At 38.7% G+C, this 123,231-nt stretch overlaps 4 protein-coding genes across 8 annotated transcripts; 2 read left to right on the plus strand and 2 right to left on the minus strand.

Annotated features, from left to right (window-relative positions):
* Nucleotides 1-14,790: 14,790 nt before the first annotated feature.
* Nucleotides 14,791-37,148, minus strand: LOC114463223 (RNA-binding protein 38-like). 2 transcript variants are annotated; one of them, XR_003674073.1, is made up of 5 exons: nucleotides 36,764-37,148; nucleotides 33,176-33,299; nucleotides 30,958-31,012; nucleotides 21,111-21,192; nucleotides 16,171-16,304 (listed from the first exon to the last, which is right to left on the minus strand). XR_003674073.1 is itself a non-coding variant. In XM_028446615.1 (4 exons), the coding sequence occupies exons 1-4, from the start codon at nucleotides 36,974-36,976 to the stop codon at nucleotides 15,959-15,961; spliced, it is 738 nt and encodes a 245-aa protein (XP_028302416.1). In that variant the 5' UTR covers nucleotides 36,977-37,148; the 3' UTR covers nucleotides 14,791-15,958. The 2 variants fall into 2 exon arrangements, 1 of the variants encoding a protein (XP_028302416.1); XM_028446615.1 differs by lacking the exon at nucleotides 21,111-21,192 and having other exon boundaries at nucleotides 14,791-16,304.
* Nucleotides 37,149-38,540: 1,392 nt separating this feature from the next.
* rae1 (ribonucleic acid export 1) lies at nucleotides 38,541-49,958 on the minus strand. 3 transcript variants are annotated; one of them, XM_028447422.1, is made up of 13 exons: nucleotides 49,856-49,958; nucleotides 47,550-47,679; nucleotides 47,358-47,462; nucleotides 46,122-46,214; nucleotides 45,940-46,026; nucleotides 45,766-45,852; nucleotides 42,715-42,786; nucleotides 42,526-42,633; nucleotides 42,310-42,416; nucleotides 42,114-42,189; nucleotides 40,468-40,662; nucleotides 40,280-40,365; nucleotides 38,541-38,955 (listed from the first exon to the last, which is right to left on the minus strand). In XM_028447422.1, coding segments are annotated over exons 2-13 (1,107 nt in total). In that variant the 5' UTR covers nucleotides 47,640-47,679; nucleotides 49,856-49,958; the 3' UTR covers nucleotides 38,541-38,954. The 3 variants fall into 3 exon arrangements, with proteins under 3 accessions (XP_028303223.1, XP_028303221.1, XP_028303222.1); XM_028447420.1 differs by lacking the exon at nucleotides 38,541-38,955 and having other exon boundaries at nucleotides 40,276-40,365; XM_028447421.1 differs by lacking the exon at nucleotides 38,541-38,955 and having other exon boundaries at nucleotides 40,276-40,365; nucleotides 47,550-47,668; nucleotides 49,856-49,950.
* Nucleotides 49,959-52,797: 2,839 nt separating this feature from the next.
* On the plus strand, nucleotides 52,798-74,520 carry LOC114463703 (bone morphogenetic protein 7-like). The gene is made up of 7 exons (XM_028447419.1): nucleotides 52,798-53,179; nucleotides 63,436-63,625; nucleotides 68,058-68,206; nucleotides 70,565-70,771; nucleotides 70,842-70,915; nucleotides 71,003-71,113; nucleotides 73,459-74,520. Exons 1-7 carry the CDS (start codon nucleotides 52,798-52,800, stop codon nucleotides 73,606-73,608), a joined length of 1,263 nt encoding a protein of 420 aa, XP_028303220.1. The 3' UTR covers nucleotides 73,609-74,520.
* A 16,260-nt stretch (nucleotides 74,521-90,780) lies between these two features.
* LOC114463596 (dysbindin) lies at nucleotides 90,781-121,167 on the plus strand. 2 transcript variants are annotated; one of them, XM_028447254.1, is made up of 4 exons: nucleotides 90,781-90,986; nucleotides 116,426-116,578; nucleotides 116,660-116,803; nucleotides 120,692-121,167. In XM_028447254.1, exons 1-4 carry the CDS (start codon nucleotides 90,944-90,946, stop codon nucleotides 120,925-120,927), a joined length of 576 nt encoding a protein of 191 aa, XP_028303055.1. In that variant the 5' UTR covers nucleotides 90,781-90,943; the 3' UTR covers nucleotides 120,928-121,167. The 2 variants fall into 2 exon arrangements, with proteins under 2 accessions (XP_028303055.1, XP_028303056.1); XM_028447255.1 differs by lacking the exon at nucleotides 90,781-90,986 and adding an exon at nucleotides 97,671-97,808.
* Nucleotides 121,168-123,231: the final 2,064 nt, after the last annotated feature.

A 123,231-nucleotide genomic window follows, 5' to 3' on the forward strand; every position in this document is an offset into this window, starting at 1 on the left:
AAAGCACACAAGACAATTACAAAAATACTAAAAAACCTGAAAAATGCACAACAAAAATACACAAAATGACAAGAAAAATACATTAAAAATGATTAATGACAGACTGAACACCAACCAAAGTAGACAAAATGACAGGAAAAAATACAAAACAACAACAAAAACAAAAATTGAGAGAAAGACTTACAAAATGACAACAAACGTAATCTAAATAACACCAAAAATACACAGAATAATTTCAAAAACAAACAAAATGTGTGAAATGACTTCAAGACAACTGAAACAGTTGGACACATCAAAGCCACAGTTAAAACATGTCAGGAGATCAAAGTAAATTTCCTGAAAAACAGTTGTCTGAATAAATGAAACCTTGACATATTATTCAAAAAGAAGACAATATGAACTTGCTGGAATTACTAAACGTAAGTCAAGGAAACATCAACGCGATCAGTAGATGCCTTTGTAGAAGACTGGCAGTTGACAGTCAAAACATGTCAGGAGATCAAAGTAAATTTCCTGACAAACAGTTGTCTGAATAAATGAAACCTTAACATATGATAAAGACATAGAGTTACGTGGGACATTAATATAGAGTCTTACAACATGACTACAGATGAGAATACACAAAAAAGGACTGTTCAGAACAACTCAAGAATGTTTGACCAGAGAGACATGTAAACCCATGTAAATTTGCGATGGTAAAACAGGGGACGGGACCCAGATGAGCAAACTGCTTCTCTCGTCTCCTTTTTCGGCATGTACAAAAAAAAAAAAAAAATGTAAAAAAAAAAAAAGTGAATGTAACCATGTCGGAAATAAACTGAATAAATAAATAAATAAAAAAAACATTCTTGAGCTTGAACAAGCAAAAACACATTTTCTTTCATCTGTTGTGTTGTAATGGTGCTAAAATACATTTGTAAGTCTTTCTGGAGGCCAATAAGATAAAAAAAAAAAAAAAAGAAAGAGAAAGGCGCCTTGTTAGAGGATGTTGTTTATCATTGGCCGTAAATTCAGACAGAAGGGGTCAAAACTCTTCAGAGTTAATGCTTTTCTTTTAGCCTGCCCTGATAGCTGAGGTATGTAAAGAGGACCCATTTAAAGGGCCATTGTGAACACTGACAGGTAAGGTAAATGATATCCATGATGTCTTTATTAGGGCATTTGTGAGTGGGATGGATGTGACACGCTGTCCACTGAAGATGTTACAGTGTCCTCACTGCGCATGTGACTGGAAGAAGAACAGAGATGAAAAGTGCTGTGTATACATGGGAAAGCACCACCTTCCTGATTGTGAGTGTTTGGATGAGAAACTTTGCCTTTTCTACAGCTTGAGTCCAGTGCAGGAGAGCCATTTGATGGGAAACACTCCTCTCATCACCCACTTCTTAACCCTCAGACCCCCCCCCCCCCTTTCCTTTCCTCTTCTCTGCTATAGCCTGGTAGATTTATGTCAATAAGATGTTGACTTCTGGAGGGAAAGCTTTAACATTTGTACAACGGCTTTTTTGAGTATGCCAAAAGCATTTTTATAAGGATCTATGCTGAAAAATTTCAAGATGGATATTTTGGATATTTTGTCATAACTTTGGTTCTCTTTGACATAGAAACATGGTCTCAGTGGTAAACGGTTCTCTGGGTTGAAGGCATAGGTGAGGTTTGAGATTCTTGCCAGGGGGAGCAAAAGAAAAAATAGAATTAAATACTGTATATAGACTGTCTCAAGATTTGTGCCAATCACAATGTCACATATACAATAATGCAAAAATGATTAGTAACGTAAGTGATAATGTTGACTGCAAAAATGTGCATCGACGCATCATTTAATGCTGTAAATTCATAATAAAATCATGCCAGTGGCCGCTTTCTGCTTCATTTTTGTTGCAGTACCATACATGAACTGCTGGGTGCAGTGTTGCTTGACCATTTACATTGTGAAGAAGAATTGCGCAACAGAAGAACACCAAAAAATAACTTGCATTTTCAAAAGAACAACAAATGAAATCATATATTTTGTACAATCACTGTGTTTTGATGCACTTAAAATATTTGTGTATTATGTACATTATATTATGAATTGTATTTTTTAGAATGAATTTGGGAAAACTTTTGACCATTGGGAGGAGGAAGGGACCCCCCCCCGCCAACTCCGCCTATGATCAGAGAATGCAATAATATATGTTAAAATAACGTAAATTGTGCTCGGAGCAAGATCCAAGAAATCCACAGATATTGGAATCTCTCGCAAAGAACTTCACAAAATTCCTTTAAATTACACAAAAATCTACAACTTTTTAAAGTGAATTGAACTGATATTGAAAACTAGGGCACAATGTTAAAGTTGTTCTTTTTTACCACTTAAAATCTACAGCCCACTTGAGGTCAAACTGGTCCATATTTGGCCCCTGAACTAAAATGAATTTGAAGCAAAGTTATTATAAAATATCTATATTGGCCATACAGATGGTAGCCATCTTGAGTGGGAACCAGTTTGCCAGCTTGGATGCCATTAAGAATTGATTCAGCATGCTCAAAACCCCCCGTGTTCCATAACTCCGGTTCTGTTGTACGTAGAAACATGATCTTTGTAGCAAAATGCTACATTGTTGTATGATAAGATTGAAATTCGCAATACAGATGGCGGCCATCTTGGATCTTGGTCCGAGCACAATTTAGGATATTTCATGATATATTATTGCATTCTTTGACCCTGGAAACCATTTACCACTGAGATCTTGCTTCTATGTCAAATAGAACCAAAGTTATGACAAAATTTCCAAATTGGCAATACGGATGGTGGCCATCTTGGATTTCTTGATTTTGAGTGGGAACCATTGGTTTGCCATCTTGGATCCCATTAAATTAGGATTCAGCAAACTCAAAAACAAAAGCCATGTACAAATGTCATACTTTTATCCGGAAGTGAATATCTTAGTCTAATGTTTCTACATAACTGCTGGGCTAATATCATCATCACCAAGATTGTTATCAAACTCATTCTGCTCTCATTGGCACAGAGAGGAGGGTCAGCCTCCCACATGGCTCTGGTGAGAGATTTCTAACAAGCAGCAGCACAAGAGAGGATAAAAGAGAAGACAAGAGGCCCAATAAAGTCCATCTAAATATAGAGGCAGCCAGGGCCTTTCCCCTTGTCCTTATAAAGAGCGGCTCGCTGGATTCAAGTGGATCCTCCTCACTGTACTCATCTCATCACTCCCTCCAGGATCGCTGGTGCATGGAAACACTCAGTCACACACACACACACACACACACTGAGTTAAGCAGAGAAAAAGAAAAGGACCAGGGTTCAGGCTTTTTTACTCGCACAGGACACTAAATCCTGAACAAGGGAAATACTAAAATAGGAAGCGGCCTAAAAGGAAACCTCCAAAAAGAGATGATGGGAGATAGAAGAGGAGAGAGAGACGGAGCGTTCCTGGCCTGAGAGTTTAGGAGATTAGAAAGGATGATACAGATGAACCTCTGTACCAAAATAGCTCACTGGATGACTTGGGCGTTTTCATTTTTAGAGCCACACAATGTCCTTAATATGTCCAAAAATGCACTCACTCAAAGTCTCTGAGGAACACCTTTTATAGGAGACAGTTTTCATGCTTATTTTCTTCATTTGAACAGTTCATAATTCATACTTTATTTGTGTTTATTGATGGATTCAACACTTAGTTGGTGGATGTTTGTGATGCTGGGTCATTCTGTGTCATTTCACGAGTGGTCCACGCACTTTAGTGTTAGTGAAAAAATAAATTATTATAAGACAAAGAGGCAAGCTATAATGGCCTCATCTAAAGGAATATCCCAGAGTGGTGAAATAACCCAAAGTTGGGATCCAAAATAATAATGAAGAAGTTGCATGATTAAAAATGTTTTTTTTATCTTAAGAGAGTAATCTTTATACTATAAAAAAAAAAAAACAGAGGTCAGATTTTACCTTACATTACCACATGCCATTATGGGCCAATGAAAATAGTAAAAAAAAGTATTTTTTTCCATATAGAAGAGCTTGTCACCCAATAACCACTGCATATATGTGACTAATCATTAGTGGTATGAACAGTATATGTTTATATCTCAAAGCTGATCAAATTACAGGGAGCTGAAGTATATGCTAAGTTGTTTACTGAAGGCCCAAACATGTTCCAGACCCAAACGTCGACTCATTTTTTTCCAATTTTGAGGGGCTGGCATGTCCACCAGATGTAAAGCAGATACTGTATGTGTGTATGAATGTGGTGAAGGATATGCACTGATGATGCAAAAGATAGAACTAGATGAGGCAGATGACTTACAGTATGTTGGTGAATAGGGGTGTGCATTGCCATGAATCTGACAATATGATATAATTCACAATTGGCCTGTCACGATACAATATATTTCCATACGAAGCAATACAATATACATCACAATATCAATAATTACAAATTTCATCTTTTTAAGTACAAAATCACATGAAATACAATTTATTTCATTTTTTTAAACTTGCGAGAACAAGTAAATGGTAACTAACTGTAATTCATGTACTAATATCAAAAACCAGTGGAATGTTTATCAAACTGTCAAATTACATTTTTCAAAAAAGTTTAACTTTTGCTTCTTCAACAGATTCTGATTCTGTTAAGTTCTTAAATCCTTTGAACCACATACTGTACATCTATAAAAGTGTCCAGTATGTTTTATGAAAATAAAGTGCAATCAACGTCCAAGCTAAATGAAAATTCAAACGCTCTTCTATCATGGCCAACACTTAAACACTTCCAGGGGTTAAAGAACAGTAGATAGGAGGGACTATTCGGACACAGCCCTAGTGACCGGGCGATTATGTGCTATGCATATGTTAGCGCAATAAAATGTTTCTTTAAAAAAAAATAATAATAATAATAATTAAAAAATCTATTTGGACATTTGGACATCAATATATAAGGTAATCATGCAGTGAAATATTGTGATATATCGTTGAATCATTTTTTTCTTACAACCTAATAGTGGATGCTTCTGCCATGATGTGTCACCAGGTAAAATCACAACCAGTTAAACTAATTTTATCAGATTTTATTGCAGTCATAATAATCTGAATATTCAGCAATATCACTGAAAATCTGAGGCTCTACATTGCATTCAAACATTATTCACTAAATCTGCCATAAAACCTTACTGCGTTTCAATCTGTCTGCTCTATGGACATTTATCGTATGACATTTCTTTACCAGCTACTGTTACCATGTGTCTGAAATGATCCTAGCAGAACACAAGCAGTGAACATAGCACACGGACAGGCGTGGATCTGTATTAGCTACGGGTCGGGAGCAGTTGACAGTACTGACACAGATAAGAAGTTCGCTGCATTTTCACAGCTGTTCTCATTTACTTTAAGTGACAGCCGAGGTTCAAATGTCAGCATCCACTCGTCTACTTGTACACCTGTTGGTCTCTGCCTCCTGTGGTGTGTGCGGCCACACACTAAGATGACCCAAGACGCACAACAAGAAATAAAAAAGCTACAGAATAACAGGACAATGTTACACTCAGTAAAAATGAGGTTGTTTGTTACATAAGAGATCTAACTCAAGACCTCCAGACATGGAGGCAGAGGAGCAGCATCTCTGTGCATGGGTGTGTGTGTGTTTGTGCGTGTGTGTGTGTGTGTGTGTGTGGGTGGGGGGGGTAAGAGCCGAGGAAAATAGTGTGAGCACAGCTTCGTGTGTAAGTGTGTGTGTCGGTTTGTGGTCATGAGGGCCTCCCTCACTGAAAGAGGAAACTCAGCTGTCAGTTTTTGTCAGTCGCTGGGCCTCTCTCTCTCTCTCTCTCTCTCTCTCTATTACTGCAGCTCCTGTTGGGGTTAACCCCCCCCTTACTACACCCCTTCCTCCCTCCCACTGCCCTCCAGCAGCCATGCTGGGTTTGAGGTTGAGGTGGAGGCTATTTTTTTTTTTTTGCATGCTCGTTTGTACAAGCATGTGTGCTCGAGATAAGAAAATATGGCTCCAAATCAGCAAACACCTCCCCATCCCCACTACCCCCTCTGGGCCGAACGTATCAAGATCACACACTTATAAATAAACTTGTCAGACACACGTTGGGCTGAGGCTAAACCCGTTAGTGCACCTTAGGGTAAAGTTGGAGATCACTCTTTGCACCCTTTCCTTTGTCTCCTTGTGTTGCCTCACTCCATGCAGGAGGTCAGCCATGCTACGTTAGCTACGTTAGCTACTCACATGGAGAAGGAAACAGTACAAACACACACTCTGTAAAGCTTATTTAACGTTGGGGTATAATATCTGTGTGTGAGTGGACTACCAAAGGTGTAAATAGAATTGATATGTTCTACTCAAGCAGAAGCACTGTTATTTGATTGAAATTGTACTTAGGTACAAGTACAAGTAAGTTGAACATAAACTACTCAGTACAAGTAAAAAGTAGTTAAAGTAAAGTAAAGTAGTAAAATAGTACTAGTTACTTTCACCCCCGCTGTTTACTTTTTTCAATAAATCTTGCCACAGTTCCCTTGTATACAGTAAACATCTCATGTATAAACTTAAAAAGGAAGAGACCAAATCTTGCACAATTGGAACGTAATTTATTTTCCACAAAGGCATCTGTATAAAATAAAAGGTTTGTCAAAATGTTGTACAATTATTTTTTTTTAAATAAAATAACACCAATGAACTCAAATAAATATGAAAAATAAAATTGTCAGGCTCTAAGTATAGCTACATTTATGAATTCTGAAACAGTGAAAATAACCGGCGCGTGTTTTGGAACCACATTACGTTTAATCTGGTTGGTCGGCTATGATGTGATGCATTTGATTGTTGTCTGAACATTTCATTTTTTTTGTAGTTTCACAATGTCCGTTGATCATTTTAAAACAAAAATAATAATAATTTACTCAGTATCTGTTGGGTGTAGAAATGTAACAAATTACTTTACCTCTTTTAAAACGTACTTAAGTACAATGACTTATTTAGAAATATACTTTAAAAAGTACAAGTACCCATATAAGCAACTCAATTACAGTAATGTTAGTACTTGTAATCCATTACTTTCACCTCTGATTGTAGGCTAAGGGTTCATCTTGATTTGTTTTGGATTCAGATTCTCTTTCCAACGTTCTAAACTCACTGGAAAACCCCATCAGTTACAAGAGCTGCTCATTTAAGACGCAGTTTTTTTTAAACTGTATCTGTATTTCTTCCAAGAGTGGTTCTCATCCACTCCTGATGCCAGCGTACCTCCCAAAAAATTTGCCAAAGTGGCATGTCTGGTGTTTTCACCAATTGATTTATTGTTTTTTCATAGAAACACAAGAATACAGCTGAAATGTAAATGACAAAGTGACATCATACCACAGGAAACACCATAAACAAACCAGAACAAAAAGAAGTAAGAACAAGAGCACTCAGAGAGCACAAAACCAGTTTAGATCAACTCACCAAACTTAATTTAAATCCGTTCAGAACTTTTTCAAATATCCTTGCTCAAAAACTTCTTCTGGATACTGTATCTACAGTACCTTCCAGATCATCTCCAAAATTGATTATTGGCAAAATTCCAACAATTCATATCTCGGTTTGAATCTGACCAATCTTTATGAAATATTACTCAGTTATGTTGGGTTGGTTTTTCAATGACCCCACCAAGTTTTATCCAGATTGGACCTAGATTGAGCATTTCATCACAATTTTTCCAAAAAAATGGGGCGCCCATACATTTGGACCTATTGTATGATTATTAATGGGGATAGACATTCCTTCCAAGCCTTTAAAGTGTGAATGATTATGGTACCATGATCAGGATCACTGATCTAGATAACTACCAATATCTGACAAAGAGGAGATTTGAATTCAGATCGGGCCAAATGAAGCTCACTATCCAAGGCAGTGAACCGTGGGGAACTGGTCTAAATGTACCCCATAGCATTGTTTTAAGGAACTTATCTTCAGTTCCGCTTCACACACGGAGATGATGTTATAGAGCTGGAGACCATTCAACAGCCATGGCTCAAGAGAACTTAGGCACATATTCCTAGCCCTGTATTTGACAGAGATAAAGCTAATCAGTCTGCCTGTGGCTGATAAGTAAATGCAAGCCTCCATCCTTCCTCTCACACCGTGAGAATCTAACGAGCGTCGGTCCTGCATAAGGTCATCTCTGGCTTTTCTTATCAACAGCAGTCAGTGTGGACGTGCCAGAATGAGCAGGAGGTGTGAGATCAGCAGCTGATAGGTTCCAAACCTTTTAGCCCACTACTCCCAAAATAAAGGTGCTCGAGACCCCCACTGTACCTGAAGAGTGGCCAAAAACTGACAGAAACAGTTGTAAAATGGGTTCAAAGTGTCAATATTGGAACAATTAGTAGAAACAATTAGTTTAAACTTGCTAATCATGGGCATGACAAATTGTGAGGGTAATTAAATTGGCAAACTAAAATATATAGTATAAATTTTCATTGCTATGCGGATGACACACAGCTCTATTTGTCAATGAAATCAAATGAAACTCACCAGTTATTAAAACTCCAGGAGAGAGCATATTTCTCCAGTGTTGGCTTCCCTTCATTGGCTTCCTGTAAAATCTAGAATAGAGTTTAAAATCCTCCTGTTAGCATACAAAGCTCTGCATGATCAAGGTCCTGTGTATCCTAGAGACCTGTTAGTGCCCTATCGTTCGGGCAGATCACTCCACTCTAAGTTTGCTGGTCTTCTGAAAGTTCCTAAAGTGTCTAGAAGTAGAACAGGAGGATGAGCTTTCAGCTATCAGGCTCCTCACCTTTGGAACCAGCTTCTAGTCTCAGTATGGGAGGCTGCTACCCTCTGCACCTTTGAGGCTAAACTCAAAACCTACTTATATGCTGAACTGTATACCGTGTAATAGCATTAACTGAACCACTAGAGTGGACATGGAATCGTCCGTAAACGGTCGTATTCCTTGGAGTCGTTGTTAGATTTCATATAAATGGAAAGAGATTCAAATTCTGATGTCGCTGGTTATGATTTACAGTCTGCATAAACAGGACTGATTCATAACATTACCTAACCACTAGAGCGGACATGGGCTCGTCTGTGAACGGTCGCATCTACAGACTTTGGAGTTGCTGTTAGCTGACCAATTAACGGAAGGAGATTTGTCACTTTTATAATAAGTATAGACTAGGCCACTGGGAGTGAGGTCCAAGGCCAAGACAGGCTGACTTGATAATAATGTATCATGTTTTTCTGCAGTCAGTGCCTTCTCCTCGTCCTTCTCTGCTCTGTTGCAGGTGTCGTGAAGCTGATGATGGCAGTTCCTGATCTGTGGTTCACAGCTCAACTAGTCTGGTTCACTCTGATGTTCTATCTCTCTATCCTGTTCTGTTGGTCCCTCAGTCCACTAACCCAACCAGTCCACGCAGATGGCTGCCACCCCTGAACCTGGTTCTAACGGAGATTTCGTCCTGTTAAAAGGAAGTTTTTTCTTCCCACAGTCGCTAAATGCTTGCTCATGCGGATTTTGTTGGGTTTTTTCCTTATTATTATGAATTTTATATTTTCCTAGCGCTATGAGATGATCTTTTGTTGTAATCTGCGCTATATAAATAAAGATTGATTGATTGAAAGTAGAAATGTGCAGAAAAAGCATTGAAATTTGATGGAGAAGTGGCAGAAATGGGAGTAATGTAGCAAAAATGCATTAAAGGAGAAAAACTATGGCAAGAAAAAGTGATGAAAATAGGTTAAAATATGGCAAGTTTGGTCTAGTTGCAGGTAAAAGGGTAAAAATTAGCAAAAATTGGCTCAAATTGTTAAAAGAAATATTCTTAGTTTCTTGAAAGCATCTGGCGCAACCCCAAATAGGTTCCCGACAACAAGGTTGAGAATCAGAATCAGAATTCCTGCTCTTCACGACAAACTGAATGAGTTATGAATATATATTGTCTACTATATAGTATAAGTATGATTAGGATGATGAGCATTCCCAAGATGCATTTGGAACCTACAACGACAAAAACCTGAAGCACACCGAGGCTAAACATCTCGGTTGATTCTCCACCTTTGAAAGTTCTGAAAGCATTTTAAGTGAGAAAGTGACCAAGTAGAATAGATTTAATGCTGACATTTCGAATATTTTTCGGAGACCCGCCATTGTGCTACTGACAAAACTTCCTGGTAACCAAACTTATCTTTCATAAACTTCCTCAACTTCTGAAGCTTTACCTTGTTTCTGCTCTTCATTCATTTTAACAGCAAATTGTGATTGTGTGCAAATTAGTTTTAGTCATAGTCTTGTGACTAAAAAGCAACTTATTTTCAGTCAAAATGTCGTCATCAGGACTATTTTAGTTATAGTCTAGCTTTAGCCAACTAAATGACTTTAACATCTTAGTCAACTAACTGTTACAGATATAGTCGACTAAAATATAAAGCATTTTCCTTTTTTCAAAGATTCAATTCCCATTGATCAACCTGATATTGGATGGTCGTATTGGTTGTATATACACACAGACAGATTTGATGTGATCAATGCGTAAAATCACATGTTCACATGAGTTCTGTTTTGATTTAATCCCAAGTGACGAAATTATAGCTAAATAGATTTTGACATTTCCCAATGAAAAGTTCAGAAGAAACTAAAGTGAAAAGGTTTCTGTCACATTTGGATCCAATCCCTCATTTCTTGGTGGAAAATTAATTTCTTTTAGAACAACAAATTTGTTAAGGGAAAATATTTCCTCATGAAATGTTCAACTGTGACAAATGTCACTTACAAACCAACCAGAATGAAAAACAGATTCTTGGAATGTAATCCAACTGTAGGTTGGAGACGATCATAATAAAAATGCACTTAGTTTATGTAATCCTACAGTCTTGGGACATGCCTGTGCTGCACTCACTCGTGTTTTCATTCCGCCTGGAACAAATGAAGGTGTTTATGAAGACATCAGCAGAATAGTGGTTCAAATTTCAGCTTTTCCTCGTTTCACTGGCTGAACCGGCTGAATTCTTTAGTGCTGAAGTGAATAAGCAGCTCTTTAGAGGCTGTTGGCAATTGTTCAATGTTGACTTATGAGCTCTATTTCCGTGTTGCTTGGGAATTTTTTGGTTTTACTCTTATATGTGTATTGTATGTCTTGTTTAGAGTCACTCAGTAAACCAGGGATGTCAAACTAATTTTAGTTTAAGGGGCACATACAAAATAGTTTGACCTCAAGTGGGCAGGACCAGAAAAATTCATGTTTTTGAGAAGGAAAAATGCACAAATTCAAACAAAATCCTGAATGTTAAGAAAATGTTGATAATTACTTGACTTTGTAACAAATTTTCTCAAAATTTGCAATGTCATTTGTCAGAATTCTGTGGGACATTTTGCGAGAATTGAAATTGAATATTAATGCAAATAATGTAATACTGCAACCCTTATTGATTTTATCTCTAATGTATATGATAATTTACAAAAAGTGCTGTAATTTTTGATTTGAACCAAATTTTTCTGCAGGCCGGACTAGGCCAAACTTGGCCTTCAGGCCATCCCACCAAACACCCAACATCATTTAGACTAATACTGGTCGGTCCGTCTTAGCCTCGATTTAGCCCCAATGTAGTCATTGAAATTAGGTTATTATTGGACCATCCAACATAGTCCAATGTTTGCCCTGATTTAGTTATTTAAATTGTGGGTTTTTTGACCGTCAAAATTGGACCAAATTTAGCCCCAATATAGTTGTTGAATTTAGTTGTCATTGGATCGTCCAGCTTGGTCCAGATTTAACACATTTGATCCAAGTGTGTCATTGGAAATAGGACTTCTCATTTAAGGTAAGTAACTCAACAATTTGAACCCTTCTATTTGGGCTAATAGACAGGAGAGGACGAATAACGTGAGTGGACATAAATTAAAGTTTTATAGGATTCCAGCGGACACTCGCGCTCAGAAAAAACAAAGACAATTGTGGTTTTGCCTCCAGGCTAAGCCTGGAGAAATAGAAAGAAGAAAAGGTATTGTAACAACTTCAAACATAACAGCTCACAAACATAAACCAAAAATACAAATCTGATCCTGGTACAAGTTGACTACAAAAGTTCCCACCATTAGGTATTACATTTTGGGAAAGTAAGATATAATTAATTGAGAAAATTCCAACATCTTGAGTATACAAACAGAGAAAAACATCTTTTTACCTTTCTACCAAGTTTTGACGTTGTTTAGACGTGTGACAAAGATGTCTTTGCAGCTTTTCCATTACAGATTTTCAACTCCCGTGAAATCTCATTCCACGAGATTTGCTGCAGAAAGACGGAGACTCAGAACCTCCTTATAACACTGTGTTCCTTTGTTGTTTCTAATGTGGCAGTAATATTTTTTAAGTATAATGCTAAGAAACGTCCTGGTCTCCTTTTCTGTTTACACGTACCAGGCAATGTTTTCTCAGAGAGCAGTGGTCATGTGACCAGGTACGTCATGTTCTGTGATGTGTATTTGCGGAAAGGGAATGTGTTCCCATAGCGCTTTTGCGACAAATTTCAATATCGAAACGCCTTAAATACCTCCTCATGAAAATGTGAAAACTTTTGAATGATATTTGGGTGCTTTTTCAAAATTCAGACGTTTCCATTACCAGTTTTTTATTGCGCTATTTAGAGTTTGCGCATTTTTAACGGTAATGGAAACGCAACTAGTGTCTTTTCAACCATATTTTAGTAGGTGGGTTGAGTTGTAAGCCTTTTACCGGTAATCACAGCAGAAGATTTTACTTTACTAGAGTTTTTCATCTGTTTGTCAAAAAAAAACAAAATCGATCCAATTGCGGGGTTACCACTGACGCACATCTGGTATATTGTTGCGTTGTACCTTCCCAATGTAAAAGCCAATAAAAAATATTTGAAAAAAAAAAAAAAAAAAAAAAAAAAAACAAAATCATAAAAAAAAACACCACTGTTTTATAAGATATTGTTTTGTGTGAAATCCGTTTTTTTGGTTCTAGTGTGGACAAGCCGACAAATGCTGTGAATCATGTTTGCACATCGACAGGATGATGATTCAACCTGACTCTTTGTTGTACTCACATTCTGTCAACTCAGCCTGACATGTTCTGACCACAATAAGAAGAACAATTCCAAGGAATCACTTGTTGTCAGAGGCGCCTGACCAAGTGAGAGGTGAACAGGGAGTGAGAGGTGAGCAGGGAGTGAGATATGACTGAAACTACGATGGAGGCCATAGGGTGACTCAGCATTAAAAGATTTGCTGTGCCTGTTCATCACGCTGACGCCACAATCTCTTTCTGACGTGTGAGCCACGGAGGAGGAAATGATATTGGTAGGGTTGAGGGGGGGAGGGGGGGGGGGATGGGTAGGAGAGGGAGGAGTGCAAAAAAGAAAGTTGGACCAACTTAATAAAATTGTTTCATATGGTAACACCTAATAATAATATGTTAAGGTTTCCCTTTTTCAGGAAATTGAGTTTGATCTCCGGACTTGTTTTGACTGCCAACTATCAGTCTTCCCCAGGGGCATCTACTGATTGCTTTGATGTGCCCTTACAAGAACATATTTACTCTCCCACACATTGGACTCTCTTCTCCAGAGACCATTGGGGCGTGCCTAACCTGGGAGTTCTCTCAGAAATAACTCATAAAGACACATCAAAGCAATCAGTTTGATGCTTTCCTAATGAAATAACTCGTAAGCATTTTTATGTGGTTTTGTGTATTTTTTGAGTAATTTTGGGTGTTTTTAAAGTCATTTTGTATGTTTTTGTTGTTATTTTTGTCATCATCTTTATTCTATCTTCTGTTTTTCTTTGATATGACAAATTCACTTCTTGAATTACAATTTTTGGAGGGAATCAATATGGGGGCTCCACAAAATTCAACTGAGGCCCACCAGTTGCCCATGTTTGAGCTATGCAACCAGATCGTATCTTGCTTTTTCATGTGATGTTGCCCCAAAACGTGTCATAAAATATTTTAATCCCTTCACACTGTTGAACTCTAGACATTTTACTGGAAGTATTTCAATTCAGCATATTTTGTTGTAAATATGTAAGATTTTGCTATTGGCTGAGAATGGCTTGTGACCACTTTTAGCCCCACCCCTTCTATAAAAACTAGCACCTGTGAACTCTGCAATCTGTGGCGAGTCAGTTGGATTGAGGGAATTGTGAATAGAGGTATAGTGAGTATTGAGTAGCTAGTTAGCATAGCATAGATTGTTCTTAAAGTATAAACTGGACACATTTTTAAATTTCCAGGCTAGACACACACGTCAATCAAAACCTCTGGGTTTAGTTCATCTCAAGTCTAGGTTGAAATAAATGCTGAGTCATAAATCAACACATTGCATGTTTTTTCCTCCAATTCTAGAACAGTTTTCAGAAGTTAATTTGTCTTCATAGGGAGATTTAAACATTTATAATCATTACAGAACAAAAGTGAATAAAGGAGAACTAACTAACTGAGGGGAAACCCAGCACTGGAAACAGGTGGTAACGTTGGAACTTGATAAGTTCCCCCCCATCGAGAGACAGACACACACACACACACACACACACACACACACACACACACACACACACACACACACACACACACACACACACACACACACACACACACACACACACACACACACACACACACACACACACACACACACACACACACACACACACACACACACACACACACACACACACACACACACACACACACACACACACACACACACACACACACACACACACACACACACACACACACACAGCACAAAACACACTACGAATTGAAGACATCACGAGACGCGCTGAAGTAGAAATTCTTTATTTTTTTTTTTCATATGGCTTTTTTTCAGGGACGGTAAAAGACATTTTAATTGGAAAGAAAACAAAAAAGATCTAAAGAATATCTGAATTAAACCACAGCTACTGACATTGTAGTGGATCTAATGGTTTTGGTGACTAGGATTAAATTAAAAATGATAACACTTGTGGATCTGCAGTCAGTTTTTCTGCACGTTCAACAACACTAGTGTCACAGCCCGTCAAGGATAATAATTAGGAAAAAAAAAAAAAACATATTTTAACTTAGTACCTTTCATAAATACCTACATATATAAATATTTATTGTTAACAATGACTGAAAAAAGTTTAAAATGTTGTACATGAATGTCCTTTTACTAAAGTCTGACATGAAGAAGAAGAAGAAGACAAACACTGGTGTTTGAGCTCAGTGTCGGCTACCTTTACATTGATACACAGTACTCCTGATCCCCCGTAAGCCCACATACTGCTTATGATTATCTAAACATCCACCTGGAATTATCAAAATATCAACAGGTGAAATACGTTAGAAAGGTCTCAGGCTTTGGCTCGGGGGATAGAAGCATTTCAGAAAAATAATAAGAGGATTCAAAAAAGGAGTTTCTTGTTTAAGGCCTCTTGAATTAAAGATAATAAAGTGTGTAGACCCCCTCCACCCCTTATCTATGGCTGTCCTCCAGTGTCTTAAGCAGCAGTGCCCGTCATGTGCACCCAGGATATTTTGCAGGAGGAAAAAAACCTAAACAAAGAAAAAGGTGATGTACGTTTCAATGAGCTCTCCAAACATCAACCTGTACCGTGGACGTACACAACCTCCGCTTATTGAGCAACAAACATGGTAACATTGAAAATATTTGGTGTACAAATATGACAAAAACAAATATACGAGGAATAATAAAAAGACAATAATAATAATAATAGTTATAAAATGAAAGTTGGGGTCCTGGAAGCCCTTTGGAGCGTCCATGTACTTCCTGCTACTTCTCCAACAGTCCCTCTCAACCAATGAGCACGCAGCACATCATGATCGTATAGTGCAAAAGTCCCACCCTTTTTTTCCTGAAAGCTGCTGCTGATAACAGCGGGGGGGGGAGGTCACCTCCTCTGGCGTTTGTTATCCTGGATCCGAAGGTGGGTGTGCCCTTCCCCCGTCTCACTGCATACGGTCTGGTTGGATATGCTGTTGCTGGGCATAGTGGAGGAAAGCCGGGGCGGAGCCACCGGCGGACTGAAGGCTGGGGAGCACGGTGGGCGGGGCTGTGGAGGCGGCCTGTGGGGCAGCGGCGGTGGCCGTGGGGCTAGCGGCGTAGCTATAGCTCTGGTAGACGGCGGGGGAGGCGGCGTAAGGGTACTGCTGCTCAAAAGCGGCCTGCGCGTACTGGCTGTAGGCGGCGCTATAGTCCAGGTAGGGGCTGGAGGTGACGGAGGTGGACATCTGGGTGGGCAGCACCAGGCTGGGCTGCACAAAGGCTTGAGGGTAAACGTAGGGTTGGGCCAACCTGTGGACAGAGAAAGACCAGGAGGGTGAGTGAGTGAAGAAAGAGGTGAGCAGGAAGGGCATCTGAAAGTCACACAGCCCCCCCCCCCCCCCCCAGGGGAAACATGGGCTGTGTTTGAAATGTCATACTAACGTACTACTCCTACTAAGTCTGACACCAAAATTAGTATCTAGTGGGTTCACATTAGATAGTATGAAAAGAGTGAGTACGCGAACAAACAAATACTTTTAATAGAGCAGCAGATGTCAATATGCCGTTTGAAAACTGATGTATAAACATGATTTATGGGGCGACCATAGATCAGCGGTAGAATTGTTCATCCAATAACTGAAGGATTGGGGGTTCAAATCGAGCTCTATCCAAGTCAATGTCATTGTGTCCTTGGGCAAGGCACTTTGCCCACATTGCCTAGTATGAATGTGGTGTGTGAGTGAGTGTTGGTGGTGTTGGTTGGAGAGATGGCGCACTATGGCAGCCTCGCTTCTGTCAGTCTGCCCCAGGGCAGCTATGGCTACAATTGTAGTTTACCACCACCATGTGTGGAATGAAAGAATAATGCACATCAATGTAAAGCGCTATATAAAATCCAATGCGTTATTATTATTATGACTGAAATTAGTTTTTTGGTCGACCCCCAAATATTTGTACTATTTTCTGTATTATGTTGAAATGAGGATTGAAGTTTTATAGCCACAGTGAATATTTGGGAGCGTTTAGACAAAAGGACGGAGGCTGAAAGATGACTTACACACTTAAATTAAAGGTGGGTCAAAATATCGCAATACTAGTGTGTGTGTGTGTGTGTGTGTGTGTGTGTGTATCATCTCTTTCCATCACTCCTACATCTGTCCCAAGCGAGCATGTCTTTCCAACTACAGGAGACATGTGCCATGTTTGAAATGTCACACTAATGTATTGCTGATACTAAATTACTATGTAGTGTGTCCACATTAGATAGTATGAAAAAATTGAGTATGCGAGAAACACCCAGATGTGGACAATATCTGGATGTAAAAGTATGCACAGTGGGCACACTAGTCATATTCAACCGTCTCATGATATATAGCGAGTGGAAAGTAAAATCGTCCTGGGACCGGCTTCAAGCTAAACATCCAACATCCTCTTTTCAAAATAAAACCATTAGTTTTTTTTTTTTTTGTAAATAGGGTTCTTAACATACGTTTTGTCAGTGGCACAATGGAGGGCCTCCGAAAACCTCTGAAATGTGTTTACGTGAGTTTTGTGACTCAAATGGGCACATGTTGATATTCTACTTGGTCACTTTCTCACTTAAAATGTTTTCAGAACTTTCAAAGGTTGAGAATTAACACAGATATTTAGCCTCAATGTGCTTCAGGTTTTTGTCCTTATAGGCGCCAAATGTAGCATTGGGATCATTTGAATGATTCCAGTTCTGATTTCTTGGTTCAAATCAGATTCCCAACGATTCACTATTCTGATTCTTTTAAGAGGCATGGTCAAAGAAGTTGACATATTTTAAATGAGCTAACCAGAGGTTTTTCTGAATTAAATAAGGCTCAAACATACTCGAGCGTACATCCGCGGAGCAGAGTTCACCAGGCCAATTAAGTGCAAAACTCAGATTTTACGACCGCGTGAGACTTGTCCGCATACTTGGTGTCACACAAAACACTGCTCGGTATTGTACCGACCTGCATTTTACCAGCTGGTTAAACAGAGGACAAATGGAGAGGAGTTTAGAGGAGAAACTGGCAAATGAGCTACAAAAGTACCGACATCTTTAAAACACGTCCCAGAAGATCAAGGACTACAGAGACGGACTGAGGATTGTGGGAAGTTTAGGATTTTAATGAAAACTACTATGCAGCGTTGCACCCGAGTATGTAAGCTCTGAGGAGAGTAGACAGTCCGCCCGAGTATGTTTTTTTTTTTTCCTTTCTCTTTTGTCTGCACATGCTGTCAAAGGTCAACACTACAAGAAGTGCAATCTTTTTTAGACAGCAATGCATTTTTTTGAGTATGTTTGAGCTTCAAGTCTGAACCTCCAACAATTTCACACAGGGTTGTTTTCAACTAGTATATGCATAGAATAATAATAATAATACATTTTATTTAATAGCGCTTTTCCAGACACTCAAAGACACTTTACAGCATTAAAACAAGATAAATTGATAGCAGCGAAAATGACAGAGAAAAGAATGGGTGGGTGGGTGGTTTAAACATTAAAAGCTGAGTGAAACAGGTGAGTTTTGAGTAGTGATTTGAAGGATGGGAGGTCGGTGCAGTTGCGGATGTGGATTGGTAGGGAATTCCATAGGGTGGGGGCAGCTATAGAGAAAGCTCTGTCCCCCCAGGTTCTGTTCTGGGTCCTGGGGACAGTGAGGAGGTTTAAGATTAAATCAGGGCTTTCGCCTATAATTGGCCATTTAATGTGATTAAATATGGAATTTGTCCTCTGCATTTAACCCATCCCTGAGGAGCAGTGGGCAGCCATTTTGCAGGCACCTGGGGAGCAGTTCGGGGTTAAGGGACTTGCTCAACATCCCACAGTGAAGGCCCAGGTAAGGCTTGAACCGGCAACCCTCCGATTACAAGCCCAGCGTCCTTAACCACTAGGCCACCACTCCCCTAAAAAATTAATTTGATTTATATAGCGCTTTATCCCTACACTGAAGTAGTCACAAAGCGCTTTACACATCAGCTCACATTCACCCATCAATGGGACAGAGCTGCCATGCAAGGCACTAGTCGACCACTGGGAGCAACTTAGGGTTCAAGTGTCTTGCCCAAGGACACTTCGACACATACACAGGTATAGACTGGGATGGAACCCCCAACCTCTCGATCAGAAGACTCCCTCTCCCACCTGAGCCACGGTCGCCACGGTTTGCATCAGAGGAGCGGAGGCTACGGGAGGGAGTGTTTGAACCAATGAGAAGTATGTCTGATTTGTTACTGTTTAAGATCAGGAAGTTTTCTTGGAGCCATGTATTGATATCAGAAAGACAGTTTGAAAGTGTGGAGTGGGTTTCATGGGTGATAGACTTGGTGGAGATGTGTAATTGGACGTCGTCGGCGTAACCGTGAAAACGGAGACCATGACGACGAATGATTTGACCGAGGGGGAGGAGGTAGATGGTGAAGAGGAGAGGACCAAGCACAGAACCCTGGGGGACTCCTTGGGACCAAGGGCAGTGGAGGAGGAGCAGTTGTTGATGAAGATAAATTGTTTCCTGTTAGTGAAGTAAGACTGTAACCAGGTGAGGGCATCGCCAGTGATATTGTGGAGGAATTTTAAGCGGGAAAGTAGGATGGAGTGGTTGATGGTGTCAAAACCAGCAGTGAGATGCAGAAGAACGAGAATTGAGAGTAGGCCGGAGCCGAAATTCAAAAATGTTTATGACCAGGAGAATCGGAGAGTTAGTCCAGGGACCAATCGATGCCCTATCGAAATGCATTTTGGTAAACTTGAAAGTATACTTCAGTGGGAACACTCATCATCCGAACCATACTTAATGAGTATATACTGTCTACTATATACTATGAGTTTGTAGTGTAAAGTACGTTACTGTGACATTTCAAACACAGCCATGATCTCTGTAAAGCTCTACAAGGAAAACCAGTCTTTACAAATCTATGAGCTCTAAATAAACATGGGGCAGACGGTGTTAGAGAGAAATGTGACTCAATGCTGCGTCGGTTGGTGAAACCTACAGAACCTGTTGGTTGGGTTGGTCTTCTAAGGGGGGGGGGGGGGGGGGGGGGGGGGGGGGGGGGGGCGTCAGCCGTTACTGGCAGGTTTTCAAACTCAGGCATCAGTAGAGTGTTTTAACAGCTGCTGCTCTTCACACACACACACACACACACACACACACACACACACACACACACAACACACACACACACACACACACACACACACACACACACACACACCACACACACACACACACACACACACACACACACACACACACACACACACACACACACACACACACACACACACACACACACACACACACACACACACACACACACACACACACACACACACACACACACGAAGCAGTCCATTGCTACCCACTCGGTTTGTAAATATCACACAAACTGTCACAGGTGATGAGGCTCAGGGGCTGCGGGGGTTAAAGGTGGCAGGGGAGCTCATCAGTGCATGGTGAGAGCTCCCTCTATCCGTCTCTGGGGGGGGGACGCAGACAGAGCTGATTAGCGCTGGTGTGTTCAGGGACCTGTACGGGCCTTTGTTTCTTTCTCCCCAAGGGGAAAAAAAAAAAAAAGGTAAGCGAGTGTATTTGGAGCGACTCTATTTTTATTTTAAGTTTATCAGCGGTGGTGAAAGGGTGATAAAATAAAAGTGTCATATCTATAACAGCTTCAACCTGTGACACTAAACTAAGGGAGACACACGCCAAAAGGAAAGGATTTGATCCAAATCCCTTTTCCTCGTCGACAGATTCATTGGAACATGATGAGTATCAGGAATATAAAACAAAGGCAGCGATGAAGTCACCACAGCAAAAAAGATGAAGCATGCACAGACAGGAATGTCATTACACTCGCGTACCCGGTTTAATAACCCCCCACCCTCCCTCTCCCTGTTTTAGACACTCACACCCAGACACAAACACCAGTTACCACTGCACACCCCAAACCATGCCATAATAGGGAAAGTCACACCACAATCAGCATGAGCTCTTCACTTCATATCAGGAAGAAGATAAAAAATAAAATCAAAATAAAAACAGCACTCCACTCCAGTCCACCACAGCACACTGCACTGCACGCTCAAGCCATCAGTGGCACCTTTGGAGGGAGTGAGGGGGAAGGGGGGGTCAGACTCTTCACGACTGTTCAGGGCATCATCTCGTCTTCCTCTGGTCAGCAGCTAGCAAGAGCGTAACGCAGCATTAGGAGCAAGGTTATTGGTCAGCACAAACACAGAAGATCCTACTGTACATTAGAGTATGAAGGAGTTGGAGGCACAAAACAGAGAATAATAAGGAAAACAAAATATAGGGCCTCCCATTTTCTGTGATCGCAGAAAACGAATTAAAATTATTTAAAAATCAGGCACCAACATGATATACAAATGCCTAACTAGCAGGTTTTGGGACAATGTTACACATTTACACCTATTTTTCACTGAAACACAGGTGCATGAATGTCTAGAAAGTGAGGCAAACGAACAAATATGTCTAATCCAGCCAATAGTCACATTTCTTGTGCTACGTGTTGAGGTCAGACTAGTGACCATGTTATCTTGTGATTTAAAATGAGCTTCATCTGAGGTGGTTCAGATTATTATGACTGCATTGAAATCTGAAAAGGCTCTGGTACAAAGACAGGTTTAGCTGACGGTGTATTGGTACAACTGGTGATTATTTTACTTGGTGACATCTTCCATTTGTAAAAAAAACTTGGTCCAGTCACCGGTTTGTGGCAATTAAAAGAATCAAAAATAATGTTTTGGGACCATATCGCACATATCTAGTGATGCTCCGAAATCCCGTCCACCGAAACACTTTCTTACTGAAAAAAACCGACCAAAACAGGATGTTGTAAAGATGTGAGCAAACACCGCGGTCAGAGTGTGTGCTTTTCTGAAAACGGGACCAACTTGTCTGCGGACTCGTGGAGCAGCTGTTTTTTTTTTTTTTTTTTTTTTTTTTTTTTTTTTCTCTTTTTAATAGTAAACATAAGAAATAACGTTACAGAACATTCCTTGACAGCAAGACAGAGTATGCACAGCAATGTAAGAAAAAATAAAGAATTTGAATAATACAATATAGTAAAATAAAATAAGGAAAAAACATATTGGATCCCAGAAAACCGAACAAAGCTGACATGATACAAATACACAAATCGATTGATGGCAAATCAAAACATTACAGAAAAGTGTAGGCCCCTCAGTTACCCAGGTATCTCTCTATGGGTGACCATCTCCTCATGAAGACCTCATACTTCAGCTGCAACTTTGCTGTTAAAGCCTCCATTCTATACACCTCTCTCACTCTTTGCTTCCATTGTACAACGGTTGGTGGCTGTGGATTCCTCCACTTTATTGTTACCATTTTCCTAGCAGTCATCAGGAGCACATGTAGCAGGTACCTTTGATCTTTTGTATACGTGTCTTTGGGAGTCAAATCAAGAAGAAACTGGCTCGGCATGTATAATAAATCAACTCCCAGAACCTTATCTATCTCCATTTTTACACCTCTCCAGAAAGGAACCAAGATTGGGCAGTCCCAGAATATATGAGAATGGTCACCAACCATTCCACATCCTCTCCAACATTTTCTTGCATCTGGGTGGTCAACAAATTTAGAAACCACCAAAGGTGTGTTAAAGAACCTTATCTTTGTCTTCCAATCAAACTCCTTCCACATGTTACTATTAATTCCTTTATGGCAGCCATTACAAATTGTTTCCCACTCTCCATCCTCTATTATAATATTCAACTCCAGCTCCCATTTATTTTTAATATAGTTAGTATTATCTGATGTGTCCAATAGCAGGTTTCTGTATAAATGGGAGACATGTTTTTTGTTGGGTAGATGATATTTTATTATATTAATCAGGTAAGTTTCAACATTTGATGGGGTAGTTTTAATTGTATTCCAATTTTTATGGTTTGTGATATAGTGTCTAATCTGAAAGTAACGAAACATGTCACTTTGAGGTAGAGAGAACTTGTCTTGAAGATATGAGAATGGCTGTAGAACGTCATCACAGAACAGCTGATCAATAACCTTTAGGCCTCTGCCCTCCCATCTCTTAAAGGTTGTGTCCACTGTGGAGGGGGGGAAATCTGGATTTCCGATAATCCGTATTGCCCGTGAAAGACCGGCTGTCCCTTTAATTCCTTTCTGAACCGTTGACCACATTTTTAAAGTGTGTTTTATCCAGATATTTTTTATTTCCAGTTTCTTCTGTGACTGCTTATCCAGAAACACTAGGGTGGACAGTGGTATAGCTGGCAGTGAGTTTTGCTCAATGTTCACCCATCCTGACTCCAGGAGCAGCTGTTTTTAAAAACATCTGAGCAAGTGTGAGACGGAGCCCACAAGTGTTTTTTGTTTCTGTGTGAGATGGACACAGCGTTAACAACTGTACTTGATCCACGTTATAAACACCATTACTGAGATATGATTAAAGCAGCAGGCACAAGAAATGATGCACGCCGCAATCAAAGCACCGTGACATGTGTGTGCGTCTCCAAGAACATGCTTCAATAATAAATACAGAGATGCTGATTTTCAGCAAGAATTTCGATGCACCGTGTTCAAATGAGAGAATATACTGTATTTAACTTTCTTTCAGCAACTTCGTCAGCTATAGGCCTGTACAAGTTTATTTAATGTACGAGTGAGGACAAATGAAACATTTTATCTTGTGCATTGTTAGAATGTCAGTGCTGTATAAATATTGATTTATTCTTTTAAACATTAATATTTAATTTTAGTGAGATTAGTACACATTCAGAGGCATAAATGCAAAGGAACAAATAATTAGCGGTGTTTCGGCCTTGGTTTACTCAATTTCGGTTTTGGCCAAACTCTCAAATATAAATCTAGCTCAAATGAAATGCTGTATAAAATTATATGAGGTGGCGCAATTGTCAAGTTGTCACTTTGTGCACTAATCCTGGCAACTCTGTATTTGTAACACACTTTAATAAACATGATCAAAAACTAATTCTAGAAGAAAAAAAAAAGTATCTCTGGGGTCACAGGACATTTGTGAATGAATCAAACTGGGGTCACGTGGTGAAAAACGTTGGAACCTCTGCAGTAAAGTCATCTAAAATGGAAAAGTATAAAGTGAAATGACAGAATTTGGTCAATTCTAACACAGAAAATCGGAGGCCATAAAAATGCACATTTAACTTCAAAAACAATTCTGAAAAAATGTGATATTTTCACCTCGTCTACAACTGTACCAAGCATCCAAATTGTGAGACATCTAGTCGTAACTCATCTGAACGAGACATTGAGTTGTAGCTCGTAAACTGACAGTAAAAGCAAATGAGGGCAACCCCCACCCCCATGACTGTAGTGCAATCTACACTTTGCCCTCACAGTGCTATTGAGCCGCTCACAAAGAGGCATTCACGCTCACACACTGCATTCAAAGATGACCATACATTAATGCTGCGGGGCACATGGCTTTCACCAACGCTGTGTATTAGCAATCCGCCCTCCGTAGCCTCGCTGCTGCACATGAGCAGATGACCTTGTGTTTGGAACGTGGAAAGAAGAACCTCAAGGTTGTGTATCAAACTTTAGCTTTAATCGACAAACTGAATAAGATGAGGGCAGCCTTGGAGCAGCAGTGCATCCTGGGGTCACAGAGCAGCTCAGTGGGTGTTGTGTTGGGGGGGGGCAACGAGGACGGGAGGGGGAATGAAAGCGAAGGCCAGAAGATCAGAGGTCCGCTGGCTTTGTGCTCACTGACAACGTTTGTTTGATACACGCGCTCAAGAACTCGCCCAGTGCTGCTTTTATAATGAGTGGACGTGAAAAGCCTGAGCGCTGCCACACTAAGACGCTACATTTTTATACACAACATCACAACTGACGCCCAGCGCACGCTGTCGCCTCACTGCAACACACGGTGTGAAAAACAACAGCCTGGACGAGGACTGTGAAAAACTCATTTTTCCTCTAGTTGCTCCTTTAGCTTTTGTAGTATCACCAGTCATTTTAAACAAAGGGAGAAAAGGTGTTTTGTTTGACACCTGTAGATGTGAGTTACCAAGGGAGCTCCCTGCCTCATTAAACATTAGGTCGAGAACACCACTCATCCGCCCCATAACCCCAGCTCCCTCCCAGTTACACAGAGGTGTCAGCTTTCAGTGTCAATCCAACATGCAGGCAGCAGTTTAACTGTAATGGAGGAAATTTAAGATAAACCACACTGAGCATCACACATGACACTGATAGTCTGAACGTGGATGTTGGACGGAAAAAAAAAAAAAAAAAAAAAAAAAAAAACAGAATTCACATTCTGAAACAGATGAAGCTATATTATATTATTTTCATTTCATTTTTTAAAAGAAAAGATTAAAATCAGGCCCCAACATGACATGGAAATGAGTCACTCTGACCAGCATGCTTGTTTGGGACAATATCAGTCATTTACACACCATTTTTTTAGTAGAAAAGAGGTACTGAATGTCTTAACCACTGGTGTCCAACGCATTGATCGTGATCTACCGGTCAATCACAGAGGTATTTTGTGTCGATCGCGCTCGTGGGCCACAAGACTTTCCAAATGAATGAGAACAGCATGGTCACGTATATCAGAAATCAAATCCAACAATTCAGCTTCTGACTTGAATTTGAGGGGGTGCTAGCGCGCTAATCTGTTCATTTACAAACTAATAATAAGTAGAAGACTCTCCTCCAGTCCAAAGCCGCTCACAGACAATGGCTACGTCCGAATATTTCCTCCTATCTCCTTTCCTATCCACTGTTCCTTCACCCCAGAAGTGTTTAAGTGGTGGCCATGATAAAGAATGTTCAAGTTCACTTTAAGGTGCGGGAAGGAGGCTCAATGCTTCCTTTTTAACCTCCTTTAGCCTAGGAAACACTGATGTATCCTTTACCAATGAAGACTAGCACTCAAGTGCAAACAGAAACTCATGATGACTGACAAGGGACGGAGATCATGTAAGTTACCAATGCAATAATATGCCTTGAATAATCTAAAACCCATATCTTGTTAAATGTAAGCTATATTATCAGATTAGACACTGTGGTTCAAGAAAAAGGATCATAGAAATTTTTAGCCACATTATGTTTATGTCAACATAATTCATATTTGTGAGTGGAAGGTGAGTGTGATCAACTATTCTCAATGTGACGTTCTTTTAGTTTCACTTTTGTTCCTGGTAGCCTCTTTTCCTTTGATTTAAATTCAAACCTTGTGATTATATCAGCGGAAAGTGTTAAAAATGCGCATTTAATAGTCCATTTTCAGAAATGTGTAGTTTTTTCACCACGGCAGACGTCACTAACCTTTGGAGCTGTGAGATTATTATGTCAACTAGTGGAAGTGTGTTTGATTGTCAAAACAAACGTGACCGTGTTTTCCTAATTCCCCTCCTAACACCTTTACTTAACCCTGTGACAACATCCATGCGGTTAAATAAAAGTGGATAGAAAAGGAGATAGGAGGGACTATTTGGACGCAGCCTATCAATCACATTGGCATGAACGGGCACAGCAGCATTGTCAGACAACCTACATGTGTGTGTGGAAGCCGTGGAAGTTCAAGTCTGACTGGCACCGCTAAATGTTTTAATTGTGGGTTCATCCACCTGCACAATCCTGAGTTTAGTTCTCTCTCTGTTGTATGAACAGCAGCCTCTCAGAGAACTCAAGATCTGGGTTAATGCAGTGTGTTCTGATTCAGTGCAAAGATCTGATTCTGTAACCTGGGTCTTTATGAAGTGAACAGCTGTGTTTGGAGCTTCTGTAGATCTTTTGAGATGATCTGACGTCACACTTTCACACAGTTTTGATTCTGTCGTGATGAAATGAAAATACTACTTTTTTACTCTTTCAATCTAACTCTTTTTAAGGGTTACTGCTTTAGTATTACTGTATTTTATCATTTTACAAATATTTAATGATTGTAATTGTTTAAATATTAAAATCAGACTAACGGAGTAGATCGCGAACAGCTGTCTGTGGTAGAAGTAGCCCTGGTCCAGACAATGTGACAAACATTACATTTAATTCCACCATAAATCCTGTAATCTTGCGCTACTTGTTACAGTTTGACTGGTGATCATGTTATCCTGTGACTGAAAACACACAGAGCTTCATCTGAAGTGTGTTTTTAATGTGCTGTGACGAACAAGCGGTTGAAGATTATTATGACTGCATTCAAATCTAAAAAGGCTCTGGTACAAACAAAGATTTAGCCGAACTGGTGATCAGTTTACCTGGTGATGAGTCATGAGAAAAGCAAATCATACGGCCAAGTGGGTTTTGTGGAAATTATGAGCATGGTTCGGCATTTGGTGGAAATTAAGGTTTTCCAAAAAAAAAATTGTTGTGTTCCATATCACATTTTCAATATGATTCATAATTTTAAAGAGGTTGCTGAGGGTCAACAGTGTGGCTAACGACAGCATCACAGCGTAAAAATTCTAAAACATATAATAGTAATTAACTATTAACCCTATTTGGCTTGTTTGGTACATTTGATAGCCTGTAAAGTTGACATCATTGACAAAAATCGATAAAAGAATTAGTGACCGACAATTGTGGGTTACGTCATCATCCGTCTTTTTCAAGTTGTGGACGGAGCTGAACATTGCTTTTCTTGAGGAGCGGCTCATCTCATTTTCTATACATCTTTGCTCAGAGCTGTATGAAGATTACGTGACCAAACTTTAGCCAAGAATGACCCTAAAAACCTTGTTCCACCAGCCAAAAGTCTTTTTTCCAACAACTTTTTCTGCCTATTGTAGCTTTGGTAATGTGTAAATGCTATTACTGAATCAGTGATGATTTATTCAATTTAGTTTGTGTTTGTAAGGAACCCGTTTACACTTTAAGTTGGGAATAGTTTTATTTCTTCATTTATTGTTTATAATTATCATTACCGTTAGGGGTGTCCCGATCTGCTATCAGCCTGAAAACGTATATTGGATTCAAATTTCTGAATTTCAAATTAAAAAAAAAAAAAAAAAAAAAAAAAATCAAAACTCAGTTATTGATTTTATTCAATTGTAAAATATTGTCGATATTATGTTGAAGGTTAAAATTCATATAACCAATTGGTTATTAATAAATGGGTCAGTTTTTATCATACCTACAGTTGCTGACTATTGTTCTGAGTTTGAGTGACATCAAAGTATGTCTGATTCATGCTAATATCGGATCAATAATCAGCCGACACGCGAGGCTGCAGTAACGGTATCATATCGGAAATGAAAAGGTTGTATTGAGACATCCCTAGTTACCGTGATAAATACCAGAAATTATTGGGATACATTTTTAGTCTTCATCACCCATCCCAAGGCAAATTTAAAAGATTCTAGCAACAGAGAGCAAATAATTGTACTATTTATAATCCGATTAGTTTAGATGAATCATTTAAATAATCGATGACTAGTCGACTATTAAAATAGTCTAGGACAAAGAAAAAAAGGATGGATGAGAAAAGACGAAAATCTACTGTCAAATCCTCCGCTCCGCATCAAAATGCTTCCTGACCTCTGTGACCCCTCCAGTTCTCACAGGGCAGAGCATCTGCTGACCACAACCATACACACATCTACACACACAAATCCAGTGTGTAAGTCCAAAGCACGACACTACAACAACATGCAACGCCTCCAAATCCTTCCACGGACCTCGTCCTCTTCTCACCATATGTTACCAAGGGTTCAGAGATGGAAGCCTGTGTCTGTCACCTGCAGGTGGTTGGGGGTCAACAGATACAAAGTGTGGGTGTGTGGGTGGGGGGGGGTAAGGCTGTAATATGAACCTGCACCTGTCCGGGCGCATGGCTTAAAGCTCTGTGTTACATTTCACACTCTTTGGCGGTTTTGGCAACATCCACACTCACAGTTACCATGACTACACACAGTAAAGTGGCTTTGCTGAGTCGCCATTGTCTCAGAACACGACGGGACACGTCCCAATAGAGCAACTTGTCCATTTGAGTGAGTCTGTTGTGAGTTTGCCTAACTAAAAATGAAAAATACATTTCCTTTTTTAGTTTGTCCCAGTGGACCGTCCTGGGATTTCCAAAAACTTCCACCACCGAGTCATTTCCTTTATGGAAGTCAAACAAAAACAAAAACAATTTTGATGCGTTGTGCATACACAGCACAAATAATCGTCTAAAATAAGAATCAGATTAATTAAAGAATAAACATGTTTTTATAGTGAAAGAAGCCAGTTCACCTGATTGGTTGAATTCTGATATTTGCTTCATGCAGGTGCAGAAAAGCCCCCGATGTGTAAACTTTAGGGGTGTAAACATACACTCAACTACGATTTGATTCCCGCACCATGCAAAGTTAAACAAAAATACATATTTTTTGAAAAACATAAAATAAAAATGGATGAAAAGCTTGCTCATGTTCCTGGCTTGGAATTTACATATTACATAAAATAGTCGTGTGTCGCTTTGTGCCGTTGGTTGGGGCTTAATTTCGGTCGTTATACCATGGGCTCGGGCCGGCTTTAGACGTTGTGCTGTAAATCAGTCGATTTGCTTCAATTAACGCAAGAAAGACGCACAAATTGATGCTGACACGCCTCTACATGTGCGCACGGATGTGAATAGTGTCTGGTTGAAACGGGTTTGGGCTTAAAGAGACATCGGCTTCATTTGGATCAGACAGATTCAGGGAGTGTTCTGACGGGCTGAGGCCGGTGGTTCTTTTTTATGGCCAGATTCAGCAGAGTGTGGCTGAACCAAGAGCGTGAAGTCAAAACAAGCAGCACTGAAAGTCACAGCAACCCCTATTGTTTAAGCAAAGTATCGCAGCAATTACTAAAGTTCAATTACAATTCATTACTAATACCAAGCCTGAAATAAATAACTCCATAAAAAGTAACCTTCCTCTTGTGTCTGTTAGCATTTCTTATGATAACGGGTCAGTTTTGACCATGTCTTAAATCAGCTTTAAAATACACTAAAAACAATGATCTATTAGCCAATCTTTTTTATTAATCTCTTGGTTACCTTGTTAGGCTTACAGTACTTATTCATGAAAATATTGGTATTCATATTTTTTGTCAGAGCCTTTTTTATGAGTATACCCCTCGAGACGGCAAAATGATTCTCAAGTGAACGGAAGTAGTGGGAAAATTTGATATGAAACATATTTTAACATTGGTGATCTACGCATGTGTAAGCTATAGAACTGTAACACAGTTTTGCTTTTAATTAAATCCTAATTGACAGTTTTGACAATTTTCAAGACAATTACAAAGTAAATTATCTAAACTCAATTACAATTACAATAGCAACAGATTTATTTCAATAACAACAATAGCAATTAGAATTGATCTCAACCCTGCATATTGTGCTTTATCTATTTTAATCCCTGCTTGTTAGTATCAATTTTTTGTCGTTTTAGAATATATCCTTACATTCCTAGTAAACACATGAGTGATATCTGACTCAGACAGGAATCATCTTCTTGAAGTGTTCAACAAACATTAAAAACTTCATCACCAATCAGGTTTTACAGCTTAAGCGATCTGTAATGCGTCTTCACATGTGTTGATTATTGCTGCAGTGAACTGGTCACTATGGGCTCAGCAGACGCTGCCTGAGCCGTTTCTACATCTGAAACCTTCTCAGTGATGTGTCCATTCAGGCAGGTACGCGAGAGGAGAGGCTCCGGACCCAAGTTAACAAGTGAGTCACACATTCACCTCTGCAACGTGCATTCCATTATCACAGATCTGTGAAGCATCTCCAGGCGCTGCAATGCACTGATATGCTAACCAATGACTGGAGGGGCTGCACGGAGAGTCGTAAACACAGAAACTGACGCGTACTTTCCAGGAGGCACAGGAGGAGAGGCCCAGCAGTGGTGCACAGGGCGTGAACGCAAGAAAGAATAAATAAACAACAACAACAAACAAGCATGCATGCCTGCCTGCTCACTTACCCATACTGCCTCTGGATGAGTGCTGGGTGAATGGGCTGCACTCCGATGGATAAGCCTGAAAGGAAGGAGGTAGGCGGTCAGGCGCACACACACACACAAACATCTGCATTTACATAGAAGGAGAGAACAATACGCAGAGGGCACAGATGCTAACATTAGCTCAAAGCTACCGCTGGACATGCAGCAATCTACAAACTAAAATATTAATTACACAAAAACCACAATATATAAAATTTTCTAGATGACTGGAAAACAAAACAAGCTTAAACTTCACTTCACTCATTTTACAACTAATAAAACTAAAGGTTTTTATGCTCCATGATGATGGAACAGCCTAGATTTTTAAACTCAAACAAAACCTATTCATTCAGTCTGGTTTTTATGTAGTGCTATATACATATATATAACTTTCAATATTTTTATGCTAATTATTTTTTGTGTTTTTATCTCTGACTCTCTTATTTGTCATATTTGTAATTATTTTATTTAATTACTTCTGTTTGGATTAGTCAAACTCATGACCCGGGGGCCAAATCCAGCCCTTTTGAGCATCATTTTGGCCCGCAGGAAACAGTAGAAATGACAGAGAAAAACATGAATCATTGTGTGAATGAAACTCAGCAATATTTGCCAGGCTCACAGTCATTTTTAATGTTTTAACTGTCAACAACCTTCAATTTTCCTCAAATTATTACATAACACTTAATTACATAGAAATTGGTCACAAAAAGCAAGGACATATAAAGTGAAACTGGGGTCTGAGGACACCCAGGGGTCCTGAAGCCATAGCTTGGTGGTCCATGAGTTTAGACCCATGAGTTCATATAGGGACAAATTCCCCAATTAAACAAACCAACTTTACATGTTCAGTATATAATACTGGACATGACGCAATGATGTATCACTGTGAAGTGAGATGACGTCTCAACGTTATAAAATCATTCAAAATCATAAATAATTTCTTAATAAAAACATACCACTATTTTTTTATATTTGTACTTGAATTACAGTTAGTTACTATTTACTTGATCTTGTAAGTAAAAAAATTAAAATAAATAAAATTGTATTTCACACCATTTTGTACTTGTAAAGGTGAAATTTGTATTAATTGACACCCTGATGTATATCATATTGTTCAATATCAGGACATATCGTATCATGGCAATGCACAACCCTAAATGAAATAATTGTATGTTAAATAAAAGGACTATTTAAGTTCCTTTGTACTAAAAAAAAACTAAATTTAATTAAAGTGAGGATTATAAAGTGGTCAATAAAAAAAAATTGTCTTCTGCAATAAGTCCCTGGATCCAAAAAGTTTGAGAACCTCCGTAATAGACAGTCATGTAATTTCCATTTTGATTTGACCGAATTCTAACCAGGAACTTTTCACAGTGTAGGGGATCGTGAGGTGCACGAGCAAGCGCTGCTACAGCGAGTGCTATAGGGTGGTCCGGGGGATTCTTCACATCCGTGCGCAAGAGCTGGGTGATATGGACCAAAACTCAGATCTTTTTTCTCAAAATGGCAATATACAATATTAATCTTGATATTTTTAACTCAAAGTCTTGCCAGAAAGACAATTCTGGGTTAAATTTGCTGATGAAAAATGCCACAGAAGCACATTTATTAACAACAGCTGCACAAAATGTGCCACTCTATCTCCTCTAAGGGACAGCACGTGTGAGTGACTTCTGGCGTGTTTAGAAGTAGGTCTCGGTTTAATACGCATACAGTAATCCATCCAACTGTGCTTTTTTATGCTGTTCTGGGAAGTAACTAATGCAGTGACTCCTAAAACGAGTATTGTAATCCATAATAAGCTATAAAAATATATAGCTGAGAAATAGGTTAAAATTGTAAAGGACACTGATTGACTGTACTCTATGAATACTTTTAAATACTGATATGATGTGATTTGTACTGTGATTGTATAAAATAAAACAAGTTAAAAATATACAGATATACCTTGATACAGGTGATAGTCATTTTTGTGATCGCAAAAATAGAAAACTCGATACATCTTGAATCACGATATACTGCCCAGCTCTACCGTGCACACGCATGTAGAATGATCCGTTACGAGTTATAAACATACATAGAAGCCCCTATTGCAACGATTATTATGAGGGTACCGATTTAAACAGGAAAAAAACAGAAAAGCACCCCTATGCTGGATGGAACACAGAGGGCAGCTACGCTGTATAACTCCGCCCACCTGTCTGGATGCTGCGTGGCTTGGCCCCCAGGTACGCCAGGTTGACGTTGGCCTTCCTGCCGTCGATGATGGGGTTTGGATCTTTACAGGCTCTCTCTGCCGATCCTCGGTCCGTCATCGTCACCTGTTGACACAGTCAAAAATTTTTAATGTCAATTTTTCAACATGTGCTGGACATACAGAAAAATCTAAAAAATGATTCTCTCTGAGCCACGGTGTAAACCAACAGCACAAAGATTTCAACATATATACATAATAAAATAGATAAAAATAGACATATTTCCAAAAATGTTCAGATGCTGTGCAGGATGTGCATTTCGAAAAAACAACAGCAGCAGCATCATCATCAACGACGATGTTAGCAAACAAAGACACACACATGGCTGTGAATCGTTGCTCTTATCATAACAGTTGCACAGGGCAGGCGTTCATGTGTTATAAAACTTATGATCCAATTCCTCTACAGAAAGAAAAAAAACAAAGAATTTGCTGGAAAAGGAACTACAAACAATGCACAATGATACGCATTGAAATCTGCCCACAGCAGCCACAGAGCGGCTGAAATATGGATGTGGGGAAAAACCAACGAGGAGCTTATCCAATTAGAAGAGAATAAGGAGATTGGCATTAGTCCTCCCCCCCCTCTACTCCTCCCCCTCCTCCTGGCATTACGAGATCCCTTCTGTTATAATTGTCATTTTCTGCCAACTCAGAATCACCTCTGTACACTGAGAGTAGACCATGACTTGTATTGTTTAGAACTTTATTAAAAAAAGCTTTTTCATTGTGGAAGGATCCGGCACAAAGCCCAGTGCAGGCCCGTGTTGTGAACACACAGGAAGAAGCAGGGCTGTGTTTATACTGAAGAGCCGTGCTGTTGGTTGGAGGGTGTGTGGGTGTGTGTGTGTGTGTGTTAGGGGGGTTCTGCTAAGGCTAATCCACCTCACAAGTGTGTTTAGAAACAAGGTGTGCTCTGCTTTCAGAGGCTTTTCCCTCCCGCCGTCGGCAGCAGCGAACAGAAAAACAGAGCAAACATGACAAGTGGATAAGGAGGACCAAATAAAAAGTGCTGACTCTCAGTATCGGTGTGTGTGTGTTTCCCCATCATCATCATCCCGATCCTGTTTAACCAGAAACACCAGCCGTTTGGAAGCTCACAGGACAGCTTTCCTCTGTGTCGGAGAACTGATGTGTAAACACACAGAGAGAGCAACTGTCTCACTTCTCCGTCTTTAGGGTGACACACAAACACACACACACACAAACACCAGTTTTCCATTCCTTCTTTGGTTGCCTGCATCGTGCCGCTGATTAGCCTTTCCAAAGATCTGGTAAATATTTGCATTTCTTGTGCTGCTTCTGTTCTTTGTGTTTAAGACAAGTCGCTCTTTATCTCCCCGGAACGAGATCAGTCACCCATTATGTCTTTAAAACGGGAATCAGATCGCGCACGTAGTTTCCAATTTGACAAAAAAAAGAGACAATATACCTTTGAACCATTGCCTGACTCACTGTGCCACACAAAGAAATAAAATCAAACATCAATGTAGCATAATAGGATAGGGATGATTTATTGATGCTGGAATTCCTCGCAGCAGCCAAGATGTGATGTAAATCATGTGCTCTGGACCTCGACAATGGAGGGCAGGGTGTGCAAGGTCAACCCACCCCCCCACACTGCTCCAAAAGAACCATATAAAGCAAGCCAGATCTGCAAACTCTCACCGTCTTCCTCTGTCTCACACACACACACACACACACACACACACACACACACACACTTGTAGAGTTATAAGCTCTGACACTAAGGACTGGAGTGTGTGTGTGTGTGTGTGTGTGTGTGTGTGTGTGTGTGTGTGTGTGTGTCTACAATGAGGTGGGTTTTTCAGGGGGGATGGGCTACTGGACATCAAACATATGTTGAAATATAATCTTCTTAGTTACCATCAACTTGTGTGATCCTCATTAAGCTAAAAAGAACAGCCAGGCAGGCAAAAAAACAGGAGGTGGAAGACAAATATCCCCGAGCCTGAGGAGGAGGAACTGCCTCGGTATGTATCTAATAAAGGTGGGGGCGCAGGGCGATGGTGGGGGGGGGGGGGGTGTCAGATACAAAATATAAATATAGTACACACTAGATTGTTGTGGTTTGTTTTAAGGGTGTAAGAAAAAAATCCATTCGCCGTTATATCGCAAAATTTCATGGCTCGATTATCATCTCGATCCAAATCGCCTTTTTAAGATTGCGCTTTTTAACAGGAAAAAAAAAAAAAAAAAAACATTTAATTGCGCTAAAATATGCATAGCACGTATACACCTGGTCACTAGGTGTCAATGAACCACATCAGACCTTGTTAAACTACCTCAATCCTCAATGCGTTTTAGCTGGAAGTTTATTGCGCTAAAAATTTGAGGACTTAACAGAATAAGAATCTGTTGTAGAGGCAAAATAACTTATTTTGAAAGAAGTAATTTGATAAACACAACACTTGTTTTTTTATATGTTCTCACAAGTAATAAAAAAAAAAAAAAAAATCAAATAAATTGTATTTAATGCCATTTTGTAATTCGTAATTATTGACATTGCGATACGTAGCGTATAGTTTAATATTGGAGTATATTGTATTGTGACATGCAAATCATCTCATCCGATGCATGACAAAGCACCCCACTAGTTTGTTTATATATTTTCATATTCCGGTTGAGCACAAAATTCATCATCGTATTTTTCTAAAAGCATTTTTTAATGTCGTTTTTCCAATCCCAAAAAATTGTATCATTATCGCTAGCCCGTTAACGTTTGTCGTATCGTGAACTCTGTATTGTCTCACCCCTAGTATCTAACACTGCACGTATATGTAGGCATTTGAAGTCCATATGATATAGTACACACTAGATTGTTGTTATCTTGAGCCCATTATCGTCTATCGTGAATTCAGTGCATCAACCCACCCCTAATCTCTAACACAGCATGTATATGTAAGAGTTTAAATGTGTATCTGTAAGAGTTTAAATAAAATCAACACAGTGTAGTACACACTAGATTGTTATGGTTTATTTGTAATTTTTACATTCTCCGATTAAGTTGACAAGTCATAACCAGAGTATGTAAATATGTCCAGTTAAAATCAAATAAAAGCATGTGTATTTGTCCAAAAGCATTTTTTTTTTCCTATCCAAAAATATCACATCGTTATTGTGAGCTTATTATCATCTATAGAATCATGAATACAGTATCGTCCTACCCTAGTATCTAACGCAGCATGTATGTGTAAGCATTTAAATAAAATGCACATGATGCAGTAGACACAAGATTGTTATTGTATGTTTTATTTGTTCATAGAGTAAGTATGTGAGTGTGTCCCAAAAAACCGTATCGTTATCGCAAGCCCATTATCGTCTATCGTAGTGTCCCACCATTTGTATCTAGCAGCATGTATGTGTAAGCATTTAAATGATTAACCAGGAGAGGGGAGGGAGGGAGGGGGCTAGGATAATCAACGGTAACTAGTTACTCAGGCGGAATGACACAGTTTAAAAAAACAGGTTGTGGTGGTGATATTTACTCAAAGTTGTGTTTATACTTACAAAGCCGTACCCTCTGGATTTACCCGTCTGTCGGTCTGTTATCACCACAGCTTCGTCAATGTCCCCGAAGACCTCGAAGTACTTTCTGAGCGAAACATCGGTGGTGTGGTAGGGCAGGCCGCCCACAAAGATCTTGGTAAAAGTGGTGTCCTTCTGTATCGCGGTGGGATGCATGGCTTCTAGAGCTCCGTTCATGAACTGATGCAGAAGCATTGGGTCAGCCGGTCAGAGGGAGCGAGGCTCGGTGAAAAACACGTCAGTGTGTCAGTGTCCCAGCATCGGTTAAAAACACGTCAACACACAAACAAACAAACAGCGTCCCTGTTAGTTTCCGCTTTAAGTCACAAACAGGTGACACGCGGGGAGCAACTCCTCCGCCTGCATTCAAACTGCGAGGCAGCGACAGCGTGCCCGACTATTTATACAATGCTGGCTAAGCCCCGCCTTTATAAACTATTGGCCAATGATCTTCTCCAGTTTGTCTGTCATCCCCGCCTATTGGCCCACCTACACAGGGCGCTGCGCTGCACCTGCTTTTGTCTTTCAGGACACAAAGAGAAGCCGCAGGAAGCGTGGCTGCCTTTGTATGTTAGTGCCACTGTAATCAGGAAGTAGATTTAATCCTTTCTGAATAAAATGATCAGCAGATCTTTGATAGCGACATGACATATATCACGATATGAGGAAGTGAGAAGTGTTAGAGCAGATACACTAAACTTTTTTGCCATTCTGGAAATTTTTGTCACTTTTTGTGTTTGTCAAGTATTTATGAGGGTTTTTGTTACTATTTTAAATGATCTTGTCATTTTGTTTGTTCTTTTATTTTCTCAATTTTTTGTTGTGAATTTGCGCATTATTTGATTGATTTTCCGTGTTTTTGCCAATTTGTGTATTTTTATTTTTTTTTGTTGTCATTTTGTTTGTCGAGTAGTTCTGTCACGTTATTTTGTGTATTGTTCATTTTCTGTGATTTTGTGCGTTTTTGGACTCGTTTTCTGTATTTTTTGTCACTTTTTTTTTTTTTTGTTTAATTTTTGTGTTTCTCGAGTAGTTGTGTTTTTTGTCATTTTGTGTATTATTCTATTTTGTTCCTAATTTGTTGTTAATTTTTTGTCATTTTGTGTTTTTATGCATTTCTCTGTCACTTAGTGCGTTTTTGGAGTAAATTTATGGGGTATGTTGGGCTTTATGCATCTTCAAATTTCGGGGGCCACATCTGGCCCGCGAGCCAGTGGTTGCCCATTCCGCCATATACAGTAAGAGCTGAATCTGATTTTTTTGTTCTGTTTTTTTGTCGAATCGAAATGTTTTGAGTACATTTATTTGTCTGTTTTTTTTGTTTTTATTTTGTATGTATTTATAAAGCGATTTTGTGTTTTAGGAGTCATTTTGTTTGTACTTTTAACGAATGAATTTTTTTCTTCTCTAAATAAAAAAGCATGGGTCTCCATAAAAAAAATAAAAAAGATGAAGAGCCATCTGCTGTGGGAATGTCAGGTATTGAGGTTGAGAATGACATTGTGGTGAGACTCTAATGACCACAATAAAAAGGCATTTCATTCACACCGTCTACCTATGAACTGCTCCACTCTTCACACTTGGCCTTTGTAGCTGCCCATTCATATCCTACTGATAAGTCCCCCCTAATTTCCAGCTGAGGTCTCCTGGGCCCCTCTTTGTGCTGCTTTGATCTCTTGTTGCTTTATTCAACAGGTGGAACAGAAGAAAATGCACCATCTGCTGGTAGATGTGGATTAAAACAAACAGACAACAGGAGTCACTGTAATACATGAGCTTTATGTTTCTGAGGTCATAGTTCACACATTTAGAAACATCTAAAAATTAACCCATTTTAAGAACAGCAAATACATGAGTTATGTTTGTCAGACTAGACATGTTTTAATCAGATTATACATTTATTTATGTTTATAGATTAAGCTGTTCAGAAAAACAACATAATAACAAAAGATTGGACACTGAAACCCATTTTGACCAAATAACACCCCCCCCCACACTCTTTAGGATGACACCTCAGATGAGTGTCATGCAGTTGCTATTAATTTCAGGTTGGTTAGGTACGGCCCCTCTGATTGGTCCTTGCACTGCACCACAGCATTGGTCCAAGTGTCTGTGTGAACTTATACAAACACTAAAGCAGCAGCTCTTCAACATCCACACTTGGTACAATGAATCTGGAAAAGAAGGAGCGGTCAGTCACTAAGAACACGTTTTCTATTCATATTGAATAACTACAAAAGTGTATTCCATTCAATTGCAAAAATAAATAAATCGGGTTTTCCAGAATAATTCATTTTTGTTTGTTTGTTTTTCGGGCTATTTTTTTGTTTTTTGGACATTGTTTTTCTTCTGTTCTTTGGAGTAATTTTTTTTTCAGTTTTTCAGACAAATTTTTTTCAGTTTTTCATGCACATATTTTCCCCTGTTTTTCTGAGCTTAGAGGGCTTTTAAAACAACAGATGCATTCATTTCTTCATTGAGAGCAAACATGGCTGGCTTCTTTAATTCAATAAAAAAATACTTTCAACTTGGTGTAAGACGCTGGGAGATCATTCTATCTTTAAGTCATATTGATGGCATTACAATTAGTTCATCAAATTTACGCAGGCGACGTTCCCTCAGGATCAGTTAGAGAGATATATCATGTTCCATGGATATAAAATGATGCATTTGAAGTGCATTCAGGCTGAGTATGTGGACACTCAAGATATGATCTGGAGAATGTTGAAAATGCTGGATCCGCACGGTGTGCAGCTGAGGCACCAGAATAATTTTCGGCGGCGTATGTACCGGAATCCAGGCTCAAACTTTATGTGGCAAAAAACAGAAAAAAAACTACAAAAAACTGAAAAAAATTTGACTGAAAAACAGAAGAAAAAATGTGTCCGAAAAACAGAAAAAAATTAATTATTCATAAAAAAACATTTTATTTTTAATTTAAGTGAATGCAATATAGGCTTCCATAAATAACCAACATCCTTATCTGCAGATATTTACAAATAATATGCCAGACACGAGTAACTAACAGTACTAACGGTGGCGTCCAAGGTAAACGCATACAAACATCAAAAATACACAAAATCGCAAATGTAACACATAAAATTCTTCAAACACACATTATGACACAAAAATAGATAAAATGACAAACAACTATATAAATAAACACAAATTTTTTATGTTTTAGAGTAAATATTGTGAATATTGTTTGCGATGAAAATTTGGCTTTCTAAAATAAAACAGAATAATATTGTGAAATTTTAATTTGAAATATAAATGTATAAAAAATTAAAAGCAATTTGAAAAAAGCAAAAGTATTCTGCTCTGGCTTATGTATGTGTCTCTATATACCTACCCTGTATGTTTTGATGAAATTCTATTTCAGTTTATTATGTATTTGTGTGTGCATGGTGGGAGTGTCAGTTTACAGAATCCAGATCCAATAATTGGTTTGAATAAAAGTGGTATGTGTGCATCCTTAATCTTGACTGCTTTTCTCACCATTTCTTGTTTCGAGGCTTCAGCTCCTCAGCAGCGTTCCTGAGGAAGATGTAGTTCTTCTTCTGGGGATTGTAGTACTCGTGGCCCTGAGGGTCACAGAAACTTATTAAGTTACATCTTTAGAGCGAATCTCTGAGCTGAATTTAATGAAATGCAGTTAAAGAGTGAAAGGACCCGGAGCTTCATACCTTTGACCAGTCGTAACTCGAAGCATAAGCAAAAATGTTGCCGTTGTGGTTGAAGCAGCAGGCTGTGATTGGCTGGTCCAGCTGCTCAGATGTCTTCAGTTTGGTGCGAGCGTCTTTGTCCCAGAAGCTGAAACGTCCATCTGAGCCCACCGTGGCCAGAGTGCCGTGCACAGGGTGGAAGGAGATGGCGTTCACCTAAAAAAAATGAAAGGAGGACACAAAGAAGTGAAGAAATATCCTGCAGACTTTCCTTTGTGTCATGTTTATTTCATAAACACATTTTGATTCATTTTGTTTAATCAGAATTACATTAAACTTCACTTTTGATGGTTTTATGGGAAAAGACTGATTAAAAAAAGCAATGTGCATGTAAGTGTCCACAAACAATTAGCGTGACCATGTACCAGAAATTGCCACATTATCAACAATCATGTCAGCAATTAAAATAACGATCGAGCTGAGCATTAAAATAGAAAACAGAGTTTAGTCCGTTTTTGTTGTCATTTTCTATATTTTTCCATCATTATGTGCATTTTTCTTATTGCTTCGTGTATTTTTGTTGTCGTTTTGTCTGTTTTTCCATTATTGTTATGTACATTTGTAGTCATCAAATGTTTTTCAGCCCTTTTTGCTTATTTTTACACGTTTTTTCCAACCCCACCAAACTTGTAATATTTTAACCAATTTTCATAACTTTTTCTTGCCATATTTTTGCTCCTTGTAATGCATTTTTGCTAAATTACTCTAATTTCAATGCCTTTTCTGCACATTTTTTCCCACTTTCAAGACATCTTCGGCACTGAAACACTTTCCACCACTTTTTTTTCACCTAATATCGCATATCTTGACCCATTATTTTCACTTAAGCTCTTTTCACCATATTTCGTGCTTATTTTTTTGCCAATTTCACCACATTCATTAGCTGTCACACCCATTATTTGCCAGTTTGAACTATTTGTTCCGACTTTTGATTGAAAGGGAGATTTTTGGTCATGTTGTTGATGTAATGTGTTTGTTGATGATTTTAATTGATTCTACTGATGATTTAAAATGTTCTTTTTGATTTTAAGCTGTTGAATGTTTTATCATGTAAAGCACATTGAGTTGCCTTCTGTATGAAATGCGCTATATAAATAAATTTGCCTTGCCTTATTTCCTGCCACTTTGAACATTTTTACCACCTTTTCTGTCTCATTTTTGCCCACTCTTTACAACATTTAACACATTTCTGTGGTTTTTAAAATCCCATTTCATCATATTTTCCACCATTTTTGGTCACTTTTAACCCATTTTATTTCTGATTAAAACAAGGATTTACATCTTTAAGGTGACTATATACTATGGCCCAAAAAATCAAAAACTTCCTGGAAAACAGTGGATATTATTCAGATAAATAAATAAATGTGGTTATCACAGATTACTAGAACAATGAACTATAAATTTTCTGACTTTATGGATGTGACCCATAAAGCTCTCCCCTTTATTCCCCCTTATAGATGGCCCTGTCTCCACATGACTGTTCTTCAATGTCTGTGTTCGACCACCTTCAGCTACAGTGGGGTTCCCGGTATCTGGAACCTTTATTTTGGGTGTCGCGGGCTGAAAAGGTTGAGAACCACTGGTCTAAAGAAGCCAGGATGACTTACTGCATAGATGTCCTGTGGGGTGGTGGTATTGGTTCCATTGGATCTGTGGCACTTGAAGGTGAAGTTATCTTTGGCTCTAAAAAAGATCACAAGGACAAACTTTAGATCTTTTGACCAAAAAAAACCACGGCTTTCAAATGGTGTGAATGAAATATAGAACGATAATTGTTGTCACTGTCTGGCTTTGTCTACGCACGGGTTTGGGGGGTTTATGTAATGAATCGCAACACGGCCCTCGATGCTTCCCAGAGCAAATCCTGTCGGCTTGTTCTGCTTGTCCTTGAATATTGCGACACAACGATGCTGCAAAGCAAATGTAGCTCAGTGCATGAGTTCACACAGATCAATAAAAACAAGTTTGAAACAAAGAAGAAGACAGTGACTCAGAGTGAGCTTAAAACAGAAAGATCACCTGATGTTTGAGAGGAGAGTCTATGCGGCGAAACTCTGACGGCTGATTCTCCAACTGGTAAACGATGAGGCCTCTCTCTGCTGTGGCCACCACTGCCATCGGATACACCTGCAGGAACAGATACACATTATCGTTAAGGTAAGTATGGAGAAGCATCTAAACAGCAATATTTCATCATAAACCACTTACAACATCAGCACAGTAGCATCTCTCAGGCATCTGCAGTGACATCATAGGATTGGGTGAACGCGTGTCCCAAAACTGCAGAGAAAAAAAAAATGTTGCAATTGGTTTGTTGGTAAGATAAATAACATATTAAAGATCATTCTACTTTAATATTCATTAAGTCAAAAGAACTAAAATTCATGGACCTGGTGGATCAGAACGAACAAATCCATCCTTTAAACATACAAACCATTTTTAGGGAAAGAGAGTCAAACTAAACTGGAAACAAAACCATCAATAGCACAATTATTAAAAGTAGGTGCATATCTATTTATTACATGAAAAATTAAAAATATAGTAAGGATGTGTTGAGATTAAAAAAAGGTAAAGACACAATGATAGATAAGTACAGACTTGCTCATGGGTACCTGAACAACGAAAAAAGGGAGTGTTTGTTTTTCTTTATGTATGTACAGTATATACGTATATGCAAGTACAGGTACTTATGCATGTATATATAATATACATATGCGTGTGGAGGTGTGTATTTACTGATTCCCAAACTAGGGGGTATGACTTCTTGACAGGGGGTGCGCTAGAATGGCCCTGAGCATGAAAAATAGAAAGTTTTTTTCTTTGCACTTTATTAAAGCTGATATCCAAAGTTTCTGAGAAATCAATGTTTATGTATAATTCTTTTGAAGTGCGAAAAAAAAAAAAACCTAACTAGTAGGGATGTAACGATTAATCGTAAGGCAGTTAAAAATCGATTCATAGGTATCACGGTTGATATCGATTTTCTGAAAATTGAATCGCAGTACTTTTTTTAACCAGCAGAGGGCGCTATCCACAAGTGTAGGCGGCGGGCGGAGTCTGCTAATACTTTCTTTCTGGCTGCCTTCTATTCTTAAATATGTTAATAAATGATTCATTACCCCTTTAGCACCGAAAGAATATATGTAATATTACTTGTATATCTGTAAAAGTCACGATTTTCTATTAGCTCTGTCTGCTAGCATAGCATCTCTTCTTCACTGCAAGATATCTGCATGCCAACCGACCACTGTGTTACCAGCGCCCTCTGCTGGTCCAAACAAATATGACGTAAATCAGTGCAATTGTTTTTTTTTTTTTTTTTTAAGTCCAATTGTTAAGGCACAAAATACATTTTCAGTTGCACTTTTAAAAGAAAAAGAACTATTATGCAGTTTTGCATTGTTTATTATAAAACCAGAATTTAAATTAATAGGCTTCATTTTCATTTGTATTATTCCTTTATTTATTTCATTCAAGATTTATTTTTAGTTAAATTGCATTGTTTTGAATAGTTTATCAAGGAATTATTTTGACAATGAAAAATAAAAATAAAATAGTACAGCATTTTCTAGTTTTTTTTCCCAAAAAAAAAAAATTGTCTACAGTCCCATTTTGTAAAATAAATCGTGAGAGAATCGTATCGTGAATCGAATCGTATCGGGAGTTGAGTGAATCGTTACATCCCTACTAACTAGTCTTTTACTATGGTCTACTCTCGGTGGTCATACATATACGTCAATGTATATTAGTCCCGCCTTCGTCCTATAGACCCCTATACAAATAGAAAATCATGCCGCGATTGCCCAGCCAATAGCCTTCAACTTCCTGTAGCGGAGACTGTCAATCAAAGTGAATGCAAGTGCGTAAACTGTGCACGGAAACAAGGCCACGTTTCACAACAGCAAACAGGTATCACTCATCATGGAGGAGCGCTCCAAAACTCCAAAGCTTCTACAAAAAAACGTCCGGGTACAAACCTTGTGGATAAACGTCTTCGTGACCGCGACAGAATTTATCTCAGAACTGCTTTTCAAAGGGGGAGGGACTTGTGACTTTAAAAAGAATTCCAAACAAACCCTGATTTGGTGACATTTCTCATGGACAGGTAATAAACATGTTTTAATCAAACTATCAAAAGTGTTTGATTAGTGAGAAACAATACTACACGTGTGTTGCTGTGTTAAACACTGTTCTTATGTTCTGCTATGTGCGGGCACAAAAGTAGAGGCGTGGCTTCTGGTAGATTGGCAGGGGGAGAAAGTAGAGCTGTTTGGGGAGGAACATCGAGACGTTCACTTTTGAATTTTCTCTCTCTCTTTTCATCCTCCAGATAATCGCTTTAATAAAGAGCTTCATTACAGTTATAAAATACGTGACTGCAAATGTTATTTTCATGAAATTTGAAGAAGAAAAGAATCACTTTTTTTAAAACTTAACATTTTGTTGCATTGGGGGGTGGGGGAGGCTGGTCTTTATGATAGGCATATATGTAGGTACGTATGTATGCTCCTCCCACCATGGTGCGCCATAGAACGCCACAGGAAATCATTCCTGAGTGTGGCCATCAAACTTTACAATTCATCACTGTATTCTGACAGCTTTGGTCGTTGTATACGTCTGTATTATATTTGTACATTTGTTATTATTATGTACAGTATCTTATTTAATTTTTTTGTACTGCAATGTGTGCACTTGTATTTATTTCTTATTTAATTAACAGTCTTACTTATGTATGTTTTTCTTTCTTTGCTCACTGTTTATTCTATTTATTTGTAATAAATCATGATCCTCTGTAACGCAAGTAATTTTCCCCTGGGATAAATTAAGTACTTCTGATTCTTGTTTTAACTGTTAATTATTTACTATGGATATTTTTCTTCTTTCCTTATTGTTCCTTGCATGTATAAGAAAGGGGACATGGAGGGGGGCCATAGAGAAGCCGAGGTTTCCCTCCATTCCCTTTGGTTGTGACCAGAGTTTATGCTCTTTGCAACCAATTCCTTTTTTCCCCATTCATTCATATTGCTACTGTCCCCTGAAACAGAACATGTAACACCACTGTAAGTCCACTAGGCTCAATTTAATCTGATAGAAATTACATTTACCAGTTCTATCTGATAATATGGTGTTTATGTAGTCACAGCTCAAACTGCTGCCACGATGACATAAAATTGTGGTTTAAACACAATATAAAAAAATGCATTTCATTTTTTCTAACTTTATTTTTGCAGCAGAAATGATATTTTGTGTCTCCGTTACCTTCAGTGTTTTGTCCCAGCTTCCAGTCATAATACAGCTGTAATTTGGTGCTTTTATCCAGTGGATTGCTTTAATTGGCCCATCATGCTTTCAGAAAAGCAAAACAGCAGATTAGACCGGTAAGGTGGGTCAGCACATTATCACCACCTCAATGACTTGAACCCAACATCCAACCTGTGCTATCTGCATCGCCTGATTGCTGTTAAGGTCCCACATCTTTGCCGTCTTGTCACAAGAAGCAGTGAAGACTTTACTTCCATCCTGTTAAAAGAGAACAACACATTAATTATTGCATTCAGGAATAAACACAAATCTTTTTGTACTGAACTGAAACCACTGCTGCGTGATGAACCTACGTCGCTCCAGCACGCATCCAGAACTGGACCCGTGTGCATTTGTTGGGCTTTAGGGACAGTTTGTCCATTGTCCTGCACCTCCCAGCACCGAACCTGAGGTCAGACACAATAATGTCATGCAGTGTAAACATAAAAAGGAACTCTGATTTTCTGTGATCACAGAAAAAAAACAGACTTCAAGTTGTGAAACGGAAAAAGCAAAGTGAAACTTTTTTATTCTTTTTTGTCTCTTTAAAATCAGGCCCCAATATGACACGGTTAATACCACACATGTAGGTTTTGGGACAATATCACATATTTACACAGTTTTACCTTGTGTAGCAAACAGACAAATATGTCAAAGTTTGCCATTCATCTTTTCAAAAATAACTGTTGAAAACACACATATATAATCTTTTTTTTTTAAACAAAAATCTATATATTTTCCTGTACAACCTGCATTTCACAGCATGCCTGCTAAAAGAAAAGTTTCTTTCAAAATAAAAGACAAGTCCAACATGAGAGATATTAAGTATTTATTTTTAACCAGCTGTCCGCGACCTACTTTTGGGTCCCGACCCACCAGTTAAGAATCACTGGTCTAGTAGGAAGCAAACGGATTTGTTGCAACATAATCATAGGAAGCATATAAATATAAAAGTAATGAGTAGTTGACTATTAACCCTATTTATCATGTTTGGTACGATTTCAGGACGTTTAATAAATTAAGAGACAGTCCAGTCATCTTAAGAGTGAACGACGATAACGTAAACCAAAAGAAAAAAGGGTAAAATTCCACAAAATGGGTCAAATTTGAAACAGGGTTGAAAAAAATTCTGAAACGGGAAATGTGTTTGGTCAGATGAAACAGCTGAATCTAATGCACTCGTCAGGTGAAGTCCAATGCTGCTGCTGTTGGCGTTCCATTGTTTTGCATACTACTGTATATTTGTATCATTTTGTATATATTCAATTTATATTACTGGTGTTTTTCTATTTTTATTATTCTATACTATTGTTCTTTACTCTATTTATTCTTTAAGGGCTTAATAGGGAACTTGGGGACGTACATATTCATGCACTTAATGACAAAAAACTCCTTGAATTCAAGAGAGTTTTACACGTACACACAATCAAAAAGACTCAAAAAGAAGGCAATTAACCAATCAAGTGACAATGCTAAGCATGGCATGGTCACGTAAACTTATTCATCCACTTTTGTTATGTAAATGAAAGTTATTATTAACAATAACTCACATCATTGGCCCATGAGCCTCCAATCAGGAAGTTTCCAGGCATCGTTGGGGGGCTGAAAGCAAGACAGCTAATGCTGTCGTCTGGAGGTGAAGTCACTTCAACATCCTAAAGGGTCAGAGACGTACAATTTACTAAGAGCGTTTGAATTTACTGAGAACAAGCTAAGCTACAGGCTAATGTCAGAATAATCACCTTCATAGGATTGTGGCTGTCTGTCGTGGTGCTTCCAAAGACTCCTGTAGTCGCTGCCCCAAACCCAGAGGTGGTTCCAAATAAACTCATGGTGCAAAACAAGAATTACTGATGTCCAGCTGGAAGAATGCTGTTCAGTATTAAAACACACAAAAGATCTATTGACCACCAATGTTTGTATTTTCTTCTACTTAAAGCTGCAGTATGTAACTTTTTTTTTTACATTAATTTGGTAAAAATCCATAATCATCTTTGAGCATATTGTAATCAAAGTGTTCTGAGTGGAAAGTGAATCTCATCTCCTTCTCCTGGCTCTGTGAAATGAAGTTTATGAATTCAAGATCGTTACGCCAGAATTCAACCAATCTGAGATCTTTCTACAAACATGTGCACCATGAGCTGCTTTTGGCATTACTATTGGCTGTTCATCTGAAGTCAGGAGCATTTAGGTACCCTCAGTAGTAAAAGTAAAACGACAGATGTCCCAGCAAAAGTCTCCATAACAGCGTTAGACACAACAGTTACACAGCAAGAGTGTTCACAAGACACCGGTAAGAGAGGTTGAGTTTCGGTTTCAAAACAGAGCGGAGAGAGTATTCTACAAACTGCAGCTTTAAACAAAAAACTGAAAAAGCTTCTTAATAAGCCATAGTTTAACCCACTTGTACATTTCAAAAAACATTTTTTAAAATCGGAATAAGCTTGATTTAAACAGTTTTTACTTCAAAAAAGAAACAGTTTACACAAAAATGTATAGGTCAATGACAGATGAATGAAGGATTTCACCGCATGATATCTCATAAAATGGGCATCATCGGGCAATATTTGCATGAATATTATGATGGAAAGAGAAATAGAAATACTTTGAAATCTTTTACAGGACTACAAAATGTAATTAAAACAGGGAAGAAATTTAATTTGAATAGATTGAGTGATTTAAAGTTTTTTTCAAAACAGCAGTTATGGCTATACAGTCACACCACATGATTTTATGACACTGAATAATGGAATAAAACATTTGAGAAGTTATTTCAGTCAGTAACATCGAAAAAAAAAAGAAGCAAAAAAGTCAGTATATACTGTACTAAGTTACTACACACTTGGTATATTTTTATGCATTTAAACCTTTTTAACTAAAAGAAATGCAGTTGGATAGAATATTTAAGTGTCATGTCATTGACCCATATATACAGTGGTGTGAAAAGGTATTTGCCCCCTTCCTGTTTGTAGCTTTGGATTTTTTTCTTCCTCATTAATAAAACCCTTTATTTAAAAACTGCATTTTGTGTTTACTAGTGTTATCTTTGACTAAAGTCTCAATTTGTTTTGATGATCTGAAACATTTAAATGTGGAAAACATGCAAAAAAGTATTTTCACAAGTTTACTTTAGAAATATTGCATTAGTTGACTAAAACAAAACAAAACAAAAAACAAAACAGTTCACACAAAAACTTACACATGATATCATAAAATGTGCATCGTCGGGTAAGGTTTACATGAATATTATGATGGAAATATAAATAGAAATACTTTGAAATTGTATACAGGACTATAATGTAAATAAAATAAGGAAGAAAATAAATATGAATAGAATTAGAGTTATTTAAAGTTTTCAAAACTAGTCATGGCCAGACCAAAACTTTTTTAATTAAAAGAAATGCAGTTGGACAGAATATTTAGGTGTCACGTCATATATTTCCCAAATATTTATAGAGGAGAAATGATTGTGAGTTAGCTTTCTTTGCGTTATCTACAATTCTATTAATTAGAAAGCAATAATTATTTGGTTTAACTCTTTAAACAGCAGCCTGTGCCAAGCTAGAAAAAAATGTTTGAAAATTATTTCATAAAGATACAGCAGGTTTACCAATTTTAACAGAAGTGTCCCAGTTTGAATGTTTTTTTTTTTAGGTTTTTGGTTTTATTTAGCCAATTTGGTTCCCTGTTCAAAACAGACAAACCCAGTTTTAAGCGTGAATAAATCCAGAGATAACCTAGCTTAGCCACCTGCTAATGTTGACGTAAAATCTGTCTCGACCGCATTGCTAATTACTTATTATATCACCCCTATGCTTTGTAGAATTACAATACAAGTTGTTATTTAAAACAGAATGCAACATTTTTTTAATAAAAATCTCCTGATACTGATTAACACGGAGTGCTAACATTAGCGGACGCTGCTTCAGACCATCTTTATCGACAGCTCCAACGATGAATACAGTAAAAAAACAAAAAACTATCACATCTAAACACATGAATCTCCAAAACTGTAATATCCGTCAATCTATTGTTCAACTTTACGCACCTTGTTGTTGTTAATGACCAAGGGTTTGTATCGCCTGAGATGCCTGTTTCCTCTCATATAGCGACTATGGCGCTTGTTTCATAGTGGCGCACGTGTCGCATGCTGATGACGTAACCTTTTTATTTTTTTATTTATTTTTTTTAATTTTTAAACAAACAGTATACAAGGCATACAAAATACACGAAAAGTGTGCCAGGGGGTTCACATACACTCAAACATTTTAGAAACTGTACAAATGTACAGTTTTTATTTTTGGATTTCTTAATGAGATTTATGTAATTTATTATATCATTATGAAAGTAAATGAAGTTTGGGATTTGATTGCTGTACTTACACTTATGAATGTAATATTTTGCCAAAAATAATCAAGAGGTTTATTTTTTTTAAAAAAGCACTTTCTTTAGAATATTTAAAAAAAAAAAAAAAAAAAAAACACACACACAAGACAATCAGTGCAAAGTCTTTGTAAATATGGACAATGATAAATTGACTGAAGTCTTTCCAAAAAGTCCTTGAGTGTGAGCAGACACTAGAAGAGGTGTTCCCGGGTGGGTTCCACAAAAACAACAATTCACATCAATGTCTCTTTTAAACTTGGTCATGAAATGGTCGATTGGGTAGTACTTATGTAATATTTTAAAGGACTCTTATTTTACCTTGTTGGTGATCAGATATTTATTGGGGATTGACCAAACCTTTTTCCAGTTTATATCAGCTGCAAAACTGTTCCAGTGTGATTTAATGTATGGGATAAAATTACATCCTTCTGAAAAAAACTACAAATCTTCTTGTTACTGTTTTTGGATCGAGTAAAGCAGATTATACCAATTTCTGTCTCTAAAGGACTAGGGAGAGAAAGAGGGTGGGGCAAACGGTTGTTTTTAAAGAGCATTTGAATACTTATGGATATGACATCAAATAAAATGGTATATTGTTTTGGAGAGATTGGAAATTTGAAAGTATGTAAGTTGCTGTTAAATAACTGTCCAACTAATATAGCCTGTTTCTCTACCCAATTGGGGAAATAAAGTGTTTTGTTTTTGTATAGAATATCCCTTTTGTTCCATATAATGTATCTAGGAGGTGAAAAATTGTGTTTGTAGATAAGAGACAATGCTTGTGGAATCCAGAAAGTTTAACAGGAATGTTGTCACCATTGGAATTGCAACCTAAAAATAATTCCAAACCACCAAATTTTGAGAAGATGTATTGAGGAATTAGCCCAATTAATTTTAAAAGTATAATTTAAAGTTGTAAAATCCTACACATTAAGACCACCAGATTCATAATTATTCAACACAACACTATTCCTGATATAGTGTGTACGGTTTTTCCAGAAGAAGTTAAAAATCCTGACAGGTTTTGGAAAGTAAAACTCTCCCTTTAAGTGTTAAATCCCTTTGCAGCCACTGGTTGAACTTGGTTTGAGTTTTTTTAATGACTGGTAGGAAATTTGAAAGCATCCTAATGGTTTCATCCTTACAGATAATAAGACCCCAATAAATGACTTCCTTTTGAACCTTGATGTTACATATAGTGGGTTCAGTGCATTCTTTAAGAGGCAACAGTTGGCATTTGTTCATATTTAGTGACAAGCCAGAGGCTTTAGAAAATAAATGTATTGCCTGAAGAGCAAAGAATAAAGTAGTGTCATCGGCAAATTGGCTGATGACAACCTCTCTGCCAGCGTTGGTTACACCTTGAAGAACACATTGTTGGAAATGTAAGGCCAGAATTTGGGCATAAGGCAGTTTGAAGCTAGCGTTTCCCAGAGTCCTTTAATTGCGACAACGGAAGTCCGAAATGCATGGCCATCACGTGATTCATGTAAGACTGAATTTGTTCCCGGAAGTTAGTGGCGGGCCATTCAAATCACTTGATTCCTAGTGACATAACTGAGATTTTTGGTCATTTGTCTTCAGTAACTGCATCGATAAACAATGTTTATACAGTACACCGCCATATGTATGTGTACTATATATACAATATATGTTTATGTAGTTCCATAAAGTAAATTTGTATTAATGATTAGTGACGTAGTTAAAGCCAACATTAATTAATACATTTTAAATGTAAAAAAAATAAATATATTTCAATATTTTCAATGTAGAAAAAAATAAATTAATACATGCATTTTTAATGTGAACGGCAGAATATACGTACATTTCCTCTTCTTTATTGTGTAGGCAGTGTATCTGAATGTGTTTCAAACAGGATCAATGTACAAGTGCGCCATCTAATGAGAAAAACCATGGTTTTTGTTGTGTTGTTTCACTTTTTCACTGTTTTCTCCTAAACGGCCTTTCATACTTCGAACCAAATATGGAGGTAGATTTGTGTCTTTATTATTCAATAAAAAAAACACTTTTCAATAATAATAATAAAAAACCCAAATCACATCAATCAAATAAAAGTTTGCTTCAATGGAAAAAAAAAACAAAAAACAAAAAAAACAAAACATTGTCAATCAAAGAAAAAAGTGTTTATAAATTATTTGGGCCTCAAATATTTTTTTATTTTTTATTTTGCATTTGAGCAAAATATTAACCAATATTTATTTTTGATTAAAGTAAACTTTTTTGTTTTTTTGTTTTTTGATTGAATAATAAAGACACAGATCTACTTCCATAAACAAAGTGTTTCCTTTCAATCCCACTTGAATGCCAATTCTTGCGCCCCTATAACTGGTGTCAGTGGTTGTTCCTCGGCAGTGGCACCATCCTGTCCAGCCCCTCCCCTGACGCACAGCCTCAACACTACCATTCCCACGTTGCCAGCAAGCCGAGCGCACGCACTGTTGTGTCCCCACTGACTGTGCGTAACGCAAAAGGATGATGATGATTAACAAGTAGCCAGTTTTAATCTATTTCATGCTTTTACGGACCTTTTAACTTAGTGTCTCTCTTATTGTTTCTTGCGCTGTGCGTAAAATCAGCGTAAACATGGTAAGAAGTGCGTTCTCAGCGCTGCTGCTCATCCTTTGGTGGTTAAGTTACTCATGCGTGCTTTCCGTGCGAGTCGCCGTCTCCAACTTCTCCGTGGAGGCCGAGGTGCAGTCCAGCTTCCTCCAGGGCCGGCTGAGGAGCCAGGAGCGCAGGGACATCCAGCGGGAGATCCTCTCCATCCTGGGGCTGCCGCACCGCCCGCGGCCGTATCTGGGCTCCAAACAGAGCGCAGCGCCGGTGTTCATGTTGGATCTGTACAACATCATCTCCACTGACGCACAGCTGCCTGGGTATCCCTACTACAGGGCCCCCATGGTGACCCCCATGGATAGTCGCTTCCTGGATGACGCAGACACGGTGATGAGCTTCACTAACCTGGGTAAGTTCACCTGACCATGGGACATGTTTGATTTTCGTTTCTAACTTCACCTTGGCTCAGAGGGAAACCTATGACAGCGCGAGCCAAATAGGTAATATTTATGGCATTATTTAGAACACCTGTGTCAAACTGAAGGCCCGTGGGCCAAATCTGGCCCCTTAGAGCAGTGGTTCTCAAACTTTTTTGGCCTTACTTTTGGATCCAAGTTTCACCTTAGTCCTACTACAACATTTTGCTCAGAATTCTGTGAAAAAGCAACTATAGAGCACAATGATGGTATTAATGAGTGATGATGAAACACATTTGAAAGAATCTCACTTTGTAAATAAGTGGAAAGAAACCGTATTTAGTGCTTCCTGAATACATTTATTTTAATCTCCCTCCTGGTGTGAGACTGATCCTCGTATTTTCAGTTCATGTTCTAATCAAAATAATTTCTATCATAATTTTGTGTGTGTTTTTTTTTTTGTGTGTTTAAAAAGAAAGGAAAGAAAAAATTCTTATTCAGTATATTTTTCTCTTATTTTGTGTTTTTGTGTCTCCTAAGGGAGAGAGGTTTTGGAACGGGAAGGGGGGACCTGTGCGGTGAACTGCATGAGCTGAGCTTGCTATTGCATGTGTAATCCTCATCTGTGCAGGTGTCTGCTGTGTAAAGCCTCTTCCATCTCTGTTTGCATGTTTGGGGAATGGTGGGAGTTGGAGCTCATCTTGACATCATTGAGTTTAGTGAAAGCGAAGGCTTTTTTGTTTGTGTTTTTCCTCTGAGTTCCTACAGTAGCTCTGATATCTGAATGATGTTCCCTCTGAACCAAATCATAGTTTCACAGTGTGGACAAGTGAACTCAGAAAGGCCTCTCTTAAACTTTTCTCTCCTTCTGGTTGTTTTGTCTGTTTAATTTTGCTGAAGTCTGAACATAATTAATTTATTCAGCTTTTTTCCTTTCAATAAACACGGGATGTGATGTTAAACCATTCTTTGTGCCAAAAGATGGCAGTCACATGAGGTTTACCATTAGAGTGGCGTGGGAGCTGTATCTTAGATATGTGAATGATGTACATTTTTGGACACATCAGTAGTGTTGCTTTGAATCAGTGGGTGTTTCAGCCTTTTTAACAATACACACCCTCATCAAAGGTGGCCAGCTACAGGGTGACTATGCATGAGCGTACACGCCAATCATGGGAAGCCTGGTTGTTTCATTGGCGCAGCCCACAGGACTGTGCAAGGCAAGGTGCGTCCTCTTCCCTGAGTCAAGCCTAAAGCTGACCGCACACCTTGACCTGGGAGCATGTCATGATGGTTTTTGACCCCAGCTAGGGTCCTTCCGCTTGATCCATATCCATTGGCTGCTTTTTTGACCACTTCAAAGGCTGATTTAATTGTCTGTCGCAGAGCCTGACCATGTATCCTAAAGGCTTTCAGCAGCCTAGTGGCAGAGGAAGACACAAAACCCCTGCATCCTGCATAGACTTTAGCGTTCCATCCTTGTTGTTGAGCATCTGCTGTGTAGCGCAATTTCTTGCGCTCATAGGCCTCTGCAGCTAAATTCTCCCATGAGTCTGTAAGCTCCATGATGTGAATAGTCTTCAGTGAGGGGGACCAGAGAACCAAGTCTGGCCTGGTGGTGGTGGTTGCTATCTCAGGTGGAAATCAGTTGCTGGCCGATATCGACCATAGCAAGTCAAGGCAAATATATTCCTTTGTATAGTACATTTCATACCCAAGGCAATTCAATGTGCTTTACATGATCAAAAAGTGCAACGGAAAAAATGAATCCACTTAAAAATCAATAAGAACATTAAAATCAGCAGTAAAAACATAAAATCTTCAATAACATGATTTAAAGATCTCTCTCTCAATCATACGCAGTAGAGAAAAAACGTGCCTTTAACTTGGATTTAAAAATGTTCCCATGTGATGCTGACTTCAGCTCTGCTGCAGTTTGTTCCACTTCTTTGCAGCATAACAACTAAAAGCAGCATCACCATGTTTACTGTGAGCTCTGGGCTCCACTATCTGACCTGTGTCCATAGATCTGAGAGACCTGCTGGGTTCATACCTGACTAACATGTCACTGATGTATTCTGGACCAAACCCATTCACACATTCATACACCAGCAGCAGAACTTTACAGTCTATTCTGAGGCTGACTGGGAGCCAGTGGAAATATTTTAAAACTGGAGTAATGTGTTCTGACCTCTATGTTCTGGTTCAGACCCGAGCTGCAGCGTTCGGAACCAGCTGTAGCTGTTTGATGAAGACCATTACAATAGTCCAGTCTGCTGGAGATAAAAGCATGGACCAGCTTCTCATGATCTTTCTGAGTCATTAAACCTTTCACTCTGGAGATGTTCTTTAGGTGGTAGAAGATGTTTTTGTGATTGATTTTCATCTTCCAACCCAGGCCATGGCTAGCTGTCCAGCTTCTGGTTTGGTAGACGGATGGCTGGGATTTTTCAGTCCCTCTTAGATTAACGATGTTGCTGTGAAGGACTTGGTTGCTTTCAGGGGCAAGGAGTTATTAGTAATTCTCTTGCTCTCAACAAGTGTTGAATATAGTAGACATTTGGAGAAATAATGAATAAAGTACAGAACATGTGTTTTATGTCTGGAGTCCTGAGCTTAGCAGTTGTTCACTAATGGGATCTGTATACTCTAGATCAGAAAAGCAGAAGCAGATTTACACAGTTGTACATTTGAAATGGTGTGATTATGGTTTGAAATAATGAGAAAAAGACAGTGCGTGTATATTGTTTATCTTTGAATCCCATCATGGTTTGATTTGCTGATGGCGGGGAAGTATTTTTAGAGAAGACTTGGCCGACTCTTTTGTGGTGAGGTCTTTATGATATCATGACTAAACTGGATTAGAGGATTTCCCTTCCAAAGACCACAGGTCCCCATTAGCAGAGACGCTCCAGATGAATCAGCATTCACTGAGAAAGCAAAGATCTTATAACTTTAGAGAGATAATAAACAAAATCACTCTTCTTTTTTTGGCATTCTACGTAAATGTATGTTCTATTGCATCAGTTTAAAGTGGTGAGCAGATGCATCCATAAAAGCCTTTGAGCATAAATCTAATATCAATATCACCCATAGTAAAGCTTTATTAGTACTAACATTTGAAGTACATACACTCAATTGTGGTTTACAAGTGCTCGAGTACACTTTACTGTTAGTAAAGCTCGTAACTAATTTTAAGTCTACTAGTACGACTAGTAATACGCAAATATTTAGAAAATATACCAATCAATCACTGTTTGGTTGTATCTGTTATCACATCTACTTAGTTTGCATTTGGTACTTTTTGAATCTTTTAGAGCTCACTAGTACTACTACTAGTAGACTAAAACAGTCTGCTAGTATGGCTCGTCAGATTTTGAGTATACTACAAAAATGTAGTTTTACTAGTAAACATTTTTGGTGCATTACTGTGTGAATAGACCTCACTAGTAAAGCTTTGAGGTTTTACTAGCAGGTTAAGATATTTTAAGTCTACTAGTAGTACTACTAATAACTCAAAATTATCTACTAGTAGACAATTTAGCTTTACTAGTAAGGTCTACTTGTGCACTAGTGTGACAAAAAACCTTTACTATTAAAACAATTTTTTTGTTTACTAGTAAGCTGCTACTACTAGTACACATACAATCTCATGAGTAGTTTCAGTATACTGTTTTTAGATGTGCTAGAAAGCCAGAAGATTCACTATGGAGAGTCTTTGAGCAAAATTCTGATATTGGTGAAATCTACCATACTCAAACTCTACGAATGCTCATATTTCGCGTACATGTACTGATACTCAATTAGAGTTCACTAGAGTAGACTTCACTAGTGGGAGAAGAAGTGTTACTAGTAACTTAAGACTTTTAATATTAACAATAATAATAAAACAGCAATTGTATAGAGCGCTTTTTGGGACTCAAAGCCGCGTGACAGAACACAGAAAAATAAAGAAATAACAAAAGTATTTACAGTATATGCTAATGAGGGGGTGGGAAAAAGGAAATTCAGAATTGCCAATTGCTTTTGAAAATATTAGATTTGGTTTTAATCTCTTCTACTTCATTTGCATTAGGTCTACTAGTACCACTAGTTGAATTTAAACAATCTACTTGTACTACTAGTGAGATTATATGTGTACTAGTTGACATTTTCAGTGCAATAATAGTACTAGTAAACAAATTTTCAAATGTTTCTTTTACTCGTAAATGTTTTTGGTGCACTAGTGCACAAATGCACCTTACTAGTAAAGGAAAATTGTCTATTCGTGGGCATTTTTGTGTTGCCACTTAGTACTAGTAAAATTAAAATATGCTAGTAGTAAAACCTTTACTCGTAAAACAAAATTATTGTTTACTAGTACTACTAATACACTCTAAATCTCACTAGTAGTACTAGTAGACCTAATGTAAATGAAGTAGGAGGGATTATAACCAAAGCCAGCTCCCTGATTGGTTGTAATAATTTTAGAAGCCAATGACAAGCCTGAATTTGCATTTTCCTACCCTCTATGAGCATATAAGGCTTATTAGTGAAACTTTTTGTTTCAATAGTAAAGTGTACTTCTGCACTAGAAAACCTGAGAACATAATGAGTATGAGTAGAGTTTAACTAAGGTTGATATTCACTGATAAACAGTAGGGATTTGAATCTTTGGGTGTTCTTAGGGTCACGATTCGATTCAAAATTGGTTTTCGTTTTAACCGATTCTCTTGGTTCACAAATTGATAGAATGCATAGTGTGTTAAGGCAAATTATGGCATCAAAACAATACAGTTTGTCTAAGATCATTTAAAATAAACTGATTCCAATGATGTAATCACACAAAGGCAAATTTAAGACAAAAGTTAACATGTGTTCATGCTAAACAAATAACAACTTACTTACTGTACAAGAAATAATTTGCATAAATAAAATAGCCTGAATAAAGCCTTTTTCTCTCCATAAGGTGCCCATTTCAAAATACACAATAATAAAAGTGGTGTTTTCTTTGATATTTCAAAAATAAAATTGTACAAATACACTGCAATCTTTAACTTGTATTTTGTGTGATTTCTCAACAAATCACATAACAAAGGTGGACACATTTTGGGTTTGGTGTGTAGGATTATACAGTCCATAATTGTCCATGTGGGATTACTGTTTATCAGGAACATCTAGGTTCTTTTGCAGAAAAAGGAGCTGATCTCTGTGTTCTGGACTGAGTATGCTTCGCTGTGCTGGCACAATATCTCCAGCGGTGGAGAATACTCTTTCCGCTGCAACACTTGTACCAGTGATGGATAGGTAGTGTTTAATGTGGCTAGTAGAGGAAAAGCTGTCTCATGGTTCCTCCACCAATGAAGGGGGTCTTAAGAGAGACAGTGGATCAGCCTCCAGGTACTTATTCAGGTCTTCCTCAGCTCTGGTGCACACACACTCCTCCTTTTGTTTTATTCATATATATATATATATATATATATATATATACACACACACACACACACACTGGCAGTTAAAACATGTCAGGAGATTTAGGTACATTTCCCCAAAAACAGTTGTCTGAAAAAATAAAACCTTGCTCAAGAATTTCTTTATCCTCTCCAGAAAATCTCATTCATCTTTTCTAAGTTTATACATTTTATTTATTAGCCACATTATCGTTTGAAGCTCAAACTGGAAACATAAAAACATGTAACATGTTTACATCTCTGCCTCTTTTTATTTGGTTAAATGTGCGAGCTGCTTTAGCAATAGAGCATTTCAAATAGTGTTAACCTTACCAGGGTGGTGAACATACCAGCAGCACATGCAGAATTTTATATGTTGGATGGAGAACAGCTTTGGGCTTTAATTGCTGCTTTTAATCGATTTCTAAAAACAATGAATACGTTTCATAATGTCTTTTTTAATGATGTTTATTGAGTAAAAGTTTTATTGTTGCACTCTAAACCTCCTATGTAGCCACAAGAGAATAAAAATACAGCTGTCTACTATAAAATTCCAATAAGGTTTATGATAGCTGTGTGGCCCCTGCTGTGTCAGGAGTATCCAAAGTGTTGAAATGCCTCCCAGGGGGAAGTTTGCATATCTGAGGTCTGATCTCTGCAGCTAATGGTCCCCAGCGTAAACACGCCGAGTCCTTACCAGCAATTATTGCTTTCATAAAATCGCCCCTCGATCCCCTCCGGAATTTAATTGCGGTCAAACAAATGACTCGCAGGGTTCAGAATGCACTTTGTTTCACAATGAGCGGTGTTGTGTTTTTAAAGGACTGTGACTCTCTCTCTGTGTGTGTTTGTGTGTGTGTGGTGCCATCGAGCCCTGCTGCGAGCGAGTGTGTATATCTTTGGACTTAAAAACCAAAGTGGCCCATCTGTGGGAACGTGGAATGATGATTTGATGATGTCATGGCGGTGTGTGGTGGGCAGGAAGTGTTCAGGGAGGCTTCTCCAAACACCTCGCTGCTCTGTGAGGGCACCAAGGTTGACTTATGCTGTAAAAACAACACAGAAACCCCATTGGAGAGCTTGGGGGGGTCCTGACTCCCCAGCTACTGCTAGAATAAAATCCCTGGATGATGATGATGATGCATTGCAAAGTAATCAGGCAGGTATGGGCGAGCAAACACACATGAGTTTGTGTGGCTGGCTTTTATGTGAGTGTTTGCTAAAGTGCCCTGGTCGCTGTGGTTTTCCAGGCTGTGCCTAACAGGCCTTTTCTTGTGGTTGGCACATGTGTGTAATTTAAGCATGAAGCCAAATTGGGACTCGGATTTGTGTTTTTTTTCTCCCCCACTTTGGTGTATAGACTAGCCTAAGTGATGTTTAGGTCAGTCGCTTTACTCTGGAAGGCAGGATTTCTCCCTGTTTCTGAAAAAGTGTGTGTGTGCGTGTGTGTGCGTGTGTTGCGGGCGGTGCAGCACACATCAGAGAGGGCCTTACATCAACAACACTTCTGAGGGATTTTATCAGATGACGAGTGTTTGACCTTCTGATGGTACAGACCTTTGCAAGTTTGTACTAAACCTAGAAATGTCGGAGTCTTTCAGTGTCTGCGTCCAGCTGGTTTTTTTTTTTTTTTTTTTTTTTTTTCTTTCTCAAAATGGCGATATACGATATAAATCTTGATATTTTTGACTCCATAAAGTCTCACCAGAAAGACAATTCTGGGGTTAAATTTGCTCATACATTTTGCAAATCTGCCACACAGGCACATGTATTTACTATCTTTGCCAATTTTGCCTTTTTCTACCTTTACATGCTCGCTTACACAATACTAGTATTACGTGAGCACGCAATAAAATAAAATAAAAATATCCATGTCCCTTAAGGGGCTCCGTATGATTCTCCAATTTCTTTATTATTTTTTCCCAATTAATTTTTTTATTAATTGTATTCAATTGTAGAATACTGTAGATATTATGTTGAAGGTTAAAATTTTACAATAATAGATTTTATTTGTATTGCACTTTACATTAAAGAAATCTCAAAGTGCTATAAAAAAAAAGCCTAAGACCTATAATGAACATAACTAGTAAAACAGTTTAAAACCAATGACAACGAGGTATAAAAAAGGCTACGGAAAGGCCTTTGTAAAAAGGTTTGTAACCAATGGGTTAATAATAAATGGGTCAGTTTTTCTCATACCTACTTCTGCTGACTATTGTTCTCTGTTTGTGTAACATCACTTGATCAAGCCTTTTCTAACATTCCACTCTCATGGCTCTACACTAACTTTTCCAGTGGTGGCACAGAATTTGATCGCACCCTTTTTTTTTTTTTTTTTTGTTTTTTTTTTTTTCAAGCCACGCATGCTGATGCCTGATGAATAGTTGACTTAACTGTCGTACCGTAGTAAGAAATAAAACAGTATCTTGAATCTTCAAATTCTTACGGATCTCAATTTACATGAACACAATGTTATATAAAGAAGTTTTTTTTTTAGTTGATCATGTAGTCAACACATGCTAATTGCGAATTTCTTGCCACACATAAAGCATGCATATTTAACAGGCACATTGGCGGTTAAATTAATTTGTCCCCACACTATTAAAATCTCTACTTTCTTCCAGAATAGTTTTTTAGTTGGTTTAGTTATCTTACCAGGGATTTAAGCCACAGGTGCAGGAAAGTTTATGGTCTGTAGATGTTGCAGAGGGTGAAGTAGGAAGGTGCTGAGTCAATGCACAATGTGATTTATTTTTAGGTTAACAAGTTGTATATTCTGTTTTTTTTTTGGTCATTAATAGCCTCTGTTAAAACAATAACTATTTCAATAGTTATTTTTTAAAGCTATAGGGAGCCATTGCATAGGAATCAAAGAGCCACATTAGGTTCCTGAGCCGTAGGTTGCAGACCTCTGCCCTGGGAGAACCACGGCTGAACATCTGGCATGGCATCATAGTCCATCAGTTCTGGCCCCTCCATGCTGATTCTGATGAGGTTCCCAGTGTGTGTTTGTCCCAGTGTCTGTGAACGCAGCACGGACCATGTCTTTCCCCAGTGTTGGTGACACAGCAGCTGTGTGTTTGGGGACATGGCAGTGCATGTAGTGTCTGTGTCGGACCCTGATTCACAGGAGGAAGACTCAACAGGTCGAGGAAGTTTCCACCTTTTGGATTTTCAAAATAAGGCACTCGCACAGATGCGACCAGATTAAATTTTCACTCGCACGCACTGTAAAAATAGTCGCATAGGCGACCAATTTAGTCGCAGTCTCAAGCCCTGACTCACCAAATTAAGTAATTAATTTTTTTTAATTAAAAAAAAAAGTATGATTCATGCTGATATTGGATCAATATCGGTATCGGCCGATACCCAAGGCTGCAATATTGGTAACATATCGGAAATGAAAAAGTTGTATCGGGACATCTTTAGCGATATTGTTAATTCCTAAAACTCCAAAATGCAGACTAAGCGGCTGCTTAGGGCCCCCTGGCCACTAGAGGGCCCCCAACCTGGCAACCCCATTGCATGTTACTGGTACTTCTGTGCATTGCGCGCATCAAAACTGGAATCGCCGACTACTATGTTCATCAATGATTCCTTACCCCTTTAGCACCATCTGTAATATTATGTGAATATCTGTAAAAGTCACGTTTTTCTATCAGCTCTGTCTGCTAGCATAGCATCTCTTCTTCACTGCTTGAATAGCTGCATGTCAACTGAACACTGGGTTACCAGCGCCCTCTGCTGGTCAAAACAAATAGCTGATGTAAATACAGTACACTGACTAAAATGGAATATCTATTATGAAATAACGAATTGTTTTCACGTTTGTCATGTTGTAGGCTTGTCAATCACTAAAGCTTCAGTTTCCTGGTTTTACTCCTTGGTCATATTTGCACTTTTTTTTATTTATGTTAATTTATTTTACTTTTAAATGTGACCAGCAATGGCTTGTTAAGATTCACTAGGATTTCACTTAAGTGAAAAAAATTGATATCTATTTCATTTTATTTTTTATTTTATTTTTGTGTTTGTTAAAACCATATTTTGAGATTGTGTCTTTTGTTTAAGTATAGTTAATAAACGGCTCATAACACAATAATCATCATTTCAAAATTTCTGTCAACTTTTAACCTTTTTTTTACAAAAGCATGGCCACCGGTGGGCTTCTCTACCACCACTGGTGTTTGACTTTGTATGCATGAAACAGGGTGTGTTTGGTTTGCAGTGAGATTGAATTTTCTTTGCAAAATGGTATAAAATACAATTTATTACTTTTATTTAAACTTGCAAGAGCAACTAAATGGTAACTATCTGTAATTCAAGCACCAATATAAAAAACAAGTGGTATATTTATAAAACTGTCAAATTGAATTTTTTGTTTGTTTGGTTTTTATGGACCCCGAGTCTGAAATAAAGGTATCTATCTATCTTTAACTTTTGCTTCTACAACAGATTGTTGATTCTGTTAAGTTCTTAAATTCTTTAAAAAAAGTAACCACATAAATCTATAAAAGTGCCCAATATTTTTTATGAAAATAAAGTGCAATCAACTTCAAGCTAAAATGCATTGAGGAGTGAGGTAGTTTAACAAGGTCTGATGTGGTTCACTGACACCTTGTGACTGGGCGTTTACGTGCTATGCATATGTTAGCGCAATTAAATGTTTTTTTTTTTCTTAACAAAAGAAATGTTTGGGATCGTGCGCTGAAATAATGCTATATGTTGCGGAATCAAAATTTTCTTACACCCTTATAGTCTAATCTGTTTCCTAAAGTCACCATCTTAACTAGCATTGTCTCTTTCTTTTTATTTCACAGTTGATCAGGATCGGGATCTTCTTGTCCGGCAGCAGGCGAGAGAGTTTCGATTCGATCTTTCTCGTATTCCAGAGGGCGAGGCCATCACGGCTGCTGAGCTCAGGATTTGTAAAGATTTTATCCACGAACACAACGACAATGAAACATTCCGGGTGCTGGTCTACCAGATCCTCCAGAAGCCCCTGAATAAGTTATTCTCACCCTGCTCTTCCTCTATCTTCTATTTTCTCTCTTTAATTATCACTACTTAGATTAGATCTACTCGGGATACACTTGTTCGAAATTGGCAATTGGCGGCCCAGGGGCCACATGTGGCCTTTAAGCTCGTTTTTTGCGGCCCAAAAGTAAAACACACAAGACAACAACAAAAACACACAAATAGAGAGAAAACCACAAGAAGTTTAAGTTATTTAGTATAATTGTATTTTTTGGGGTTTAGAAGAACTGGATCTAGAATAGACCTATTTTGTGTTTTTAATCTCGTTTGATCTTTATATATTGCTACACACTAATTCATACAAAGCTGTTTTAAGATGGATCTCATAAGTGGACTTCCATTTGTTTAATCAGTTTTGCTGTTTTTGTTGTTGTTTGGAAATGCCTTTGTGAGGAATAAAGAAACCTTTTTAGATAACGTTCTTTGGACAGCAGAGGCTGACTTTATGTTTTTGAATGGCTTAAACAATGCTAACGGGTGGTGAAGGTCTACGGAGGGTGTCGTCTCTGAGGGACAACAGCAGTGTCGTTTGCAAACACACAAAGGTAGTTGGTAAGACAAAAGACAAACGTCTGCCCGCCGTCTGGAACTCTGTTAAACAAAGCAACTGTCCTCAGGGCAGAATGAGACAACGTGGGTGTTTATTTTTATAGGCATTAAAAAGGCTGTTCTTCTAACAATAGCCTCTACAAGCTTCAATGCTGAGGTTTAGGTGTTGATACAGGGAGCTGAAATGAATGCATTTTGTCACACACAAAGTGCAAACTTGCCTTAAAGCGTTTTTTTTTTATCTGATGAAATCATAGTGTATGATGTGTTATGGTTTCATTTATTCAGACCGTTTTTCATGAAATGTCCATTGATCTCATGACATGTTTCGATGGTCAACTGGCTTTGAAGTTTCCTTGACTTCCATGTGATCATTGCAGCAAGAGACTGAATAAGTAAAACCTTAACATATTATTCAAGAAGATGACAAAAATAACTTGCTGGAATTATCACATGGAAGTGAAAGAAACATCAAAGTGATCAGCAGATACCTCTGAAGAAGACTGACATTTGACACTCGAAACATGTCAAGAGATCAAAGTAAATTTCCCGAAAAACAGTTGTCTGAATAAATGAAACCTTAACATATTATTGAAAAAGAACTTGCTGGAATTATCAATGATAGTGTGTGCCTCATAGATAAATAAATCCAGCACGATTTACTCTGAAAAGAAAGTAAATAGGTCCAAAATGCAGCTTGAACGTGCAGACATTTTCACACAGTACAAGAAGATATGTGGAGTCCCCTTGACAAATGTGTACAAGTGTTTTTCCTTTATTCTCACCGTGATTTTTGTGTTTTTTCATGAGACGAGGTGGACAGTGACTGGCTTGACACCATTTTTGTTCTAGTTTTTCCCAGTGATAATTTGAATGAAGTTAAAACACTTCTATGAAATGTCAACAAATGGAGTGTTCACAGAAGACATGAAAAAATGAATAACATGTAGGGATATCTGGCATGTGGACACTGGACAGGTGATGTTTTGATTGATCTGTGCTCGCCCGAGCTATACTTCTCTAGAAAATGAAGCACATTCCTTCTACACCTTTGAGTAATTGGTGCATTCCACTGTTGGTTGTAAAACTCAACAGATGCGCTATGCTTAAGTAAACCGTCTGATAAAGACTGAGCAGGAATTTGATGAATACGAGAACCCTCCTATTATCCTTGGGGTCAATTTGACCCCATTCAATGTTTATGATACAAAAAAAAATAGTTGACCTTTTTTTTGCTTCAAATTTCAGGACTTTACCTAATTTGATGGGTGCAGTTGATTAACTCATTCACTGCTAGGCCTTTTCACAGCAGCCAACCCCATATTGCCAGGTGTTTTAGATGATTTTCGATGATTTTTTTAAGACCCACACAATGTTTTGTTCTATGACAATCTGAAACCTGAAACCTGATTAAAAAAGATTAGACTCTCTAGTTTCATCAGAAAAAATAATTTAGTTTCTAGCTTGTTTTGTTCTTCTGTAATCAGCAGTTGAATAGAGGCAAGTTTCACACAAATCGCCAGTTTGTGACAAAAAGCTGAGAAAAACAGCTTTTTCTGAAAAAACCTATTAGTGACTTTGAAACATTTTATTTTTTTTTTTACTTTAGTTTCCTACTAGAAAACTACAAAAACAACAATGAGACCAGGCTTTTGATGGCAAAATTATTATTATTTTGCTTTCTGGGTCAGAATTGAATGGTTTGCTGACTATATTTTGTCCTTTCTCCAAGTCTCTCCCCCCATCATTCTCCACACACGCAACTTCCTCCTCCTCCCTGACATGCCGACTCTCACCGCTTGCCCCGTTTTTTGATAAAATTTTTTCCTCTTCCATTGAGCTCTGCCCATCACAGGTGATCTCTCATCCAAAGGTGTGCTGCTGCCACCTACATGGTGCCAGTTGGTCATTACATCATGGTACAAGCTCGATATTCACAGGAGAGCTTCGTCACACATTATGGCATTGGTGTTCCCCTGGGGTCAATTTGACCCCAAGCCGTTTTAGCTGTGTAAAACTTGTCTGTCTGTGTGTGACCTTACATCGCCACACCTGCAGGTGCAGAGTTGATACTTTTCAGTTGGAGGAAAGGTCATATGTTCACCACAACCAAGGGGGTCCATACTCTTGTGGTTATTAATGTTGTCAGTAAATTTGAGAAGATTTGGATGAAAACTATTTAATTAATTCTTTAAAGGGGACATATCATGCTAAATCCACTTTTTTAGCCCTTAAATGCATTTTGATGTATATTTAGATTGTTTAGAAGCACAGAAAAGTTCAAATTAATCTCTTCAGGTGCTCCGTTGATATCTTTATATTCTGTTTTGGTCATCTGTTTCGATTTTTCGATTCTCTATTATGTTTTTTGAACAATAACGTCAGCGGAACTGCCAAATTAGGACATCGACATTCAACACTTCAAGCAATCCGCCATTTTTATTTCTCGCTTTTATTTTGTAGTCCAAGCTCCAGGATGCAGAAGTTACGAGAGGAGAAGTCAAAATGTTTGGTTGTTGGATGTAGTAACCCACACGCTTCATTACACCGTCTCCCAGCATCAGAACCTTTTCAAAGTGCTTGGTTGAGTTTTATTTTTCACGGAAATGTACCCACATCTGTGGGTAAGATCATTTTTGTGTGCACGAAGCACTTCAAGGATGACTGCTTCTGCAACCTCCACCAGTATAAAGAAGGATTTGCCGAAAGACTTTGTCTGATTGAGGGTTCAATTCCTTCTATCTTTGGAGAACAGAGCACTTCGGTAAGCTGTAAATAACGCTAAAAAGTGTGATAAGACGTCCCTGTCATTGTTCTGTTAGCATTAGCAGTTGCACCGTCTTCAGACTTCATATGTTAGCGCTGTGTGCTCGTTTTAGATCCTTGATGATATGGCCTACGTGATTTAATTTAAGTCTAAAGTTTTCATTAGTCATTTCATTTTGCCGTTTTTGTCTCCGAAAAGACTGTATTAAAATGCATTTCGTGACGTTAGCTCGGCGCTAGCGTTAGCTCGGTGCTTGTGTTAGCTCACTTGTTAGGGTTCTGCAGGTTCATCATCTTCATTTTCATCTCGCTTTGCTGGGTCAGACTCTGGCTCAAACATGTAAAGCTGGATGGACAAGTCTTCTGTTGTTGACGTTGTGTAAATAACGTGTGAATACATTTTTTCTGTGCCGCTACATAGCCATATCTCTTCTATCAAACTACAAAAATGGCCGAGCAGGGTGGAGTTGAACCTGGAGAGGGGGCGGGGTATGAAGTGTCTCATTTGCATTTAAAGAGACCGCACCAAAACGAGTTGCTCTTAGAAGCACATCAGAAAAGTGGCCTGTGGAGCTATAATAATGAGGAATTCAGACCCAAGCAGTGCAGTTCCGCTTTATATAGACCATAACTGTATGATTTATGTGTGAAAAGGAAGGATTTAAAACCATGATATGTCCCCTTTAAAAGTTTGGGCTGATGGAGAACAGGTCAAGGTTTCATTATCAAGGGGTTATTTATGTATATTCAACAAATAAAGTGCCTGACACAAAAACCTTTTCTGAAAATCATTTTCTGGAGGCAAATCTTTCTGTGGTCAGATGGACCTCAGAGGTAAAATGTGTAATATTTGAGGATAATAGGAGGATTACGATCTCATCATTGAAACAGTATTGTTGTATTTAAAAACACATGCAGTGTGTACATATAAATAACTACTGTACTGTGGCTATGCTGATGAAACATCTATAAAGCCTTCTCCAGTACCTGATCTGACATTGTTTTACATACTTATCATAGAACTGTGTAGCTTACGTGAAACATAAGTTTTTGACATGATCTGATTGGGATTGTTTGCATTCGTTCACAGGGAAATCAAAGTGATGCTGCTGGGCCAGCGGACGGTTTGGGCCTCAGAAGACGGGTGGCTGGTCTTTGACCTGACCACAGCCAGTAACCTCTGGTTGGTGAAGCCTGAGCAGAACCTTGGTTTGCACCTGCTCGTGGAGGACAGTCATGGTTCGTAACCACACAGTTTGGCCCCAGCTTCAAGGCTCTAGAGCAGGGATAGGCAACTCTATCACAGTGGGGGCCACAAACATCTGACTGTATCTAATCCGAGGGCCACATGATCAATATTATTGTCAGCAATCTGAGCATTAATACAGGGGGATAACAGGGTTCTGTCTTTTTTTTTTTTTTTTTTGGTCTTTGTGGTTTTGATATTTTTTCAGTTTATTGCCATTTTGTGTGTTTTTGAGTCATTATTTGTGTTTTTGTTATTTATTGTGTTCTTTGTGTAATTGTGTGCATTTTTCTTTCATTTTCTGCATTTTTGTTGTCGATTTGTGTGTTTTTGTTTTCTGTATTTTCCTGTCATTTTGTATAATTTTGTGAACAGTTTGTGTGTCTTTGGACTAGAGCTATTCTGTAATGTGTTGTTTTGTGTGTTTTTGTCGTCATTTTGTTTGCTTTAAATGAACTTTTTAGATCACCAGCCAGCATGGCTAGTAGATTCTTAAAGTTACCAGCCAACCATATTTTCCACCAGCCAAATGTAGGATTAGTACAACCAGTAGCAGTGTTGCCAGATACACATTACGTTTTAAAGTCTAAACACACACACAAACCCTCAAATTTCTTGGTGGAAAACAGCCCAATGTGGCAACAATGTAGCAACATTGTTTCTTTAGCCTGCCAATTCAAACAGTGGTATTTGTTTCATTCTTCACCAGCCAAAGTGGCTAGTAATACTATAATGTTACCCACCAAAGTTAATTTTTACCTGTATTTGGCAAAAAAATGAGACTGATTGCCGCATGTGGCCTTTCGGTTCAGTTACTTTTGAAAATGTGTGTTTTGTGCAGTGTTTCTCAAATGAGGGTACGCGATGGCACGACGGGGTACTTGAGAGAGGGAAAGTGTGGAAAATTAACAAATAAAGTGTCAGTCTTTAGTTGAGAATTATACCATGTTGTCCTAATGGTGGCATCTGGTGGACAAAGTTAGTACATCTCCCAAGGAAGGATAATTGCTGACAGGTGTGTGGAGATCACAGGTGTACCTGCAGCCATAGACATAATACGTAGACGCCGCATCGACTGCTGCCGCCCACTAGAGTGGTGCATCCACAGGGCGGCCATCTTGGACCGGTGGCATCGCTCCTACAGTGGTTTGTTTGTAACAAATGTCAGATATGATAGATATACAGACATAGATAGAACAAAAGGAACCTAGAAAACGTTCAGATGTGCTCAGGTTTTTATTGACAACATTGTTTAAGGCTATACATTGGATTTGACATTATTATTGTATAATTGTACTACTACTGTATCATTGTCATTTCTATTATCAGGGTCGCGGGGGTCTGCCTGTGCCAATCTCCGGCTCTCATAGGGTGCTGGGTGGGGGTACACCCTGGACAGGGCGCCAGTCCATCACAGGACAACACAGACAGACAACCACTCACTCACTCATTCACTCCTATGGGCAATTTAGAATTTACCTTACAGTCATGTTTTTGGATTGTGGTAACTGTTACTATTATTTTCTTATTACATTATAAATAAATATTGTTTATGAATAATATTGTTTTTATTATTGTATTATAGTTACTAGATTCTTATATTATTTTGTTGTTGCTATTATTATTATAACCATTACTATTATTACTATCACTATCACTATTATATCATCATCATCATTAATTATTGTAGCCAAAGAACTGAAATATTCAAGGATGTGGGTGTGGAGATTAAATGTTGAGTGGTAAAACCTTGTGTTATAGCTACATGTGTGATCGGAATGATAAAAACTATAGAAAAAAATCAATTCAGGAGCCACTAAATCAAGTTTTTCAACCTTGGGGTCGGGACCCATGTGGGGTTGCTTGAAATTTCTAAAAAAAATTAAAATAGATTTTTGAATTTTTTTAAATTATCCTTATAAAAAAAAAATTAAAACACACAATCCTAAACAACTCTATTTCTGTACGTTCACTTTGTGAAATATAAATCTAGTTCACCTAAAATGCAGTTTGAAAAAAAAAAAAGAAAAAAAAAAAAAATATATATATATATATATATATATATATATATATATGAGCTCAAACATGATCAAAAACAAATTTGGGGTCGCCAGAAAATCTTGATAATAAAATGGGGTCACGATCTAAAAAAGGTTGGGAACCACTGCACTAAATACTGTTTTACACCTTTTAAATGTGTCATCACTGTCACTCTATCATTATGCTCTATAGTTGTTTTTAAAGCAAAATGTTGTAGTCAGACAAAGGGGGTACTTGGATTCAGAAAGTTTGAGAACCACTGTTTTTTTTTGTGTCTAATTTGTTGTATTTTTTTTTGTCCGTGTCTGAAGGACGGAGGCGAAGCCCTGAACTCTCTGGCTTGGTTACAGGCAGTGGTCCCAGGAACAAGCAGCCTTTCCTGGTGGTGTTTTTCAAAGCCAATGAAGTGCGACTGCGCAGCATCCGCTCGGCTCACGGCCAGAAGCGTCGCCACTCCAAACATTCCAAACCCCAAAGGACGAGCCAAGACGTGATGAAGGCAGTGGAGTCTGCAGCAGGTGTCTGAACCCTGGGAAATGTGCTCACCACCATCCTTGTTAACTCATGTTCCCCTCTTCTTTGTTTCAGAAACCTTTGGTGTCCCCAAGGAGGGGTGTAACAGACGTGAGCTGTATGTCAGCTTCAAAGATCTGGGATGGCAGGTACGGTGACACAGAGGATATTTTAGATAAATATCATGAAGAGGGTTTGTTTTCTAACCCCTCTGCTTGTTGTTTACCTGTGATCAGGACTGGATCATAGCCCCAGAGGGATATTCAGCTTATTACTGTGAGGGCGAGTGTGCCTTCCCCCTCAATTCTTACATGAACGCCACCAATCATGCTATCGTGCAAACTCTGGTAAGCCAATAAAAGTCCTCTCATGAGCACAGGAGTGTTTAGGCTTTATGATGATTGTGAAATCTGCAGAATTGCAGCCCTCTAAGACCAGGTTTGGACAAGTGTGTGCTAACACAGGGGTTCTCAACCCCCTTTGCAGTCGGGAGACACTAGGAGGGGGTCACCAGATGTCTTCAAGAAACTAAGAATCACAGTTTTGCTTATTTTTACTCTATTTCTGCAACTACACAAAACTTGCCATATTTTAATCTATTTTCATCACTTTTTCCTGCCATATTTTTGCTCCTGTTAATGCATTTTTGCTACAATGCTCCCATTTCTGCCGCTTTTCCATCAAATAAAAAAAATGAAAAATTCTGCACATTTCTTCTACTTTCAAGACATTTTCAGTAGGGAGGTCCTGATACAACTTTTAACTTCCGATACAATACCAATATTGCAGCTTTGAGTATTGGCCGACACTGATTTTGTTCCGATCCGATATCGGCCCTAATTTTGTAGTGTGGAATTTTAGAAAAGGCTTGATCAAGCCCACTAAACATCCGACGTCCACGGACCTCCAGATCACGTTCATAACGCGTCGGTCGGTCTGGACCACATCTGCACGTCTATATGACGTCCAAAATAGGTCGGCATCTGAACGCCATGACCACGACCTCATATGACGTTCAATGTTTGAAGCAATTTCACATATGAAATTTAAACAGCCTTGCAATTCCACACTCAGACACAGACACATGCTGTGTATGTGCTTCTGTTTATTAACAATCATTATTCAGTATTATCCACAGTCACCAAGTACATATCCAGGTGTACTTCATCAACATTTATGCTCTGCAATCTTTTTAAGAAATAATTAATGTCAAGCTGCCATTGAGCAAGTCAACGTTGAAACAACGTTGAGAACACGTCTTTTTCGGACATCGTTGGGTCAACGAACGCGCACACAACAAGAATGTCAAAAATGTATATAAACATTACCATACCCCCAAAATTATTGATATTGTATGGTCTTACAGTGCAAAACAGTTATTAAAATATATTTTAAGGCTGTATTTTGTTGGTGTTTCAGACAATTAATTTGGTAAATGTTTCAAATAACTGACAATGTACAAGGACGATGTGAATAGAAAAGTTTATAAGATATGAATTTTGGAAATTTTGCCAATGATAAGAGAGATTTTTTAATTTATTTTTAAACTGATGCCAAATCTGTATATTGGTCTGGATGTTTTCCAAAATGTAATGGAATCTTCCATGGCGTAAAGTCTATCTTTGGTTAAAATGTTGTCAAAATCAGTTCAGTACTTTTGATCCAATCCGACTAACAGATAAACAATGAAACGCTGTTGAAGTTGCTTAAATTGCAAATGCTAAACATGGATGAATGGGGGGAAAAACGCAAAATGAACTAGTGCAGTTATCTCAGTGTTGCAATTCTGTAATCAACACTTCAAATTCAAAAGTGGCAAATAAAAATGCAGAAAACGGCGCACAGAGCGACAGAATCTACATTTTTGGTCAGTCGGGCTCTTTAACACAGTGGTTTTCATACTTTTTTTGCTCAAGTGCCCCCTTTCTTTTATTTCTGAATCCAAGTACCCCCTTTGTCTGACTACTACATTTTGCTTAGAAAACTATTTAAACAACTGATGGAATGAATGAGTGATAAAAACACATTTTAAAGAATGTCATTTTGTAAATAAGTGGAAAGAAACGGTATTTAGTGCAATGGTTCCCAACTTTTTTTGGATTATGACCCTAATTTGATATCAAGAATTTCTGGTGACCCCAAATACATTTTTTCTCTGGAATTAGCTTTTGATGTGTTTGAGCTCAGAAATATAAATATATATATATATATATATATATATATATATATATATATATATATATATATATATATATTTTTACTGCATTTTAGTTTAACTTGATTTATATTTCACAAGTTAAAGTATAGAAATACTGTTTTTTAAGATTGTGTGTTGCTTTAATAAAAAGAGAACACTCCAAAAATATCAAAAATCTATTTCGATTTTTCAGAAAGTTCTGGTGACCCCACATAGGGTCCAGACCCCAAGGTTGAAAAACACTAATTTAGTGGCTCCTGAATAGATTTATTTCTATAGTTTTTATCATTTACGATCATCTCACGTCTGCGGTGGGACCAAGGCTGACACTTTATTTGTTAGTTTTCCACTCTTTCCCTCTCTCAAGTACCCCCTTTAGTGCCATTGCAAACCTCTAGGGCTACCCGTACCCCCATTTGAGAAACACAGATTTAACATTTCATCTTAATTCAAAGGATTTACAGAATTTAAAACACTGTTTCTTTTCCCCCACAGGTTCACTTTATTAATCCAGATTTAGTGCCCAAGCCCTGCTGTGCTCCTACGCAGCTGCACGGCATCTCAGTGCTCTACTTTGACGACAGCTCCAACGTCATCCTCAAAAAGTACCGTAACATGGTGGTCAGAGCGTGTGGCTGTCACTGATTCACTGACTGATGCTGATCAATGACATGCTGAAGACAGGCTAAAGTGGATCAACTAGAGAAAGGATTAACTGTCACTTCACCAGAGAGCGACTTTTATTACAAAGCTGTGTTTTTATGACCTGCAGCTGAGCTTTGCCTCGACCCAATTAGGGCTCGGGATCACATCACAGAGGAAACGCTGAACAAAGGCTTTTATTTTAACCTCTTTTTGAGTGAGACTTGAAAAAGAAAAAAGAAAAAACTCTCTGAAAATACTTTAAGCAGATTGGACTCCAGAAGAGCTTTTGTTTGCCAGAACTGTGATGTAAAAAGTCATACTTCTCTGGACCTCTTTCAATTCTCATTAGAAACTCTTTGAGATGCAGGTAATAAAAGTGGCATGTGTAGAAAACTGTTAAATAAGAACTTTCAACTCAGCTGGATGAACTTTTGACTCAATGGAAACGATCAAACGTGTATTTTTTGAACAACATCCAGGAGAGCAGATGGAGCAGGTGCAGAGAAAATGACAATGTGTGGGATTCCCAGGCATCGTGTTTTAACATGCGGGGATAGATCACAGCACCGACAACCTGTTGGATTCAAACGTGAGGGTGTGCGCTGCCAATGCCTGGTGTCAGTTCTGAGAAGTTTGTACATTTTTTGGACGTTTTACTTTGAAAAACCTAATACATTTTAGAGCAGGGGTGGGTGAGCACTGCGTGGGGTCTCGTGTTCAACACGGTAATATAAGGAGCTCCTCAGGTGCTCTTCGGAAAGTGGACAAAATAGTTGTTTGAAGAAGGGAATCATTGGCCAGCCTCTGTATGTCAAAAAACAATATAAAGTAGCATCAATCTGAAGCACTCTTGAGTAGGGATCGACCGATATGGGTTTTTTAGGGCCAATACCGATTTTTTTTTCCCATCAGCCTTAGCCGATGACTGATACGGACTGCCGATTTTCTTGAGCCGATACTACTTTTGCTCCCTCAATTTACGTCATAAAAATTACACAATGATGATAACAAATGGTACAAGTCTCAATTTTTAAAAAAAAAAAGGAACATTTATTGAAATGAACAAAGATGAGGTAGAACACCAAGTAAAAAATATTTAACAACTAATAAAAACAGGGGATGTAGAACAAGCACAATCTCATAAAATTATGAAAAAGAACTGTTTGTCCTTGTCCTGAAAATAGCTTTGACAAAAGTTGGCCTGACTGAAGATATATTTTATTAACAGGATTATTGAGTATAAAGATACATAATTATATTATTAAACACAAAAAGAAACCATTCTAACAACCCCAGAACATAAATTAGCAGAGGAAAATAACGTGATGTCAGATGTGCATAAAGCAACAAACTGTTCAATTTTCTGTTCTATATTACATCAACATTAACAGGAATAAATATTCAAACAAGTAATAAACTGAATCCGTGTATCATTCGTTCATTCGTTTTTCATTATGTAACAAAAACATGAAACACCAAAATGAAATAAACGGAAAACGCCTTGTTTTTCAAATTCAAGCTCTTTTGCATCGGTACAGAAAACGGAAAACGAACACCTTTATTCGTTTTCTCCATTACCGATTGGCCAAAGTACGTGACCCAGAAGTGTACTCTCATCTGAAGCTAACGGCTATGCTAAAGGGAGTTCGGCATGACAAGATCGCTGCTTCCAACTGTGCATCTGAAACGTGTCCTTTTCGCTTTAGCTGGTGTTGGGCACAGAACCTCCTCACGGACATTTCGGAGGATTTAGAGACTCTTAAGTGTTGCAGAGCTAAAGATATCTCGGAATGTGTGACTCTTCACTTCCAGGTCACGTACTTTGGCAAATCGCTAATGGAGAAAACGAATAAAGGTGTTCGTTTTCCGTTTTCTGTACTGATGCAGAAGAGCTAGAAATTTGATAAACAAGGCGTTTTGCGTCTTTTCATTTTGGTTTTGGAAACAAATAATCAAATGAGTGTTTTTGTTACATAATGATGAACGAATGATACACGGATTAAACTGCTCCATCAAAGTTTTAAAAGCTCTCCTTCTCAGCGCAGCGCTGTGTGAAGCAGAGGGAGAGAGAGAGAAATACACACACGCAAAATCTTCAGCTACCTGCTTGTTAACTACGACACGTGGAACCACGGAACAACCGCTAAGTTAAACAGTTAAAAGATCCTTTGAGGTGGCCATGATAAAGTGCGTTCAAAGTCTCTTAGGCTAAAGAAAGGAGGCTCAATGCTTCCTTTATAACCCCCTTTAGCCTAGGAAACACTGATACATACTTTAGCAAAGGAGACCAGATAATGCTGACCCACAATTCCTTGCAACGACAACACAAACACCCGAGTGCTTACGGAAACTCACGATGACCGGCAAGGGATGGAGATTCCCTTACCAAGCATTAATATGCTTTGAACAACTTTTAATAAATAATCTAAAACCCATATCTTATTATGTGTAAACCATATTATGAGATTATAACTTACATGAAACAGACACTCAGTCATTCAAAAAAATAAAATAAGGGATCAAAGACCTTTTTAAGCCACATTATGTTTTATTCAACATATTTCATTCACCTCAGAATGCTTTGTGTGGTTATACATGTGTAAACATACAACGTTATGTAGGCCTATATCTTGCATAAATGTAACAATTTCCTGAAATCATACTTATTTTTGATTAATGTTTGTATTGATTTGTGAGTAGAAGGTGAGTGTGAACAACCATTCTCAATGTGACGTTCTATTAGTTCCACTTTTGTTCCTTGTAGCCTCTTTTCCTTTGATTTACATTCCAACCTTGTGATATTTGAGATTATATCAGTGGTTAGAGGCACAAGGGAAAGTGTTATAAATGTGCTTTTAGTACCGGTAGTTCATTTTCAGAAATTTGAAGTTTTTTCACCACGACAGACGTCACTATCCTTCGCCGCCATCGGATTATTATGTCACCTAGTGGAAGTGCGTTTGATTGTCAAATCAAACTCGCCTTTCCATAACTCTTTTAGAAAGTCTCCTAACACCATTCCTTAACCCCGTGACATCATCCACGGGGTTAAGGAAAAGTGAATAGTAAAGGAGATAGGAGGGAATATTCGGACGCAGCCATAGTCTTCATCAGGACATGATTAAAAGAGTAAAAACAGGTGCTTAAGTGCTGTGCAAGAGATCATGTGACCAAAAGGCATCACAAAACATACATAGGCAGGCAAGCATTAGACAATAAAGATTATGTTAAGAGATGTTTTAAAGATCCTATTCATGTAGGAATTATTAATAAGAACTATTTAATGAGCTATTTAATCTACAATGAAGTATACAATGTTTTTATAATGATAAATATAATATATTCATATGAACTATCTGATGAGTTACTTAATCTACAATATTGTGTATGATATTTTTATGATATATATTAATATTAGGAAATAGATATATATCTTTAAAGTAGCTTTTAATATCTATTGTTTATATATATATATATATAAAATCAATGAAGATTAAGTATCTCATCAAATACTTCATATTAATATATTCATTATTATAAAAAAAATTGTATAGATCACACAGCTCATCAAATAGTTCCAATTATGATACCTACATTAATAGGGTCATTTGAATAGCTAACTATATGTTTGTTGTGTAATGCTTGCCTGTCTATGTACGCTTTTTGATGCCTTTTGGTCACATGATTGTCACATGGTCTCTTTTGCACAGCTCATATAAACACCTGTTTTTACTTTTTTCAATCATGTCCTGACATGTCGACATGACATTCCTGTATTAAATAAAGGATTTTACACCTCACGAGTGCCTCGGATCTTGAGTTTTGGCTGCTGCTGCTCATACTTTCTTTTGTTTTTTGACATACTGGAGAGGCAGGTTACTGATTCCCTTCTTCAAACGACTTCGTACATTTTATTTTACCTCATCTGTGGCCTCAACAATCATATTAACTCCAGCTGCATTTCATGTTATGTAACGGGCAATTAGGAAGAGATCCTTGATGTGAACCATATTTTAAACATTTATTTCTTCCCTTTTTTTTTTCCCAGCTTCAAAAATTATAGACCAAACACATTATTTACATTCAGTTATAAAATATGAGAGTTTTAAATGAGTTCATTGCTGTCATTTAAAAATGCACAACTTCTAAATCATGGTACTTCTGATGTGTTACATTATTGTGTCTTTGGCTCCAGTACAACAATAAAGATTTTTTTTAATCCTGAAAGCTAGAGAATGTTACATTTCACACACTCTCTAAGAAACCTCTATGGTACAGTGTAAGTGTTTTTGCTAAGTACGCCCCAAAATTAAAGAAAATTATAGCTGCTCCGCTGTAGTACTCGGGGCCAGGCAATTTTAGGCAAAATTAGGCAATTCTGAGCAACAGAGTGTGAAGATGTGCATTTTATGTTAAGGTTTCAACTCTTCTTCAGTGTAATAATTCCAGCAAGTAATAAAAAAAAATGACTATGCGGAAGTTAAGGGAAACATCAAAGCGATCAGCAGACGCCTCTGAAGAACACTGACAGTTGAAACATGTCAGGAGATCAAAGTACATTTCTGTAAGAACAATTGAGTGAATAAATGAAACCTTAAGTTATTCAGAAAGAATAAGATGTGCATTTTACTTCAGTTGAGGCTTGAACTCACATTTTCTGGCACAAGAGACGATGCATTACAAGAAAATATAGTATTTCTTGAGTTTGTGATGAATTTGTCCAGAAAAGGAACAAAAAAAATAAACTCTTGATTAATTGATAAATGTTTCCAAACACCCACAGCAATGTGGGAATCACTAATGTAGGCCACACTGCGGTGTGTGACCACAGGGAGCTGTATGACACGGCCTGTTATTTTAACCAGGACCAGGAAGGATTTGGCATCGAGGAGGTGGAGCAGCAGGTAAATGTTCTCTCTGTAATTTTCATCTTTGAAAGTCGGCCGTGAGCGAGGATAGCATTAGCTAATGATAGCATTAGCCGCTAACACCAGCTATTTTCACTTATGGTTTATGAGAGGGAAAAAAAGTCAGGAGAACCGTAGTGGGTCAGCTGCAGGAACATCCAAATGGTGGAAATACCCTGTGGTCATGTCCTTCATAGACCCCTTTGTTTCACCGCGAGAGACAAGCAGCAACATGGGGTAGAGGGTTGAGGAAGACAGGACTGCAGAGTATGGTCAACCATCAGAGACTGAAGGTTTGTTTATCAGTGCAGACATATAGAAATATATACCAGGTTAATATTCAGGCCTTTATACATCACAGGGCTTCTTCTAGTGGGGGATCTGAATCTAGTATAATGATTTAAAATCTATAGTAATGTGTTTCATATATTGTGTTTGCTGTCACTCAGAGGTAAACAACCAGATGGAGAAGGACAGGGAGGGGGAACAGAGAAGATGCTGATGGTGATGATGGTGCTGGTGCTGCAGCAGCATCTCCTGCAGAAACAAGTGCAGCCAAACCATCTGATATGAACATGACAGAAGTTGTTTTGCATTCTGTTATAATTAAAATGTATCTATAAATGTTTGGTATATCAGTGATGACAATGTTGATCATTACATCATTTAATGTTTAATTAAAATATATCTATGATCTTATTTAAGTAACAGTGACTTGATTAGCTATTATATATATATATATATATATATATATATATAATGTGTTTGTTTATTTTTAAGGAAAAAGAGCAAAGAAGAGGCCCAGCCAAGGCTCTCCAAGAGAGGTGGAGCAGCTTATCCTACAGACCTTCAGGAGACCACCTCCTCACCACCAGCTCTGACTGAGGATGAGATGTTTTTCAGAGACCTGCTTCCTACCCTGCAAAGAGTGTCACCAGAATTTAGGGAACGTTAAATTTCAAAGTTTTAAACTTCTTGATTATCATCCGGTAACACTAAATTTGGAAAATTTTAATTAGGTTTTTGATTGGGCTGGATGGGCTGGGGTGGGCGGCACTCTTTGCATGGCAGGAACCACATTGTGAATAGTTGTTTATACTAGTTTGTTTATTATGTAAGTATTATAATATTGAAGTAAATAGTTTGTTTAAAATTGAGGTATTATGTTAATGTACATGGTGTTCTTTCAGAATTGTTGATTAAAAACACATTTTGAAGTGTACTTTTGCTTTCTTTTTAATTTCAATCAATGCATATTAACAGCTATGTGTACACCACATCAAGGTTATATATTTTGTTCATACAAGAATATATAGTTTCCTCATATTGATTCTCTGTGAGACCTTTAAAGCCTTAAATTAATTTCAGAGGTGAGGTTTCTTGGATTATTTCTTTCTGGTTAAAAATGAAGCTGACAGACGTTTCTCTCCCCATTCTTCCATATTTATTATACACATGTTAATACAGTAGGAAGTTTGCTCTATAGAGGTAGGTGGTTGGCTCTTAAAATAGTAATTCTGGGTGTGCTGGTGCAATATGTCTAGCCATGGAATAACTCCTGCAGAGAAGTACGATGTGAAGACCTCTCGTCCATAGCTGCTAGCTGTGGTCCTGAAGGAGTCACCTATTTATTTCTGGAGCAGTTATTCTGTAAACAGTTTGGTTAATCCTGTTAGACAGAGGGTCTTTAGGCTAAAGTTCAGTTTGAAGTGGTTAGGTTCTCTACAGGAGAAAGGCTGCTATTGGCTAATCACATAACATAAGGAATGGACACCTGCAAACTTTGTTATGGGATTGTCTAGCACTGAGAGAATCTCTGTGAGAACAATTGAATTGAAAAACTTTATTGTCATGCTGTACAATGAGGTTACAGAAGCAGCTCCATAAAAGTGCACACATAACAATATAAAAGACTATACAATAAATATATTAGTGCAAGTTAAGTATGGTGACAGCTTTGGGAGAGAAGTTATCCCTGAGTCTGTTTGTTCTGGCCCGTATGGACCTGAAGCACCTGCCCGAGGGCAACAGGTTAATGAGGTGGAAGCCGGGGTGGGTGGCGTCAAAATGTTTCTGGTCCTGCTGAGACAATGGCAGTTATAGACGGCAGTTAAGGAAGGCAGAGGGCAGCCGTTTATTTGCGTGGGCTGTTTGACAACCTCTGCAGTCTCTTCCTGACGGCCTCCGTGCAGCTGGAGTACCACACTGTCACAGCGTAGGTCAGCAGGCTCTCGATGGTGGAACGGTAGAATGTCACCAGCAGCTGAGTGTTTAGTTGCTCCTTCCTGAGCACCCTCAGGGAGTGTAGCCACTGCTGGGCCTTCTTGACCAGCGCTGTGGTGTTGACCGACCAGGAGAGGTCAGCAGAGATGTGGATACAGAGGAATGTTGTGCGATGCGATGTTGTGAGTGCAATGAAAGTTGCTGGAGATGGTCATCTTCAGTTGGAAACCGATGTCCAGTAAATCCAGACGACTGTAGTGTTCAGTAGTGTAGGGAGACGAACGTACAAACAACACACGATAAACACAAAAGAATGCACAGAGGGAGTGCTATGAGCCGCTCCGTCTGTGCGCGCCGCCATCCTTGAACCAACTTAAAAATAAAAAATACATGTCTTGTGAACTTGTCCGAGAAAAACATTACACTAAATTTAACATTAAACATTTACCACCAAAAATGTCTTTATTTTTTTTTTTTTTACAACATAGAAGTGTAATATCCCAGATATTGGCATTCTCAATTGATCATCCAAATCAACGTTTTAGTAATAAATGTGTCTGGCATTTTGTATCAGCAATTTCCCCACTGAATTGTGTCTGGTAGTCTGGATGTATTCTAGGACAGAATCTGTCAGATTACATACAGTAATCTCGAAGTAATCTGTAATGGGGAAACTGAGACGTCCTTTAACCACCATGTACGCTACTATTGGAGCTGCTACACAGCCTGCTGCAATGCCAACATGGCGTGAAAACAGGGTTTGTGCACAGCGAGACCAAAAACCTCCTGCCTGTGCCCCAACAGTAGATCTAGTGTTGGTCCCAGCCTGCAGCTCCACAGGTTCACCTGAGGGAACATCTGTGGAGCTCAGTGCTTCTGGAGGTTCATATCCATCATTTGTCACTGGGCCATTGTCTTCATCACTCTGGGAATCAGATGTTGGTGGTGGTTGTTCTTCAGGGTTCTCCATCCTTTGTTCCTCCAGATCACTCAGTTGCACGTTGAGACGTTGAATCTCTAAATCCTTTCCATGCATCTGATTGATCATTTCCTCATTATAAGCAACAAGTAAATTGTATTGTTGAATTAGAACTTGGTGACACTCGTTCATGGATTCTAGCATGCTTTGCAATAAACTGAGTTTTTCTTTTTCTCCTTCAAGCTCCGACTCCAAATCTTTAACTTTCTGCTGAAGTTCCATCAACTCATTTCCTTGGTTCTCCTTGTTATTCTTAGGAGCAAAGGGATTCCTTTCACTCAGTTGCTTAATGATACTCTGATTCCCTAAACACATTTTACGCAAGCTAGTGATCATTTCCTGCATATCAGCAACAAGTGAGTTGTTTGCTTCAAATAAAACATTTTGTTCGCCCTGTAGCTGCTGAGTTATTGCATGAAAGTTTTCACCTAAGGCAGTCAGCCTGGTTTCTTTTTCTTGGAGCTCAACCTGAACTTCTTTTAGTTGCTTCTCAGTTGCCGCCTGTGTTAACAGGCAAACATTTGCAGCATCCACCTGTTGCTTGAGATTAATCGATTCTTCACGGAGACTCTGGATCTCATTTCTCTGCTTCCTCATCTCATTTTTGGACTTCTCCCTCTCAGAAGACATTTTATCCTGCTCCTGCTGTAAACTTTCATATTTTTGTTGATACTCCAGCTTTAAACCAATTTCTCTTTCCAGCTCTGACTGAAGTTGAAGCTCAGTCACACTGTAATCCGTCTGGGATCCACTAGAGGTCATAGTATGCTGTGTGTTTGGATCCATGTCTGTAGTTTTAAACAGTGACTGACTGTAATAACGCCGTCTGACGTCAGGTGACGTTCTTTTAGCCGTCGGATTATTACGTCATCTAGTAGAATTGCGGCTTTGATGGTCAAAACGAACGTGATGGCCTTTTCAGAACTCATCTCCTAACACTTTTCCATACACCATGACGTCATCCCCGGGGTTGAGGAACAGTGGATAGGAAAGGAAATAGGAGGGAACACGTGGACGCAGCCAAACTTTATAGACTTGTGTAAAGTGTCGGCTTCCGGGTTTGGATGAGAGCGTGATGTGCAGATTTTCTGTGACGTAATGACGTCGTCCTCCAGCGGAATCCAGGACGTGTAACCACAGCAACCAGTGATCAACTACACTAACAATGTCATCATTTATTAAATCATTGTATCATTTCATTTTAATATTTAAGTGGGTTTTCTCATGATTATTTACATTTACTGCTTTACCTTTACCTATCTGTTGAAGATCATTTAACAATAAATACATTTAAATATAGTGCCTCTTCCATTTCTACTGAAGCAGAAAATATTTTTAAAAATGAATTCACCACAATAGGCCTGAAGTCGTTCTTGGATTATTTATCAGACATTTAAACAAAGTGGTAAACAGCAGCATTTGCACATTTGTTGTTGTGTGATGTTTTTGTATTTTTTTTTTTATTGAATAAAAATACAGAATAATACAGTGTGGATATGTAAAAATATCTGAATTTAAAGCAATTTAAATATAAATACATCAAATTTATCTTCTCGAAGCGTAAGTGTTAAAGGGAAATATATATATATATAAATAGATGTGTATATGTATGTATATGTTTGGACTGAGGAATGTAGTGGATTACATGAATTGTATGAATTATGTCTCCTTTTAATGTGTAAATGGGTTTATATCACAAGAAGATAATGTATAGAAATGAAGTACATACTAGATATTACAAAGGGTAAGATCATGTACAGGCTTCACATGCACGATTTTGTAACCATTTATCCTCTGTTTGCCTTGTTTGATTTTTTTTTTAAATTGTTTTTATTCTATCATTGTGGTAAATACATTGCTGTTGTGTTCATGTTCAAAATCTAAATGAAATCAGCCAATCAAAAAAAGTGCACTGAAGGTGAGAATTTTAATTATATTTTTGTTTTGTAGTTTCTTAACTCTTTATCTAAAAAAGGCTCTTAAGTGACTTTTTAAAACTGTATTTATTTAATAAAAAAATCCACACATGACAATGTTTGTTTTGTTACTGGTCTTTTGTTTCTGAACAAAAAGGCTTATTGTGATAATAAAATAATTTGAAGGTACTAATAAACTGATTTTTGACCTCCACTTTTGAAGGGATCAAATGTAGCTGTGTTCCTTCGTTTAATTTACAAGGAACAGATCAAGGTTCCTAGCAGAGGACTAACAATCGATGTGGTTAAAGAAAGACAATTAAAGATGTGTTGGATGACAGAGAACTATTTTCCTAATCAGGACAAAATCACTTAAAAACCACCGCCTCAATTAAAAACCCCCCAAAAACAAACCCACTTTTTATCTTTGTAAAAGGCAACAATTACAATTGCTGTGTTGAGTGACTCCGGATGTTCCGTATTTGTACGATGCATGTATTAAGACTTTTATAAATTCAGTTGAAGGATGTCATAGATTCACAACCTACTGCACTACATAACTGGTTTTGACTTCAAGATGCAAATGGGTTAAGTACAGACCCAGTCTACTCAGCTTTTTACTTCACAATGTTAATGTCATGTTTTTTTTTTTTATTATTTGGTCAAAAATCCATAATCATCTTATTATATTGTATTGCATATTGTAATCCAAAGTTTTCTGAGTGGACGGTGAATTTCTGTAAATGAGCTGTTTTAAGCATTAATATTGGTTGCTTGAGCTGCTCGTTAAAAGTCTATACCATTCCTGATCTGAGAGTAGGGACATTCCCATGGCTTTATAAAGTCTCTAACACGGCTTTTAACACAGCGGTTACATGGCAAAGCAAGAGGAAAAAGGAAGACAGAGGTGGAAAAGCAACAGTATAAAGGCACAAATGTGTTCAGGAGGAACTGAGTCCGCGGAGGTTCCTCAGTGTGTGGCGGACTGCCAGCGATCTGGCAAATTACTCCGTAAGTCAAAATTCTTTTGACTGTTATTTTGTAATGTTTTGTCATCTGATGGCTAAAATAGATTTATTAGAGACCCAAATTGTTTTGTTGAAGATGTGTCTCATCTCCAGGCGTGTCTTAAAGACATCACATCCTGGATGAGCCGTAACTTTCTCCTTCTTAAGCAGGATAAAACCGAAGTGATTTTATTTTTTACAACCCCGTGAACTGCCACCTTAATGTGGTGGGGTTGTTTGAGTGCCAGAATGATCCCAGGAGCTATGTTGTCTGGGGCATTATGCCCCTGGTAGGGTCTCCCATGTCAAACAGGTCCTTGGTGATGGGTCAGACTAAGCGCAGTTCAGAAGACCCTCTATGGACAGTATAAAAACAAGGACCGTGACGTTGCCCGGTATGGCGCAGCCGGGGCCCCACCCTGGAGCCAGCCCTGGGGCTGGGGCTCGAATGCGAGTGCCTGGTGGTCCGTTCTTTGCCCACCGAAAGGATGACGTGGGCCCGCCCTCCTGTGGACCCACCACCCGCAGAGGGATTCGTAGGGGTCGGGTGCAGAGAGGACTGGGTGGCGGTCGAGGGGGGGTGCCTCGGCGGCCCGGTCCGCGTCCACAGCTTCTGGCTGTTGGGACATGGAACGTCACCTCGCTGGGGGGGAAGGTGCCTGAGCTTGTGCGGGAGGTTGAGAGGTACCGGCTAGATATAGTCGGGCTCACCTCCACGCACAGCTTGGGCGCTGGATCCTAACTCCTGGAGAGAGGCTGGACGCTCCACTTCCCTGGCGTTGCCCGCGGGGTGAGGCAGCGGGCTGGGGTGGGCTTGGTTATTGCCCCCCAGCTCAGCCACCACGTGTTGGAGTTTACCCCAGTGAACGAGAGGGTCGCGTCCCTACGCGTTCGGGTTGGGGACAGGTCTCTCACCGTTGTCTTGGCCCACGGGCCGAACATCGGCGCAGAGTACCCGGCCTTCTTGGAGTCCCTGGGAAGGGTACTAGACAATGTCCCGACTGGGGATTCCATTGTTCTACTGGGGGACTTCAATGCCCACGTGGGCTGCTACAGTGAGACCTGGACAGGGGTGATTGGGAAGAACGGCCTCCCTGATCTGAACTCGAGTGGTATTTTGTTATTGGACTTCTGTGCCAGTTACAGTTTGTCCATAACAAACACCATGTTTGAGCACAAGGGTGTCCATAAGTGCACTTGGCACCAGGACACTCTTGGCCGGAGGTCGATGATCGACTTTGTAGTTGTATCCTCTGATCTCCGGCCGCGTGTCTCGGACAATCGGGTGACGAGAGAGGCTGAGCTGTCAACCGATCACCACCTGGTGGTGAGCTGGATCCGCTGGCAGGAGAGGAAGCCGGTCAGACCTGGCTGGCCCAAACGTGTGGTGAGGGTCTGTTGGGAACGTCTGGTGGATCCCTCTGTCAGTAGGGTCTTCAACTCCCACCTCCGGATGAGCTTCTCCCAGATCCCGAGGGAGGTGGAAGACATGGAGTCCGAGTGGGCCATGTTCTCCTCCTCCATTGTTGATGCGGCCGTTCGCAGCTGTGGCCGTAAAGTCTCTGGTGCCTGTCGCGGCGGCAATCCCAGAACCCGGTGGTGGCGCCTGGAAGTAAGGGATGCCGTCAAGCTGCAGAAGGAGACCTACCTGGCCTTTTTGGCTGGTAGGACTCCGGAGGCAGCCGAGAGGTACCGGCAGGCCAAGCGTGCTGCAGCCTGCACGGTCGCAGAGGCAAAAACTCGGGTCAGGGAGGAGTTCGGAGAAGCCATGGAGGAGGACTATTGGTCAGCCTCGAAGAGATTTTGGAAAACCGTTCGGCGCCTCAGGAGGGGGAAGCAGTGCTTCACCAGCACTGTTTACAGTGCAGGGGGGAGTTGCTGGCCTCAACTGGGGATGTTGTCGGGCGGTGGAAGGAGTACTTCGAGGGTCTCCTCAATCCCACTGCCACGTTTTCCGATGAGGAAGCAGAAGCTGGGGACTCAGAGGCGGACTCGCCCATCACCCAGGCTGAAGTCACAGAGGTGGTTGGAAAGCTCCTCGGGGGCAGGGTTCCAGGGGTGGATGAGATTCGTCCTGAGTACCTTAAGTCTCTGGATGTTGTAGGACTGTCTTGGTTGACACGTCTCTGCAACATCGCGTGGCAGTTGGGGACAGTGCCTCTGGATTGGCAGACCGGGGTGGTGGTCCCTCTTTAAGAAGGGGTATCGGAAGGTGTGCTCCAACTACAGAGGGATCACATTCCTCAGCCTCCCCGGCAAGGTCTACTCCAGGGTGCTGGAGAGGAGGATCCGGCCGATAGTCGAACCTCGGATTCAGGAGGAACAATGCAATTTTCGTCCCGGTCGCGGCACACTGGACCAGCTCTATACCCTTCATCGGGTGTTCGAGGGTTTGTGGGAGTTCGCCCAACCCGTTTTGTGGATCTGGAGAAGGCGTTTGATCGTGTCCCTCGTGGTGCCCTGTGGGGGTGCTTCGGGAATATGGGGTCCGGGGCCCTTTGCTAAGGGCTGTCTGTTCCCTGTATGACCGCAGCAGGAGCCTGGTTTGCATTGCCGGCAGTAAGTCAGATCTGTTCCCAGTGCATGTTGGTCTCCGCCAGGGCTGCCCTTTGTCACCGGTTCTGTTCATTACTTTTATGGACAGAATTTCTTGGTTCAGCCAGGGACCGGAGGGAGTCCGATTTGGGAGCCTCAGGATTTCATCTCTGCTGTTTGCAGATGATGTTGTTCTGTTGACTTCCTCAAATCAGGACCTTCAGCGTGCACTGGGGCGGTTTGCAGCCAAGTGTGAAGCATCAGGCATCTGTTTCGAATGCCTCCTGGTCGCCTCCCTCGGGAGGTGTTTCAGGCATGTCCTATTGGGAAGAGGCCTCTTGGAAGGCCCAGGACACGCTGAAGGGACTATGTCTCTGAGCTGGCCTAGTGTCGCCTCGGGATCCCCCCAGAACGGCTGGAGGAGGTGTGCGTGGATCGGGAGGTCTGGGCATCTCTTCTGAGACTGCTGCCTCCGCGACCCGGCCCCAGATAAAAGCGGAAGAAAATGGATGGATGGATGGATGGTGAATTTTTGGTCCAAAAAACCTTAGAGAGAAATTATCAGCGCAAATAGTGTCTCTGGATGGCATTACTCTGTCACCCAGCACCACAGTAAGAAAACTTAGGCGTAATCTTTGATACTGACTTGTCTTTTAACTCTCATATTAAACAAATCACAGCCTTCTTCCACCTCCGTAATATCTCTAAAATCAGGAACATCTTGGCCCAGAGTGATGCTGAAAAACTATTCCATGCATTTGTTACATCTAGACTAGACTATTGTAACTCCCTACTGTCATGATGTCCTAGTAACTCACTAAAAAGTCTCCAGTTAATTCAGAATGCTGCAGCTAGAATTCTAACTGGTACTAACAGGAGAGAGCATATTTCTTCAGTGTTGGCTTCCCTTCATTGTCTTCCTGTAAAATCTAGAATAAAGTTTAAAATCCTCCTGTTAGCATACAAAGCTCTGCATGATCAAGCTCCTGTGTATCTTAAAGACCTGTTAGTGCCATATTGTCCAGACAGATCACTCTGCTCTCAGTTTGCTGGCCTTCTGGAAGTTCCTAAAGTGTCTAGAAGTAGAACAGGAGGTAGAGCATTCAGCTACCAGGCTCCTCGCCTTTGGAACCAGCTCCCAGTCTTAGTACAGAAGGCTGCTACTCTCTCCACCTTTAAAAGTAAACTCAAAACCTACTTATATGCTAAAGCATATAGTGTATAATAGCGTTAACCTAACCACTAGGAACAAAGCCCTGAACCTAAAAATAGGAACTAAGAACTAAGATTATATAGTAGAACACCAACATTATATTCAAACACGATCCACCATCTACACATAGCTCTAATGGGCTGCAGACCTAGTTGTGCCGGGTTGTAGACAACCTCCCACTTCTGTACCTCTTTGCATAACCCATCATACTTCTCACACTGTTTCACACTATTTACACTCATGTCCACCCCATATATCATTCACCATATATCACACGAAACCTCGTCTGTAGTGGTAGCATTTCAGACGTTTAATGGTAATCCAACCACTAGGAACGGGTATATCATAGTGTATAGTGTTTTTCCTGCAGTCTGTGACTTCTCCTCGCCCACTGTCACTAAATGCTTGTTCATGTGGATTTTGTTTGGTTTTTTCTTTCTTACTATGGACTGTATTTTTTTTGTTAAGCGCTTTGAGATGACTTTTTTGTAATTTGCGCTATATAAATAAAGTTGAATTGAATTGAATTGAATCATTGTCAACATTTTGGTACCAAATATGACATAAACAAATGTTTTGAAGTAAGTTTATTTGACAATTATGTGTTTTTCATCAATCAAAAAAGTCTTCCACAGGGTATATCATTAAAATGTGCTCAAAACCCCCCCTGCCACCAATTCCAGAGACCACAACAATCATTTTCTTACTTCTTAAATATTATACTTTGAAAAAAATAAATAAAATACAGTTGTGTTTTGTTCTACCATGGGGAGGGGTATCTCCACAAATAAGGCCCTTTTTGAGATATGGCCATTAACCTGCTAGAGAGTTGGAGATGGGCACCAGCAGACCCCTGCAACCCTGAAAAAAGCAGGTGAGAAAATGGATGGATGGATAAAAAAAAAAAAAAAAAAAAAAAAAAAAAACCCTTTTACATATCCAAATAAAAGATTATTCAACATTATGACATCTTGTTATTAAAGGGTACCTGTTGTGATTTGGACCTGCAAGCTCCCCCCATAATTATGACTTAGTATCTCATAATTATGACTTTTTTTTTAATTTTACTTTATAAAGTTTTTTATTTTATTTTTATCTTTAATGGGGGGAATGGCCTTCCATACTAGATGGTCAGATTCCATTCCTAGAATTTATTCAGAGGTGACAAGTAATTAACTACAAATACTTTGTTACTGCAAGTAAGTAATAGTTTATTATAACTGTACTTTACTTGAGTTTTTTTTTTTTTTTTTTTTGGGCGACTTTTTACGTTCACAAAAAGTAAACAAAAAGTATTTGTTTTCTTTTTTAAACAAATATCTGTACTTTCTTCTCCTTGCATTTAAAAAATGAGCTTGTTGCCTTTAAGACCTTCAACGTTGACGTCACAACGTAAAAAGACGCAAACCAACAACCGTAAAGCTGCTTGTGAAACGATTTTCAGCAGCACGACTCATTTTCATTTTCGTTTTCATTCCAGAAACCTGGATGAATCAGAATTCTCTTGAGGCTAAATGAAAAATGTTGGTAGTTTGAGCTTTTTTCTGTTAGGCAGGTCCCTTAGTTTTATGGTTGACACTTGCAAGTTTTAAGAATGTTAAAGTCAAAGCTGCTCTTGGTTTTATTGAGCATTTGCAGTTTTTTTTTCTTGAAACATTTTATTTACAATTTTTTTTAATCTATAATGAGCGAAAAATTCTCCAGATGTCCAAAGGTAACAGATTTAATTAATTTCCATGGACCAGTTTTCTACAAGTTAAAGAAAAAAAAAAAATAAATAAAAATAAATAAAAATAAATATATATATATATATATATATATATATATATATATATATATATATATATATATATATATATTTATTTATATATATATATATATATATATATATATTTATTTTTATTTATTTTTATTTATTTTTTTTTTATTTATTTTTTATTTTATTTATTTATATATATATATATATATATATATATATATATATATATATATATATATATATATATATATATATATAGAGAGAGAGAGAGAGAGAGAGAGAGAGAGAGAGAGAGAGAGAGAGAGAGAGAGAGAGAGCGAGAGAGAGAGAGAGAGAGAGAGAAATTACTGATTTAAAACCCTTTCTCATTATTGAGGGGACATTTACTTTTTACTGTAGTAATTTAGTAGCATGTACTTTTTTTTAAAATGTTCTCAAGTAAGGGAGCAACTTCAATACATTTACTTTTACCAGTCATGTTTTATTCAAGAATCTATACTTTTACTTGAGTATTGAAGAGTGATTTTTCCTGAAAAACCTTCCTCCTATTCGTCCCCTCCTAGCTCCTCCCCCTTCACTGTGATTGGTCAGCTGCTTTTCTCCACTAAACCACACCCCTGTCCTTTCCCTGAAGTGGCTCCGACTGAGAGGAAAGCAGGAGTCTGTAGGAACTGTAGGAGACACTGAGGAAGAGGAGCAAAGCTCGGAGGAAGAGGAAGAGGAAGAGGAGGGAGATGCTCGTCGGCTTTTCTGCTCAACTCACTCTTCACTTCATCTCTGACAACATTCCAGCAACATGAGCTCGTCCTCCACCAACCTGCACAGCAAACAGCTGCCCTGTAAGTGGACTCTCCCTACTTCATTGGTTCTCTACAGTGGGGAAGGTTTTGTTCCCACATTTACTACAGGACTGGATAGGAGTGTATTTATAGAAGTCGAGCAGGACGATAGGGTTCAGCCTCTAAATGAGAAGTCAGTGGAAAACACGGGCTGCTCTGTCACTTTTGGTGACTCCTAAATTCATTCCTTCACTTTTGTGAATCTCACTAAATTAAGTCATGCACTAAATTAAGTCATTCACTAAGTGTAATTATTGAAATATGTCTGTTTGAGTTATTATTATTATTTAAAAATATTTAATATTTCATATATAAGTGTCTGGAGGTACGTTAAACGTAGCCATAGCCCCCGGGGCTAACGTTGGTTTCGCTAACGTGGGTTCGAGTCCCACATTCGACAAATATTTTTTTGCATTTTTACAAATTTAAAACGGCAAATTCCACCTTTAAAAATGCATATCCGACATATAGATAGGCGATATTGCAAAAAAAAAAAAAATCACAATAATTTCTGGTATTTATCACGATAACAATAAAAATCACGATAAATAACAACTATCAATAAAAAAAAATAATAAAAAAAATTCACAACTTAGCGTAAACAGGTTCCTTACAAACACAAATAAATCTTAATACAGCAACACGAGACATATTTAAAAAGGCTACAATATCTGCTGACTCAAAGAGTTCATGAGCTGATATTTTATGGAATATATTTGTGCATACGCATATGGATTACTATTAGTGTTATTGTATGTAATTCATTTATTTCCTCACTTGAAAAACTCCAATAGTGTTTTTACTGCTGATGAATCTTGTTTATTTCATATTTGATAATGAGTGACATGAAGTTATGATTGATAAATATCTCTCTGATTTCCTATAATTAAACCAGATCAAGCTGATGATTTCATCATTCAGTATATTATGTGTAATAATCTCAATAGTTACATTAGTCTAATGGAACCAGCTTTGTCTTGTGAACACGAGAAATATAATTAGACGGAGGAACTTGAATCGGTTCCTTTTGTTGGATGGTTATCTGGTCTTAACCAAGTAGCGGTCCATGATGTATCACAGCACGGCAGCTTCAGGTAGCTGAGACAAGCACCTCACACACAGAGGGGGGTGGTAGCAGTGCACACTGTGCAGAGCTTCCGTAAACAGCGTTCCGATCCAGAGAATAATACATTGTTGACAACAAACAGGGGCAGTTTTGGCCTGTGGAACATGGTTTTTTTTGGGGCATTCTTGGCTAATTTGAGGCCTGTGTCCCTTGCTAATTTTCGACATGGGAATGTATCGTTTATATCGTGGAATGACATATTCTTACCAGTGAGAATGTTTTTGACGATAAATCATAAACGATAAAATATTGCACATCCCTAATCCGACAAAAATAAACATTTTACGGTTAAGGATAGAGTTAGAGTTAAGGTTAGGGTTAGAGTTGGGTTTAGGAATACACATTTTTGCGGTGACATCATCATCCGGGACACTTGACTGAGCAACGCCCACTGCCATTTATGCTTTTGCTTGACAACCGCTATTTATGCTATTTACCACGGACAACACAAAGGTTTTACTCAATATCTTACAAATATTTCATCAGATTAGAGTCAAAGGCCAATCACAGATATAAAGAAAAGTTACATCTGGTAGGTTTACACGTCTTCTTTGGTTTTTTTTTCCGCCGGAACGTCTTCTTACATCCATCCATCTCTTTTCTGAGTTGTTTCCTGGTTTGTTCCTGCTGTCGACACTAATCTTGCGAGAATTGCCACTCTGGCCTTTTCAGGTGGCAGTTCTCGCGAGGTTAGTGACAGTGTTCAGTTTAGTAAGGCGGAGGAATGTTTTTATTTATTTATCTTTTAATGATTATTACATTAAAATACGGGATATTTACGGGAAAATACTAATACGGGGTTATGATGGCGGGAAAGATGGGTAAAATACGGGAGTTTCCCAGCCAAAACGAGATACTTGACAGGTATGTTTATTCCCTCTTTTTTTTTCTGTTTGTCATGGCCCAACCCAGCGGCCCACCGGCGGCCTGGCCCACCGGGGAAATCCCCGGTGTCCCCATACGCCAGTCCGCCCTTGCCTGTTACCATGCGTAAAGAATAATGGCACGACTTACGCAAATGCCAACAACTGACACGCTGTGTTCAGAACTCTATTCCGATTCGTTAAGTGACGATAAGAATATCAAGAATGACAGCAAAAAATATATTCGTAAAGCATTATTGTTTTGTGTAAACCTGGCATGAAAGCCCTCTAGTTAGGCTTAGCGCTAGCTAGCTAACTAGGCATAGACATTTCAGTCATTACTGAATAAATTACAATTTAAATATAGGCTAATTCATAATCAATGTCATAAAATCAGTCAGGAAGAAATTAGATCCCCAAAATACACAACCTACCATTAACGAAATGTCTACTGCAAACATACGACCACTTTGATTTTGGGCTCCATGTAGTTCCGTCGTCGTTCGTTCACCTCAGTGCTTGGCTCCATATTTTCTGTTTCTGGCCTTTTTCTGTAGGTATTCTGTAAATTATATCTTTTCGTTCAGCCAGGCGTGGTTATGACAGCCAAATACTATGCAGGATTTGGGCATTCTATGATAAAAATTTGCCAGACTGCAAGATCTCCACCGTGTTGTCAGCGGTCAACGGCAGTTGTCAAGCAAAAGCATACCCCTTGTAAAATGGCATTGCAAGGTCAAGTGCTGACGTCACGCGAAAAGGTGTATAGAGTTGCGGTAAGGTAAAGGAATGTGTTTTCTCGATGAGACCCCACGGGAGGATTCGAGGACCCCCCAGTTGAACAGGGTATCAAAGGCAGGCACGGGCCAACGCTTGTTATTCGTGTTGATCTCTTCCTTGTGCCACTCATCCAAAAGGGTTTTGTGAGTTGGTATCAGTATAGTGCGGTGTCAGTGCAGTGTTGTAAATATGAGACAAGGAACAGCATGGGGGGGATGGTTGCACCCCGCCCATTCTGTGTCCATTTGGACACCCTGTCGTCAATTAATGTGTTGTGTGGTATGGTATGAGGGTTCACAGAACTGTCAGCTGAGGGACAGAAGCAGGAGCCTGTTTGGGCTTCACCACAATTGGGTCTGTTTGGACCTCGTCCCAGCTTCCAGCCTCCCCCGGGTTAGAGTTACGATTAGGTTTAGGGTTAGAGATAGAGTTACAGATAGGCTTAGGGCTAAAATAAAAGGGTTAGCTGCGTAGCTGAAAATAAATATGAGCTAAAATACAAATTACGGAACTTTAAGTCACGTGGCACACCTATCATGTGACGTAAACTGGCCAATGAGGGGCGCTAGGTAACCACAGAGTGGCAGTCTACGGATAAGTTTAACGTACCCGTAGCCATGACCTTTTTTTTTTTTTTTTACTTGAATGATTGTAATTTGCACACAAATAACATGTGCCTGATCTTTTCTGAATGATCCCTTCAACGCATGCGCGTAAGTTACAGCAATTCCTTCACTCGCAATCCTTACGACAGAGCTCCTGGGACGTAATATTTGAATGTAAACCGATCATACGATGGTTGTTAAATATTTTAATACTATTATTACTACTATTTTGTGGTGTTTTTAATTGTTGATTTAAAAAAATGGATAAAAACACAAAATACACACCATTGACAAACAAAAACCAAACAGAAATTAAAATAAAAACCAAAATAAATCGGAATTCCCTCAAAACATAAATTTCTAATTCTTTTTATATAGCAGGGTTTCAGCCTTTTAAATAGTACACAAACTGCCGTAAAATAGGCCGACCAGATGTAGACGCGTTTTGGGTATGGGTTGAAAGGATCCGAAAGGATCAGGTTCACAAAGGATTGGGCACTGACAGTGATATTTGAATGTAAACTGACCATACAGTGTTTGTTAAATATTTTAAAAGTACACATGTAAATATGTTACTATTTTGAGGTTTTTAATTGTTAATTTAAAAAAAAAAAAAAAGACAAAAAAGAAAATCCACCGCAAGACGATATATACATAAAACGGATCAAAACACAATACACAACATTGACAATCAAAAACCAAACAGAAAATAAAATAAAAACCAAAATAAATCGGAATTCACTCAAAACAATATTATTATTTTTTTTATTATGTTTTGAAAAGCATCTGCAATATACTGCTGACATAACAAAATGTATATGTATATTCACATCAAATATACATTAAAAGTGCAGACTGTTTATGCAATGTCCTAGACAAAAAAACATACGTTTCCAATTCTTCAGGGTTTCAACCTTTTAAAAAGTACACAAACTGCGGTAAAATAAGGCGACTGGATGTATACACATTTCGCACATGCGTTAAAAGGATCCGAAAGGATCAGGCCCATGAAAGGATCAGGCACTGTCAGTCATGACCCCATGTGTGGTTGCCTGAAAAATCTAGTACAGGGGTTCACCAACACGGTGCACCAGGTAGCCCGCATGGACCATGTGAAGTGCCCTCAGGAGTTCTAGTCTACTAAAATCTGATTTACTTTCCAGTAGGGATGTAACGATTCACTCAACTCCCGATACGATTCGATTCACGATACTGGGTTCACGATACGATTCTCTCACGATTTTTTCATTTACAAAATGGGACTGTAGACATTTTTTTTTTTTAACTAGAAAATACTGTATTATTTTCCTTTTATTTTTCATTGTCAAAAGAATTCCTTGATAAACTATTCAAAACAATGCAATTTAACTAAAAATAAATCTTGAATTAAATAAATAAAGGAATAATACAAATGAAAATGAAGCCTATTAATTTAAATTCTGGTTCTATAATAAACTATGCAAAACTGCATAATAGTTCTTTTTCTTTTAAAAGTACAATTGAAAATGTATTTTGTGCCTTAACAATTGGACTTTAAAAAAAAAAAAACGTGATTACACTGATTTACGTCATATTTGTTTGGACCAGCAGAGGGCGCTGGTAACACAGTGGTCGGTTAGCATGCAGATATCTTGCAGTGAAGAAGAGAAGCTATGCTAGCAGACAGAGCTAATAGAAAACCGTGACTTTTACAGATATTCAAGTAATATTACAGATATTCTTTCGGTGCTAAAGGGGCAATGAATCATTTATTAACATATTTAAGAGTAGAAGGCAGCCAGAAAGAAAGTATTAGCAGACTCCGCCCGCCGACAACACTTCCGGATAGCGCCCTCTGCTGGTTAAAAAAAGTACTGCGATTCAATTGTCAGAAAATCGATATCAACCGTGATACCTATGAATCGATTTTTAACTGCCTTACGATTAATCGTTACATCCCTACTTTCCAGGATTTAAACTCCCAAAGATAAATACATATAAGAGAGATGTAGTTACTACTTAGTAAAATTATATACTGCTGATGACGTTTTAGTATTAAATTAACCATCTTTAAATGGTTATTTTCTCTGAAACATTGTGAAAAATGGTTTTAAGTGTTGCAGATGTGGTGTTTGGTCATTGGTATGTAAAATATATATAATATGATTTATAAGATGTAAAAATGCAAGGTGGATTTTCAATAGAATTAAATCGAAATTTGAGTTTTTTATTCTTCAAAGGGGGGTGCAGCAGAAAAGTTTGGGAACCACTGAGTTAGTATATACCGTTTACTATAGGTATGATTAGAATGTACAAATTGTGTGTGTGCATGATTGTGATTGTTGCTGGCTCAAAATGACTGGTCAGCCAAAAGTCAGACAGAAATGTTGAATCATCACACTAATTACACACACACACACACACACACACACACACACACCCGCTCAGTGCTCACTAATACCGAGTGAATAGGTTATTTTCCCAGTACGTGGGATCAGTGAGTGACACACACACACACACACACCTAAAAACAGATCTGCTGTTACTGTGTGTGTGTGGTCTCAAGATGAGCAACTTCTATCAAAGCGAGGGCCACATTATGAGAATTTATATCAGCATTTTTTAGAATAATGACCAATCTGAGCATTATTGGTCCCATTTTTGTATAATTTCATTGTTTTTTAGTGTTTGTGTTGTAGTTTTGTGTTCTTGTTTCATTTTGTGTTCTTACTGGTATTTTGTGTAGTTTGTCTCATTGGGTTTTGTGTTTTTTTTTTATGTTTTCAGTATCATTTACAATATATTGCTCTCATTTTGTGTGTTTTATTTTTGGCAATTTGTGTATTTTTGTTGTCGTTTGTGTGTTCTTAGTAGTAGACTATTTTTTCTCATTTTATTTGTTTTTGTTGTCATGTATTTTTTTCTGTTATTTACTGTAATTGAATTTTTGCAGTCTTGTGAATTTTTCTGTCATTTTGTCTGTTTTTTTTGTTTGTATGTTTTTAGGTTATTTTTGTGAATTTTGGCGGTCGTCTTGTGCATTTTTCTGACATTTTGTGTGTTTTTATTATAGTTTTTGTAGCCGTTTTGTACATTTTGTGGCTGCGTGTGGCCCCTGGACCACCAGTTGCCTATGCCTGCACTGAGGTGTGGATTTCATTTCCACTCAGGTCCAAGCTGATGAATGATCCCATGAGGTTGAAATGAATGTAGTGTGTGAGTGCAGAGGAGCAGCTGTCTGTCCAGCCACTGATCCTGTTGACTTTGTTGTGATTGTTGAACTGGGCACAGAGAGAGAACTGGGAACTGTGGAGTGAGAGAGAAGAGACAACAACTGGTTAAGTTAAGGCTGTCAAATATTCAGTAAGACTAACACTGTCCGTTAGAGCAGGGGTTCTCAACCTTGAAGTCAGAACCCCATTTGTGGTTGCGAGACACTGGGAGGGGGTCGCCAGATGCCTTCAAGAAAGTAAGAATTTTTTGGAACAGTTTAAGCCTATTTTTGCTTATTTTTACCCTTTTTCTGCAACTGCAAGCCATATTTTAACCCATTTTCATCCCATTTTCTTGCCATATTTTTGCTCCTTTTGATGCATTTTTGCTGCATTACTCCTGTCAAATTTCAATGCCTTTTCTTCACATTTGTTCTACTTTCAAGTCACATATATTGACTCATTATTGTCACTTTTATCTAGGGCTGGGCAATTTTGCCAAAAAAAAAATCTCAGATTTTTTTAAAGAAAAAAATTGAGTTTCAATTTGATTTTTGTTTTTTTGTTTTTTAATGCTCTTAAAAATGACTGCAGACATCAGATATATTGTCAAAAGTGCAACTTTATTGCTGTGATTGTCCTCAAGCGTTAAAATGCATGGAACAATCCCAAAATAAAAAAGTAAATGAGGCTCTGTCATTCAACAATTTCAAGCTTTAACCAGGTTTAAGCAAAAGTGCAACAGCAACTTCACAGTAGCTTTAATTTTCTGATTAAGAAATCAGATAACTACATATTTTATAACACATAACATTACAATGAAAAAGATAATTAACTCTTAGCGTCTCAGCATAGTGTGAATAAAAAAATGTAAAATGCCTGTGGCACACGTATAGCCTACTCAAAGGGTAAACAAATGTAAACAAGAGGGGGCTGACTCACATCTGAATGCGAAAAAGTCCGACAAAACTGTTGTGGGAATTATTTTTTATTTTGTCCATCCATCCATCCATCCATCCATCTTCTTCCGCTTAGCCGTTTCTGGGTCGCGGGGGCAGCATCCTCAGTCGGGAGGCCCAGACTTCCCTCTCCCCGGCCACTTCCTCCAGCTCTTCCGGGGGGACCCCGAGACGTTCCCAGACCAGCCGAGAGACATAGTCTCTCCAGCGTGTCCTGGGTCTTCCCCGGGGCCTCCTTCCGGAGGGACGTTCCCTGAACGCCTAGGGAGGCGTTCAGGGGGCATCCTAATTAGGTGCCCGAGCCACCTCATCTGGCTCTTCTCGATGCGGAGGAGCAGCGACTCTACTTTGAGCCCCTCCCGAATGACTGAGCTTCTCACCTTATCTCTAAGGGAGAGCCCAGCCACCCTATGGAGGAAACTCCGCATCACTGCAGACGCCGCACCAATCCGCCTGTCGATCTCTCGCTCCATCCTTCCCTCACTCGGGAACAAGACTCCGAGGTACTTGAACTCCTCCACCTGGGTCAGAACCTCATCTCCAACCTGGAGAAGGCACTCCACCTTTTTCCGGTCGAGAACCATGGACTCGGATTTGGAGGTGCTGATTCTCATTCCGGCTGCTTCACACTCGGCTGCGAACCGATCCAGTGAGAGTTGAAGGTCACGGTATGTTGGAGCCAACAGGACCACATCATCTGCAAAAAGCAGTGATGCAATACTGAGGCCCCCGAACCATACCCCCTCAATGCCCTGACTGCGCCTAGAAATTCTGTCCATAAAAGTTATGAACAGAATTGGTGACAAAGGGCAGCCCTGGCGGAGTCCAACCCTCACCAGAAACGATTTCGACTTACTGCCGGCAATGCGGACCAGACTCTGACTCCGGTCATACAGGGAATGAACAGCTCCTATCAGGAGGTTCGATACCCCATACTCCCGGAGGACCCCCCACAGGAATCCCCGAGGGACACGGTCAAATGCCTTTTCCAGGTCCACAAAACACATGAAGACTGGTTGGGCAAATTCCCATGACCCCTCAAGGACCCTGCTGAGGGTGTAGAGCTGGTCCACAGTTCCACGGCCAGGACGAAAACCACATTGCTCCTCCTGAATCCGAGGTTCAACTATCCGGCGGACCCTCCTCTCCAGTACCCCTGAATAGACCTTACCGGGGAGGCTGAGGAGTGTGATCCCTCTATAATTGGAACACACCCTCCGGTCTCCCTTCTTAAAAAGGGGGACCACCACCCCGGTCTGCCAATCCAGAGGCACTGCCCCCGATGTCCACGTGATATTGCTAAGTCGTGTCAGCCATGACAGCCCCACAACAGGGCCTTGAGGAACTCCGGGCGGATCTCATCCACCCCCGGAGCCCTGCCACCGAGGAGCTTTTTAACCACCTCGGCAACCTCAGCCCCAGAGATAGGAGAGCCCACTCTCGGGTCCCCGGGCCCTGCTTCCTGATTGGAAGGCGTGTCGGTGGGATTGAGGAGGTCTTCTAAGTATTCCCCCCACCAACCCACAACGTCTCGAGTCGAGGTCAGCAGCGCACCATCCGCACCATACATAGTGTTGACGGTGCACTGCTTCCCCCTCCTGAGACGCCGGATGGTGGTCCAGAATCTCTTCGAAGTCGTTCTCCATGGCCTCACCAAACTCCTCCTATGTCTGGGCTTTTGCCTCGGCGACCGCCGTGGCTGCACTCCGTTTGGCCTGTCGGTACCTGTCTGCTGCCTCCGGAGTCCCACAGGCCAAAAAGGCCCTGTAGGACTCCTTCTTCAGCTTGACGGCATCCCTCACACCCGGTGTCCACCAACGGGTTCGGGTATTGCCGCCACGACAGGCACCGACTACCTTGCGGCCACAGCACCGATCAGCCACCTCAGCAACAGAGGCACGGAACATGGCCCACCCGCCTCCTCCGAGACATGGTTGAAGTTTTCCCGGAGGTGGGAGTTGAAGCTCCTTCTGACGGGAGACTCTGCCAGGCGTTCCCAGCAGACCCTCACTCTACTTTTGGGTCTGCCAGGTCTAACCGGCATCCTCCCCTGCCATTGGAGCCAACTCACCACCAGGTGGTGATCAGTTGACAGCTCCGCCCCTCTCTTTACCCGAGTGTCCAAGACATGCGGCCGCAAGTCCGATGACACGACTACGAAGTCGATAATCGAACTGCGGCCTAGGGTGTCCTGGTGCCAAGTGAACATATGGACACCCTTATGCTTGAACATGGTGTTTGTTATGGACAATCTGTGACGAGCACAGAAGTCCAACAACAAAACACCGCTTGGGTTTCGATCAGGGGGGCCGTTCCTCAACATTTTTCAAACTCAAATTTGCAAAAAAAATTTGTTTTTCTCTAAAAATTCGATTAATCAATTAAATCGATTTTTTTGCCCAGCTCACTTTTATCTTTTTTTAAATCAATTTAACCATATTAACAATTTGTCATGCCCATTATTTGCCAGTTTAAAATGATTGTTCTTTTTAATTATTCCAGTATTGACACTTTGAACCAATTTCACCACTTTTTTGTCCTTTTTTGGCAATTCTAATTTGCAAATTTTAACCTATTTCTATGCTTTTTAAAATCCTATTTCACCACCTTTCTCCACCATTTTTGGTCACTTTTAACTCATTTTATTTCTGATTAAAACAAGGATTTCCATCTTTATGATGACTAGGTATTAGGGAGCAAATACTAATACATTTCCTGGATAACAGTGGATATTTTTCTGATTTTTGTATATGTTTTTTTTAATTTTTGTTCTTGTTTTATGTGTTTTTAGGGTCATTTTGTGTATTTCTGTTGTCGTTTTGTGAGTGATGAGTACTTTTTGTATTTTCGTTATTGTTTTGAATATTTGTCTGTTGTTTTGTGTTTTTGTTGTTGTATTGGGTGTTTTTTTAGTTGTCTCTTTGTGTATTTTGCTGTTGCTTTGTATCTTCATTTTGGTGGCTGTACAAAGTTAAACTAAGAGCTTCCAGTTTCCCATGTTCTAACAGATCACTGTTACCTTGTTCAAGATAAAGTTGGATGGATGGATGGATGAATGAATGGATGGATGGATGAATGAATGGATGGATGGATGAATGGATGGATGGATGTGTCAGAGTTTGTTTCCAATGAACCCAGAGTCTGTCACTGCTTAGTCATGCGTTGCAGCCTCTTGTGTGGATCAGTCTGCTGGTGTGTGGAGGGCACTGGGACACCATCGCTGACCTACAAACAGTGATCCAGGGGGAAAGTCCAGCAGACAGAGAGTTAACACTGGTGTCGTTGTTGTTGGCTGGTGCTGGACACTGCTTTGTCCCGGCAGAAACACGCGTGCGTGCGCAGCAGCACACACACAAGCCTGCAGTGAAACACAAACCAGAAAGCAGGTCCAAACAGGCATCAACAGCTGTCATTAATAATTCACTGTCCGCACAAATGGAGGCCAGTAAATGTCAGCTTTTGGAGATAAAACCCAGAGCCAGAGGATCCAAAAATAACAGCGAGAAAAAAGACTAGAAACTCTCCTGCCACCTTTTAATGGCAAAATACAATATAGTAAATAAATAAGTTGTTATTTTCAATAAGGTTTAAAAATGTATTGTTCTGTAGTATTACAATCTGTCCTTGAAAAATCTTGTGTACCTTCTTAAAGGTGCAGTCTGCAACTCTTATAAAAGTGACTTTTTGACATGTTTGCTAAAGCTGTCACTATGTAAGGACAGCGTTACATGAAACTAGTAGTTTGTGTGAAAAAAAAACAGACTCATTGAGTCTGGAGGAGCAGAAGATGGAATTGGTGACTTTTCTGCTTGAAAGGTAATTACTGCTGCTTGATTTACATTATGTTTGATTTGTAATTATTACACTAGAACTCTGTCGTGCATGTGTTGTTCATGTGCGCACAGCAGTCTCTGTGTGGGCTGCTGTAAGTGACACTGTGTTGTTGCTGCTGCTGCTGAGGTGTGTGCACATAGAGAGAGAGAGAAGTGCTGCAGTAATAAACTTTTAACAGAGTATGTTATATTACTCTGATGTTGCTGTCAGACTAACATTAGCTTGTTAGCTCCTCTGAGGGGGGGGCTTTGGAAAGTTTGGAGGCAGGGCAAGAGAGCAGCGGGGAGGGAGGGATCTGAGAGTTGCGGACTGCACCTTTAACATCTCCCAATCATTAAAACAATGAGAAACATCTTATTCTAGATATAAAAAAATGGGGGGAAAAACCCAAGGCTTACAGAACAGAAAATAATCATTAAATATACACTTCATTAAATAACTGAAAGTTTACATCACATGGTTCCATGCAGACTCTGAGCTTTATTCTGTCTGTTGTTTGTAGAGATGGGGACAGGGAGGTGATGAGGTCTAGATCTGATGATGGAAACTTTACCTTAACTTCCTGCATTCAAAGTTTAAATCTTGCCACGGTTCCCTTGCATACAGTAAACATCTCATGTATAAAGTTAAAAAGGAAGAGACCAAATCCTGCACAATTAAAACTTAAAGGTCCAGTATTATGCTATTTTTCACCCATCTCCATTTCTTCTAAAAACCCCAGCAACATAGTATTTAAGGTTTATTTTCCCAAACACGCCTGTTTTCAGCCTAGTTATCGCCTTTGGTGCACAGATCCCTCTTGCAGGAAGTGCAAGTGACGATTTTTTTTCACCTCTGCTCTCGTCTGCAGCAGCTTGTGTGTGACGTGACGTGGGGTACGTTTGTTTACAGTGGCGGCACAGCCCGGGAAGGATTGATAGCGGAATCATAAACGGTTTTTGTTAGCAATTCCAAAGAATCGTTTGACTAAACGAAAGCAGTTAATGATGCACATCGTGAGTCCAAACTGGGGGAAATGAGGGGTTCATAAAATTGCTTAAAGTAGGATTTTATTAACATTATTAACATGTTACCTCAAAAACAAATGGAAATCACTAGACTGATATGCTAGTGTTTGATGTGTTTAGATGTGTTTGCTTTCAGCCAATCATGTGGCTTCTTACATTTTCTCCACACTTTTAAACCAATTGCAGAGCAACAGATATGTGCGCATGCGCAGTGTTCAAACAAGAGTGTGGAGAAAACGTAAGAAGCCACATGATTGGCTGAAAGCAAACACACCTGATTGGCTGATGAATCTGTCAGTCAGTTATATCAGCCAATGGCGACATTCGTTGACCCGCGACGTCAGGGCAGTCACAAAATTCACCACACACATTTCTCTCACAAATACACAGAGGTTTCACAGCACAGAAGCAGTTCGTAAATGCACGTTCAGCAATTGGCATTATTTGTGGATTTATTTTACGTGTGCTTCAAAATAATATTTGTGAAGTAGAGCGTGTGCATTTCAGAATTTACATTACAAGTTTGCATAAAATATATATTTGCAAAACAGATCGTGTGCATTTGTGAATCTGAAATACAACTATGAAACAAAGCATGTGCATTCGTGAAAAACCCTGCAAGAGTTCATTCATTCTGATACTGTTCTGATTCTATAGATGCTGAGCTCTGAGTGTGTTTGTTCACTGAGGAATGAGCCTCGTCCATTTTAAAGACATCGTCATCCTTGTAGCTTTCCTTCCTTCGCGTCTGTTCCGACTCAGCCTCTCTGTGTTTATATCTTCTGTTCTGGCTGTTTTTTTTTCATCCAGTGCATATCGAGGTTCTCTCCTCTTATTTATATCAGCAGAAGAAAATGTACCTGCGTTATTCCATGTCATTTCAACAAAAAATTCTGAAATTTTCATCAATTGTTCTGGGATTATTCAATAGCCATTAGCCACACTGTAAATGTTTAGTTTGATTAAATGAACACTTTTTGACATATGGACAATTTAGTGAGGGTGGTATGTGTTGATTATTGTGCGTCCTTATTTTTTCTTCCATTTTTAGCTTCCAATATCTCAAGAACTACTGTACATAGGAAACTGTGATATGTAGGCTTTACATGATCAGGACTTTTGGACCAATCACTGATCAGTGAGTTTAAAAAAAACGATCACCGATCCAATCATATGAAATCGCGTTGTTTTTTAGTTTAATTCAGAATAAAAGTTAATTCCTCTTTAAACTGACCTTGTAAACACTGAATTCCTAATGCAAATTGTTTTCCAAATTAAACTTTAATCCGAACTAGGTGGCTGGTTTATTCCGATTTTAATTCTGAATTAAATAATTCCTCTATCTTGTAAACACTTAATTCTGCTTTAAGTTAATTCCGGTTGTTCTGCACATGCGCGAGTTGCCGCGATGACATCGTCCAGGATGGCCGCAAGGACTAGAGTCGATACTATTTATTTAATAAGAGCCTTAAAAGACATGGATATAATGAAAAGAGTGGATGGACAAAAGAATAAACATGCGGACATTTACACGGACTTATTACACACACACGGACGTTGGCAAACGGAACAGGCTTCATCGAGGCATGAAGCACCAGAGCTTCACTAATGATGCGCAGATCATTATGAAGCTCATTTTTTACTCATTGTCCTGTATAGTGGAGGTAGAACAGCTGTAGCATTAACTGCTGGCTTTGATTGACCAAAGTACGGACCTCTGTCTCTTTTATCCGCTGCACTATCTCTCTTCTACTCCGCAGAACAAAGTGAAACTGTGTGTTTATTTTCAAACTACAATAAAAATAAAAGAGAAAACAATTCTCATGTGGTCTTCTATGTTGTAGCCGAAAAGAAAAGGTTTGTTGTGTGGTAGGGCTGGGCGATATATCGAATATACTCGATATATCGCAGCTTGTAGTCTGTGCGGTGTTGAAAATGACCATACCGTTAAACTCGCGGACTTTTTTTTTTTTTTTTTTAAATATCTTAGTGGCATTATGCACAAAAGGTGCACTTAAATTTAGTGTTGTTTTGAAATGTCATCTTAATGACAACATGCACAAAAGGGCACTATTTGTTTTAAAATATTGTAGTGGCATTATGTACAAAAAGTGCACTTTAATTTTGTGTTTTGAAATGCCATGTGAGTTGCATCCTGCACTAATGTCTTGTTTTGAAATGTCTCTGTGACAATTTTGCACAGAACGTGTTGACAATTTTATGTTTGAGCCACTCACTGTTTAATAAATACAGTTATGTCAACTTTGACTTCGTTGTGATATCCCCTTTTTTGCATGAAAGTTTAAAATTGGCATATATTAATGCAGTATGATCAAGAATGTTTTAATGTAGACATATAGAATCATCATACTGGTGTGATTTTGTGCATCAAAGTGTTAATTCAAGGGTAATGCAAAATATCGAGATATATATCGTGTATCGTGACATGGCCTAAAAATATCGCGGTATTTATAAAAGGCCATATCGCCCAGCCCTATTGTGTGGTTTTTTTTTATCCTGATAGACTTGACAAGTTCTTGTTCTCCCCTTGTCCAATCAGATGCCTTCCCAATCCTCAGACCTAAAGTGAAATTCAATAAAGCGAATAAACCGGTTTGCCATGTAAACCTTAATTTGGGAATTACTATTTCCATGTAAACACGAAGCAAAACACTTTAATTCCGAATAATTTAATTCGGAATTAGTTATTCTGAATTAAAAAACATCATGTAACCGTGGCCCATGTTTCGGGACCTAAATGCATCCTGTGACTGTGAGGTAGTGGAAAAGTTGGCAATTTCCATGCAGGACCTGAACATAACATTGCACGCACAAGTGCGTCATGGCTCTGCTTTTAAAAATTTCGACACAGACCGAGCACTTGCAGGTGTAAATGTGAAATAAACCATTTAATTTAGTCTCTGAACAGAAGCTGTGTCGACTTTAAGAGAGTTGGAGATTAAGCTGTGGAAGCAGACCACACTGGAACTACATGAAGCCTCTATCAGCATTAGCATTAGCATTAGCATTAGAGGAGCAAAGACATATTACCTGACTGTTGTTGCTTATAGTCCGTATTCACAGGTGAACAGGGGAGGTGGGGCGCACACACACGCTCCCTTTTAATGTGCTCATGCTGAATAAACAAAACAAGTGTGTGCGCATACAAACAAACACACACACACACACACACACACATACAGACACTGACAGCAGACGCTGCCCCAGCTTTCAGAGCCAGTAGACTGGCGCCGTTTGCGCATAGTTTTCACCTTTGTGCACAAATGTGAGTGAAATAAAGCCGTGTCACGTAAAGCAAACAACTCTTCAATGTAAATGAGACGAGAAAACAATGCAATGGCAGCATCTAAGGAAAGTTTAATCACGACAATGACGTCATTGATCGTATCCGCGAACTAAGACATTACATCCGATCACATTAATTGCATAAAATGCTAAATATCAGCCAATCAGATCGGTGTAAAGCCTAGCAATATGTATATGCATGAAGGTCCAAAAAACAGCCTGTTTTTAGGAGCCCTCTGAAAGTGACTTTTCAGAGGACTTCAGAAAACTCCAGAAAACAGGAGAGTTTGGGAAAATAAACCTCAAATACTATGTTGTTGGGGTTCTTTGAACAAATGGAGATGGGTGAAAAAATGCATAATATTGGACCTTTAAAGTTTGGTGTTCCATGGGAAATGCACACTGGTACATTTCAGCACCAGATCAAATTAAACAGGGATGACTTCATCCATTTCAGGGGCCCATTGCTGGGTAACGGCATCAACAAACATCTTTCTATTCACGGCCCAGCAGGAGAGCAACTTTCCCACTGAGCGTTCTGTTGAACTAGTGTGACTAAGAGCCTTTATTCCAATGCTGCTCCCTGCAGCAAACAGCACTGCATCATGTGGAGAGGCTGGTTCTGACCTTCCCTGTGTCTGCCACAGACAAACCTGCCCAGGAGCTCACATTTTCATCAGCCTGTGGGTTTTTATTCTGCCTCCAGTTCACTCCACTGTCTGTGGCATTTATTGTATGTGACGCACAGAATAAGTTCTTTGCATTGATGCATTACTGCATGAAATGTACCGTGTGAAAAGGAAAACCAAACACAAAGTTTTATTACAAAAAAGCACTTGTTTGATCCAATTGTATGTTTGTGGTGTCATTTTGTGTTTTTAGTGTTGTTTGTGTGGTTTTGGTATCATTTAGTGATATATTTCTCTCTCTTACAGTATTTTGTGTACCTTTGTTGTCTTGTGTGTAGAAAATATTTTTTGTTTTTATTTTTCAATTAAACTCAATTGCAAATCATAAAAGTTGGGTTTTTGCAATTTCTTTCTATTATTATTATTATTTTGTAATTGTTTTGTGTTTTTTTTCTCATTTTGTGTGTCTTTGTTGTTGCTTTGCGTGTCATGTGTGTTTTTTAGTCATTATTTTTCCTCACATTTTGTGTGCCTTCGTTGGTTTTTTTTTGTGATCATAGAAGTTTTTAAGAGTTTTTTTTTTAAACGATAGAAAAAATCCTATTTCATTTGTGTCTCTGATGCAAACATAAAAATGACATTTCATGATGATATTTGGATGGTATAAAATCTCTTTGATATCTCACTGTAGTGAAAAATTCGCAATGCATTTTGAATATTTATTTAGTATATTTTTTTCTTACAATTTTGTCTTCGCAATATTCTGACAGTTTTCAATGACAAAAATAATGAACTGTTTAAGTGTGCAGAAGTGGTTTTCTATTATTGGCATGCCAGAATCCACTTCCCTTAATTCCATCTCAGTCTTTATTTGGCTCTGAATGGCCTCTTTCTGAGCCTGCAGAGAATCTGGGTTAGTCTTTATATGAGGGGGGGGGGAGGATGGGGGCGACCTGTCTTTCTGTCTGCTTGAGTCGTTCTTCCAATACAGCTGACCTCTGACCTTTTCTTCCTCTTGTCCCTGGGCAGTGATGTGGCAGAGTGAGAGTAGTATACACTAGTATATTTTACAGATAGAGAAAAGGCAAAGAGAGAAACACATGAAGAAAAGAAGAAAATAAAGAAGAGAAACAAAAGGAAGGAATGAGGAGGGATAAATGATTTGTTGTGTGGATCCATTAATCAGCGATGGGCAACTTTTATCACAGCAGGATTGTTTCATGTCAGCATTTATATTAATGACCAACCTGAACGTTAATATAGGAAGGGAAAAAGCGTTTTTGTTGTCATTTTGTATATTTTTCTTTTATTTTTACAGTTAAAGGTGTTTTTGGAGTCATTTTATGTATTTTTGTTGTAATTTAATGTATTTTTCAACTATTTTAGTGCATTTTTGTTGTAATTTAATGTATTTTTCAACTATTTTAATGCATTTTTGTAGTCTTCTTTTGGGTTTTTGGAGCAATTTTGGGTGCTTTTTGTCATTTTGTAGTTTTTTTTTCATCGTCTTGTGGGTTTCTGGTAGGGGTGTCCCGATCGCATATTAGCCTGAAAATTAATATCGGATTCAAATTTCCGGATTTTCCGATTTTTAAATTTATTTATTTATTTTTCAATTAATTTTTTATTTATTTTATTCATTTGTAGAATACTGTAGGTATTATGTAACCAATTAAAAATAAATGGGTCAGTTTTTCTCATACCTACTGTTGCTGACTATTGTTCTCTGTTTGTGTAACATCACTTAATTAAGCCTTTCCTAACATTCCACATGACAAAATAAGGAATTTTTTTTTTTTTTTAAAGAAAAGAGAGAAAATAAATAAATAAATAAAATTGAAGGCTGCAATATCCGTATCATATCGGAAATGAAAAAGTTGTATCGGGACATCTCTAGTTTCTGGAGTAATTTTGTGTATTTTTTGTCATTTTGTGTATTTTTGTTGTCATTTAATGTGTTTTTCAGATCTTTTAGTGCATTTTCGTAATCTTCTTTTGGGTTTTTGGAGTAATTTTGTGTATTTGTCATTCTGTGTGTGTTTTTTTTAGTCTTTTTGTTCATATTTATCAATCTTGTGGGTTTTTGGAGTAATTTTGTACATTTTTTTTGTCATTTTGTGTTTTTTTTTTTGTGGATTTTTGTCATTGTCTTGACAGTTTTTGGAGTAATTTTTTTCTTATTCTTTTTGTGGCCCTGGGGCCACCATACCCATGTCTGCTATAGACCTTGTGTTGTGGATCGGCTCCATCATCCCAGTCATGTGAGATCCTCAGGAGAGAAACCAGAATTCTACTTCAAGTAGGAGGTTTTTCCCATGTGAGCAGTTGTGCTAATCAAAGGTCACCTGGGTCATCTGCTCCATTGATTATAGGGGAAAACAGAGCTGGATGAGGAAGGGAAATCAATGGGGACATTAATCTGTAACAAACCTTTAAGTCCCCACAGGGTTTAGCTTCTAGAATCAATGCTTCAATCCATTTTAGGTCATTTAGATCATTTTCTTGGCCCATTTCCACATTGTTGTTGTTGTTATTAATTCATCCAGTCTGAAGGCTGTAGTTGACCTCACACTGGAACCTTGGATGGGGACTGACGTCTTGCTTCATCAGCACAGTGTCCGATGCTCTTTAGTTATCGTGCTTATGTAGGACAGTGAGAGCAATGAGTCAACAGTTGGACGACGACGACAACAACAACTACTACGAATCTAGATTACCTCCTATCACGCTAACTTCCGGGATTTAATCAGTATGTGCTGGACTACGAAGCTCGCTGGAGTTTAATTACTATGGCAATTAATGCTGAACATCTTACCTGGACGGCAGCAGGTTTTGCTCTGGCCAGAATCTTAGCGAGTCCTAAAGCCCCGCCTCCTGACCAATCAGATATCTTAAAAAACAACCCGCCCATTGTTGGAAGATCCTGGTTGGTGCAGATCTGACAGCTGCGTTTAGGAAATAAGATTATTAACGATAATTGCAATCCTTTCATTTACTGATGACATGCTTTAGGAAAGATATAGATTTATATCTAATGGACTGATCTACAGTCAGCGGATGAAGCCTGTGTGTCGATGTGTGTCTGAAATCATTCATTCATTCATTTAATGCTGAAGCTGACACCATCAGCACAAACATACAGTTAAACAATGTACTGTCATCCCAGTGTGTGTGGTAAATAGGTCTTGAATGGAAACACGTGTGTGCTGTAATAAAGGGAAACTGATTAGAGAGCTTTCACAGCAGCTTCCTGTCTGGATTCTCTCATTTCTGCCTTTTCTGTAATAACTGTTGTCTTTGGTCTGAATTATGGATTTTAATTATTCATCTTTTTAAACTTAAAAAATCTGACCGGGACCAATTTATGAAGTGGATCAGATCTGAGAAAGTATAAAAGCTCCGCCTCCTGCTGTGCCCTGCATTAAAGGTGCCGTCCGCGACTCTCAGATCCCTCTCTCCCCCTCCCTCCACACTGCTCTCTTGCCCTGCCTCCAAACTTTCCAAAGTCCCTCCCTCAGAGCAGCTAACAAGCTAACGTTAGCCCGACAGCAACATCACAGTAATATAACATGCACTGCAGCGCTTCGCTCTCTTAATGTACACACACCAGATTCTAGCAGCAGCAACAACACAGTGTCACTTACAGCAGCCAAACGGAGGCTGCTACGCACATACAAACAACAAATACATTGCAGAGATCTAGTGTAACAATGTGAAACACAATGTAAATCAAGCAGCAGTAATTACCTTTCAAGCAGAAAAGTCACCAATTCCATCTTCTGCTCCTCCAGACCATACACTGTAAAAAAGATGGTGCTCTAGGGGCGGGGCCTGTGAGCATCAGCCGTCAGACAGTCCATCAAACACAATCCTGGCTCTGATTGGTTCTTTTTGCTCGGTCGCAGTAACGACCGAGCAAAAAGGAGGCGGGGCTCAATGAGCCTGTTTTTTGTTCACACAAACTACTAGTTTGATGTAAAGCTGTCCTTACATAGTGACAGCTTTAGCAAATATGAGTTGCAGACTGTATCTTTAACAGTGATGTCTTTGCTGTCATCATGGATTTGTATTCATTAAATTTGTTTAAGATCATAAGTTGTTCCTCCTTTCATTGTAAAGACGCTCAGTCTGCCAGTTCTCCATTGATTGGTCAGACGCTGCAATCTCCACCCCTTTCATGGGCACGCGCACGTGCCGAGGGTGAAATCACTTGGCTTAAATTAGCGTGTTTTGATTGATGTTTGTAGTTCAGCTCCTGTCTGACAGGAAATGTTTGGTTAATTCAAGCCAGCTAATGGAGATTAATCCAATCTAGATTTGTAACAAATGTCCATAATGCAAATCTCCTCTTTTCCAGATGTTGGCGGATATCTGGATCAGTGTTCTTGATCATAGTACCATGATCATTCACACTTCAAAGCAGACATGGGTAACTGGTGGCCCAGGGGGTCACATTCTGCCCTCGCTCTTATTTTCAGCAGCCACTGAAGTAAATGCACAAAATGAGTTCAAAACACATACAAAATTACAGAAATATACACTAGACAACATAAAGAGACAGAATGACTCCAAAAACACACAACGGCAACAACAACAACAACAAAAACCCAACAACAAGGCCCTGTACTACAAAGCTAGTTAATTATATCCTGGATTTGTCTGTTAGAGGGCTTCTCCTAACCAAACATTCTCAGTCAGACGTCCTACGAAGGATGATATCAACATGTTAGCCGAGGTGATTTCGGCCTGGCGACGATTTATTTACGTCACAATTGAGGAATTAATCTTGAAAAATATGAAGCATTAAAATCAATAATTTTGACCAAAAACAACACTGTTGCTGCAGTAAAAGCAGCAAAGAATTAATGCAGGAATTGATCAGTGTTAATGCTTAAATTAGTGAGATTATAAACGTAGAATAAACAGACACTCTGATCAGTTTCACTTTTACCTTGTCTGTGGCTCTGATGCTGCGTTCATACAGCTCAGCCTACATCATAAGGTGGACATTATTTCCGTCGACCCAATAAGAGTCGATTCGCTGCATTTTTTTATTTTTATTTTTTAAGGGGTGAGTGGAGGCAGACATAGTAACAGGTGGCCAAAGATGCACCAAAAGTTTCAAAAACAGGGCAGGAAAAGAGTGAACATTGACTAAAATGGGCCAAAAGCAGTCATGAGTGGCCAGAAAATGGGCCAATAAAGAGGAACCAGGTGGTCTGTAATGGCAAAGAGTAGCTTAAATGTGGCAAACAATAGTGAAAGAGGGAAAAATAATTATGGAACAAAAAGAGGCAAAATGTAGGGAAAAAAGGAAACGAGTGGTATTTATTGGGCAAAAGTCAGTGGCCCAAAATATTAAAGAAAGGACAAAAATTGGGTAAAAGTGTTAAAGTAAATGGTGATTTCTTCACAGTATTCTAATTTTTTGAAATCCTGTTTACGTGGGTTTTATGAGCTGGAAGCCCAAATTATGTAAAAATAAATAAAAACAAATAAATACTTGAAATCAGTTAAATTGTGGGCCCTGAATCTATAATCTATGAAAGTTTAACTTTTTGAATGGAATTATGGAAAACAACTTTTCCATGATATTCTAATTTTTTGGAAAGGGTCTGTATATATATACAGTATATATATATAATATCGAAGAATCCAGAAATTTTTATCCGATATTCTTTTTCAGGCTAATAACGGACTGATATTGATATTGGGACACCCTAGTAATTATGGCAAAGGGTAGCTTAAATTAGCAACATGTGGCAAACAAAAGTGATAAAGGTCAAAACTGTGGAATAATAAGAGCCACAATGTTGGGGGGAAAAGGAAACAAGTAGTATTTATTGGGCAAAAGTTAGCTTATTTGGATGAAAAGTGACCAAAAAATGTTTTAAGAAAGGACAAAACTTTGATAAGTGTCAAAAAGAACTTGCAAAAATGGACAAAAAATATTTATTGGCAAAAGATAGCTAAAGTCTGAAATAAAGTGTCAGAACTTTTTGGAAAGGGGCAAAAATTGGACAAAGGAAGTTGCAAAATTGCTAAAGAAAACGGGTAAAAAGGGGTTAAAAAGTTTCCCTTTTTAAAGGTTTTCTAGGGGAATAATAATCAAAACTAAGACGTAAAGAGCCACATGTTGAGCATCACTGAGGGCGGAATTCTTGTCCTAGTCCACCCCTGGTTTTATTCATACCTATACTTTCTCTCCATAGGAGCTGTTAGCATGTAGCATGTCCTGCTTTGTAAAACAGTGTTATTGAGGTTCTAATCCCCTTTAGGCAGGTTGTCACATATCAAAGAGCTGAGTTTGAGTGACACACTGTGACCATAATCTGCTCTGTGCTGACTCAGCGTTCTGAACAGCGTGACCCGTTGTTGTGTTTTAGGCCCACGCAGCACGTTCTGGATTTCCAACCAGGGCACATTTTTGCAGCAGTTGTGTTTTTACGGCTCATGGAGGAGGGCATTAAAAAGAGTAATGGGCAGAAAGAGACGGAGGACAATCTGTGGGGAATGCCTGCTTTCTTCCACTTTGCTGTGAAGTGGCTGAGCTGATAGTTTGGATGTTCCCCATCACTCTCTGGTGTATTTATAGAGCTGCTGTCACTGCTGTTCTACACACACACAATCCCATTATTCCCAGTGCAGACACTTCATCCTATTAGCTCAATCCCTGCCTGTAAGTCAGAGGAGCTGCTGAAACCTTACTCACTGTTTTACTGATACAGTAACAGTACAGTAGAATGGATGAAGTCTTTTGGATATAAAACATGTTTATTTATTTATTTTTAAATGCCACAGCTTTCTTCTCCTGGATTTTTTCATCTCAGTCTGACACGTTCAGAACTTCAGAATGGATAGGATTCAGAATGATGATCTAATTTTCTGAGTAATGATATGTACAATTGTGGAGTAAATATCAGCTATATACAAAACATCCCAAAAAAAAATAAAAAATTAATTAAATAAATTAAAAATATGTTTTACACTGAGTTAGATTTCTCTGTATTTCTCTCTGGACTTTAGGAAATATCTGTTAATTTATGATGATGATGATGATAATAATATAATAATAATATGTAGATTTTATATGTCGGTAAATATCAACTATACAAAACATCCCAAAAGGCAAAAAAAAAATCGTATTTAATAAAGTGTCACATCTTTTTTTATTCTTTTATTTATTTATTTTTAATCTTACTTTTATTCTTTTTTTCTGTAGAATAAAAGTAGGTGGTAAATTAGACTCTTCTTTATTTTATTATTATTTTTTTTACATTGGGAGTACCACTGTTTTATTGTATTTTTATTGTCACCTATTTTATTCTATTTTGTATTATTTATTTATTTATTTTTGTGTAGCATAAAAGAAGGTGGTGAGTTATCGTCCTCTGTATTTCTGCCGTGAGTTTAGGAAACATCTGTTCATTTATAATAATAATGATAATAATAATAATAATAATATGCAGATTAAGAAAGATCTCCACTGGTTAAGTAAATATCAGCCATACAGAACATAGTGTTTTTACTTTTGAAGCCCCAAAAAACTGTGTTAAATGATTTAAAAAAAAAAAAAAAAAAAGAAGTTTCATACTTGGAATATATACATTGTATTCAATGAAGTGTCATGTGTTTTTCTTTCATTTATTACTTTTATTTTAGTTTTTTTCCTTCTCTGTATTTCTGTAGTTTTTTCTTTAAGGACATAGGCCTAAACAGATAAACCCATAAATCCCCATTTTCTTTTTTTGTTTTACATTGGGAGTAGTTTTGTCTTTAATGAAGTGTCACATGTTTTATTCTATACTATTTTATTTATTATTTATTTATTTATTCCGTGTAAAATAAAAGAAGGTGGTGAGTTAGATTTATCTGCATTTCTCTCTGTATTTTCTATCATAATAATAATAATAATAATAATAATAATTTTGCAGATGAAAAACACTGGATGAGTAAATATCAGTGATACAGAACATAGTGTTTTTGCTTTTAAAGCCCTGGAAAGCAAAAAAAAAAAAGTTTAATTTATTTATTCTAAAGTTTTACACTGCAAGTAGTTTTATTTGTTCATTAGCTTCCACCGTGGTGGTTGCTAATTCCTGGGGATTCTGTTGGATAAAAAGGTACATCAAGACACATTTTTATTACACCAACAAATACATTAAAAAAATACATGATATATACATTAGGATTGGTAAAAATAGGATTTTAAAGATTGTTTATATAAATGCGTAGTGTTGACATGGTCTCTATGCAATGTGTTCCATACGTTAAAAGCTCTAAAAAAGACAGACATTTTTAAATGAATTAGGTTATCCTTTATTTTATCCCAAAGTGGGGAAATTCACATGCTACAGCAGCCAAAGACACAAAGAGCAAGCAAATAAAAAAGCTTAATACAATTACAAAAAGGAAAAATGAAGGCAAAAATAAATTATACAATAAAAAATAAAATTAATAGATATTGGTCAAAATAACAGTACAGAAGAAAAAATACATATATATGATTTATTTATTTGTAGCATAAATCAATACAAACAGAAGTAATTTCTATAGCTCACTGTCTCCCCCTTGTGGCAGTAAAGGTTCCCTTTCAAAGAGAAACAGACGTGTTTTACTTTCTTTCTGAGCTTTATTGTGAGCTTTATTATAAACTTTAATCTGAACTTTATTCTGAGCTTTTATTTGAGCATTAATGTGATCTGTTATGTGAGCATTAATGTGAGCATTAATGTGAGCTTTAATATGAGCATTAATGTGAGCTTTAATATGAACTTTAATATGAGCATTAATATGAGCATTAATGTGAGCGTTAATGTGAGCTTTAATATGAGCATTAATGTGAGCTTTAATATGAACTTTAATATGAGCTTTAATGTGAGCGTTAATGTGAGCTTTAAAATGAACTTTAATATGAGCTTTAATGTGAGCATTAATGTGAGCGTTAATGTGAGCTTTAATATGAACTTTAATATGAGCTTTAATGTGAGCATTAATGTGAGCGTTAATGTGAGCTTTGATATGAACTTTAATATGAACTTTAATATGAGCTTTAATGTGAACTTTAATCTAAGCTTTAATGTGAGCTTTAATGTGAGCTATCGTCTGATTTGTCGCGTCCTTCTCATGTCGTTGCTAGTGGAGACGGAACGTGGCCAGAGGTTGCCAGATGTGGACGCAGCACAGCAGCTGAAGCTGAGAGAGAGACAGCGTTTCTTTGAGGAAGTCTTCCAGCACGATGTGGACGTCTACTTGTCCTCATCTCATCTCTGCATCAGAGATTATAAGAGACGTCAGTTTTTTCTTCTATTCACATCAAGCACAGGTGGGACAAACTGTGACATGTTTTTATTTATTTGTATTGGTTTTGCAGCTCCTATGGGCAGCATCTCCTCCATGGAGGTGAACGTGGACCTGCTGGACCAAATGGAGCTGTTTGACGTCTCTGACCAGGACGGCCTGGATGTGTTTTTCAGCGCCGTGGGAGAGGAAGCAGTTCTCCCGCCAACAGTGCCAGGTAATCACAGCAGAACTACCCTATATTCCAGGCTACTGAACGCACCGCTGTATTGGCTGCATTCCAATCATTTAGCAATTTTCCAAGAAAAATCCACATAAAGGCCGCACCGTCACATCTGCCGAACCCTATTGGCTGATGAGAGAGCCCTTCATACGACTTGGCCAATCAGAACGGGCACGTAAGCGGGCAGCTATACTCCTGTTCTATATACTGGATTAGTCAATATACAGCTTTTTATGGTCTTTTTTTTACTGGGTCCACATGACTCTCCCTTATCACTAACTACAGGGTCCCCACGGTCATGAAATTCCTGGAAAAGTTGTGGAATTTGAAAAAACGATTTTCCAGTCTTGAAAAGTCATGGAATAATTTAACTGTTTTTGAAAAATAGCCTATTTTATTTTAATGTTTAAAATCCAGCCTTTGCTATTACTATGGGACATTAAGCAAGTCCTTTAACCCAAACATCTTGTGCTGTACATTGCGTTTAATAAATGTTTCTACACATTTCAATTGTAATCTTATAATTAAACATGGTAGCACTTCAATAGCTGATGCATCATTATTTAAAACAATATTGCACCATCGTATGATGCTATATGATAAATAAGCGATGGACACAACTTGCATTCCCTGCCCACACGCAGACCTCTGTTACACTAGAAAGGCACGCTCATTTTTGCGCTCTAATGCTCTTTGAATAGATCTTAGTGGTTCAGAACTAAGTTATGGAAATTCAATAAAATATTTTGGAAAAATTCTGGAAAAGTTTTGAAAAATCACTGTGAAAATAAGTGTAGGAACCCTGGAACTATATCAGGAGCGATCACATCGAGTCCAGAATCTGAGTCAGAATGCAGACGCAATCTCTTCTGAACAAAACCCAAGGTGGTGATTTGGCAACTTTATGTTGTTTGTTGTTTCCTTCTATTACAAACAGGCTGATTTTTACTGTATCCAGGATGTCCTGATGCTCCCTCTCCATGTTTGTGTCAGTTCTCCTTTCGTAAGTTTCTCCTTCAGCCTCAGAGTCCTGTGTGCGATTTCTCCTGATAAACCTAACGCAGTGATTTGACAACTTTATGCTGTTTATTGTTTCCCACTATTAAACACTGGCTGAGACATGTTACATTTTAAACCTTATAGTACTTTCTATACGCTCTCCCACTGTAAATACATAAGAGCCAGCACCGCTCCTCAGTCCACAAACTTCCATTTATTACCGATATTTGATTTTATAGGCCAGGCTACCGGACTCAAAACGCCACTCACTTTGTTGTTCTTGTTATTGTTGTGTACGCTAGTTAAAATCGTTACTTTTTTGTTATTCTTAAAAACGGATCGGGCTGAAATTTGGAAGGTATAATCTATGGATGTGTACGCATCCACGCTTAGAGCCCGATGTTCGATTTGGGAGTCCAGGGGAAACAAAACAAAAAAACAGAAGTCGATTTTCACATTTGTTTGCGGGTCAAATATAACAACGGTTGGTGGCGCCGAATCATTGGCACATACCAATATTTAAATGGGGCCCATTACCCCGTACGTGTCACGGGGGCCCCATCTTTTAAATGATTACTCCGTTAGTTCTTGTAAGATCGGAATGCAGTTTGGTATGAATACTCTATGAATGAATACGCTCTGAGCCTTTTTTTAAAAAAATGGGGCCTGGGAGCCCACCCCTCATTTTTGGTAATTTCCAAATTTATGGGAACATAGTTGTGTGATATATCGTTTCAAAAGTAATTCAAGGTAGATTATGAATATGCCTCGCAAAATTCGATTAGGGGCCCGAGAGGCCCGGGGACCAATACCAATTGGCAGTTTCCATTAAAGCCATTTTTTCATTTATTTGTGAGTCAAATATTGCGACAGTTGGTGGTACTGAATCATAGACACATACCAATTTATGAATGGGGCCCATTACTCCGTATGTGCCACGGGGGTGCCAGGGGGCCCCGTTTTTCAAATGACTACTCCTACGTTAATGCTCGTTGAATTGAGCTGTAATTTTTTAACTCGGTGGAATCGAGACATTTGACTGAATTCTCAGGAACGTGGTACATGCTATTCGGCGCCGAGACGTTCCGCGGGCCAGGCCGTAGTTCATCCGAAATCTTATTTTCAGGCATAGAAAATAAAAACAAACATTCAACAGATGAATGACTCCCACGCAATTTCCCTTCACTAGGACTCCGTCCTGCATATGGAGCACAACACGTCGGTCCTGTTATTAAAGCTATGAGTGCTTTCCCTTGTCCCACATTATTCAAAGATTGTTTCCGAACGCTCAGTTCACCGTGATGTTCAGTTAATTGATTCCGCTGTAGGGGTGACTGGCACCTGTTTTCATTGGACATGTGTGTGACTGACTGAATAATCCACACATAACCCTCAACTTTAAAGGTCCTGCATTATACTATTTTTCATCTCCATTTGTTCTAAGAACCCCAACATAGTATTTTCAGGTTTATTTTCCCAAACTTGCTAGTTTTCTGGAGTTTTATCCCTCTGAAAAGTCACTTTAATGACGCTTCTAAAAACAGGCTGTTTTGGGGCCTTTATGCATGTGCATGAGTGGGCGTGTCTGCAGACGCCAACTTAATGCCTCGCCCTGAGAGATTGATCCCCATCGCGATGTTGTTTTGCTATCCACACACTCTTAGCATTGTTTTTAGCCAAAAAACTGCACATTACAGTAAAACTCATGGCTATTTCAGCGGCTATTGCGATTGTGAGTCAAAAACACTGTTTTGTGACGTGTATGCGCAGTGCAGCGCTGTGCAGCAACAGCAGCTTCAACAGCAAAAGGAGCTGTTTCAGCTGCTTCAAACACTTACCGGAGCTGCTACGTTGCTGTATTGTCATCATCTCGTGTAGAGATTAGAGGAATAGTCCATTCAAGGTAATAGTTCACTCTTTTGTGCAGCCGCAGCGGTCGCATTGTGTCACAAACACAGGATTGCCAGATTCATGGTTTGTGATTGGACTGTTTTTATTGGAACGGGCGGGTTCTAAGATGATCTGATCTGGCAACACTTTTTACAGTTGTGACGTCACAAATGTAGAACATCTGAAACGGAGCAATTTTCTCTGCGTTATAACACTTACACAGACCACAAACAAACAACTGGATGGTTTTATTTCATATTTTGTGTGCTGTTGGACACTCAAGTTACCTCATATGTGATCAAAAAACCGCAAAAGTAGATTTTTCATATGTCCCCTTTAAAGCTAGAAATCAAGTTAATGCTAATGCTAAAGCTAAGCTAGCGCGGCAAAGAGCCATTGGGCTGCTGTTGCAAACTTGTATTACTACTAGTGTGGTAGTATTCTACAATATTCACTCATCATGACAGTAAAATAGACCATCCTAAGTCAATCTACTGCAGTAATTTCTCTCTCAACCAGTAGAAAATGCTGTGAACACCTCATTATGCATGAAAAAAAAATACCGTCTAATACCGTGAAACCGTTAGAATTTTGAAATATACCGTGATATACATTTTTGGCCATACTGCCCAGCCCTTTTGTGAGTCCAATAAAACACTGTTCCACAGTGTGTGTTTATCACAGCAGCAGCAGAGTCAGTCAGCTGTTTCAAACACTCACTTTCTTGTCATTCTCACATATTCTGACCACAGGACTAGTCAATTTAAGATGATAGTCCACTGTTTTGTCTAACTGCTGTGTATTGGGTCACAAACATTTCAGATCATGTCAAAGGCGATACGAGGCAATATAACAGCCACTAAAAGTGGAACTGCTCCCCGGGTGCTACACCGTGGCTGCCCACTGCTCCTCTGGGAGGGGTTAAATGCAGAGAACACATTTTGTGTTTGTAGCTTGAACCTCTATTTGTAAATGTTTCTGTTAAAATTCCAGCCCAAAGGAACAACAACAACAATGAAGAATCAATCAGTAATGGACTCTTCCAACATGCGCTCCAGAGTCTCGACGCCAAAAACCGTACGACCTCCACATCTTCAGATTCGTCCTGTGACAGTCAGATGAACAACGTGGACGGGGCAAACACACCAGTTGTTCTGACAGATGACGAGGAAACGCACAACAATGCTGTACACAAGAGAGAAGAGGTGGAATGTCCTGCTTTGAGGTGAAGGACATGAACTGTTCAGCATGTTTTCAAAACCACGTGTTCCTGTGCTTCTGATTTCTAGTTAATTACCAGAGTTTTTAAACTCGCATTAACAAAAGTAAAGCAATAACTCTATGAAAAGCAACACATCTTATTTTGATATTTGAAGATTTTTCTGATGTTGCAAACAATTCTTTGTTTTTTGATCTGATTCTGACTTCCAGTATGTTTCTCGTGACAATAAAGAAATAAATGACGATGATTCCTGTGTCAAAAGCATCAGTTATGTAATGAAATGTATGTGAGCTAGAGGTATGTAGAGATGAGCATCATAACACACGTCCTGCAGCGTAACAAGACAAAGCCCATGACTCACACCTATCACAGGTATAATAACATGATCTTTTTGCACATGCTAATTAGCCATCAGAATGAACAGAAACCAAACAACCGAACTGATTCAAGAGTAATTATATATTCACATCGGCTCCCTCTATACCAGTTTTAAACAATGCCTCAATTACACACGTTTTGATAGGAATGGTGTTGCTTTTTTCTTTTACTTCTTTTTTAAATTTTTTTTTACGAATGTTGTTTTTGCTCTTTTTCTCTCCTTTTTTCCTTTTCTTTTGTTTCTTCTTTAAATTTTTTATTTTTCTTTTAAGGATGTTGTTGTTTTTCTCTTTTTTCCTTTTATTTTTCTTTTTCTTTGACTTCTATTTTTCTCTCTTTTTTCCCTTTTTTTCTTCTTTTTTTTACTTTGTTCTTTTAGGAATGTTGTTGATTTTCTTTTTATCTTCCTTTTTCTTCTTTACTTTTTTCTTTTTTTTCATTCACTTCTTTTTTTCTTTTTCTTTAGAAATGTTTTTTCTTCATCTCTTTTTCTTTTCCTTTTTGCTATTTTTTCCGTTTTTTTTGTTTACTTCTTTTTCTTTTAGATATGTTGCATCTCTTTTTCTCTTTCGTTTTCCTCTTTTTTGTGTTCTTTTTTCCCCTCTTTTATTGATTTCCTTTGAATTTTAGATGTCTTTGACTTTAAGATTTGAGTTCATAAATCGAGACCTTCCCAACAATACAAATTGTGGAGTGAACATCTCAGATACAGTGTTTTAATGCCCCACTATACAGCACGATATCAGCAACTGGGAGCCCGCCCTTGGCCTAATTTTGTGTGTCGCCAAAATGAATGCACGGAATTACTGAAGAACAAAAAGAATAAAACAAATATTAATAATACATAAACAACCATCAAAAATACACTAAATGGAAAAAAAAAAAACATACAAAATTACTACAAAAACACAGAAGACAACTACAAAAACATACAAAACAACACCAAACCAAACAGTAAATTACTAAAAACACAAGGGACTACAAAAATACAGAAAAAGAACCTCCAAAAACACATGACAGAAAAAACACAAAAGAACAACAAAAATGACCATAAAATTACACAATTATAGAAAATAACACAAAACTACAACAGAAACAAATAAAAAAAACCAATATTGATAATTCATTTCAGGCCACCCAAGGACACTTTACAATAAAAAAGAATAATAGAAATGGTGCAATCTACCTATAAAAGCAAGAAAGTCGGCATGCGTGTTTGTGAAGCAAATATCTTCCAGACACGGTGTCTGTTCAACCTGAAACTTTGTCAACGGCTTCCAAATATTCCAAATGTGTGCATGCGTCATTTTGGAGTAATTTGGTTTGCAAAAACGTTCATGTTAATTTTAAGATTACAGCTCCCTCTCGGTATTGAGTGCGGTACTTCCGGGTTCATCCGGTTCATGGCGTCACTGTGTCGCAGTTTGTTTGGGTTTAAAAAAGGTCAATATTAAAAATGTTTTTGTACGGCTAAAAGTTATTTAAATGAGTATTTCATGGTTATTTAAAATTATTCCAGTAACCCAAAACTTCCTTTAAATCACGGTGACAAGTCCATACCGGTCAAGTATCCTGTTTTAGCCGGGAAACTCCCGTATTTTACCCCTCTTTCCCGCCATCTTCCCGTATTAGTATTTTCCCGTAAATATCCCGTATTTTAATGTAATAATAATTAAAAAATTTCTAAAGAGCAGCAGGATGGGACACAGTCACACGTTCTGTTAGATTAATAACTGAGATTTTAGCGTCAACCACAGCAGAAGGAACACGTAAGTCACCATGAAAAATCAGCCAATCACAAGCTCCACAAATATACACTGCTTTAAAAAAGTGTTAAAGGATGTAAAGTCTGTAATAAATGTGTCTAATAAGTCATTAGTGAATACCAGAGAACCACATGAGTGAGCATGAGAAATTATAAGAAAATATATAA

This window comes from Gouania willdenowi, chromosome 5 (genome assembly GCF_900634775.1).
Source record: "Gouania willdenowi chromosome 5, fGouWil2.1, whole genome shotgun sequence".
Classification (NCBI taxonomy): Eukaryota; Metazoa; Chordata; class Actinopteri; order Blenniiformes; family Gobiesocidae; genus Gouania; species Gouania willdenowi.

Bases quoted from the DNA above. Each gene is read 5' to 3' on its own strand.
- LOC114463223 (XM_028446615.1), bottom strand. From the start codon at position 36,976: ATGCTTCTGCATCAGTTCATGAACGGAGCTCTAGAAGCCATGCATCCC. The intron at 33,300-36,763 runs GTAAGTATAAAC...CTGTGTCAACAG, and splicing joins AATCCAGAGGGTACGGCTTT to GTGACGATGACGGACCGAGG. The intron at 31,013-33,175 runs GTGGGCGGAGTT...CCTTCCTTTCAG, and splicing joins GCCACGCAGCATCCAGACAG to GCTTATCCATCGGAGTGCAG.
- rae1 (XM_028447420.1), bottom strand. From the start codon at position 47,639: ATGAGTTTATTTGGAACCACCTCTGGGTTTGGGGCAGCGACTACAGGA. The intron at 46,027-46,121 runs GTAGGTTCATCA...CTCTTTTAACAG, and splicing joins TGGATGCGTGCTGGAGCGAC to GATGGAAGTAAAGTCTTCAC. The intron at 42,787-45,765 runs GTAACGGAGACA...TTTTCTCTGCAG, and splicing joins GCTGGGACAAAACACTGAAG to TTTTGGGACACGCGTTCACC.
- LOC114463703 (XM_028447419.1), top strand. From the start codon at position 52,798: ATGGTAAGAAGTGCGTTCTCAGCGCTGCTGCTCATCCTTTGGTGGTTA. The intron at 70,772-70,841 runs GTGTCTGAACCC...TCTTTGTTTCAG, and splicing joins GGCAGTGGAGTCTGCAGCAG to AAACCTTTGGTGTCCCCAAG. The intron at 71,114-73,458 runs GTAAGCCAATAA...TTTCCCCCACAG, and splicing joins ATGCTATCGTGCAAACTCTG to GTTCACTTTATTAATCCAGA.
- LOC114463596 (XM_028447254.1), top strand. From the start codon at position 90,944: ATGAGCTCGTCCTCCACCAACCTGCACAGCAAACAGCTGCCCT. The intron at 90,987-116,425 runs GTAAGTGGACTC...TGTCGTTGCTAG, and splicing joins GCACAGCAAACAGCTGCCCT to TGGAGACGGAACGTGGCCAG. The intron at 116,804-120,691 runs GTAATCACAGCA...TTAAAATTCCAG, and splicing joins TCTCCCGCCAACAGTGCCAG to CCCAAAGGAACAACAACAAC.